The following is a 138,786-nucleotide window of genomic DNA, read 5'->3' on the forward strand; positions in this document are numbered from 1 at the left end:
CTGCCATGGTGTAATGAATTACTATTCAAGAGCCAGACTTTATCTTTGGGTTTTCAAACTGCTAAAAAACACACCTTTGAAAGCTGCCTTGTATGATTTTCTGTCTCTAGGACTGTATTTGATCTGGAATTACGAGAAAAATACAGATTTTATGGTCCCATCATTGGCTTTCAATGGCTTTCAGAATACAGTTCAAAATTCTATTACTCACTTATAAGGCATTAAATGGATTGGCTCCAAGCTATATATTTGACCTACAAAGCCCATTCGTACCAGGGCACCCACTTATATCAGCAGAAAAAGCTCTTCTTGCTGTTACTAAAACTAGATTGGAAATGGAGGGTGACTGTGCTATTTCTGCCATGGTGTAATGAATTACTATTCAAGAGCCAGACTTTATCTTTGGGTTTTCTTCAAACTGCTAAAAACACACCTTTGAAAGCTGCCTTGTATGATTTTCTGTCTCTAGGACTGTTTTATACCACTGTTTGTTTTATTATTGTTACATCCCATTTATCCAGTCATGCTAGCAGCATGGAAAGGTCAGTTTGTTCACCACTTTGTTCCAGACTCAACAGCTATTAGTTTGATTATCATGAAATTTCATACAGACATTCATGGTCTCCAGATTACCCTGGGCATTTCCTGTAGTGCCAGCATGAGGTTGACATTGGTGGTGCAAGGAAAAATATCTTGACGACTATTAAATGGACCGCCATGAACTTTGCAACAGATCTTGAAGGTACTTAGAGGTTAAAGTTTCACCTTATTCGAGGAATCATCTCAACATCAAGTCCAACCTTCCATCAAATTTCAGTTGTTTCTGTCTTCTCGCTCTATATTGCGACCTGAGAAGGTACCCTTCTCCTTCTCCTCCACCTCCTCTGGCATTTTTTTTACCTCCATATCTCTCCCTTGTTCAACACCTCCCTGCCCTCCAAGCTTTAATGCACCAGCAGCGTTCCCCTCATTCACCACACAAATGTCACTTTCTAATTGGCAGGCACTGGCGAGGCAGGAGAGCATCGCTGCTTGGACAGCTGTTAATCTAGGCGGGTTGGCGGCGGTGGCGAGATTGTGGCAGTGACAGTGGCGGGGAGAGGGATGACAATCTGGAACAGCACTGAGAATGACGCAATGAGGGAGAAAGAGTTTGAGTGTGGTGCAAAATCAGCGCTCATGACCCGGCCTGTCCACACATCTGTCTGTCATTGTGACATTATGTGGAAGAAAAAAAAATAAAAGGAACGCACAAATTAAAATGTGGTGTCACTGAACATCTCTCACCGTCTCTGCATTCATGTATCTCGTGGACCGTGTTGTAGAGGTAATTATGAATGTACAAGCACACATCCTGCAGTTTCATTCAAGCCTCTGCTCTGAAGCCTCAGTATCACCAGCACAGGGATGTAATGGGTTTTCTCCCCCCATCTCCACCTCCCCACCACCCATCCACCTCCCTCTCTCTCTCTCTTTCTTTCGCTTCATCTTCCCTCTCTTTCCTTCACACACATACACACACACACACACGATGAAGCACACACAGCCACACAGCGCTCGGGGAACCAATCACCATCGCCTGTTTTCAGGTCCTGTTTGTGAATGGGATTTTTACGGGAGAGGAGGAGGCAAGGCGCCTCTGCATTTGTAGGCATGCAGCTGCTACACCGGGGAAACATCACCATCCCATTCTCATTTTTTTACCCCCCCTCGCCTCCTCCTATTGAAATATTTCTCTGACTTTCTGTTGGCTGCTCTCTAATTCATTTCTGATGTTTTGGTTTGTTTATTCTCACGTCCTCGTTTCCATTTTTGCTTTTTCTTTCCGTCTCTTGAACTCTCTGAATGTTTTTTTTTCTTGTCTTTTACGATGCAGCAGTGGAGTGTGACTGCTGCATCGTAAATAGCTCTTTCATGCTTTTCTTTCACTTTCCCCCCCTCATATACCATCACCATCATCACCATCATCACCATCATCACCATCATCATCATCTTTTTTTTTCACTCTCACACTGCAGAACATCTGTCTTTCCCCACTACATCTTTTCTTCTCCTCTTCATCACCCCATCTGCCTCCTGAAGCAGCAATTGCTGCAGGTTAATGACCATCACCACCACCAACACACACACACCCACAGACACACTGAAGACACTTACCTCCAGTGACAGAGTCTTTCGTCCCGAGTGCTTCTGAATCCTCAGTGGTTGAAGGAAGAGCGACGAGCCTGCGAGCTTCTGGCGGCCGGAGAGTAGTGGAGGACAGAAAGAGACAGAAAGAGGCAGAAAGAGAGTGAAAGAGAGATAAAAGACAGCAGAGAGAGTGAGAGGGATAAAGAGAGAGAGAGAGAAAGTGGATGAGAGCAGGCAGGCTGCGCGAAGAGGAGGAGGAGGAAGAGGAGGAGGAGGAGGAGGGTGCTCCGGCTGGCTGGAGGTGAGATGAAGGGGAGAAAGAGAGAGGGAGGGAGAGATAAAGGAAGAGGGAGGGAGAGAGTGAGGGTGCGCTGGATTGGGATAGGAGGGGATTGTGTGATGTTTCGAGAGAAGGAGGAGGAGGAGGAGGAGGAGGGATTGCAGGGGATGGAGGGAGAGGAAAGTTGGAGAGAGAAGGGAGGAAGAAAGGGTGAGGATGCAGAGACAGAGAAGAAAAAGAGGTAGAGCGGAGAGAGGAAAAAGAGGCTAAGAGGTAGAGAGCAGGTGTGTTGGTACAAGTGAAACCATCAGATTTCACAACACAACTTTTATCTCAACTGTAACAAACACAAATACAACTCGTGTCCAGCCGTCACATGCTGCCAGTCCCCGGAGACAATCAATTCCAGAGTGGAGAAAATGTCCTTCCATCCATTAAATCACACTGTGATCCAGTCCTGTGTCGGTGTGTGGCAGTACGGATTCTGCAATTAACTTTGGAGCAATAACTTATTACAGCTGGCGGACGAAGAAAAAAAAAGAAAAAGATAGAGCTGACTGAGTTTTGAGAGGGCTGGTGACAGAAACGTGTTCGGTTTAATGAAAGAGAGGATGGAGTGATAATGACAGAGGTGCATTAGAGCGGATGTGTAAAGTGAAGGAAGGGTACAGCAGACTGGCCGGCTGAGTGGACGATGATGATGATGTGAAGATCCACTGATCTGTCACGTGCCCTTCGGAAAGTTTAAGTAGGGTAATGGGTCACGTGTGGATGGTACAGTAGTGACGCTGGATGCATGCACGTCTCTCATTTAACAGCCATGGACGGATTGTAAAGAGGTCCCTGTGTGCAGAAGCACACGGCCATCGCCCCTCCTGTATAGAAGCAACACAGGCGACGGAAAGAGAAGTCTGCTTCTCTTTTTTTCTCGTGTCACAGCTGATTTTGAACGTCATTGAGTCATTCTGTGTCTCTGTGGTTGTCCTCCGTCTCTTGCGTCGCTTTTAATTGTTTCCCTCGCAGTCACTTTGCACCTCCTCTAGTTGTTTTGTGTTTCTTGTGTTTCTTACACAGTTTCCCCGCGGGGATTAAAAAAGTATTTCTGATTCTGATTCTGATTCTTTGTGCTCTCTGTTTGTAGTCGCCTCTTTGTAGACGTCCTCTGTCATTTTGTTTTGTGTTATGTTGTCGTGTTGCTTCTCTCTTTTGAGCTGATTGTCGTTGTGGTCGTTTTGTGTTGCCATTTACATCTTTTCACATTTATTTCATCTTGCTTCTTTGCCCTCATTCTTTCAGATCATTTTGTTGTGTTGTTTTGCATCTTTGTGGTCATTTTGCATCTCTTTTTGTTCGTTTATTGTCTCTGTGTAGTCTTTTTGTGTTTCTTTGTGTTGTCGTGAGCTGTTTTGCATCTCTTTAAGTTCACTTATTGCCTCCTTGTAGTCAATTTGTACCTTTCTGGTCATCTTGCATCCTATCTTGTGTCTCTCTGTAGCCATTTTAAATCTTTTTGCAGGTGTTTCATCGACTCCCCAACAAGAAATGTTAACGATCTCTTCAAACAGAGGCCTGGTGAGGCTGTCTAATCCTGTGTGGTCAAAGAAATCCTAATTATTTTCCGTGTGTGGCGTCTGTGTCTGTTTTATCTCTGCAGGCGAATGAATCCTTTGCTGAATTTACCAAAAAAAAAAAAAAAGCGTGCAGCCTGGTAAAAAACCTTCTGGACATGATTTTGAAAAAAGTACTGATTTCAAATTACAGGTCATATTCATCATAGCGTGACCTGAGGGACCTGTGATAACACAGATGTAATACATCTCTCTTTGTATTCAGAGTCAGAGGTCTGGGTCAGCTACAGCTGCTGAGGCATGGTTTCATTTTCTCAAGGTGAGGATTTATTTTGCTCAAGGACACTTCAGCAGAGTGGATGGAGCTTAATCCCGGGACTTCTGTGCTCAGCTGTTTAAACACATCACAGTGGCAGTCCATTTTCATGTGAGGCTGCTAAAAAATCAACTCCACACATCTTCAAAACAATCTAAAATACCCCGAGGCAGGCCTGAAATGTGCTGCTCCCCACACGCTAATGTGCTGCTCCATGGGATTCATCCCTGTGAGACTCCATGTGAAGCAAATCACTCTCCAGAAGGTGTGTGTGTGTGTTATACATCTGTGTGTGCACGCATATGTAAACCCCACAAACATGTTTTTGTGTTTGTAAAACAGATGGACAGCAAGAGAGATCGACAGCAAATAAGAGAGAGAGAGAGAGATATGAAGGCACAGTTCCAGCTTTGAAGGATTGCTTCTTACAAGCTGCTACATTTGTGTCGGGTCCAGAGCTGCAGCTTCAAACACCCCAGATCAGACTCCGGCTGCCAGTCTTACTCAAACACCACTGGCAATAAAAAGAGGAAGTCGGTGCACTGCACGCTCTCCAAAGTAAAACCACAGAGTTTATTCATTCAGATACAAATGTTTGTTTCTAGACCTGCAGACTTTACTACCATCGCTCCCGGGCTGTTACATGGGCCGTTAAGTGAGAGCTCATGTGGTTTGAATGGCTGCATGCATCAGCGCTGACACTGGCATAAATTTCAATGTGATTTCTTGTCTTGCTTTTGATTTCATTGTTCTCGAGTGATTTTGGGAAACGGGCGGTAATGGGATGCTACTGCGCTGTGACAGGAATAACCTCGAGTGTGTGTGTGTGTGTGTGTGTGTGTGTGTGTGTGTGTGTGCCCTCTGATAGAAAGAGAAGGCACAGAATTAATGAGACAGGAGAAAGAGAGCAAGGCATGTCTCCTGTTGCTGTTTATCAGCCCACAGCACTCTGCTCAGATTAAACTACAACTACTTTATAATTACTATAATGTATTCTTATTGGACAAGTATGCCTTTCTTAATATAGAGTCCAATAATTGACTGTGTCTCTCTCTCTGTCTCTCTCTCTGTCTCTCTCTCTCTCTCTCTCTCTCTCGCACACACTCACTATTGATCTTATTAATTTGCATTACATTCTCATTAGCCTCAAAGACTATTTCATTTTACACCAGCAGGATGCCGGCTGTGCACTGTTAGTCAACAACGACACATCGGCCCGGTCATTTGGATTCTTTTTTCAAATCTTTTTGTCCTTCTCGATTCATTGATTATTTCATTTAACCTGAAAAATCCCCTAAAATAATGATTTCAGATGCACGATCCAGTCCTTTAACATGCCCTCTGTGCCAGCTTGTTTACGCTGTGAGTTAAGGGTCTTTATAAATGAGATTCCCACCCTCCCACCATGTTTCACCATAACACCGGGAGCACCTGTCATTTTAAAATGATTCCCAGTGTATCAAAACAGGAAAAGTAAAGTCCTGAATGTTGTATTGTAAAGTTTAATTTGTCATAAATAACCAGAAATAGAAATTCATTGATATCTTCTTTGTGACGGGTTTCCACTGCTGACAAAGCGTCTTTGTGTTGTGAAGGAGAGCCTGACACACCGTGCACAGTGGAAAGCAAAGAAGACATTGTGAGTTCAAGTGTTTCGCACATCACATCACATCAAAGGGACTTAACCGGCTATCACTGCTGGGGATGGAGGATGTTTTCTGGGGACAGTTCACAGAAGAGTCATCTATAAACCGGGCGATGTCTTTCTCATGTAGCTGTTCTTAAGAGGAAATACGTATTTGGAACAGTGTTGAATCAAACTCGATTTAAAAAGCTGCAAATGTCACATATGTGCTATCAAATTAAAGAGGAAGTTGCACTTGACTTCCGTCTCGAGGGTTAAATCTTGCCTAAGTGTGTAAAATTGCCCAAAAGGATGAATATGTCACATCAAAATCAACCAACAACCTGTGTTTGAGACCATAAATTTCTGCCCCTAAGAGCTTCCCAAGGCAGAGCATATATCTTATCAGTTAAAGTGACAAAGTGGGACAGCGTCGGAAATTGAAATTCAAAAGCACAAACTGTTGCCTCAGCAGAGAAGGCTGGTTGTACATCTAGTCAAATGAAAAGCTGGGACAAACCAATATAAAAAAAATAAATAAAAAAACATAAACAAACTCAGTGACGTCTTCTATTTTTCTCTTTCTGTGCATTTGCCAACAAAACAGGATGTGTGGTTGTATAGCTGTTAGTGGTGAAAAGGAAATAAAAGTTTCCTGCTGGCTCTCACACACGCTTGCAGACTGTGTCGAACACACACTGTTACATTTCTTCCAGTCTTAGTCGTGTGGTTTCTTCTCTAAGTCTGGATTCTCATCGGCTGCCGTAAAGTTCTGGTATAAGTTCTGTTCATAGGAGCATCAACGATACAGCAGTCATTTTCTAACACACTTGAAATGTGTTTTCTGTATCCAGGCTGTAGTGTGTGTGTGTGTGTGTGTTTGTGTATTAAACTCAAATGGAAACACACTGTTGACATTTCATTTGGGGCATTTGGAGATGATGTTCTCTGGGACTGATGTTATTTACTGTTCACTAAAGCAGAGAGATAAAGTCGTTCACACAGAAACCGATTGGGCCCCCCTGAGGTAGCTACATTAAATAACTCTCCATCCAAACCTCCGCAGGATGTTTTCTGTTGTCCGATGTCTGCAGGAATTAAAGACAAAGAACAAACCAAGAGTTTAAAATAACGTACTAAATATCTTCAATAACTCCGCTCATTGTCATCATGCGTGCACGCACACAGCAGAGGTGTGAACATGCACGCAGCAGTTGTAGTTTGTGATCACTAGGTGGCATGGTTGAGATTGAAATGAGGATAAGCTGACTGGAAAACAAAGTAATCAAATTATATAAGATTGGAATGTTTAGTAATTTTACTGTTGTATTATGAAATGATTACTATTATTATATTCTGCACAAGAGCCAGCCGCATGCAGTAATCTAGTGGTGGAAAGTAACTAAGTACATTCATTCAAGTAAGAAAGTTGGAGTTACATTAGGAAACAAATAAATCATAATTCTGGCATTGTTCTGTATAAAATATGACTGTTGAAGCATCAGTAAAGATGTTATGATACACTTGAACAATCCAAACAGCTCTGCCATAAATTCAACTTTTATGAAGCTGATAATGTTTCAGTTCTTGTTGACCCTGTCAGAGGTAACAGACTTTTACAAACAGACTTTTTAAAAATTGATTTCTTTTATGTGTTATGACATATTTCATGTTACTCTCTTTGTGTTGTCTCGTAGCTTTTAGTTCATTGTTTGTTCTTGTGTTCTGCTTCATTGTAAAGCACTTTGTAGCTGTGGTTTTAAAGGTGCTATAAATAAAGTTTATTATTATTATAATTAGGTGAAATCTTCTCAAACATAGCACTTTTACCTAACATTTTTTTAACTGAACAATATTACTTTACTGTATTTGTTTTTAACACTGCAGCAACCCCCTCAGAACATCTTTAAAGTAGAATAGCGGCCGTACGTGTCCAGTAGTTTCATCTTTAATTTACAGTCAAGGCCCAAAGATTGACGCAATTCACACACTCCTCCTCACTTTCCTAATTTGGGGTCACATTTGTTTTTTGTTTTTCTGCAAAGCATCACATTCTGATATTTATATCTCTTGAAAAGCAAACCTGATCCCCCCGTGTTGCACGACCAGAGTTTATTAATGTGATTCTTGACACACACACAAGATGATTGGCGAGTTCCTCATCGTTTCTGAGAACCAGAGGAAGGTTTTTTTTCTTTCTTCTTTCTCTAGAGAACAAAACTATTCTAGTCTTCAGTTAGACACGCTTGTGAAGTGTCAATTCAGTGGCGGCTTTACAGCAACACTTGCCAGTTGTTAAATATTTGCTTGGACTTGTTAAAGGAAAAGCATGACAACCTGTGAAATAGATTCATTTGACTGATGTTGAGCCACGTTTTTTTTTGCATACAAGAACATGCTTTAGGTGTTTGATCTGATTCTGATTCAGTAAGGTTGCTTCATTTACGACAGCTTCGCACAGGCGGTGACTTGTGAGGGTTTAAAGTGTGGTCATTGTAAATTGTGCTAGTCGCAGCAAAGTTGAAATGAGGAATTGGTCGAGCTGTATCTTCACTCATCATCAACTTTGCTCAGACTGAGGCTATGTGTTAGCAGGAAGTCAAAAAACAACAGACACACAGAGAGAGAAAAGGTCAGCTGATACTTTTGAATAACAAATAGTGTGAATAAAGAAGTTAACCTGACATGAACTGGCTTTTCGATCAGAAACAACAAATTAAAGTTGATTTTCTTCCAACATGTCGTGTTTCTGGTTTTACCCTATGCGGTCTTAAATCATAATTTTTTATCTGGCTCTGCGATGCAAAGATTTTCTTTCTTCCTTGTGACTCAAAAGCATCAAGATAAGACCGTCATAAGACTGTGATGTGGCTCATGATCTAAGAAATGTAAACTGCTGGGCGTGTCAGATTACATCAAGATTTTATTAGTGAGATTAAAGCGACAAGCATGAATGTAATATAAAATGTGTCTGGGCAGGGTAGGGACTGGGGGGGAAAAAGGTCTTTAAATAGCGAATTCATTTTGCAGAAGAGTGTTGATGCTTCAGAGAAAAGAGATCTGAAAAGCGTGTCAGAGTTTGAGTCATAGTCAGAGTTCAGTTTCTAATTTGTTTTTGAGGAATTAATATAATAGAGTCTGCAAGTGCTGCGGTGAACTCAATAAAAACCCATTTTCACTTTGTTATCCCATTAAACAGGTGGAAAGAGATCACAACTGTAAGTGTGCACATTTTATTGTATTTATTTCTTCTGTCCGATGATAAATGTGTATTAGTGTATTGATGAGTGTATTAGTGTAAGTGAAAGTGATTCACTGATTGTGCTACCGACATGGTTTGCTGGGTGAAATGTTCTGACTCAATATGAGTTCTGTTCTTCGAACTTCACTGGACCAGAAACAAATCCGACCAGAATTACTTTTTAGTATCGTACCAAGAAAACTTTATTATAATTAGTGTTATGATTCAGCAACACACTCAACATTTAAAGGGCTAGTGTGTCGGCTATATTTACAGACTACGGCAAAGAAATGAAATATAATATGCATGACTTTGTTTACATCAGCGTTCAATCACCTGAAAATAACAATCATTATGTTTTTGTTTCTTTTGGAAGAAGTGCCAAAAACTGCAGTTCCTCAAACGTCCACTTGAGGCTGGCTCCAGAAGTGAGTCAGTCTCCATAAGTCCCCATGTTCAAATGTCCAACTTCACAGCAGAAATAAACATGTTTACAGCCTGGTACAAAAAACTGTTTTGGTCTCTGTAGCTAATTTCCCCGTTCATGACAACTGTACTGAGGGTGAATTTATATACAACTCACCTGTTCACACTATATTAAGGCTTAAAGTTGTGCAGGATTAAGAGTGTGGTTGCTTTGATTGACATAGGTGCCACCTTGTTTTAGCAGATTCAGCGTCTATATATATTTATACTGTCTATCAGCATTTTGTGTTTTTCGCGTCTTCTGTGGCCACCATGGTTTTTTCTATCCTGCTGGATGCCACGCACCACGAAAATGAGGCAAATACAGTATATCATCAAAAATAAACATCAAATCCTTGTTGGCAAAAGTTTTTAACAATGCTTTTCTCTCTCTGCATGTGACAGCGGAACAAATGTCAGATTCTTTGCATGAGTAAAAGTAGCAACAACTAAAAAATACAGTGTACATGTGTAAATGAGCACTACTATTATCAGCAAAACATATTCAGAGTTTAAAGGTCAGAGCTCTCTTGTACTTTCCGTATTAAAACAGACATATATTATACATGATGTTATTATTAATGCAGGGGGAGCTCACTTCTCTTTCTGTAGTTTCATCTGAAACAATACATCATAGTATAAAAGTTGTATTGAAGTACATCCCCTTTAATGGGGAAATTTGACACATACAGTCCCCAGAATACAAGCATATGCACACAAAGAGCGAATATACATGCAAATGTGGAGATGGTGGAGTGAAGTGGTGCACTGGAAGCCGTTCAGCTACCAGTCCATGGTCCATACTGTGGTCCTGTGCTGGCCTTGGCCCCAACCAAATCCCCACAGACTGAGCTACTGCCAGCCCTTCTGTGTGCTAAATGTTAAGATAAATGTAGTGGAGTAAAAGTACAATATTTACCTCTGAAAAATACTGAAAAGAGTCTTAAAGTAGCTGAAAATACAATTCACTGACAAAATAATGTAGATGTTACTTTCTAGTTTGTATTGACTCGATCATTAATAAATATTTTATCTTGTCTGTCTAATATATCCTAACCCTAATATAACATAATAATCTAATCTAATTTAATCTAATCTAATCTAATCTAATCTAATCTAATCTAATCTAATCTAACCACTCGTGCATTTTTTTCACAAATCTGAATTGAGGCTAATTTGTGTGTTTTTCTCCCATGGAGTTATGAAACTCTGCCCCCACAAAAGAAGTGGGTGAACCACATGAGCTACAGCAACCTTGCTGCTGACTGCAGAGAGGTCAGGCTGGTTCTGTAGGCTGATTAAGGTCACTGGAAAATGTATCTGAAGCAGCAGATTACTGTAAGATCGACAGTAGCTGTAATATCACGACATCCTGAACACGACATCTAACCCGAGAGAGGTTTCACCTGCACGCAGCAGAGCTACGCAGACCAAATGTGTAACCGTGCTGCTACCTGCGGTTGATAAATCGCTTGTGTTTAGAGGAGAACATCTCATGAAACCAAAATATGTATCCTCTGTGTGACCAGAGAGCAAAACTGGTTTGATTTATTGCATTCAAACAGGAAATGTTGCTGTCTTGTGTCAACTGTTACTGTGTACAACCATCAACGTGCCAGAAATGTCTAATAATATCATTTATTTTTGCCTTTATCCCCCAGATTAAATGTGAGTTCACGTACTGGAGCACTGGAGCAAATGCAAACGTCTGATGTATGATTATTAAAATGATACTGACATTAAGTGACACTGTGGACAAAGAAAGAGGAAACTGTACTTCACAGAGGAAACTCCCACAGACTTCTCGACACTGTTCATGAGGAGCTGGCTGACAAGAAGGTTTGTGACAGACGGACAAAGAAAATCATGTCAGGCAGGTAGCTGGGAGATTCACTGTATGTGATTTAAAGTATGGCTCATATGAACACTTGATGTCATGCGTGTATGCTGTACCGGAGAGAAGGTTCACATAAGTGATGTCGGGAAGTCGACTGGACTCCATGATCTGTGACTCAGTCGTGTGTTAAATTACAGAGAATTTTCTTAAGAGGGGTTTGCGTAATGTAATGACACTGACAGGAATGTGGCAACCATTCAAACTTCAGTTTTACAGTGACAGGAATCAATCACTCCTCAGACGGTAATTTTCCTACGTGTGCAGGTTTTCCATGTTTGTTCGGCTTCATCTCTCTTTGTTTTGAAGCAGGTGATGGTTTCATGTCAGCTTCACTGTGAGAGCTGCCAACGTGCTCTTCTGTTTGTAACCACAGACAACAAAAGGGTTTCAAAGTCAGTGTCGGCTTCCCACTTTCCCCTGATGGGTTTCCCCCCTCTCTGAGGCTGCTGCTATAATCAGCAGCCAGAAAAGGCAGAAGCTGAGTTTGTTCTGCTTGAGCGACCCTTAAAATCCCCCCTTTGGTTTGTCATTGTTCAAACGCAGATCCTTTTCTCTCCTTTTTGCATATTTTTTGGTTTATTTCAAGATATTCAAACTTTGAAAGAACACACAAGATTTTGCACAAGTCTGATTTAACAGTTTGAAATGGAAAACATATTCATATCTCAAATATATATGTTTTAAATCATTGTAAGGTAATCATTTGTTTCATTAGGAAGCTACAGAACTGATAAATTAAACCAATAACTAACAAATGTGTTTTCAATTACTCAGATTTCATCAACATTAACATTCAGAATAATCTTTTAAATTGTGTTATTTGTTCTAAAAAGATAGATATATAAGTATCTATCTTATCCTGAGAGGAAAATAAAGCAGCATGCCAACATACATCAGAATCAACCTATAACACAGTAGCCATGCGTTAAAATTAACCTGAGATCAATCTAAATTATTCTAAATTAAAACCTGCGCTAAAGTATTTTTTTACTATCGTTATAAGATAATAAAGGGTGAACTTAAGTAGAAAGCATTGTGTTAAATGTGTGGGCGACTTACAGATACTTTTGGGTGTAGATAATAAAAAAAAATATGAATAAAAAAGAAATATGACAAAAGAAACTGACAATAAATTGAAAATATTTTAGAATGTATTAATATGACATGTCTGTGTTGCTTTTTCTAACTTGTAAAGACAGGATGAGGGTTGCTTTTCTCAGAGATGTTTTGGAGGTAAAAGAACTACAGTGAGCGCTGTATGAGAGTTGTAAAACTGCGTCAGTATTTGTTGTTTTGCTGAGATGTGTGTCTCCAGAGACAGTGTTGTATCGTGTTAATAATATATCGTGATACTTGTGAGAGAGAAAGATAACAGGCAGGCGGATATGTGGTGACAACCCGCAAGACAGCACTCAAAAGGGAAGTGAGTGAGTGTGTGGTCATGACTCATTTCTTCATTATTTCTAGTAAATGAAGTGTTTCTTTCTTTGTCGCTCTCTGTAAAATGTTTGTACCCGACGGACAACAGACTTTATGGTTTCCTGAGACTAACTTTGAAAAAAAACAGGAGCCGTGATTGTCCCCGGGAATGATGCCTCTCCTCTGGGTTTTGCTTTGGCCACTGTTCCTGCCTGTGGCTGACTTCAGCTCACCAGATCATTGTACAGTCCATGACAGCATTTCACAGAATGGTAAGTCTCTGCAGTGTTCACACAGTGCGTAGAACTGTTGTGGACTTAAATTATTTGAAATTCATCAGTTTTGATAGTTTAAATCATAAATTAGATCATTGCTCGGATAAATCTATGGACCTTCTTTTTGTACTGTTTGTGTGACGCGTCATAAAAATAGTACATTTACTCAAGTACTGTACTCCATGACATTAATCTGACAGATTTAGTTACTACTTGACATATTTTTGGAAATAATATTGTTTTATATGAAACATTGTATCAGCTTCTAAAAGGTGATCATTGTTCGGTGGAAAAAAAATGTATTAAAGTCAGACAGAAGTCCTATACAAAGTATAAAAAGTAACATCTTAGACTGTTTTCATCGTTTTCATCAACTTCTTTCAAATCATATTTTTAATTATTCAACCTGCCGTATTCTTTCATGATTCAAGAAACAGACACTCTCCCTCTCTTCGAAAACATTTTTAAAGTTGTTTTGAATTAAAAAACAGGTTTATTCTCACTGCAGAAAGGATTCAGATAGATTTAAATTGTGCAAAACTAAACTACAACAGAAAGGCCGTTTAACGTTAACAATCCTAAAATATACCTAACACGGGGAAAGTACAATGCAGAAGTAGAACTTGTGTTACTTCAAGTACAATTTGCTCCTAATAATCAAGTATTGTTACATTGTTGTATTAGACCACACTTAACTGTCATGATATCAGATTTAAGAATGAAATGCTGCAAGTCAAATTCATCTTTAACTTGTTTAACTGTACAGAAGTCAGAACCATGAAGTCAGAAATGAGTCTGATGATTTGTTATCATCAATATAACGCAGCACAAAACAATAAAAAGAGCAATTAAGAGTCTTTAACATGGTGATTAACCTGAAAACGTATTTCCCCCCACACACAGAGTCTTCATTGCTGCAGTCTTTACAGTGCTACAACGACTACGAGTCCTTTGTCCACTGCACGTGGAGCGAACACAGAAGCACAAAGCTGCAGCTCTGGTTCGAACCAACATACGGAAAGACCAGGTAAAGAGCTGGGTGGACAGAGAAAGTGTTTATGTGGATCTGCATTGAAAGAAACGGATCAAAACACAGCTGGACAGTTTACTGAAGCTTGAACAGGGAGAATGGAAGATTTACATCAAGACATGACGCCACTTCACTTCGAAAGAAGAAGGCGCCGTCCTCTCTGACACGTCCTCAGAATAATGTCACAACTTCTCCATGTCCATAAACGGTCATTAATCTGCCAACAGTGTGACCAGAGCAAAGTAGCAGGCCTCGGTTGGCCTAAAGGTTGCTACAAATAATAATAAGAATAATGCAGACAATTTTATTGTATAGTAGTTAATTAGTTCAGTTAAGTTTAAGACAATTTATTAATTATAACACAATAAAAGCATAAGCCGACGTTAAGAAATAAAATAATATCAAATGCTGAAAGGGTAAAAAACCACCTCCGTTCTGTAGGAACTGAACGTCAAGTCGGTTTACCTGATTGCTACAAGGATACCTACACACCACCATCACAAATAGGCCGTCACCTAAAGCCTACAAAAGCCACAGAAGTAAAAGAGCACACAGTTAAAATAGCACATGCAGTGAAGGGGAGGGGGGCATACACCGCCCTGTGTGTGGTGGAGGGTGGAGGACGGATTAAGAAAGAGAAAACACAGAAACATTTGCAATCATTATCCGTTGGCAGAAACATTTCGACTTACTAACTGGATCTAACGCAAACACATGGACAAAATCAAGGACAATACAGGCAGAACAGCTTTGGCTGTGGCAGTCCTTAACAGTTTCCACAACAGTTACCTTTAAAACATCTTATCAACCTAAAAGGATCTGGACAACAGGTTGCTTAAGGATACTAGCGTTAGTGTTACTCCGTCCTAATGAACGGTCAAAGGGTAGAGCTTCTTAGGAGAGGTGCAGCTGAGATTACTAGGTCAAAGTCTACCTATCACACACACAAGGTCTCAGTTGTCCGACATTGTTATCTGACTCTGTAGAGACTTCTTTGTTATTTACCGATCTGCTGTGTCGAGGGAGTGAGACAGCCCTATCCTCTGACCTTGGTCACCACGGTAATGATCAGGATCATGCAGCTGCTGATCTCAAGAAGCAAAGTCAGTGTCCTCATAACAATCTTAAGATTTAACCCCGACCTCAAGAGATATGCTTGACCCTGTGTAGCATAGCCAGAATAGACAATTCCCTCACAGTGTTCATGTCCTTGCAGGGAGCAGTGTGTGCGTGACGATGCTGCAGCACAAGATGCAACTGAGAACAGGACCGTGCACTGCAGATATAATACTGACCTGTTCGCCATCGGCATCAAACACACCGTCTTCTTCCTCAAGAACGAGACAGAGAGCATCTGCTCTGTCCGGCACGAGCCTCTGGATCTTTCTCAGCACTGTGAGTCAATAACAACTAACTGTCACATCACTGTGGTGATGAGAATAATTGTGTTAATTGAGTACAAGTGGATGAGTTCGGTTGTTTTTTTTTATTCTGTGTGTTGTGTACAGTGAGAGCTCGCCATCCGGTCAATCTGTCCACGCACGATGCAGGTGATGGAGGCCAACTGCTCAGCTGGTCCAGCCCTTATCCCTCCTCCTCCTCCCTGAACGAAAACATCACGTATCAGCTCAGCTACAGGACAGACAGACAGGACAGCTGGACGGTGAGCATCAGTCATGCTGTGCACACAGTTTTTTGAAGAGTTCGCCTCACATTTCTGCTTCAGTTCAGCTGAAATAAGAACTACTTTAGTTCATCACAATGAAAGCTTGAACGTCATATTGGAGATTTCCTCTGAATAACGATGAAAGCTTAATACTAATGTCAGCAACTCACAGCTCAGCAGATATAATGTTGACCGTGGTTACCACATGTGTAAACGAGTCATGATGTCGCCCATTGGTTTGAGAACAATTTTGCAATCCTTGAGTTTGGCATGTTGGTTTTCTGGAACAAGAAGTGACCAACTGACAAACTGTGATTCATATCTGATCGCGTTTGTTACAGTTTTATCTGACTCATTACAAGGTAGCCAGGCCCTAAAAGATACCCTGTTTATCATCTGTGTTACTTTAAACGGAAACATTACAAAAAGAATATCATGATGAGTAGAAAAAATAACTGAAACCAGAAACTGAGACCATAAACCCGTGAGGAAACTGTTTCCATTTTGCAGCCGAGGGTGCCGCCCCCTGCTGACCAATAGAAAGAAATCAATTCAAAAACAAAGAACTCTTCCAAATATTTCTTTGACCTTGACTTAAACATTTTCTCCTCTGGCTCTCTTTCGCAGATGGAGGACGTCACAAACACCAGTGTGAAACTAGAGAAGCAATTGTTGGTTCCGGGTCGCACGTATGAAGCCCAGGTGAGGGCCCGGGTCAGTGTTGGTCAGTGGAGCCACTGGAGTCCTGCGGTGACCTGGCAGACTAAAGAAGGTGAGTCAAAGAGAGGATACGGCACGATTTTAAAGCTTCACAGCAACCCATTGACGAGAATCTTTTCCTGTACACGGACAAGTCAGCTTCAACTCTGACATTTCTTGGTAAACCATTTGGCTCGCATATTTAATGTGTTGGATCATTTTAGTCCAGAAGGGTCTTTTCCTCCATCACAGACTCCTTATCTCCTTTCCTCACATTTCTAATCTCCTCCCTCCTCCTCCCTCTGTCCATTTTTATGGGAGCTCAGGAAAGTCTGGAGCTTTGCAGCTGTTGCTATTAGCTCTCTCTCTCTCTCTCTTTCTGGCTCTAGATGTTGGGCAGTTTCCCAGTTTGCATTGTGTGCTGGATGGAGAAAACGAGGTGATGTGTAGCTGGAAGGTGAGCAGAGAGCTGGCTCACTTTATTACCTACCAGCTGGCCTGTCAACACAACCAGACTGCACCGTAAGTCGAGTGTGACGCCGACAATACCACCTGGTTATCATTCATGCCTTCATCTGACCATTCGCCTCCTCTCTCCCCTCCTTCAGGTCTAAGAGATGCTGCGAGAACCCGACAGTCACCCCTGACCTCAGCGGGACGATGCTGAAGTACAGCTGCTCGCTGACTGTCGCAGACTCTGCACATCTGCTGCTGGATCTTGTACCAACGCGCAGAGCCAAGATTATTAAACCGCACCAACACAGTGAGTACAAGGGCACAACGCATGTGGGGAGGGGGCCAGATTAAAAGCGCACAATGGGCCGATAAAACTGCAGGAAGCTGTGCAGAGAAGAGCAACTGTGATGTGACTGAATAACCCCATCTAGTGTCTGAACAGCAGCACTGCATCCCTGTCGGGTTATTGCAAGCAGCATTTTAACAAATTGTTACACCAATTTTACACCTGTTGATTGATTATTTAGATCCAAAAAAGCTTTATGTATGAATTCTGACAGGACTTTGACTTCGCCCAGTATCATACCTGTGCTGCACCCCATCGGATGCATGGCCGTTTAGATATTTCTACACATCTTGCCACTAAATGTTGAACCATTTTGAATATATAACCTCTTATACATGAATGTATTGTTCTTGTAATTGAAAATGTAACGTATCATTTCATTTCATGCAATCTTTAAGCAGTCCTGTTGACATAAAAAAGACTGCGGTAGTAGAAATTACATGTATAGACCACACGTGACGTTACATTTTCAACATGAAGATTAAGCATGCATCAGATTTCAGGACAGTTCTTTGACATTTTGTACATATTGCATCAAGCATATGTCTTGAGGTCACTGTAGGGATTGTGTTAAAGATCTTTGATTGTTACGGAGACACTGACTTCTTCTCTTTGAGATACAAAGCAGCTGTATGTTTGTGTTTAGGATCATATATATAACTCATAAGCCTCTACAGGGTCAGATAATAATGTCACACGGCTAAGGTTAAACATATTTCTTTGTTTATAGACTAATGACCAATTGGCAAATACCTTATACTCTACATGCTTTGAGTATGACCAGAGTAGACGAGCCAGAGAGGACAGATCAAGCTTTAAAATCCTCTCAGCACTAGATAAGATGTTGCTTTTCCAGCCTGACTTATTGTACAAACAAATCTCTCGTTGCATAGTTCGTCCCAACCCGCCGCAGGAGGTAAAGGTGCGGCCAAAAAACAACAACTGGATCGTGGAATGGACCGAGCCGAACACAACCTCAAAACTCGTACTGTATTATGAGCTCTGCTATAACAAGATACAGGATCATCAGGTGGGAAACTTTTAACAACACACTCATGCGCATTAGCATTTAGAATAATGCAGCTCATTAAAAATAATCAAAACACTTATTTTTTCATATGTATTCCTCTTTTCTCAGGAATGTACTATCCTCCCTGTTCCAAAGGGGTCCATGTCCCAAACCATCCTGGAAACATTTCTGGATCCATCGCAGGAATACCAGGTCAAGGTCAGGTCACTGGTCGCCCCTGGAACACTTTACAAGGGAGTTCCCTCTGAATGGACTGAACCTGTGAGGTGGACCTCACATGAGGGTACTATATGTCTGCAGTGTTTCACGCTCTGTCTCAGTTTGGATACTTCCATTAGTACACTTGAGCTGTACTCACAGTACAGTACATTTTACCATAACTGACAGTGTGTACTCACTCTGGTGGTATGGAAGTATGCAAATTGACACAGCACAGCTGATTCTCGACTTCTCTGTTGAAAGTGTCATAAATGATCATTGTCATTATTTGTCTTGTTTTCTGTCCCCTGACAGCCACCTGGTCCCCGTCCACCCTCATCTATTTGTCCATCAGCGTGCTCGTGGCCGCAATCTTCTTCACACTCTACTGCACCATTCCAGCTTGTCAAAGGTCTTTTATTCATTTATGTTTATCATGTTTGTTTTTCATGAGTCTGCCTTAAGACTACATTAAAAATCCTGTACAGAGTACATGTTAGTAGAAATAAAATATAAAGTTTGTATTGCTTTGTAAAACATGAAAGTGGCACTTTGAACCACGTCACATGCTTCACTTAGCAGCTAAAAGAGAGTTTTATAGATGACAAATGTGTTTTCAAATCTGAATTTTTCATATTTAATTAATGAAATCTCTTTTTTTACGTAATATATTTTGAACAGGAGGGTCGTTCTGTGGGTGGACTCGGTTCCTTCTCCAGGCAAAAGCAAAATCCTGTCTGAGTTCAAGGTGAGACTGGAATACAGTTTGCATTCCCGGTGTATCAAGATAAATCTGTGTTCTCTGATTGTGTCTAGTGTTGTAATCATGATGTATCTGTGTGACCCAGTCTGCCACCAACTGGACCCTCATGCAGAGCGAGAGCACAGCCATGTGCAAAGTGCAGCACATGGACAGCATATCGACATGGTAACACGCTTCACACGGGACATTTCCAGACTGAAACTGATAAAAATAAATTCTTCTGATGCATTGATGGATAAATTAGGGAGAAAACTAATTCTGCTCTGTCTCTGCCTGCAGCTCTTCAGACGCTTCGCTCTGGTTAACCAAGGACAGTGAAACAAAGTGTTTGGAGAAGGACGATGGCTGCTGGAAGTGTGGTAACCTGCCTTCCCCCACTGAGGAGGTCCACACCACTGAGACATCCTCCATGAGCTTCAGCGGGCCGTACATCTTCTGTCAGGTCAGTTACTCACAGACGCAGTCAGTGTCGTTTCTCAGGTATTCTGATGTTTACTCAGCGTAAATCGGAAGCACAAACATACAGACTCAAACTTCGGCCTCTGTCATTATGTCCGTAGAGGCTGCTGAGCCTGTACAAACACTAACAATCCCCCGGTGCTCTGAGCTCACAGTCCGGGCAGCCTGGCTAACGAACTTAACAACAGCTAACAGCAGCTACAGCTGGCAGCAGGTTGCTTGAGCCGGAGGACATCAGAGGGTTATCAAAGAAATATTATTAATACGTCTGCAGCCATTAAACCTCATCTCATTTCTCTCTTTCTGGCAGTTATCGGAGCCAAACTGCACGTCAGTGGATGTGAAGTGTGAGGAGGAAAAGAAGGAAACCCCATCAGATGAGTCTGCATCATCTTCCCCTGCGACTTTCACCATTTACGGGCAAGGTTACGTCTGCCTGCCCAGCCGCAGCGCCTCCAAGTCCACACAGGATCTTACTCACTGCGATGCCGACACAGACTCACACAGGCAGGACAGCGCTGAGCAGGACCAACAGCATCCAGATAAGTCGGACGTCCAGCAAGGACTGGACTGGACAACCAGTGGGCCTACCAGCATCCACCAACCTCCAGCCTACGTCACAGGACCTTTCACCTCCTGGCCTCAGGGAGGCACCATACAGCCCTCTGGGTACTGCCACATCCCCACATCCACACATCCGACATGAGAGCATATCAAGGATTTGTGCTTCCAAGTGAAAAACTGCAAATGTGTGTTTTTACACATGAGAAAAGACTCATTAAGAACCACTTTGCCTGGCCTCCTCTTACCTAACGTTAGGTTGGGTTGCTGACCAATGGAGGGCAGTAGTGAGCTGAGCCTGTGAGCGCAGTGCAAGCAAATGTAAAGGATGGAAAACATAATCTATGTATAAATATGAACATCATTTACTTCCTTTTATATTTTCCCAGGCGTTTCACAAACCACAGATTCTTAAGAAATGTAATTATTATTCCTTCCTTAAACTCAGTGTCCCTTTCACAGCTGAGAAGCAGAACTATGTGAACTGTATTTCAATGGGGAAAAAAAAATCTGCCATGTTCACTGCGATCACGTATGCATGTTTGCACCAAGGTGTGTGAGTTAGGACCTTGTTGTCAATGTTGTAGCCAGTGTGTTGCTGAATGTACGTACAGTATGTTATCTATTATATGTGCAAATCTTTAAATATATATATAATATATCTGAATATGTGTTAAAGCTACCTTTAATATTATTTACTATATATTAATATGAGCCATTTTCTTCAGGTTTTTTTTACAGTATACCTTTATTTAACTGGTCATGAACGAGTGAAATCATTCAAGTCTGAAATGTTTGCTTTTGTACTTTTGCACTGTGATAATAAACTATATTTTGTCTATGCTTTATGAATGGCTATGGTTTAAAACTGGCAAACTGTGCAACATACGCTCAGTTGCCAGTTTGATACAACTGAATAAAGCCGGGCTCAGCAGCCTGTATGGACAAAATGACAGAGGTGAAAAGATAGATGAATGATGTAAGAAGCTGAGAAGAGAAAATGACAAAGTCTTGTCAGACAAGAGTAAATGTGGGACTGACTTTTAGTGGTTGGCGAGAGCTTGGTGATATAAAAGGCTGAAAGACAGACGCAGAGTAAGTAAGTAAAGTAATATTAGCCGGCTGCTGTGTCTGCTGTTGTTGACCTGGCTTGATGTTTGGCTGTTTTAGACTCACTAGTTTTTGATCATAAGTAATAATAATCATAACAAATACACACATTTACGAGAATGGTATCACACTCTGAAAGTGGAGGCACTAAATCAGAAAAATACAATTTCTCCAGTTGTTTTAAAGCCACTGGAAACCCAATAGTCTGTTTTTCTTAATCTCATGCACTAATGTTAACATTGGCACGTGGTCAGTGTGTTTGGATTTGGTAACAGGTGCAACATTTTCACGTTAGACGTACGTATGTGCAGCAGCCTAATGTGGCAGCTGAGTTCCAGGTGGATATATGACTGTGTCTGCAGAGCTATGTGCTCTCACTCACTCAGCCACTCACACAAATGCACATTGTTGTATAATTTATTGCTCTGTTTATCTGCACATCTGTATAGCCTGACGGTGTGGAGCAGATTATTCAGGGTCTGTCGGTTTTCTGGCAGTAAGCGTAACACTATGCAGGGGTACATGCATGTACACTGCAATGCTGTGTGTGACTGTAACACATTTATATCATGAACATATTGTGCTTGAGCGATGCATAAGCCCTGCAGAGGGAACACAATGCTGGAATTCCAGGCATGCTGATATCGACTTCCTGTGTTCTCAGCCCATCGCTAGGTACAACTTCCTGTCCGATGAGGTTGAGGAGCAGTCTGACACGCACCGACTGAGTCATGATGCCCGCGAAGACGTCTATTTAACGTCTCCTTTATGGCCTTGACCATAGCTGACGAAGACTAAGGGGGAAGGTGATGTGTTTTCCCAGCATTCAGCTTAGCCCGCTCAAAACATTCACATTCCTCACCAGTCACCATCAGAGGACTATTGTTCCCTGAAGTTGAGGGGGGGGGGGTTGCTTTGAGCGAGTGACTGAATGAGTGAACGTGTGACAAATTCATAACTTCATCAGTAAAAACAGAAAAGGACACATAAAGGATGAAAGTGGGTGTTGATGCAAAGGCCAGAGTTAAGTGTGTGTGTGTATGTGCTTGAGGACGGGGTAGTTATGTGGTCATCTGCGTACGGCATGTCCCTGTCCTTTGTCGTACATAAAAACAGGAAAATAAAAGTGCTGGAAGGTGTAGGGAGTGCGTGGCGCCGCGCGGATGCTTGTGTAACCTCCTGTTCAAAGGCCTCCTGTTTCCTCACTACTGCACATCAGGGAACGCAGGCCACACCGAAACACAGACAGTTATACACAAGATATGTCTTCTCCAGTTTGGACGATTAAACGCGTTTTCCCCAGGGCAGAATGATGTCGTTTGATTTCTTCTCTTTGCTTTAACTATACAGCCTTTTTGTATTGTATCACTGACCTTGGACGGGATGAAAGATGAAATGGGGATTGATTATAAAACAAAGTTAGAAAGACACAGATAGAAACACCCCCGATGAACGTTTATATTTCCTTTTTTTTCTCCCCTAAAAGTCTGAAATCTGTCCTCACAAAACAAAGCAGTGCTTTTAAGACCACAGATGAATAATCGCGAGCTTTGCTGATGGGGACAATCTGGAACAGAGGCAGTGTTTTAGTGAAATTACAGCAACGCTTCAAAATGCTTCAAAATGTTAAAAAATAGTGGGTGGGTGTCGCCCTTTGATAAACGAGATGAGAGAAAAGAGCTGAAACAGGTTTTCAGTTAAGTAACACTGAAGCTGCTGCTGTTCTGCATGGATGCACAAACCCAGAGGTCCTCCACATGTTTCAGTGCCTGATTTCACACATTGCATCCGTTAATTATCTAGAGACTTCCCCTAATTTTAACCGTGTAGTACCTACTTCACACTTCATTCTGTCCTCTTACCTTCTTAATTTCCTCCGTCATCGCCCTCTTCAGTCGTTTCTCCTCTGTCATCATGTCCATAGAGGCTGCTGAGCCCACTTTCCCAGCTGCAGTTCCACCATTCACCTGATTATACATCAGTGTAGCATCAAAATGATTTCAAATCTGTTATTTTAAAGGTGGAAAAGTTGCACAATGTTGCTTTAACCAAACTTTAAATCAAGTCTTTACCTCATGGGGGTCTGGTGAGATGAGCCCCACAACAAGCACATCCATCTGCACAGGGACCGGCCAAGTGTGTGGAGGTAGAACAGTATGTGGGGTTTGAACTCTTTCAAAACTATTCTGCCACTTTTCAAGCGTACAAACTAAGTGAAACACTTCGAACGGTCTACCAGGAAGGTCATCCCATATTTATGCGATAATTGTACCTCTAAATGTCTTTGCCATTCGATGTGTTATCCAACAAGACGTCATATAAACTAGGTATTTTTGATCTTGTACTATATGAAGGCAGGCCTAAAATAAAAATAAAAAGATGAATGAACAGAAATCCTTTTCACTTGGTCTGGAGCTTATTCCGGCATGCACTGCACAAGAGGCATTGTAAACACATTCACACTCATATTCAAGAGAAATTGAATTCCAATTCACCTAACCTGCATGTTTCAGGGGGCAAATAATCACGTAAACATGAAACCAGAAAGGGTTATGTCAACCTCAACTTTCTTGAGGTCGCTATTAACGTTCTTAGGGACATGTTGTCTTGCTATTGAGTAGTTAAAGGCTGCTTCACTGAGCATCCCAGCACAGTTAATGTAATGTAACACGATTTGATTGGAACTAACTAATGATCATGGTCGGGTCATGGTCCGTAATTAGGTTGGTCTTTGTAAAATTGTGGTTCATTATATTGTTCCAGTTCTTGTTTGTAGGTTAGGTAACAGTGTTGTTGTGACCCAACAAGCCGTATCGTCCTTTAAGGTCAACCGGTCAGCTATGAATCATCTCGTGTCTTTAGTCACAGTCTCTGGTCCTTCGGAGAACCTCCCACCCTGTCATGGTGGTTGACCCCTGTGTGTGTTTGAATGTGTGTTTGTCACAGTCAACAAGCCTCCACGCACTCCTCTTCCCTGCTCTTGTTTGAAGTCCACGGGGGGTGGGGAGCTGCTCGGACACCCGCGGAAAAACAGGCATCCCACCTCGATGGTGAATTTGGAGATGGTCTGCTGTTTAGAAGTAGTACGTCGGTGTGAGATTGACAGTAGGGCAATGGGAAGTAATGCATGAATACACACTGAATTGTAGGAGTCGCATGCAGGGCGATTAAGGGTGAGACACAGATGCTACACACTTTTCTGATTTTACAAATTATGCAAAGACAAGATGAAGAATAATCCCAAAATGTGTGAAGATCAAAATTACAACTATCTAAGTAAGCCCCCTTCACTCTAAAGATGGTTAAAATCGTCGGGAATTAGCATTTAAACCTGCAAAGCCATTCTTCGTATGATTCCATTTAGACAGGGGGGAAGATGAGTTCTTGACTTGATAATTAGCAGACATAACTTTGCAGCTGGATGCTGACTTGGAGCATTTTTGCAGCCAAGAGTCAAGTGGGTAAATGTGAAAAACAAACCACAAAGAGAGTGTGTGCCAGAGTTCACCTACAGCCTTCTCTTTCAGACTGAACAAACCTCATTGCGCAGTGCTTAACTTGTGTCGATTTAAGGAGTCAATATTTCGTCTCCGGAGAGCTGCAGATGCACTGTGTAGCCTTAGTAAATAAATCCACCTGCGCAGAGAAAGTCAGAGAGGTCACAAAAGTCAGGTTTAGTTCTTGTAACTTCTAATGCTTCCTCCAAGAGTTTGGTGCTCGGTTTGCTTTGAAAGCCTCGATAAACTGACTGTAGCAAAGACATGCACACTACAAGTCGAGATTTGTTTTCAGACATGCTGGCAAAATTTGGTGCGGTTAGGCTGTGGCAAGAGAGTAAAATCCTAAAGACTTCTGTCATGCTATTTCCTCTAACACTACCATGAGGTGCATTTCTGACCCCTAATTACATGCATTAAAGCACTACTGCGATTTAGTACCCCCTCATATGACTTGTGTACAAAAAGTCAGATCCCAGATTTACTCTTCGCTCAGTCGTTCATTCTCTCTTTTTAGTTTCCTCCGTCAGTGTTCGCTTTGGTCTTTTCTCTCTGGACCTTGGTTACATTACCTGCTTGCCCAGCTCCAGTTCTAGCACAACACTGACTCCACTCCCTCTTAGCATTCACCCCGCCCCAGGCCTGAAAACCTCCTTTTCCTTGGTGGTCCAAAAATAAAAATCTATTTCTGCATTTGTCTGTAGCACCTCACCTACTAACACTGTTAGCCCAGTGACGAGTTTCTATGAATTGCATATCGCTCGTTTTGAAACTAAATTCCTGGATATTGAAGGAAAATTGGTGAAAAGGAATAAAAACACAAAACAAAGTAGATTTAAGCACATTAGCTTCTTATACCCATATGAAAATAGCATTAGGTGGCAAAGTTATCACAAACATTCTGAATTTTTTTTTCCAACATTTCTTATAATAAAACAAAGACAAAATCAGTAACAGTTGTAAGTTGGCACGAAGAACGTACAAGCCATAGTTTTTTTTAAATAACTTAAGATGTTTATGGTTTGTGGATTATTGGACACAAAATAGCATCACCAGTGTGTTTCTACATGTTTGTTACTAATGGAAATACAAAGGACACAAAAACAATATCTACATTTGAAAAGTTTGGCTTTTCCTTGTCCTTTGCTTTTTTTGGTGACAGACTTGTTTTGATCCTTTTTTTTTTTTCGTTTTGTTTTGTTTGTTTCCTGTAAATGAAATGTCAAAAACAATAAAACAAATACAGTGGGGGGCACTTGACGACAAATATGCCGAAGGTAGGTGTTCCCCCCTCCCAGAGTTTAAAAGGAATGTGATTGTTTCTACCAGAAATGAATCATTGGAAGAGAGACACGTCTTTATCACAGAGAGAAACAGATTCTACATGAGCATTGAGATGCATGACAGAAGTGTAGGTGTGGACACAAGCCCATACAAACACAATACCACACACTTATGCATACAAAACAAACGCATGCACACATTTTTTCTGGACAAACACTGCATGATCCGGGGGCTCACAGAAGGTTTTGTTCAATCTCTTTCTGTTTCAACAACCCAGCCGTCGTGAAGCATCGTTACATATCTCAACCACGCCTGTCTTCTTGTTTGCAGCATTTGTACAGAAAGTTAGTCCACAGTAATGGTAAAGATAAATAAATAAGAAAACAGGTCACAAGTATGACGCTATCACCTACGATTCTGATAGCACCTTTTTTTCTTCACACCTGTGATGAGATTGTTTGTTTTCTAATCTGTATGATTCCAGTGTTTGCAATGAGTTAAATATAATTAAATATGGTTAAAGAGAGACCATCGCTGTCTTGCGGAGCTAATAAATGATATCAGGCCTTGGTACGGTAAATCTACACAGCTTCATCTTCCCAACACTGAGCCCCTCAGTGAAAATACTGCTTATTTTAAGTCAACATTACTTGTTCTTGAAGTATATTGATGATTGTCTCGAAGATTATCCAAACACAATACAACAGATTTATTTTTATGTCCATTTTTTTTTTCCACTTTGTAGTCCAGTCTGATTGTGGTTGTCACATAAATCAAGTCTTTCAGCAACAAACTTTGTCATTTCAACCCCCATATAGACTCAGTTCTGCCAACGTATAAGTGCAGTTTCTCTCTGTTGATATCAAAAACAAAGGTTTCCATTAGAGTTTTGAAATTGCACTATTTTCCACAGTTCTACAGCGATGCAGTTTCAGTCCCCGTCAGGTACTCCACAGGCCACTCAATACTTCATACCAGCAACTGTCGTTGTAGAGGCAAGTGTTCTCTTGACAAGGTCCACCGTCTATTAGTATTCCATTTTCTCCTTACCCTCCTCTTAACTCCATACAGGTGTAGTTACAGGTTCACCAGACAGTCATTAGTAGTGTTACGGAGGAGATCTCACAGGACGAGCAGGTTACTGACAAGTGAATAAATACTTATATGAAGGGAGTCACTCTGCTTCACCTCTGGATCCACGAAATACACCAAGTTTACTTTGTGTCCCTGAAGGGGGAGAAACATAGGAAGACTTTAAACTTCATGAACAGTGAATTAAATATAAGGTGCAGAAAAAGAGAAAAGTTCTGTGAACTCACCTGGGTTTATTTTAGTTCTACATTAGCATTGCTCTCATAGCTGCCTTGCTGATCCGTTTGCGATTCTTCCTCATCTTTTTCTTTGGACGGGCTGGTGGTCTGGGGCCTGCTGGAGCCGATGGCTGCCGTGTGGTAGTTGTAGATGTTGTTGCTGTCAGAACAGGATTTACATGTTACAAAACAGTTAACAGAAATCCACAGCAGATTACCAAATGTTCAAGTTTCAGTCTTTTACCTGGTTTTTGTGTTGTTGTTTGCAGATGATGGTGATGTTTACCATGAGGGTGATGTTCCGTCTCCTTTTCCTTCTGCCTTTCCTCCTCTTCTCGTTTCATCTGCTGCTGTCTCAGTATCTCCTTCTCTTGGTCCAGCCTCTTGTGGAGAAGTAGAAGCTCTTTTCTCTCCTGCTCCAGTTTTTCCTCCTCAGTCTGTAATATCCTCACCTCCTCAGGAGTCTCATTGTCTCTCCGCTTCTCCTGTTCTCGAGGCTCTGGACTCGGCTCTTTGGTTGGTTTGAACCTGATCCCAACTCTCTCATTGGTTGCCTCAGTAGGACTGAACTTGACTTGAGGATTCTGAGTAACAGGGTGAGAGAAACCACTCGTGTGGCTCTTTGAAAATTTGGATTTGTCTTCTTGCGATAACGGACTCTGTGTTTGTGTGCCTTCGCCCCTGCTCCTGTTCTCCTCATTAACTTTCCCTTCAGTCCTGTTGAGCAGCAACCCATCCCCACCTTCTACCAACTTGTTCTTTACCTCAACATTATCCACTGAGGAAACAGTCTTGTTGCCATCTGAGATCCTACCATTCTTCCCCTCCACACTCTCCAGATTCTCAGTTTGGTCTTTAGTCCCAAGGAGACTTGTGGAGTTATGTGCCCAGTGTGGACCATAAAGAATAGCCTCTCCAGAGCGAGATGCATCCTCCCCAGCAAGGCTGTACCCTTCTCCAGGCTGAGTGAAGGTGTCTCCTCTTGGGTTCCAGTGCTGCTCCAGGAGATCCTCCAGGTGGGCCCTCTGGTTCTGCTTCAGCTCATCCCACTGATGGAGCTCATCCTTGGTGTGCACCTTGACCTTCAACAATAATTCAACAAAATTCAGTTTAGCTCAACCCATTCCATTATTATTTATTATTATTAAACAACGATAATGGCTCATAAACTCTACAAGGAAGAAAGTTCAACCCACAAAGGAACATTGATTACGCATTGTGTACAACCTTTAACAAAACTCGTAGACTGACTGAAGTCACGTTATAGCTTTTGTATTGTACCTGTTCATGTCCTTGGCTGAGCGTCTGGTTTCGATGCTGGTGGCTGTGCTGTCTGCGAGCTGATTTTTTCTTGGCCACAGGGGGACGTGGAGCGGGCTGACATCGGCACTCCACGTGATCAACCACTGACACCACTGCTTTAGCGTAGGTGGGTCTTTTGTTGATGTACTCGATCTTCATGACCTGGGGAGGTTGAGAAGAAGATCAAGTCAGAGGCATGTTTTGACATGTGTGGGTGTTTCTGTGTGTGTAATTGTTTACCTGCAGGTATCTGGTGTGCGTAACAACAGGGACACACTGCAGGCTCTTGGCGTTGCAGCAGCCAGAGCAGCGCTGCACCTCAACGCAGGGCGGCCATAACAGGAAGTTCGCATTGCTACGGTCCAACATCCCCCTGGTTACTTCAACCACCTCTGTACGGACTTTACAAAGAGCCTGCTGAGCTGGCTGGGCATCTGAAGGATGAGATATGACATGAGTGTGAGCATGGATGGATTACAAAACAACGGACCCCTGGGCAACCTCCAAAAACTGCAGTTCCTCAAACGGCCACTAGAGTCTGGCTACAAAATGATCTCCATAAGCTTCTATAATAATATGTCCAACTTCACAGCAGAAATAAACATGTTTACAGCCTGGTACAAAAAACTGTTTTGGTCTCTATAACAAATTTCCCCGTTCATGACAACTGTGCTGAGGCTGCAGAAGCAGCACTGCCAAGATGTTGGTGGCCAGCTCACGTCAAAGAGATAATGTCCATATTTATACTGTCTATGACACAGACATATAAAAGTATTTTTGGGTCTCTAGATGTTTGTGCTTCTAATTTAGTCACTTTGTGTCTCTTTGTGGTCATTTTGCAGTTGTTTTTACGTCAGTAGTTTGAGTTTTTTTTAGCTCTCATTGTGGTTTCTTCATTTCTTGGTCCCTTGGCCTTTGCCGGTATCCCAGTTCAGTAATCCACCCATGAGTGTGAGTATAGTTGTACTTGTGTTAGTATTCAGAACATTTATATGATCTTTTACTCTATTGGACTATTAAGACAGCTAACCTCTTCCCTTTGTGGATATGCTTGCAGAACAAAACTAAAAGTGCACATGGGACTGCTCATGATTTCCCACAGAAATCTAAACCCTCCCAAGCTGCTTGGAGATCACCGTCTGGCAAATATGACAGGCCTAATTACATTAAATTCCATTAAGCTCACTCATTTAGCCGCAATGACTCAGCCGGCTTGTTTGCGCGTGCATTTATGGAATAGTACGATAAGAAGTTCTCATTGTTGAAGCCCAGTTTACCATTTTATACAAACTTGTTCCAGAAGCATCCAGGTGGATTATAATATGAATCATTCATTCAAAATGAGTAGATGTGCTCCAGCCTATTCAAATCTGACTGATTATTGCACCGAGGGGAACAAAGGACTGTTTCTGTTTCGACATACAAGGGCACAGATAAGATATCGAGTATAGTTTACATGAGGATTAATGCCGGGTCATTAGTATCTCCTCATGCTGAAGGGAATCCAGCAAAGTCACCCACACCGCTGTCGATCGGTGTCTAGTAATTCAGACATCTGCTTTATTAATGAGAAGGATTTTACCGTGTCACTAAAGCCATACTTTTCACATTAATCAACTCCCAGGAAGGCAGACTGAACACAGCCGCACAGTCCTCCACTAATGAGGATGGAGTAGTTTCACATTCATGAGGAAAATCAGGAATCCTCCATGGCAGCACTACGACCTTAAACTATTGCATAAATACACTTTTATAAGATCTAAAGAAGCCACAAGCAGTCATGTCTACATTTACATCTTAAGACGACAAGAAAAAAGGAAAGGGTTTGGGGCTCAGCTCACCAAGGCTCCTTGGTAGTCTATGACCTCCATTGGCTGCAGACGTGCCGTCCTCCTCATCTGAGACAAAACAATAAACAAATACAGCATTTGACTCATGTAAACACAGCAACTGATTTATGAATGGTCTGCTTTTAGCGCGCGGTGTATGTTTTATTCTAAGGCCTTCTAGCGCCCTCTGCATGTGAGCGTGCACAGGAAGATGGAAGAAACAAAGAGGGTGTGGGGGTAGTTCGTCAGGATGCATGTTAGTGTGCACATGCAGAGAGAGAGAGAGCGGGGAATAAAAACTTATAATTATTATTGTGTGTATTTTCATGTGTGTGTGTGTGTCTCCATCTGTTTGTCTGAGTTGGTTTTATTACTGCTGATGTTTGCAGGTCACAGTTAGGGTAAAAAAGTAGCAGCTTATTGTTGTCACGTTAGTTAGAAAACATCTTTACACAAGTCAGAATATTGAGTGCATTAAGTCAGTTCCCTCTGCATCACTGGCCTTTATTTATTGAGCTGTTGTTGGGTGAAAACAAAATGTATTGTATGTCTGCAGAGAGTGTCTTTCATGCTTTATTTTGAAAGAATCTTTCTCAACCCATGCAGAGATATCCTTTAAACTGGAGTTATAATACATAAAAATAATCTCTGTTTCTTTAAACTGGAGTTATAATACATAAAAATAATCTCTGTTTCTCATGAGAAATGAGAATATTTGATACTTTCTGCTCACGAATGAGCTCCGCGTACACAAAATTACAGATCCCATGTGTGTTATAGAGACAAACACTGTTATTATAACCAGATTGTTGGGTTAAGGCATACGATTAAAGATGGATTAGGGCAGATTTAAAAATGAAAATACAGAAAATGGTTGTTATAAAGGTTAAAATAAGAATGCGGACAGAACATAACTGTGTAAGGATCCATAATAACACCCCAAATATTGAGTCTGGTATGTGACAACAGGAGTATCAGAACGTGCTCGTCTTTACCTACGGAGTCAGAGAGCAGCAGCAGCTGAAGGTCCTCTATGGAGGAGATGGGGCTGTTTCTAACCAGCTCCACCAGGGCTGCAGGCAGAGGGTCCCCCTGAAACACATGAGTATATGTATATACATTAATATAAGAGAGCAAAGAAATAAAAATTGGAAAAGGCAGGAAACCATTTAGGCATTTCTTCAGCAGCTCACATGAGTGGAAGAATAGCTATTTGTGAATTTCCCGCCCTGTATCCATCCTGTACGAGGCATTACTGAGATTTACGAACAATCACAGCGAGGAAATGGAATACGAGTGCAGCACTTCTGCAACAAGTGTTTCTGGAAACAAAATCCCGTCTATCAAAAACCAAACCGAGATCACTCCAACTGACGAAGAAACATAACAGCTTGTTTGTGAAGCTCTACAGAGCTGTGAGGGCTTTGTTTACATCAAACAACTTGAATAATAATGTGATTTTTTTAATAGTTTTAGAGTTTTATTACAATATCAGGCCGTGGCTCCATGGGAAATACCTCCTCTTATATTAATTTCACCACATATTTCCACACCAAAAACCAAGCACCAAGCTCTGCATTGTGATTGTCTCTGGATTGACTGTGGGTTTAACCCCCCTCCCCAGTCATTAATGGGTAAGACAGCTGAGGACGAGGGGGGGTGTATTACCCAAAGCAGACACACAATGGTCACTAAGAGCAGGGTGAATGACTATTGGCGTTGTGTCTTCTCATCTGCTAACATTTAGGGGTCAAAGGAGTCAGGAAGGAGTCAGGAAGTGGGGGAAGGAGTCATACGAAGAGGAGAAGAGAAGGGAGGCGCATCTGAATTAAAGAGGGAGGGGGGGGGGGGCGGATAATAGATGAATAAAAGACGGGTTAAAATGGACAGGGATCAGACATGGGTCGAGACACTTCCTCACGTTGGTTTAAATGCTGTGGATAAGGTTGATTTGGTTTGTCAGCTCGCGGTGTGACGGAACCAATGAAGATGATCTCAAAGGGGCAAATGTGGTCTGGTTAGTGCGCCGGTAAAAGTAATGTTCTCATCTTTGTGTTAAAAATACACATTTTTACAGTGTAAGGCTTGTCCGGTGAACACAGCAGTGCATGTGAGATCCCATTCAGGTTCTGGAGAGTATAATGAATCCCTACGGGAAGCAGGTTTAGCCAAAGGAAGCAGCCATCCATGCATGAACATGTATTCTCATCCTGCCTATACTATACGCCATTGACTCTCGCCCATTGTTGCGCGGCTTTTCAGAGACTCACACTACACAGCGGGGAAATGCCTGCTGTATTACGCTTACATCTCTGTCGCAGGAGTCGCCGATGCCCCTGAGGAGTCATCATGAGGATTTCTTCCCATCCGCCAACGGAGCAAATCTGCCGGCTTGGCTAATTGTGTCTGATGTTAATTATAGGATGTGTGCCTTTTGTTCGCAGTGGTGCCTGCTGTCATGACGATTTGTGTCGCAGGAAATACTAAATAAACACTTGGGTTCTGATAAATAAAACAGATGTAAACACATTCGACACAGACGAAACACACACTGGTAATGTTCTATGTAAGTTGTTTAATGGTCTCTCCATTGAGTCCTATGATTCGTCCACACTGATAGTCCTAATGTAACGTCCTGCGTGTATCAATCATATAGTTTAAAATCCCCCCACCACAACAGTGACGCACGAGATGAAGCATTTCATTTACTTCTACCTGCGCCAAGTGGCCACTGTATTGTTCAAGTCAGGCTGAAATCCAAACATTCCCGCCTGAAACTACTTTTAATTCAGCCCTTAATACTTTTCAAACATTGTAGTAACCATAAAGTAGCGAGTGAGTCCAAGTGTGTGGGAAGTTGAATACTCTCCCATGCCTCGCTCATCTCCTTCCAAGCATAGGAAAGGGTCAAATACACATGAAAAGGCAAACGGGTCACATCTTCAGCCATTGTCTGCTCTGGGCTACTGTAGAAAATGGCGCCTAAACATGGCGGACTCTGTGGAAGAGGACCCGCTCTCTCTGTAGAGTCATTTTAAGGCACAAAACACAACTATTCTTATCATCGGGTGATTATACACCAATGAAAACATAGTTATGAATATTATATCATAGCTATGCGAATAGATCTTATCACACTGGACCTTTAAGAGTCGTTTTTTTCAGTGTAACAAAACAGGAAAAGGAGGACTGAACCACTTAGAAACTGGGGGTTTTCCTCAGACTATAATTGTACCATCAAAATCCAGTACTGTTGCATTACTACGTACGATATGTACGATGTCTCATCCCTACATACAATACATCAAGATAATAAAATAGCTGCTCGTATCTTTATTTAAAAAAGGATGAGCCTGTAATCTTTACATTAAAGATTCATTTTCACTGTGAATCTCGAGACTTTCTTGAAGCACCTTTTCCAAGAATTATATAACCAAACTTCTTCTCTATATTGTCCACAATGACATTCATCTTCTGATATCATGAGTTCAGGGAGTCCCGTCCACATTTTGACATAATCCAGCACTTATCACCTGAGGCGAGCTTCCAATCCCCTGAAGGTTTATTGGACATGTTGAGGAATGCCAGGTTCAGGCGGCGGCTGCAGCGGGCAGAGGAGGAGAGGGAACATCTAATCGTGTATAATTAGGGGGTCGAGTTTGCTGCCGGCAGCAGCAGCAGCAGCAGCAGCAGCAGCACACGTGTGAGCTTTCACATGCAGTCAGTTAAACTATGCCTGCACGTGGAATGTGTGAACAAACGTGGCTTTAATTAATTCTTTTGTCATGATCCGAAATTGGAAAGGCGCCTTGGCGACAATTAAGGATAATGATGAGTTTGTGTTAGCGAAAAAGTAAATTCCTCTTTGGTGGTCTGTGGAGCACTTCATATATTATCACCCACTGTCAAGACCTGATGTGCCTTGAACTCCTACGGTTCTTCAGAAAGGACGTGACTGAGCTGTACAGACTCCATCATTTCACAGCTGCCATACTATAAGTTCACAATTAGACACGGGGGGAATTCCTGGTTGTCTACCTCAAAGCTTTTTTGCCTACAAAAGCCATAAAATGAAACGACGGGGTGATGACAGGAATTCAAAGTCTTCCATCAGAACTGTGTTTCAGCCTAAATCTCATGGAAGACGCCGTGGATACGTGAATTACATTTTATATTGACTTTAATTGACGGCTAATGGGTTCCAGCTCCTTTTGGACCTTTGGACCACGCGACAACAACTAAAGCAAACTCACAAATGGGTTGTGCCCCTGTCTTTGTTGACTTGTTTAAATCTCCACTTTCCCATGAATGACTTGTTAACTGTGTGTGTTTTGACCCCATTTACTTTTACGACTGACTGACGCTGGCACTTCATTGTGGAGATGAATTGTCTGGGTTCAGAGACACAGATGAAATCTGGCAGAAATACAGATAAGATCCCTTCTATAGACTTTATTTTAGCAAAAAAGAGCCCAAGTTTATTCCCTTAAGTTGTCGTCAAGCCTCACTTGACCTAGAGAAGACCTTCAGTTAAGTTCTGACTTCCTGATTGACCTCGACGGTCAGAGTTTAGCCCATCAATCCTGAAACCCACTTCAGGTTTTATTAAGACAAGACAAGACGAGCGATTCGTGTTCATCTGTGTCATCTCGCCTCCCAGAGTTCACCCCGGCTGCTACGTGCAGGCCTCTACAGCGTGATGTTACAATGCGACGCTGCTCACTGACTTATGATTTATTAAGGCTCAACATCTGGAACTGGAACATCCATGAATGCATCGCTTTAACCCACGTGGAGCATCCAGCTGTGTGAGCCTATCGTGGCAGGCTGTGTTTCCTGGCTCATCATCACCCACAGAGGATGACCTCTGCATGTGTGTGTGTGTGTGTGTGTGTGTGTGTGTGCCCCTGGGCATCCATTCATAACGCCAGTTAATGGGAGGAATAACAGTTATTTTCTGCAAAGGATTAGACTGAAGCAGGTGCACCAACTCCAAATATTGTAAGAAGAATATTTTTTAAAAACACCTGGATTTGATGTTGGTGGTGTGTTTGCTTTGAAGGAACACATATTTTTATGATGTTACTCATAATTTAGGACAAAATGAGCATAAAATATGAGTCAAAAACGTGAATTAAAATCTTAATATTTAAAACAGGATGTAAACAGGATAAAATAAGAAGTTTGCATGCTTTTATGGTCTCTATATCCTGTCACAGCTCCTGTAAAACGTTTAGTTACTTGTAACGTGTAATATAGGAGTACTTATACCCGTTACAGTTGAGGTGCAGCATCTCCAAAAGTTCAGTCCAACTCACCTCGGCTACGCCAAACCGCAGACACGTCGCCAGCAACGCGAGCAGCAGCTGTACCCACGAGCTCATCATGCTGCCCAGCCTCGAGCCTCTTCGACGGACCGGGCATTTATGGAAGCGCGAGAGTCCCTCAGTCCTCAGCACTGCGCGCGGGGGGACAGCGGCTCGCCCTGCGGAACTGCGCGCGCGTAGACGGTCTGTCCCCACTGTTGACTCTTCAGTGGAGATATCCGAAGAAGAAGAAGGAGAAGAAGAAAGTTGGACCCCCAACTTTTAGTTGTGTTTTAAAAAAATATATTAAAAAAAACTCCTGTTGTGGAAAAATATTAAGTAAGTAAAGTTTGAATTATTCCAAGGATAATTTCTTTAAAAATCCACTTCTCTTTCCGCGTTAGTCAAGGCTCTCTTTAACCGTGATGCGTCCCAAAGTTCAGTCTGAAATAACGTCGCACCATAGTTTGCTGTCCTCTTCTTCCAAGGAGTCTTATCAATAAGCAAAGCGCTGTGTGGCTCGGTGCGCCTCAGCCCTGGACCTGCCTGATTACGCAGCGGTGATGGTGGAGGAGGAGGTGGTGGAGCAGATTTCCAAGAGTCTGCAGTTGGTCTGCTCAACAGTATCTCTCTCCCGCCCCCTGCCTGAAGAATGGGTGATAGTCTGCGTGTACAAAGAAGTGACATTAGACTAAAAAGGCCGCGCAGCACAGCAGCCGCTCTGAGCAATATTTCCTCTGTCTGGATCATTTATGCAGATATTTCTGACGCTCGGCCAAGTCCTGTGGGCTTGTCTGTTGATCTGAATTCTGTTTTTTTGCCACATGATCTGAAATGTTACCGCACAAACAGACAAATAATCAGCTGAGGGTGTGAAAATATCAACCTGGTGTCAGTGTTTATGAGCAGTGCTACTTTAAAGTGAGGTTAGTTCGTACTTAAGTACATTTTTAAGACAGTTTTCCTGGGTAAGCATGTATTCATCATGTATAATGTGACTTCTTTGCCCTTGTAAAGCACTTTGTGACTTTGTCTGAGCTATACAAATACATTTGACTTACATACTTGCACTATATTTACACAACTTTAGTTACTAGTTACTTTTTTAAAATAAGATTATTTACAAAAGACGTCATCAAGTTATAAAATATCATTATTATTGCAGATTAATCTACTCATATAAAGTATATAAAGCAAAACTGGCTTCCACTTGACAAACTACAACAGTTAAATGCTACATGGTTAATAAATATAATACAATACATTCTCATAATAAACTACTGTAATAACACGTTTCCCATGTATGATGGGTAATTATGTGTATTATTACAGACAGCTGAAGTGAGCTGAAGATACAGTTTCCATGTAAGATTATAGTATTTTAATGAAGCACCCATCCTTTACATTTACAGAAATTTACTGGCTACTATGTTGCAGTATTATTAAAGTAAAATTGTTTAAAATTACAGGTAATTATTGTGATTAGGGTACAGCAACATACTGTAATTTAGCCTTTTGCTTCTGTCATTTTGTCCATAGAGGCTGCTGAGCCCCAGATGCATTGCCCACTTGCCCAGCTCCGGTTCTGCCACGACACTTAGCTCCGCTCCCTGTCAGCGTTCACCGACACCCCAGGCATGAAAAGCTATTTCTCGTGGGTGATCGTACCCGGAGCACAAAGTTACACAGAGACACCATTCACCTTATTACAAGTCAGTGTGACATCAACATGATTTAAAATCTGTTAGTTTATGAGAGAAAAGTTACAAAATGTTGCTTTAAGAACAACAATCCTATTATCAACTGTCTCTAAATAATAATAAACCTTTTTAACGCTACGTGAGTTCACTGAAAAGTTAAAGATGTACGTGCATTCGCTGTTTCAGCTCATGAAGTTTCTGTAAAACAAAAGATGCTTTAAGCAAAGTCAACATGAATAACTCACGACCCTAAATCCAGCCTATTACATAACAGACCTTTATGCAGGTACTATTGCTGGAGAGGTCACAGGGATAGTTGCCATGCCAACTGACTCCTCTTGTTACCTCAGCATCACCACCGGCCTGGGCGATCAGGAAACAAAAGGTGTTTCTAAATATCACCGGAGTTATTCTCAGAGTCCTGACCTTTGACGGTCACTCATGTTTAGGGAACATTTCTGAACAATGCCTGACGGTGACTCTGCATGTTCAAACTCAGCCGACCCCGGGCCTCAAAAATAGTCCATCAGCCAGCCGACGTGGAGGACGTGTAATAATACGTGACGGGGGGAAAAGAGCAGGAAAGTTTTTATCGTAGAAAAAAACATTTTTTTAAAGGTGGGACACAAAAAAAAAAAACTGCTCGATAGATTCTTACATTGTTTTTGACTGAAGGCATTTCAGGCAGATTCTCACAGTTTGCTCAAACGGCACTGTATGAACAATGTCCCCAGAGTTAGTCTTCCAGTTCAATCATGGCCCGGTGAATAATAGGATGCCATTGTTTTTCTAACAAGAGTCAATGGAGGAAACAGCATGAGCTATGGAGCTATATTTACACTCTGTTTCATATTCGTATGTTTAGCCAAGGCCACTGGCGGGTAACAATTGTGACTTGGGATACGAGTCAATGCAGCTCTGAGGAAACGGCGACGATGTAGAGTGACCAAACTGTACGTGAGATATTTCTGTTTGTAAAGATGGAGAAGGCTAAACTGACGGGAAAATATGTAGAAAATTGAGGGTTTTAACGTGTTTTTGATGTTTCCTCTCACCTATGCTAACCTCAACACGTCAAAACATATTTTATTTCATGCTCGGGTTCCTAAAACAGGAGTCTGTGGTGTGTTTGGTTTCTAAGGGGAAAAAAAAGGAAAAGGAGGAAGAGGTGGATGAGGAGGTGGGGGAGCAGGTTTTTGACTAGAGGTAGGGATTTTCCCACCGAGACCTGCATTCACGTCACATTTTAGCAGACTTTCTCTCTCACACACACACACACACACACACACACACACACACACACACACACACACACATAAACGCTCAGACTTACACCTGTGCCTGTAACCTCTCACCACAATCCCTCTGAGAGAAGACCATCCATCATTCTCTGCAGAGGTGACAACTTAATATGAAACATCCATAAAAAATAATGTACACGCACCCGTGTTCTCTGCATACGCACGTTAAAGTCTAATATATGTATAGATACAGATAGATAAAGGACCAGTCAATCAGGCAAATTCACTGCATAGATATAAATATAAATATAAATATAAATATAGTTCAAGTAAAAGCCAGACTAAAATGACAAGTCTTGAGTTTGCTTTTCAATCAGCTGCCCTCGGGACTTTAGAGGTAATTAAAAGTCCACTACCCAAAGACCTGGAGGTTCTAGAGGGTTCATGGGTTAAAAGCAAATCTAATAAATTCGTAGGATTAACAGCAGAACCCCGCCGGGCTACGTCATGGCCATAACGCTGTTGTTGTTTTTAGTTCTCCAACAGACTTCAAACCTCACCAGGAGCATTTTAGAAGTGTTTTGCCCTCCAGACTTTGTTAACTTCCGGCCAGCTTGATCTACTCTGTGCAGATTAACACGGGCTTCTCGCGGCATCCATCAAAACTAGAACAGCCACGTATTCTTGGCAGAGCTGAGCGAAGACAAACTTACCAACGTAGTAGACTAACGTTGAAACACTGACTACAACGGCTGCGATTAGTTCTGGCTGCCGCGGCACACATGGAACGCGTCGCATTCGTGCCTGGTGGAATTTAGCCATAAGAAATAAATAGCATTGGCATTACTATAGTCAATTCTGGAGGTAATAAAGGCGAGCGATGGTGACTATAGTCAATTCTGGAGGTAATAAAGGCGAGCGATGGTGTCTCTGTGTTGGCTTGAGAGAGAAACGGACGCATTCTGGCAATGCTCTCACGATTCTTAGATACATTTCTAATATGAGGTTCAAAACTAAGATCTGAATCAAACGTATTGACATGCACACATATCCGAAATGTACACACACAATGAAGTTGCACACGAAGAGCATTCACACATGTTAAAGCACTGTCGTGTGGAACAGATCACACCCCCTCAAATATTGTCTCGCTGTCCCGAACTGACGACCAATTTCGGCATGAACGGAGGACAGAAGGCTCCTTATGCTTAACAATTGAGTGAGAAATGACAGCGCTCGTTCAAATATTTAAGAGCTTTTCAGAAGATCCGGAGAAGGTCAGAGCACCCTGAACTAATCTCCTATTGAACAATGACGGCATTTGATTTCATGCGTTCTTCTGTCGTTGGCTGAAAAGCTTCAGTGGTTAATTTGACGCAGTAATCGCATAGCTGGGCCTCCGACACACACTCACACACTTTTCTAGATGGAAAAACATGAATCTACTGTATTTGTGTTGTACAAAAAGGGGCCATGTGGTCTGTGCAGAGGTGTGTGCAGGTCTGGCTGCTGTCGGAGTTAAGAGGGGAGACAATTGACCCTCGATTAGTCGTGGGGATAGACTCTCTCCAGCGCGTGTCTCTGAGATAATAGAGGATCATGTAGACCAAATGGACTAATGGGAAGTCATTAGTTGGCCCCTCGAGCCTCAAGTATGACCGCTCACCCCGAGTCTCAGGTTTCCCAATCCCAGGAGGAAGAATGTGGCTGAATCAGACCAAAACAGATTCAGGTGCAAAGATTTATTCAAGCAGCTTAGATGTGGGACTTTTTATGTTTATTTTTTATAACCGTCTCTAAATTACATAGGTGCATTTTTCTGTTTCTATGTTGCATCCTTCACCTGGCAGGAATGAGCCGAGCGTTTGGCAGAGCAGTTTGACAGAGTGAAAGCAGCTCAAAGTCTTCATGTCTCAGCAAGGATCTGTCAACAGCAGCTAACGAAAGGGTCCGAATGAGAGAGAGAGGGAGAGACTGACAGTGAAGAATTGCTGGAATGCACTCTATTGAAACAAGGCCGGAGAGAGAGGAAGGTATAGGGAAGGAAAGACAGTCAGACAGACAGGCGGAGAGAAAGAATAGATTGAAACCTACAAAAAAACAATGCCACAGTAAGGTTGAAATATATTGAGCTGCATGTCTTCGATCCAGAGTGAGTGGAGTTTCTTTCAGAGTGCCTCTGGTCCAGAGCCAGCAGGCGAATTTACAGCCGTATAACTCTCACAGCTGATGTGGACTCTTTAAAACTACTTCCTGTACGCTAATGCCAGTCTGGTGCACTTAAGATCACGGCTGACCTCACATAAAATCTTGTTCTAAGTTGTAAATAAAGACTTCGTGAAGTGCAAAGAGGAAATATAATCTGATTCCTCCATACACAAGCATATGGACGTCATGCATTAGACTCATACGGTATGAATGTGTAGGAACAGACAGCACCGATGGTGCTCAAATATTAGCAGTGGTCGGGACATGTTTTCTGGCTGGATCGATCAAAGACGACAGTCAAAGCTCGTCATGTAACGTGATATTAGAACAACGTCTAAAGGGAAAACAACCTGAATCCTCTGACAAGCCGTCATTGGAAACCGTTTCCAAAATACTTGGCAGATGATTGAACCATCTGTCTATCATGGACGAACTTCTTTTCTATTCAGTGAAGAAATACTCTCCAGTTTGCATTCACTTTCCAAACTAGACTATTGAGATGGTTGCTTATGCTTAATTTGCTTCTCTGGGTCCTGACAACTTACGATAATAGCGGTCAAAAAGTTGAGTGTGGTACGCTGGACTCTTCTCCCCCTCAGCGATCACTATTTTGGCTACGTAGCTAAAGGGGAGGGAGCTGCTGGAGCTGAAGAAGTTGTGATATACGAGCGGTAAAGTCCGTGGCTGTGAAGTGAAGCCGATGCTGAAGTGCCAAAAACTGCAGTCCCACAAATGTCCACTTGAGGCCGGCTCCAGAAGTGAGTCAGTCTCCAAAAGTCCCCATGTTCAAATGTCCAACTTCACAGCAGAGATAAACATGTTTACAGCCTGGTACAAAAAACAGTTTTGGTCTCTATAGATAATTTCCACGTTCATGACAACTGTACTGAGGGTGAATTTATATACAACTCACCTGTTCAGATTATATTAAGGCTTAAAGTTATGCAGGACTAACAGTGTGGACGCTTCTTTGAGCAACCAGGCGTCATTCAACTCGCCTCAAGTCCGCCAATAATCCACGTCTTTGTCGTTTTTTAGAGGTAAGAGCTGCAAGTAGATCCTCAGATGACACTGATTAGTCTGAACCTCTGTGGTTTAAAGCTTGATGCCTTCATGCGAGATGGATTCTCGTGTGATCACAAGGTCACCTAAACCCTGTATTTTATTACTGATGTATTTCAAAGACGGCTTCAATTCTGACGAACAATTTCTTCATCTTATCTTCAATCTGTAGTTAGTTAACGTTATCTTTTCTTCATGAGGCCAAATGTGTTTTATTTCTCTTGGATGATCTCCCTGCTGATGATGACTCTAACAGATCCAGCGAGGATGGACCACACCACGCTGCAGAGCATAAACACCTCCATGAGGAATGCCTGGTTTTGTTCAGCTCCAAGAGGCTGCACAGAGCAGCATTCCTCTGCCAGCCTCCCCTCCCTGTCCTGTTTCACGGGGGACGTCCCAGCTCTCTACTCGGCCTACTGTACTGTACTGTAGTGTACTGTAGTGTAGTGTAGTGTAGTGAATCTAACACTGTCATTCAAGCCTGCATGAGTCCGATCCTTTATTCTCAAACATAAATGTGCCGTCTTCCCGATCATAAGCCACATCTATCAGCACTCGTTGGCTAGTGACTCAGTTTTAAAGGTCACGTTGCAGTAAACGATGAAAAATGCAACCGTTAGCACAAAGTTTGAAGGATGGAAAGTTTAAACGACATGCACAGCGAGGAAAAAGATTTTCCCTCTCAAATCACATTATTTTATAATCAGTATTAACTCCTTAATTATTCATCGTCTTTGTTTTTAGCCATGCCGGCTGCACTGGAATCAGGGATGGCAGTGGCATTAGTGATATTTAGCTCATTTTAGAGTGCCAACCTGCAGCAGATATGAACTTTAAACCATGTTAAACATTATACCTGCTCAACATCAACGTTAACGGAAAGCCAGTTTTGTTATTTTTGATTACCATAGCAACCCTATATCCTGTCGGTTGGACTTTTTAAATATCTAATTTGAGTTTATAAAAAAAAAATGAAACATGGCGTCTTCTGTATTACACAGCTGTGTTAACATACTCATCTCACTTAGTTATCACCATGTTGGCAGCCCGGAGAGCAAAGGGAGTGAAAAAGTGCAGATCAGAGAGTCGAGCATGCGAGGGAGTAAACAGGGACGGCGTGTCAGACAGACAGGCGAGAAGGCGGCCGAGATTCATCGCATAACAGAAATAGAAAGGGAAGCACAGTAAAATAGAGGAGGGAGGGGGGGAGGACAGGATTACAGGTGTATTTGTAACCGTCAATCTAAAAATGTCTCAGTGAACTTTGTTTCTCTCTGTTTTGTTTTTTTTTCTTCTGCAAAGTGGCCGAGCCTCCTCCCAGTCATTCCTGTTTACAAGCTTGCTTCCTGATGACGTTGCACCGAGTGTGTCATGGTCCGTCATCTGGTATTCCTCTCAGAAATCAGGACACATGTATGTATGCGTGTGCTTTTATGACTTCATCCTGTCATTATTACATGCGTCACATAGATCAGATTATGTTATATCTCATTATACCGACACTCATCGTTTGGTGATGATCTTACTTTTCTAAACGTGAGCTCTCCTGTCTGTAGATCACACGTTTACATCCTGAAGCGGAGGACACGACATTGTTCTCTGACTTTGTCAAATGACTAATTTGAAATAGTTGATCCAGTCGTCATGACCTTAAAAGCGGGGGAACCTGGCACACAGATACCGGCAAATTTAAATGTTTGTCTTAAAGGAAATAAACCAAAAAAGGAAATTAAGTGGCAACTTCCGTGGCTGTCATTTGAGGCCGGCTCCAGAAGTGAGTCAGTCTCCATAGGTCCCCATGTTAAAATGTTCACAGCAGAAATAAACATGTTTACAGCCTGGTACAAAAAACAGTTTTGGTCTCTGTAGCTAATTTCCCTGTTTATGAAAACTGTACTGAGGGTGAATTTATACACAACTCACCTGTTTAAATTATATTAAGGCTTAAAGTTATTATTTAGTTAGTCATTCAGCCCACTATCCACGTCTTTGTCCATTTTAGATTAGACGGCAGAGGTAGGACTACCAACACGGTGGCAGTCAGAGCCCCCACACCCTGAGTTGAGATACGACGTCCATGTTTTATACAGTCTATGGTTGTCAGGACCCAGAGAAGCAAATTAAGCATAACCAACCATCTCATTAGTCTAGTTTGCAGAGCACAGCAGGCGCTCTCTGTGGTTTAGAAGACGTGTCAGTTGAGGGTTATATTGGGCATTGTCACATTGAATCTCCAGCTTATTTTATCCTGACACCACAAACTATTATCAGCCTGTAGAGCGACTGTAGATCTGTTGCAGATAAATGAGAGGAAAGCCTTTCGGATAAAAACACTATATAAGTGCATCCATTCAGGTGAGTAAACACCTCTAAACTCTTCATGTTTCTACATGCGTTTAATACAGAATCGTGGAGTTGTTTAAAGCCACCTTGAGTGATTCTCGGGTAAATCTTTAAACATCACACCTGTCTGAAATGTCTCCTGTGATGTGGGAATTCGGGTCTTTTTTTGTTGCTTTAAACTCGAGGCCACAAAAACAGATGAACTGCACTGAGAGATTTGAATTTATGAGCAGGCACTAGAAACATAAAAACTCATTAGAGTTTAAGGAGGTTCAGGGGGTCACGCTCCTTTAAAAGTCAGCACACGATCCTACTTTTTAGTAACTATCACCTGTGTGCCGTATTTTTCCGTGTTGGGTCTATTAGGTGGGAAAAAAAAGTCTCTAAAGATCCACTGAAAGAGGCATAAAATACGAGGTCGGGAGGCAGCAGGTAATTAATGTGACACACCCAGGCTTGACACCTTTGTAATTTGGTAAGCGCTTCTCTTTGTTGCTTTGCCATGCAGCTGCTCGCCGAAAGTTGAAAATCCTTAGAGTGCCATAAATTACACAGATGTCAAGTCCTCCGCACAGATTCTTGGAAGGCTTTTTTATGCAGAGCCGAAGCGCGCACACCTGCGTAAAGTACTGCACAAACACATACTGCACATGCACACACGCTCAAACCAGCGGTGCATCTGTACTCTGCGCAGTACCTCGCACACATTATCGTAGGAAGCTCTAATGCTTTGGTTGAGCCCAGGACCCTGTAATCAAAGCCAACAATCAGACAGGTCCAGACAGCGCAGAGGGAACACTCAGCGAATACCAAACCGCATCCGAAAATGCCTTAAATATCTCTGCCGTGCCTGATAATTACATTATGAAGGTGATCACTTATCCAATGGATTTGTGGATGACGAAGGAAAAGGGCAAACAATGTTCTGTCTAGGTGATTTAACGTAGGAGAGAGGGAGGAAGACTCCCATACAAGCATATTTATACATATTTATGTATGAGAATGTGGCTGTTACAGCTTTAAAACTAAGGGCTGGGAATTTGCATCCAGTGCCAGCACAGTAATGAGTTTGATGATGAGATTTTCAGATGGAAAGCGACAGGTTGTGGGTGATCGGGGCAGGTAGGCACAGAGGAAAACGGGAGGAGGAAGCCTCTATGAATAAAAGGACATAATGGTTTAACAGGGGAGGAGAGGAAATGAGAGGAGTGGTGGTAAATGAGAGGGTGAGAGCGAGGAGTTAGTTGTTAAAGAGCTAGGGAGAGTGGAAACGGGGAAATCCAGGCTTTACCTCCCAGCATGCCGAGGGGGTTGGGATGAGGAGGGACTGGGAGGAGAGGGGGGGCCCTGACAACTCACTGCAACCGACTCTCGACTGTCGATGAGGGTCGTTGAGTACAAAACCGCCTGGCGTCTGCTGTAGCAGTGATTTCCATCCCCTCCTACTCCAGATACAATGAAAATTGTGTCTGAAAACAATGCCATCTGCAGAGACAGAGTGGGAAGAAACTTTGGAGTGGCCCAGTTCAGCTGCATGGCAGCCAGGGAACTGTGTCAAGGATGTGATGTCTGGAGAACCACAACAGAGCAGGTCCTCTGTCTGCCTCGTTTGGGCCGGATTACGGTGTGTGTGTGTGTGTGTGTGTGTGTGTGTGTGTGTGTGCGTTTGTGTTACTTTGTGTCTGATTTTGTTTTTTGATAAACTTTCTGTTTCCTTCTTCAATCAACTATTTCCATCACTTTAAGCGTGTGCGTGCAAAGGAGTGCAGCATATGAACGGCTTAAACAACTCTGTCAGCTATAGGCTCCTACGGAAAAACACTACTACTTGGGTAGTTTTAGGAACAGATTGCAAGATAGGTCACATACAAGCACCAACCTCCCCTGGCTGTGAAGTTCCTCTTGTCGTCCACTTGGGGCTGGCTCCAGAAGTGAGTCAGTCTCCATAAGTCCCCATGTTAAAAACTTCACAGCAGAAATAAACATGTTTACAGTCTGGTACAAAAAACAGTTTTGGTCTCTGTAGCTAATTTCCACGTTTATGACAACTGTACTGAGGGTGAATTTATATAAAACTCACCTGTTCACATTATATTAAGGCTTAAAGTTATGCAGGATTAACAATGTGGTTGCTTTGATTGACAGGTTCGCAGATCCTGATCATCCTCAGATTAAAAACCTCACAGATATGCCATCCATTCTTCTTCTTGATATACTGGCACTGTTTATTTGTGCTGAATGTAACCACTGTGAAACAATCAGGAAATGTTATTTTTATTTCGCTGATTAACCGGCTTCATCGATGCCGGTGCTCCCTCACTCTCATTTACTGTCTATGTCACTTGACTGTTCACTCTCTCTCTCGCAAACCAAATTAAACTTCTTTGTGTCTCTATTTTGCAGCATAAAGTGCGAGACCCAGACTTGGTTTAGAAGCTGCGTTCATGAAATAAACAAAGCCAGAACGCAACAGGTAGAGTATCAGAGTGAATCCACCAGGATAGTCTCAGTTTCAGAGACATTTCAGGCTGACTGTGGAGGAGTCTGACTGGTCTGATCGTCGATGAGCAACCGCTGCGTGACGTTGGGTTGAATTTCTCCAAAAGTTGAATCTGGCTCAACTTTTCCCCCGCAGGTCGCTTCTGTTTTTTCCGGCACCCTGTGAGGCCCGCAGTCTCACACAGCTGAGGTCCTCCAGATGGTTGTTCGATATCCATTTTATGTTCCTATCGTGTCAGTTAGATTTCTCTTCTGTAATTGATAAAAAAACAGCAGGTGTGGAAGACTGCAATTCAAAAAACACTTGTTACCCATGGCAGTGTATTGGAAACACGGCACATATCTACAGTCCATCAGGCCTGAGGAGATGGAAATAATATCAACAGGGAATTTAGGACACATTGGGAAGAAATGTGTGGCTAATTTGGGGAAATATGTTTATATGGACACCACACAACAGCTATATTATCCACTTTGTATATTGTGAGATACTGTAACACGTGGAAATAGAAGGAAACAGCTAGTCTGGCTACTACATAATACTTTCCTGCACCTCTAAAGCTTTTATCCTGTTTGGTTAACCCTTATAAAAAGGATAAAACACAAGATAAGTAAGATAAGATGAACTGTTTGGATATTAAAGTGGCATCAGTCGTCCTTCTTCTATCTCTCAAGGATCTTGTTTTCCTGAAGCCAATCCTTTGAAAATATATTTAGCCACTAACAAGTGGCACACGTGTACAACGTGTGAATCTAAAAGTCTGCAGGATCATTCATGACAGCCTAAGACTGGTTTTAAAGCGGTGATACTACACTGACGTGTAAACCGGAACTCTCTCTTCATCCTCTTCTTCCTCTTCCTGGACTCCACATGGATTCAGCAGCAGCTGCTCAGCCTCTCTCTCTCTCTCTCTCCTTGTCTTTTACTCTCTCTCTCTCTCTTTCTGTTTAATTCCCCTCCTCATCCTGCCTCTCCTCTCCCTCTTCTTCCTCTTCCCTCCTCCGGGTTTGTTTGTTCTCCCTCGGCTCCCAGGTGTTTTCCTGCACGGCTCCATGTTCCGCAGAGCAGAGGGCCGCTTAAGCTCGTCTCATCCGCTCTGACTCAGGTACAGCACGCCGATGGCTTTCCCCTCACTGACACACACACAACACACAGATCGATACACACACACACACACACACACACACACACAATCAGGTTATGTGTCACACGCACATGCACACGTTGCCTTATCCCAGCTCCCTCACTCTTTCTCCCTCATCCAACAATAACACAACAAACCTTGCTTCCTGTGCGTGGGGGAACAATAGTAGGATAGCTTTGATGGCCAGAGGTAGTTTGTTGTAGGTACTCCCTTATCGGGCTCAACATCAGCAGATCAGCTATGGATCCTGGCAGCATCCGACTGTAAGGAGCAGCTTTATCTTTAAGCAGTGTCAGGATGTCAGGATGTATGGACGACGTGCAACCGCCTTAACAGACAGCGCCTGAAACAAATGGCTTGTTGTTGCAGGCGTTCTCTTCAGTACGTGTATTGTTAAAACGTCCCCATGTTGGGTAGTTGTAGTTCTTTTTCTGCTCTTAATTGACTCTGTGTGCGCTGTAGTTTAGTTTAATCCTATATTTTAAACTGTATCGTGGTTTTTTACGTATCGAGCCGCAGATTACAGTCCTGATTACACCAATTATTAGGTTTGTCATGTGAGATATATGTGTGGCTCTTTTTCTTTGTTCATTTCATTTTAACATTTCAAATAGTTAATCTTGACCTTGTCGTTAACAACACAGGAAGTTTCAGTTTTATTTGTGGGGCCGACACTACAATGAAATCACAAGGATAAGACCACTACTGTAGAAGATCAAAAATAAGCTAAAGAAATAAAACACAATAAAATTTTAAGTAAAAACTGGAGTGATAATAATAGGCGGAGACCTAAACAGAAATAAAAGCAGAGTAAAAAATCAGACCTAACGTCGTTGGATGCCCAGAAACGTGACTCATTAAGTGAATGTTGCTCAGTGGTTGAAATGTAATTAGACATAGAGTCTTGACACAATTAATAACTTGTGATAATGTGTTGTGTTTACAGCTTGTTCTGGCCAAAAAAATCTATAAATACTGCTTCAAAGAATCTCCTTCGCTGTTCGAGTTTGTAAAAAAATACATTTTTAAATTGTTCATCAATACATCAATACGTTGTTGGTTCACATAGTTTTGTAACCTCTTTATACTCTGCATCTGTAATCAATATGTCAGAGTTATAAATAAGCAGCATTTTTATTAATAGCTGTTGTGGAAATCAAATATTGCTGTCTCTTTCTTGAAAGGTCCAGTATGTATGATTCTAGGAGCTTTGTTTACAGGATAATATGCATCACTTTTGTTTTTCTGTAGTTTCTCCTTCAAGCTAGAAAGCAGAGGGTGAAGCTACGCTGCTCAGTTCCACTATAAATATTGCACACTGGACATTAAATGTCTTTTATAAAATGCATTTAATCCTGAGCAGAGTGATTTATTTAGTTCACCACATTGACATATATTTGTCGAATAGACACACACACACACACACAGGGTCGTACGGCACTCTGACTTTCAGGATTTTGGTCAAATAAAAACAAACAGAAATAAACAAAGACTTGTAAACACAGTGATACATAAAGCACACAGACTCAGCTACTAATCACACTGTCCTGCTCTGTCCTGCTCTCATTTCCCTCCTCTGTTGTCTCACTCTCTCCATGTGTATCAATACTGCCATTGATTCAGTAAGCCACAGGCGTTACCAGGGTCAGAGCTGTGTTGGGATATCAGTTGCCACTGGCAACATCTCCATCGGTCCGCCCCCACATCCTCCGTGCTGTCCTTTTTGTCCATGCACTGCTCTGTATACCCACTGATGATGCACGGTGTGTTTGTGTATCACTATGGAGCTCAGGCTTACAGCAGCTGTGTACGGCTGTGTAGCATGCACGCGTGTGTGTGTGTGTGAACCACTATGTGTGTGTCCTGCGTGGGAGAAAGGAGGCGATGAGTCATAGCACACATACCACCAGGACACAACAGCTCCCCCTGTTGCCGGGGCAGGGGAAACCCCGAAGGTGTGGGTGTATTGTCTGGAAGAACAGAGCTGACCGTGACATCATAGGACGTCTCTCTCCTACACCAGGCAGGGACGGAGGGAGGACGATGGGGCAACAGGTGGAGGCAGTGTCTCTTTCTTTAAGGCAATTTTTGTTTATTAGTTTCTTTTTATTTCCTTCCTTTCTTTCTTTCTTTCTTTCTTTAACTTTAAGGACAGACTACCACAGTCGAAAGCAGAAACCGCCACTCATTCATGAGTTGTAGTAATAACTGCATCTTTCATCGGCTATTAACTTTTATGAATGAGCCTCACTGTTGAAGGCCTCTGTTTTTTTCAGTGGGATTTAGCAAGAGCATTGATTGAGATGTGATGCCAAGGGACGAGGGGAAAAAAACAGAAAACCATGAAGGGCACATTTATAGAGCGTTATGGAGGCGTTTATAGTGAGTTATAATACAATTATAATGAAGAAGAAGAAGATTAACTTTATTGATACACAAGAAATACAACAACACACAGACACACACACACAAAGGGCTGATAGACATGAGAAAGTGGAGAGATGGTGGAGTACTACCGCACATGGTAATTCATGATTACACATAACATATAATGCTTTCTGATGCTTCATAAAACATTATACATGTGACTAGTTATAAACCAACCACCTAATAATCACTTATAATACAGATTCTGTATTATAAAGCATTATAAATGCATTATAATTTATCATGAATGTTCCTATAATGTGGTCTCCATGGAGAGTTATTAGGAGGTGGAGGAATATGTTAAAGCATGCTATAGCAGTATTCATACTGATGCACTATAACAACAGTCATAAAACCATTATAGATGTTACTTATAATGCATTTTAGATAGCTACACGTCTATACACACACCTCAACAATCAACTGTAGTAAGAACTCATAGTGTCTTATAAGTTATCATTGTAAGTACATTCTGATGCAGCTATAATCATTCATGCTTCGTTATAATGTAAGTAAAGTGTAATCTGTGCTGCATCATTAGTGATTATTACATAATAAACCAAAAGGCAGAGAATTAGGTTAAGTTAAATGTGTCTCCTTACTACAGCTGAAAGTAGAAGTGTGTGTATAGATGAGTATAGCCAGTCATAACATGTTATAAGCCCCATCAGTCAACCTCTAGTTTAACTAGTCCATCCATAAGACACTTTAAGTTATAATTCATGATAAGTCACATTTATAATGTTTTATGACTTGATTTAGTGCGTCATCATGTGTGTTTATGAGTAGTCATGAAGCATTATGAATGTGTTATAACTCACTATACATCTCCGCCTAACACACTATAGAAAGTGACATCTACGAGCTCTGTGTGTGTGTGTGCCTTTCTGTGCACTCATGTTACATGTTGACATGTCTGTGAGATCGTATTCACTCATGAATGAAATAACGTCTTGCCAACCATCTGTTCACTTCTATAATGCATTTGCGTCAGCGGGCGATGATGTCACCATGTGCCTTAAACAAATTATTTGTGAAATTGAAAGTGTTTTATGAGTTTACGGTTTTGTCATTTTTGATTTAATAGTTTAAGATACATTTTAAAGGGAGCTTGTCCTGCTGCTACATTTCATATTGTTGCATCTGTTTTAGTTTCCCCTCGTGGTGTCATCATGTAGGCATCGAGTATCCTGAACTGTCTTGTCAAAAAAACTAAACTTTTGATCCAAATGTGTGAAATCGGCGACCCTAGGGTGTGTGAGAGTCATCCAACAAGTGTGAAACAGCATGTATCACTCTTCAAGCCTCTGCACCTTTCTGTACACCAGCCCAGTTCACTAAAACACACACACACACATACACACACATTACAGTGTATACACAAGGACAGGACCAGCGCAAACGCATCAACTCATGCGCTCGCTTTCACACATGCACATGTGCGCACACGCAGCAGGGAGAGGAAACTGCAACACAATGATAAGGTCTGGGAACACAATGGGCTCAGCAGTGCACAGACAGAAGCCAGGACCAGTTTAGCTCTGAAAGGTCAACAAGCCTCTCCAAGCTTTCATTCAGTTCCCCCAGTTATTATTGTTCAACATTCTAATGATTACTCTGATGGCCTTTATTTTGCAAATGTGTGGAGCCATTCGGAAATACCAATGAAATATGAAAATGCAGGCCAGACCAGAGAGGAGAAGGGAAAAAAGGTTACTTATTTTGGAGGGTGAACTTCTTTGACGTCAAGTTTCCCATGGCCTGGCCCAGCCTTGGATCGGACTCGAGGTTCATCAGAGATTTCTGGTCAGGTGCCAATTTAATAGACATCTGCTTGTATCCACACAATAACTCCCTTCATGATAGTGATTGTACTGTTACGTTACTATACGCAGGGACTCGCTAACAAACTGTGAACAAATTAAATTAAAATGCACTTTAAAGCAAAAACAACAAAGAGTCTGCTGACAGTTTGAGAAGTTGTTTTAAAATAAAGTCACAAAACTGCACAGTAATGAAAAAGTTAAAGGGTCCAGTGTGTAAGATTTAGTGGTATCAAGGTTGAATATTACAACCAACTGAATAACCCTCACTTCACCGTCCCCCTCAGGGATCTAGGAGAAACTACAGTAGTCATGAAACTTGTTGGCCCTATCTGGAGATTTGGTTTGTCCTCTCTTGGCTCTTGTAAGGCAAAGCTCTTGATCTTTCAGTCCATCTATGTTCTATCCCTCACCTATGATCATGAGCTCTGGGTAGTTACCGAAAGCATGATCGCGGATAGTCCAAAATAAGCTTCCTCCATTAAGTGGCCAGGTTCCCTTTGGAGGTGTTCCAAGCACATCCAACTGCAAGGAGACCCAGGGACTATATAGCCCATCTGGCCTGGGAACACCTCAGGATGTGTTGCTTGGATGAGGGTTAAGGTTTTTAAACCTGCTGCAAACGTGACACAATCCCGGATAAGCAGAAGAAAATGGAATTAACTGAATGAGGTGTCCACTTCAATCTAAAAACTACAAGTATTCCTCCATATCAGCAGGAAAGCTCTTGTTTTATTAAGTTACAGAGATATAAAAACATCCTCCTGCATGTTATATATGATTAAATCTGCTGGTCACCATTGCTGCTGCTTTTTAATAAGATGATGATGATGGGCACATGGCAGCACCCTGGAACTAGTTAGGGGTTTGATACATTGCCCAGTCCTCTCCAGCTACCAGTCCACACTCCATACTGTGGTCCTGTGCTGGACTTGATCTGCCCACCCTCCGGTTACCAAGCCAGGTCCCTATGGGCCGAGCTATTGGCGCTGCAGATCTTTGTCTCATATCTCAACATGTGAGTTCAACTGCCACCTGAAAAAGGTTTCTAAAGCTTAATTACATTGTTAATGTACAAATATGCAAATGTGTTTTCTTACAAAACTGTTGGACATCAGATGCCTACTCGACTGAAACGTCCATCCAGTGTTTGGTCCGAGTCTTGAATTCAGATGTAAGGTGAGCGCCGTTCAACAGATGTACTAGTGTCTCTGCGTATGCTTTACATCTTCATTCTGCACAGTTAAACGCTAACATTCAAGCAGGGTAACAACAAAGCAGTAGGGTGGAGGAGGACTTCAACCTTCATCAGGGATGAATAACCATGCACTGCAATGTCAGGCACTTATAATGACATCTTTGTTGTCTTCCATAGAAAGAGCCCATGACGAGCCTTTCTACTGTAACTCTACTGATGCTACATCAAGACATCAATTCAGCCCACAAGTGGCGCCGACCTCGTGGGTCCGTCTGAGCGAATGTCTGACTGATCCTCAAAGCAGTAAAGGAGCAGAGCAGGTCACAGCCCACTCCAAAATGTCACAGCCCTTACATAATCCCTGCATGTATTTTCCGTCGTGGCACACCAGCTATACCCCTCACTCCCCGCTCTCGAGTCTTCCAACAAGACAAAAAGGTCAAGACATTACAGAGCAGAGAATGCTTCTGGCAAACTCGCCCAAGCATCATGCAAAAGGTTAGCATGGAGAGTTGGTTTGGACAATATGGAAATGAGCTTTCTTGACCCCGCTCTTTGACCTGGATGCTGATCTATTGATTATGTCACAGTTGGTCTCGAAGTGACCTATGAAGTAGTGTTTCTAGTCAGAGTCTGGCTTTGTTAAACTGGTATGGTGAGTGAGCAACTTGACCTCAGAGGGTGGCTCAGATCACCGTCATACAAAGTGACTTATTTGTGAAATTAGTCATTTTTATGTTGCTTCAGTCATCATTCACCTCGGCATCGTGCCAAAACATATAATACGCTCCCGGACCAACATGGCAGTGTCGCGTTTTCAACACGTCTGCAGTTACCGTTAAGTACAAGCACAAACCTCGACGGCTGCAGTTCCCAAAACATCCACTTGAGGCTGTCTCCATAAGTCCCCATGTTCAAATGTCCAACTTCATAGCAGACCAGTTTTAGATCAGCCGGGAGGCTAGACCGCCAAGACAGCGGCAACCAGAGCCACCACACTCTGAGCTTCACCACGGCTCTTCAGAAACCTGTGGGTGAAGTCATAAATACTACATCAGTCTATGGTTACGTACCTCACATCACTCGAGTACTTTATATACATTATGTTAAACTTATAGACGTAACCTGAAATAAGTCAACAGTAACTTTTAGTTTCACATTCAGTGGAAACAGGGGTCTCCTGGGTAAAAGTGCTGCGGTTGTTTGACCCACCCAGCACCATAGGTGAAGGTAATTGCCCTTTATATGACTACACTTGTCTGTTGCTCCATACTGGTACTGCACATTCGTACACATTGCACTTGTCACATCTAGGGGAGGCAAAACATGATACTGACACGGTATCATCTAGAGGATTGGCTGGTCTGTTCCACAGTTTGGCAACTGGGGTCCATCATTAATGGTTGTACTTACATCAAACTTACGTACCTTAATTAAAAAAGGCAACAGTAACTTTTGATGTAAAGGGATGCAAACAGTGGTCTTGTGTTTGTTTGACCCACCGATCTCCAGGTGAATGTTATTTATCATACCTTACTCCATACACTTATGGTGCTATAACACTGCCACTGTTCTATTGCACACTTTGGCATGAGACTGGGCTCCATCATTGGTAACGATGAACACAAAAATGGATTCTTTAATTCAACACACAGTCAAATTGACATTGCAAGCCATGAAAAGGGTTTTATTTTTATTTCTAATTCATGTTGTATGCCAATAAAAGTGACCTCTGCCCAATTACTTTTTGTTCCCTCTGAAAAATGTTTACCAAAGCTCCAAAGAAATGCAAACCTCTGGGGACAGGCTTAAGAGCTTGTTGCCAACATCTAAAAACAGCATGATTAAAAACAGAAAAATCTCAGCGATGGCAACCGTTTCTACTTTGATAGTAGTTTCTCACCATCTCAACAAACTTCTGAAGCCCAAATATAGTTCTGCAGCACAGGGTTACATGTGAATATCCTCTCCAAACGGGATGAGAATCTGTAATTGAAGATAGTTGTTTTCGTTGCCATGAGAGTGATACTTTCTACTGTATGAAGACCTCTTTTTTTTCCACATGTTCAAAAGCAGTAATCTCACCGAAGAGACAGACAATCGGAGCCTCGTAAGTGCTAATGACTGTTTGCTGACGAAGCAGTCGCCTGTAGTTATGCGAGTTTCTTCTTTCAGACAGAAAGCATGCATATTATGATCATGCACTATAAAGGAAAAAACACCCCATGTACTGAATACTACATACTGTTTCAGCTCATGAACTACATTAGTTCACATTACGTTTCTAAAGCACACCATCCTGCATTTCAGATTGATTTTCTATCGTCCAGAAACTGGAAGGTTGCCCAGCTCAAAATCAATCTAAAAAAAATCTATGATGGGCTTGGTTAGAACTAAAACCACCTACATGGTACATTTAAATTTACAGACACTACATTAGACTAAATTAGAGTTGTATTTTAACTGTTGGATGCAATACATTCAGTTTTAAACCTCAGAGAGAAAAAAACAATATTTTATTGACAATCAGAGTCTGAAAGATGTTTTCTTTTTTAAAAATGACCAGATAAATCTGTGTGAGCCTCTTGACACATGTCAAGACACGTCAAAATGCTTGTGCCAGTTACGTGATACGTTACCCCAAAAATTAAGCCCACGAGCTTAGTAAAACACAAATATTAATATTTCTATTGACATTGCCATTGCCTTCAAAAGAGGGATTTGTATTTTTGTTGATTAAAAGGACAAGTACGTACAGTTCGAGGAGTTTGCAATACAAGCATGGCCCATAGGGGTCGTACACCTTTAAAGGAATAGTTTGATATCTTTGGAAAATTGCTTAGCTTTGCATGAAACACTGGAAACAGCTAGCCCGGCCAAAGGTAACAAATCCTGCACATTATGTTTGATCTCTCCAGCTTTACACAGCTTCTCTCCCCCCCGCCCCACCACCACCATCTCCACCCGTCCACCACCACCACCACCACCCCTCCTTCTTCCCCTGGTTCTCTGTCTTGTGTGATCAACAATAGTCTATTCTGTGCTGTCCCGTGCGAGTGGCGACACACCCAAAGCCAAGGCCACGGTGCGAGGGGAGATTGTTGGCTGGTGGCCAACTGAGCAGGACACTGGCTTGATTCTCGTCTGGGAGCGTGGATCCTGCCCCAAGAAGAGGGAAGAGGTGGTCTCATCTCTTTGGCTGTAAATTCCAGTAATCATTTAGTGATTCCCCATGCTGGGTACTTTTCTAACAGTGCAGTTGCCAGAGTTATATGGAAAGACTGGAGAGCAATAGAAATGATTTGTTTTATATCCATGTTGGCTTATATTAGCTATAGGGAGTCTAAACATTTACCCTTTAGTTAGAGGCCTAGATTGGATGTTGAGGGGAGCAGTTAGGGGCAGGTTAAGGTTCAGGGCCAGGGGTGAGAGGGCAGTAAAGTTCAGGCCTCCCTAGAAAAGCCAGAATAATGTCCTCAGGGCCCACCAGGGTCACAGTAAGGAGATTTTGTTAATTATCTTGCACATTTAAAATATTCTGCATATTAAATATTTTTTCCTGCACAAAAACTGTGCAGTTCTTTTTATTTCTAATACCTGTATACCTGTAGATGTACATACAGCTACTAAAAGTATTGGATGCAATAGTTAAATTATTGGATTAAAGGCTGAAGTAGCTAGCTGGAGGTATTGGATAAATGGTTGAATGAGCCGATTCTTCTCTGTTCAACTTTAATTTAATCTTCTATGTTTTTCACCTCCTGGCGGTTTACATCGTCTGGTTGTCAGAGCCCCAAAAGTCCCCACCTCTTCACATATCACAGGCTCCAAGCACACATCGACCACAATACAAGCCCTGATCTCGGTCGGGCCACAGGCTGAAGGTCAATCCATCGACCCGTTCTTCTCTATCATGACAATCTGTTCCTAAGTGCCACAGCTGGAGCCCCCCCACACACTCTCCGATAAGGCCAGACTCTCTTCATTGTCCGATAACATAAATATGACACACCACCAACACACCATCTGAGGGTCCCTGTCTGCACCAGCCAGCCTAATTATATAATTATCCCTTGTCTGATTGTGTGCCTGTGCAGCTGAGACGAGGGAGGGCCTTTGTGTGGCCGGTGGAATGTGGTGCGCTTGGCATTTTTCAGCGAAAGGGCAGCTTTCTGGAAGCCACTGCCAAAGGAGAGGAGAGGAGAGGAGGGTGAGATCACGGCTGCTGGTGCCCACTCTTCTTCTTCTTCTTCTTCTTCTCTTTCTAAGACTCTCTTTCCTATCTCTATATCTCTCTGTATCTGTCACTTAGAGACAATCCCATCTCTCTTCTGGGTCTGGGTCATTCGTGCTCCACCTCTATCCCACCACCTCGCTTTCTCCAACCATTCCCCAACATTTCACACTCGAAACCTTCATCCAGCTGTCTTGCAGATAAAGTGGCCTTTTGGAGATGGTATGCACAGGATTTGGCGCGCCAACGATAAGAGTTGACATGCCACTCTGTTACCGCACACCGATGTCTGATAGGCGACTCAGAGGCGACTCGCTCCGCTGCATGATAGGAAAGCATTGCTATTGTTTCTGGTTTGAGAGCTGTTGAAGGGATAAGAGAGACTAGAGCACGAGCAGGTGTTAGGAGAGATTACGGCATAGGCCTAGAAAGCATGTCTGCTATTACCTCCTTCTTGAATCAAAGTCAAAAGCAACAAGTCGGGCAGGCGGGCGTCACATAAACCATGTTCTCCTACACTACAATAGAGGATCCAGACCTTTTTTTGACATTTACATTGAGGGCCTCCCAGTCTTTACACGTCGCTACAGGTGATTTTATGAGTTTTATGACTTTATCAGAAGCCTTTTATACTCACTAATGAAAACAGCAGGGTTAAGGGTATTTTGGCGCCAATGCTTTCTCTCTGAATTCCTCCGTATGAGCTGCTGTATAACTCAAGAACCTTTTGTCATTTCAACAGAGCGAGCCAAGATGCAAAGTATTCACACCATCTGAGGTGAAAACTCATAAGGTTTGTATGCAGGGTGACAGAAATATTAGAAACAGACTGCATTTGGCACCACTATGCCGCCGCTTGGGTGGCAGAAGTGAACAATTCTGTGTTCTTCGTGTTTTTCGACATCAGTCTCCATCAGCTTTGTGTGCATACATGGACTTGGAACTATGGAGATTAGTAATTTGCCTTTTTCATGATACATCGTGTGACCCAATAAAAAAAAAAAATCATGGCTCTCTCACGGTTTACACTTGAGTACAGCTGCTAGGGCGTATTCAGACAGGATCCAGCATCTCAGGCTGAGACATTTCAAAACTGAGACAATCCAGGATCATGACCTTCCCAATAAGATGGAAGAGCTAACAGCGCCAACCCGGCTACAGACTCTGACTTCGGACACACTTGTAACTCTGGACCCCTCTACCAGTTAAGCCACCAGGGGGCGGCCCTATTTATGGGTACTTTTCTTATCCACCTTGGATATTGTGAGTAAGAAGTGAATTCCCGCAGTGTGGGATCAATAAAGTCTTGTCTAATCTTATACAGATATTGCAAAATCAATAATGCAACAAGTTTATTAAAGACCCGAGGCATCAATGTTTAACCGCACATGTAAAATCTGCATGCTGTCTGCAGCAGAAACACCCATAGGAAAGAGACATTCCCATAAAATACCGAGCTGTCCGTCCTGATCCCTGTGCCCGTCCGTCAAAGCCCCCCTTTGGTGATCACACAGCATGGAGTATGTGAAAGAATGCTGTTGGGACATAGCAGGACACTTGGGGCCCACTATTCCCATCTCAAACTTCTCTACACGCCCCCATTGATTCTTCTTTTAATGGCATAAATAAACAATACAAACAAAAGTAAAATATCAATCACAAAGTGTGACCAAAGTCAGTGCCCACAGACCTAAACACAATATAAATAAACAGCCTGGATGAGAGAAATAGTTTGTGTGCTGGAGCCAAGACCAGGACCTCTCCCACTATCGGCATGAGCTGTGAGAGCTCCATTGTTTTGTCCATCTCAAATAGCCCTGACAAATTGTGCTGAATGTAGAACCTCTGTTTAAACAAGAGGCATCTTCCAAAAAACATGCTGGCACTGCACCAGAACTGCATTTTCCCATCAGCCTGCATCGCTCCACAGCGCCCCCTGCTGCACAGTGCTGTTTCTGAAGGGTAATCCCCAATTGGTTTCTCAAAGATTTCATCATGAAGAGAGGCTCTGTGGTGTTGTAGAGGCCTAAACATCATCTGAACTTTGACAAACATGCATTTTGTTGTGTGCTTGATTGGTGACTACTTCAAAATAAAAGCATCTAATAATAGGTAACAGTTCTCATTATGCGTTACATCATAATTTCTTCTTCCTCGCCAACAAAACCTTTCAGTCATACCTCCATCCTCCTTTTCTGTTCCCCCTTCTTCCTCCATTGTATTCCCCAGCTGTCAGGTGGAGGGCGAGGGAGAAAAAGAACAGACTTTTCCTGGAATTCACCGTCTATGAACCAATCATGAGCTCATGTCACATTGTGAAGATGAAGACGGTCTTATAGAGAATAAAATACCACGCTGGCATAGGCATGAAATATCAGAAGAGATAATATATGCATGAATTATTGTTATTTAGTGATGAAACTAAATGAATTATTAATTTAAAGGCAGATCTGATAGCTGTGAATGATAGTTGAACAGTGCCACCATGTGTTAGTGTGTGTTGACTGCAGTTTGGGCCAAGACAAGCTTCATAAGCTCAGTCCAATTACACGCAGCTTCAACTCCCCTTGGAGCAGAAACAATTAAGTCAATGAATTAATTAGAGAAAAACAAACAGCAATTTTCAAGTCATTCTTTAAAGCCCAAACTCTAGTTCCAGCTTTTTCATTGTCAGGATTTTCCGCTTTGTTTGTCTTGAGCTAGATTTTGGGGAACAAAACAAGCCATTCGATGACTTCGCCCTTTGGCTTTTGAATAATATAATTTGTATTTTCTTTCTTTCAACATTTCATGCTAATAATGACTCAATAAGTTGTTAAAACAATAGTGATAGTCTTCTGTAACCGCAGTCTATCCAAGCTGGGGTACATCCTGGACAAGTCACTGCCAGCTCATCAGAGGGCACATAGTGACAAACAAGCATTCACGCTCACGTCCACACCTACAGGCAATTTAGAGTCACCAGTTAACCCATAAAGGGGACTGTGGGAGGAAGTTGGAGAACAACACAGACATAAAGATGCAAACTCCAGACAGAAAGGCTCCAGCCAGAGTTCGAATCAGGAACCTTCTGGCTGCAATGCGACTGTGGCGCCCTTAGTGATATTATCATCTTAGAGAACTACTTTTAAACTACTGTCCGCTGGCCTGGACAGAACTAGGTGGTTGATTTGAAAGCAGGAACCAGGAACTTCTGTTCTGTTTAACACTCAGGACGAACGTACGGTACTGATACCGCAACAAATACGTGGGCAGGAGAGGCTAAAACTACATTATGCTGTTAGTTTGTTTACAAGTTTATAGACACCGATCAGACATGATGACCACTGACAGGTGACGTGAATAACACTGATTATCTTGTTGTCATGGCACCTGTCAGTGGATCTATATATTAGGCAGCAGGTGAACATTTTGTCCTCAAAGTTGATGTTAGAAGAAGGAAAAATGAGAAAGTGTAAGTCATTTAAAATACTTTAATAACTCAAATAACCACATAACAGAAACATAATATAAACAACCCAATGAATCCTGTCTCTTGGACAGCTACAGGCTACTTTAACCACAACAGTAGGTGCAGCCAAAGAAGATTGTTGTTCTTTAACCACAAGCAGTCAACCGACACATCCATTCATTTCTAGCGTGGCAGGGCTGTGGCCTTGTCCCACAGCTTGTTTCTGAACAGTGAGTTGGTGGCAGTCGATGTGTCTGAACTCAGCTGCAAAGAGGCCGAACAGGCAGAAGAAGAGCATGACCAAAGCCCATTCACACACCGCAGCCCCAGATGGATGGCCTGTATTGTGGAGAACAGCCACTGAAGGAGGGGAGAGCAGTCAAGGAGAGTAACATACGACTGACTGTAGTTTGTGGGTGTGTGGTCAATGTGAGGGGCATTTCACACTTAATGCATGTTAATGTATGTACAGTACCATTCAGCTTGAGCTATATCTGTCATTAAAAAAGATTTGGAAATAAAGCAGATGGCTGCTCCGCCTCAACTCTCTGTGATTTACAGAGTTTCCTGATGGACAGCGAAGTAAACGGCTGCCAGCTGTAGCTGCTGTTAGCTAATGTTGGCTCAGTTTGTTAGCCGGGCTGCCCGGACTGTGCGCTCAGAGCAACGGGGGCAGTGTTAGTGTTTTGGACCACCAGGAAGAAGAGGAGGTTGTCAGGCCCGGGGTGTGGGCGAATGCTGACATGGTGTAGTGTCATGCCAGAACCGGAGCTGGGCAATGTAACCAGGTTTAGCAGCCTCTATGGTTATAATGACAGAGGTGAAAAGACCGAAGAGGACGCTGACGGAGGAAGCTAAGAAGAGAAAATGAGAGAGTGACCGAGCAAGAAGTCGCCAGACAAGAGTAAATCTGGGACTGACGCCGAGCTGGACTGACTGCTGTTGGACTTGTGAGTAATATTAGCTGGCTGCCGTGTCTCGTGTTGTTGACCTTGCTTGATGTTTGGCTGTTGTCGACTCGCCTAACCACAGTGGGTTACACTGAAACTGGGAGCGCCAAATCACAAAAATGCCAATTTCTACGCAATGTTGCTTTAAACTGCCACCATACATCACTTGTTTCCAAAACTGCAATTGGTTTTCATCTGAAAAAAGTAGTTTAAGGGTTTAGTTACACTTTGAATCATACAGAAGGATACTGACGATGACCAGGATGGTACAGAGAATACAGCAGGTGGTCCTGGCAGCTCCAACGCAGCATCGGTTCTGAGACGGCTGAGCTCGATAAGTTAGAAACAACTGCACCCAGAAGTAGGCCAGACCAATGAAGAAAGCCAGGAATGCCCCCAAGAGGTGAATATTCATCAGGACTGATTGCTGAGTAGTGTAGGCAAAGGGAGAAGAGATTATTTAGTGATTATTATTTGTTATATATGAGTTCTTTATTATTGATTTACCTGAAAATTGCCAATGAGAGAGATTCCCAAAGAGGAGATGAATCCCAAGACAATGCTGGCTATGTTAGCCTTTCCATGGTTACCGAAATCTCTGACCTGCTGGAAGCGGATCACCACAATCCACAGAGCTGAGAGAGAAGAAGCAATTTTCTGTAAAAGCAATTCCCCAATAAGTACTACATGCCTGATGAATGACTGGATTATACTACAGCACAGAGCAACATAATTATCAGTCATTACCTAAAACAGAGCAGATGTTGCAGATCTGGGAGAAGAGGCAGCTCTGAGGGTTGTAAGTACCACACTGACTAACAGGAAAATGAAGAAGTACAATCATTATCATTCGACATTAACTTGTTAACGTAATGAACTGTCTGTTCGTGTCAGCTGTTTATTCATGTTTCAGTAATTTATTCTTCATCATCTCTCAGGACAGAGCGGAGTCATACCAACCTAATGTACGGGAATCCTTCTGTGAGGTTGACTGATCCATTTGTTACAGCCACGGCAAACCTGATGGAAAGAAAACGTATTGTTGTGATTACAGCTCCCAATTTAGCATTTTAATGGTTTAGTGGTTGCTGGTTCATCACGGGACTGAAACATAGAGACACATAAACATTCACGCTCATATTGACACCAATGGGTTATTCAGTATCACCAATTATTTAGATACAGACATTTAGATACAGAACTATGTGGTTGACAAATACAAGAAATAACAATGAACTGTGGACAGGGACTTCTGTCCAGTCACAAAGACGAAGAACGTTCTTGTGTTTTAACAGGACCACTGTAGGGTTCTGACACAGAGACAAAAAAATAGAAGAGACGTAAGACGCAAGTTTATTTTAATTACTGGGTAATATTGGAAATATGGTACAAGAAAAATAGGGAAACAGACAGAATGTTGGAATAAAATGACTATCATTTATTTTACATTTATTATATAACAACAACATAAATACTAGTTTTATAACTAAGTCAGTATATACCTTAAGTGACCCAGTAAGGACTGCCTGAGTCTTTTTCATGACTCTAACGTTAAACAATATATATATGTTAGCCTGTTATTCCCCTGTCTGTATAAGTGTAATTATTTAATGTGTACAGGTGAATCCAAAACACATTTTTACAACATAACTCACAGCTTAGTCTCATCTAAATGCAAATTTATGACCCTCAGTTTCCCTGTACTACTTGCTTCCTTCTTACTGGTAAATAAGTACTTTATTAATAACCTACATGTAACCTCAAATATGCAGCCAGTAAATCATTAACAAATGAATGGCAACAAGTTGTTTGAAATTAGATTATAAAACAGCAGAACTCTCTGAAAACAGTAAGAAAGTGTAAAGACAGGTACTCACACAGTCCAGATGCCCGCAGTGCCAAAGACAGCCAGGCAGACGGGGAGTAAAGCCCACAGCCACATGTTGCACTCCAGCTGCTGTTTGGTTCATATGGAGGGAAACGTGCACGACCGCGATCTCTGCCTTAACAAGCAAAGTGGTCAGGTAAAAATACAAAGAGGGAAACAATACACTCTCCAAACTGAAAAGTGTAGTGTGTGTGAAGGAGGTATTTGTACTCACTGTGCTGGTTTGCAGGTTAAAATGAAAGTTCATTCAGAGGAGCTCATTCCATCTTCAGCATTACCATAAAGACTCAAACACTGTGACTGTGGACACTGCTGCACTTTGTCCTGCTTGTTTCATGAGTCAACTTTGTATTATCAGTGCACCATAAATTAATCACAATGATTACGTACATGGTTAGTCACACAAGAGGGGTGGAGGTTGAGGAAGGGTGGGCTGAACGAAGGCAACATTTTATTTAAGACATTATTTGGATAAGTTCTAAACAGAAAACCACAAACAGCTGACTTCATTCTCTGCATTGCAAATGACACACTAAACCATAAAATACGGTAATGTGACTGTTTCTATATAAGGGCTAGGCTGGACTTTGAGACAGTGCGTTTCCTTTTTTAGATCTACAACCTCTTGTACAAGTTCCTCCAGTGTGTTTCCTCTCCTCTGCAGTTTACCTTTTCCTTTCTGTTAACTGAAAATCAACCCCAAAGTTGCTAAACCGGATGCTGAATTTCTTAAATGGTCTAAACTTTAACGAGTGACAGCAACCATACTTGTGTCTGGTGATGATTTCAGGATTAATAATTCACTAAAGTATTTAATTTGCATGTTTAAAATGACGAAGGAGGTTGTAAAATCAACGAATATGACCTTTGGTTCCTGCTAATAAAAACGATACAGACATCAATAACAATTTATTACCTTAATGTTTGTTCCATCACCACGTATGCTCTACACATATCACAGAAATAAAAAAAACTCTGACGGGGATAGATTCAAGTTTGTTCTTTATTGATGACCATGATGAAGTCTCTTGAAGTAACATTATCTGTTCGTCAAAGCTCAAGCTCAATCTTGACATCCATCTTGGCCTTGTAAGGCTCCAGCAGGGGATGTATTTCTTCAGACAGGAACCTGGCCACCTGAACACGGCAGGAGGAAAGAAAAAAGAATATATTATATTACAAACAAATGCTACTTAAACAAGAGAGGGAGTGCTGTTATACTGAATATCAGCATGGATCCAATTCGGTCGCAGCGTGCCGATATACAGTGTAACAGCACGACGTCAAGTGTGATATTGCTCTTATAGAACAGTTCAACAAGTTATTGGTTAAAGGTGATAAGTGACAACAGATTATGATTTGTTTGTTAATTTAACAATTTATTCAGCTCGTCAACACAAATAGTTTCACAACTGGACTGGGACTGCATGGTTGCTAAGCACCATATAAATATTTCCTAAGCACAAGCTCAGCAAGTGCATGTTACCACAGGCCAGCTGCTTTGTATCACGTATGAACCAGTGAAATAAAAGTCTGCTGACTTTTTCTCCTCTTGACTTTCAGATAAAATGTTTAATATTATCAGAGGGTAGCTGCGCTCTCTTCAGCATCAAACCGGGAGCATCAAACCAGTTATACAGTTTCTTATCTGTGGATTATACTGATGCCAAATTGACAAGAAGACTGTCGACACATGACGTCCTTTATCTTGTGTTGAGTGATACATGCAGACCCAGTGCTGTTATTCTCTATATCAGCACTCGTGGGACAACTCGTTTGATCAAATTACAGAACTCACTATATTTAAAAATAAACAAGCCTCTTGTAATGGCTGCTAGAATAAAGATGAGGAGCTGTTCATGTTGTACCTGCTGGGGAGCACGACCAATAAAGGTCTTGGGGTCCAGTATGGTGTCCAGCTGCCCCAGAATGGGGGCAAAGTAAGTGTCCCGCTGGACTCTGGCCAGCAGGTCGTTATCACCTCCCTCCTGTTTGACCACAGCTGCCGCCTCCTGCGACAGAACACGAATCTTCTCGTGGCAGTCCTGCAGGGGTAGAAAGACGCACGGAAGCTCTTTACACGAAGTCAGGACACAGTGAGCTGTTGTTTTACGCTACAGTATAACCAACACCAGTACCTGTCTGTTCCCTCCGGCCTGCACCATGGCCATGATGATGTTCTCCGTGGCCATGAAGGGCAGCTCATGGCGGATGTGTCTCTCAATGACTTTGGGGTAGACCACCAGTCCCTCTGTGATGTTCTGCAGGGTGGTGAGGATGATGTCCGCTGTCAGGAAGGACTCGGGCAGGGAGATCCTCCTGCACATGGGTGACAGGGGTGACAGGAGATGAGCTAATAAGTTAAGAAACTTCTAAAGAAGCCTCTGCTTCTAATAAATACATCCCAGCAAACTATTGTGACCTGTTGGCGCTGTCATCCAGCGTCCTCTCCAGCCATTGGACCGAGGCCGTCTGCAGCGGGTCGGCCATCAGCGCCAGCAGGTGTCGGGCCAAGCTGCAGCAGCGCTCTGCACGCATGGGGTTCCTCTTGTAGGGCATGGCACTGGAACCTGGAGGAGGATGACAACGTCATACGTTTTGTCTCCTGCATTACAGGATAATGTGTCTTTTAGTTTCTGAATATTAAGTGAGTGAACGTACCGATCTGCTCTTTCTCAAAAGGCTCCTCGATCTCCTTCAAGTTAGCGAGCAGGCGGATGTCTGTGCAGATCTACAGACAAGACCGAAGATCATCACTGTGCTTGCGGAGAACCTTCAAACACCACTAGATGGCAACATTTCTCTACATGTCTCCAGCTTCTGCAGCTTACCTTGTGAACAGTAGCTCCCAAACTGGCCAAGGTGGACAGACTGTCAACGTCCACCTTACGACTGTACGTCTGTCCAGTCACGAGGTAGGATCTGTGTAGCATGAGAACATTAGTGACTTCATTATTGACACCACCCTTTTTTGGTTGTGGCATTTACCAAACTCAATCCTGATGACTTATTTCAGTTTTCCAGGACTTACTTTTTGAAGGCAGCCATCTCTGTCACCATCCTGTCGAGTTCTTCCACCTGGTGAGTAAACATGGGAATCGTGGTTTAAAAAAATCCTGTATCTCCGTCACAGTCTACATGCCAGTTCATTGCTGGTTTGTACCTTATCGTGGTCCCCCTGAAAAAGCTGCAGGAAGCTGGCCTGAGTGCCGGTGGTCCCCTTGACCCCGCGGAAACGCAGGTCGTCACGGGCTCGCTGCAGGTTACGCATGTCCATGGCCAAGTCCTGCAGCCACAGACATGCTCGCTTTCCAACCGTGGTCAACTGGGCGGGCCTGTAGATAGAGTGGACGAAGTGAGAGAAGGCAGAGAGGAAAAACACGTAAACTCTGCATGTTCTTAATTCTAAAAATGAGATAATAAAGAGACGATGAAGACTCACTGGTAGTGTGTGAAGCCAAGCGTTGGGAGATCAGCGTATTTCTCGGCAAAGTTTGCCAGTCTGTCGATGACTCTGGCCAGCTGTGCAAAGAAGAACAACAGGCTTTAGCAGCAAATTATTACATCATACACTTAGTTAATAATCTTATTTCTGGATTGTGTGACAAAACAAAACTGTTGTATAATTATTTCTACACTGTTGACTTTGTTACTGAACAGCTGATGCTTGCAAAGATTGCACAACTGGATGTTTTCTGGCTGCTGACAGCTGAGCCTCACCTTAGGCAAGAGGATGTCGAATCCATCACGCAGCATGATCAGATCCTGAGGAGGAAAAACAAGAAAACCATTCAAGAAAAGCACTTTTCCAACACAGCATCACATACAGGACATTATTGACTATCCTAGTGTAGAAGATGTCAGTCATAATTACAGTATTATCTCCCACGTAGCAGGAGGTGGCACCGAGGTGGATGATGGGAGCGGCAGTGGGGCAGCAGTGTGCGAAGGTGTGGACGTGGGCCATGACATCATGCCTGAGCTTGCGCTCCTCCTCGGCCGCCATGGCGAAGTCGATGTCCTTTTCGTGGCTCTCCATCTCCTGAATCTGGGCGTCCGTGATGGGCAGACCCAGAGCCTGAGGAGGAGAGCGAAGAAGACGGAGAGAGAGAAGGGAAAGACATCTTTAACACATATTAAATATTACATATTTTGTAACTTTGCTGCTCAGTTAACACCACGTGCCAACATCCGTGGCTGTGAAGAGAAGCCAAAAACTGCAAACGTCTACTTGAGGCTGATTCTGTTTGAATCAGTTAATAACTTCACGTCATTTTTGAAGCAATAACACAAAGAAAAACACTTTAATGTTCTCTGGCTTCGGTCTCTCAGCTGTGAGGGTTTGCTGCTTTTCTTTGTCATTCATCATCGTGGACTTTTTAGTCGGACAACGTCACATTTTAACATGTTTTCCGCCCATTCATTTCATTCATTCTTTTTACATTTCACAGACTAAACCGAACCAAAAAAAAAGATCAGGAACATTTTTCATCACTGAAAAAAAAATAATCAGTAGCTGCAGCCTGTAGTTTAGAGACAGGCAATCTGTGGAAAGTGAATCACTCACAGACACAGGTGTTTGATCAGGAGACAGTCTGATGATGACAGACCTTCTGTCTTTACCACAGTCTTGACGGGCATGTGCTCTCCTCGTGAGAAGGAGTTAATATCCTGATTAGATTGGAGCAGTCATGAGATCACGCAATGAGTTAATTGGGAAATTGAGCCTCTCTTACTCTTATGTTACCTCACGGCCCAAAACCCAACCACCTTAAACCCCGCCGTGTTAAAGGTTAGTGTGTCGGTCAGGGGAAAAGTCTAACAGACGTTAGGCCGGCCTCTCCTGTTACTGTGACATTCACCGCATGCTATTTCCACACACGGAGGCAGCCGCAGGCCTCGCCAATGCTGCACAGCAAAGCTAAACCTCTGAAGAACATTGCAAAAACACAGGACAACGAGGAGAAGATGGACTCTGATCAGTGTATGTGTGTGTGTGTGTGTGTGTGTGTGTGTGTGTCAGGTCATGTGAGTTGATGCATGTGAGAGAGGTTAAGTCAACAGTTAACGTCCCGTCAGCCCTCTTTAACGTGATAAACGCAGGAATCACTCAGAGGAGCTGCAGAGAAATAGATAGATATTTCTAAATCATCAGCAACTGCAGACTTCTGCTCGGTTCAACATTTTTTTTATATATACTTTGGCCCAAGTCTGGCTGGTCAGGGATCACATGGCTGCTAAATGTCAAGATGCTTCAGAGGGCATTTTCTCATAACCTCTCGAGTCTTCTTTACAGACCAATGCTGTGCAGCCAAACTTTGTTCAAGTTTCCAAAGAAAGCAACTACACCAGATCGACATTTGGTCTTTTAGGAGTGATGCAGCTACAAAAGAGACAAAAGAAAACATGGAAACTTGTGGATGAATTCTTGATTTCACGAGGTGTAAACATCCTACAGATTATCTGTATGAGCTGATGCAGAATAACTCTGACACTGTGAGATAGTGAGAGGTAAGAAGATGATTTGTTGAAGCTGCTCAAGGGGGCAAACTGTACGTTGCATCCAAGCAAAGCAAACTCAGAGATTTTGGAGTGAAGCCAATGTGTAAGTGTCCAAAAACTGCAGTTCCTCAAACATCCACTTGAGGCTGGTTCCAGAATAAGTCAGTCTCCATAAGTCCCCATGTTCAAATGTCCAACTTCACAGCAGAAATAAACATGTTTACAGCCTGGTACAAAAAACTGTTTTGGTCTCTATAGCTAATTTCTCCATTTATTAACAGCGTGGCCACTTTGATTGACAGCTGGGTTACAGATTGTTACTTGTTCGAGCACCCAGGCAACTCAGGGACGACAATTTTTAAAATTGGCCAAGAGGCAGGAAAGGCAGGACTACCAACATGACGGCGTCTAGAGCCACAGATGGTCGACGTCATACATATGCTGTCCGTGGATCACTGCAGATAATGGTTGAGGTTTGTTTCTATCTCTGGTTATCATGGTGAAGAATGCAGACACATTGTAGAACAGGACAGTAAAGAAGCTTTTATCAGACATCAGTCAATGAAAGAAAGTACTGCTTGGAAGATAAATATGAAACGGTAAATGGACTCTACTTATACGGCGCCTTTCAGGTGCTTCTACACTAAATATATCACTCACCCACTTAATACAAGGTGCCAGCTGCTCAGCTAACCATTCATACACCGATGGTGCAGCCTTCAGTATCTCACTCAAGGACACTTTGACACGCAGAGTGAAGGATCATTTGATTAGTGGATGACCTGTGCGATCTAATACAACAACTCTGCCATAAATTATGTTTTTAATGAAGCTTACAGTGTTTCAGTTTTGCTGACACTGCCTAAAAAGCATTAATTTAACAATTATGTTAAATTTATGAGGTTGTAGTTTGCAGTTGTGTTGAACTCGGCTGCATCATATTAAGAAGAGTTTCTAATATTTTTACCACCTCATTTACATACAAAGGGAAACACATTTCAATATGATGCACTCCTGTACAACAACAGCACCCACCAAGGCCTCTCTGACAGTGATTAGATTAGATTATACTTTATTTAGTTTTTGGGACAACAAAAACTGGAACATTACAAGCTTCATGTTGTTGTGTTGGATCATGTTGGACTGTAAAAGTCAGAATCAGGTTTATCGACAAGAAGGTTTTCACATACAAGAGATTTGTCTTGGTGGTTTTGGTGTGTGTGTGTGTGTGTTAATGTAATGGGTGGGTGAATGAATGAAGTGGCCAGTCAGTGTATTAAGAGTAAATATAATAAACACAGGAATCATGTGCATTATGTGACAAATAAACACAAAATAAAAACTGTAAATAAAGAGGACTGTATTTATACATTAGATTAAACTGCACCCATTCAATTATTTTCTCCAAAACTGTTAATTATTAAATTATGAAATCATCATTATATAATCTGTGTTTTTCTGCACAGGGAGCAGACATACCTCAGCTCTTAATAAGGGGTGGGGGTCCTCTTTAAAACTATATTTAGAGCAGGAAACTTGATAGGGACTCAGTGAAGGTCGCAAACACTCACACAACACGTGCATATATAAATAAATATATAAATATATATGATGCATGTTAAACTGTGCAGGTTGCCATGGTGACCTCAATAAGAAAAGCTTCAGACCTTCTCCGCCTTGGCCAGGTAGATCCACAGCTTCCTCCAGGTGCTGAACTTCTTCCTGTCGCTGAAGTTGTAAGCCATCTCCTTGCTGGCGTACCGGGACACCAGCGGAGAGCGGTACTTCAGGAACTCGTCGGCCGCCTCCATGTTCGCGAAAGCCGGTCAGAGACACGCGTGAGTGTGCGTGAGCTGCGGGTACAGCCTCCACGCGCTTTAGCTCCACACACACAAGTGCTGCTTCTTCTTCTTCTTCTTGATGTTTAACAGCAGTCAGCATCCTTATTGTTGCACACACTGCCCTCTTCTGGACTTCTTTACTACCTCCTCTTTTTTAAAATTCTTTTAATTAACCCAGTTAAAACAAACTCATAATGATTTTCCTCCCTTCTCTAGAGTTCCACATTTTATTACACTCTTGATTCTCCACTGCTCCTGTCTTCATCATCAAGCAACCATCACATGCTCCACTGTCTCTCCACATCTACACTGACCAGTTGGATGTTTTCCTAATATACTGAGTGTGTTATTCAGTTATTAGTCTGCTCATGATCACCTGCTCTGCTCTGCCACCTCTCCTACTACACCTTGTATTTTATATAAATGTCTCCCCTTATTCCTGGTTCTTCCCATGTTGTTTCCATTTCTTTCCGTATTAAACTTTTTCCTTCTGTTTTTGATTATTTTACTTTCATTCCCACCTCTTCTTTCTTTGCTGCCTCTTTTGCAGTTTTATCTGCTCTTTCATTCCCTTGTATCTCTAAATGAGCTGGTACCCACATATTATTTCCCTCCCCTGCTGTGTTACTCTGGATGTTTTTAACAGTATATCATATCATATTTCCTGGTTGTGTTTTCGCTGTCCTGTTTTTAATGCTCAAGAGTGATGAAACTGAATCACATATGATTATCTTCCTATCCACCCTGTCCTCCACCCATTCTATTGCCAATAATATAACACATAGCTCCACCGCATATATACTTAAATGATCAGATGTCCTTTTTAATACTTTGTTATTATGACTGGGAACCACCACTGCTGCACCTGTTGCTCCTGTTTTTTTAGTTCTTTTGATCCATCTGTATATAATATAATATATTTTCATCTGTATAGGTATAAAATCCACTGTTTTATTTCTTCTCTTGACATCCCATATTTTATTTATATATAATATATATATATATATCTAGATATATATATATATATATATATATAATATATATATATATATATTATTATATATCCCATATTATTCAGCTGGTCATCACATGTTAAGTCATGCTTTTTAACGACACTTGACGGAGGTGTACGGCATGAGGTCAAAAACACGACGCTTGCGTCGTCATACGGCAGTGTGGCGTGTAGTGTTATGTCTTTTTTTTTTTAATTGTTCTTAAATTGTTGGTCGCTTAACAACACGCACGCACACACACAACACGTTAAAAACACACAACAAACAAAGTGCACACACCTGAAGTGTGTTTTTAACGTGATTTCCTCGTGGGTCCGTGAATGCATCTCGCCCATATAGCGTGTATAATTGACCTGATGAAGGAGCCAAGGATGAGCTCACACGGTCAGGAGGGTTTCTGCTCATAAGCAATAATGTTTAATATAATAAGGTGACTAAGGTGCTTTGAATTCATCTGATTCATCTGATATCTGCTATTTATAGCAGCTTCCATGTGTTATGTAAAGCTGCATGTGTAATATTTAAATGTATCTGAGCAGTAAACACCCTCCTCCCCTCCCCTGCAGCTTCCCATGCCTTATAACATGCCTATGGCTGCAGGGATTATATAAATAGTTGTGTTTGTGCATGATGCAGCATCTGGGGAATACATCCAGCTGTAAATAGAGAACATAGTGCTCCCTCTCTCTCTCCTCTCTCTCTCTCTCCCCTCTCTCTCTCTCTGTCTATCCATCTTTCTATCTGTCCTCCTGACTGCAGTCTGCATACACTGCCACACTGCTGCTGCTGCTGCTGCTGGTGGTGGTGGTGGTGGTGGTGTGTGATAAGAGCAAGTGGGAGGAACAGCTTCCTCTGTTTTGCCTTAAAAAAAAAAAGAAAAGAAAATGACGAGACATCTTCCTGGAGGAGCTGCTGCTGCTGCTGCTGCTGCAGCAGGGTTGGATTTGGCTTCTGGTCTCCTGCATTGCACAATCGTTCCCCTCTGCTTGGACAGATAAATAAGACAAGGGAGAAAAAAAGAAGAAGACGAGGAGACGCCACACGGAAGGAGAGGACGGAAAAGAGCCATAGAAGGGTGAGGGGGGTGTGGAACATAATAGATTTAGGAAAGAAAAAAAAGAAAAAGGAGAGGAAGAGGGGGAGAAGTTGAATGGCAGAGGAGGTGTATGAGGGTAGGCAGGGGTAGACACGGGGAGCAGGAGGTAAGAGTGAGTAGCACTGCAGTAGAATGAGGGTTAGAGTGAAAGAGAGAGCCAAGAAGAAGCATTCGAGCTGCCAGCCTTTCACACGCCACCCAGGATCCGTCGCTTTCTGAAGAGGGGGCAACAACAGGAATCCACCGTGGAGCCGAGAAGGAGAAGGAGGAGGGGGGCTGAGGAGGAGGAAGCCAGAGGTTCTACACACAAGATGGCTGCTGTGTCCTCTGCCTCTGACACTGGTAAGTGGGTTTTTCATCCTTCTGCTGCAGATCCATCGCCATCAATTCATCAACAGCATCCGAGGGAAGTGAAATCCTGTTTTCAATCACAAACATCCCCATTACTTGGAAACTGTTGCTTGAGTCAACTTCCTGTGTTTTAGCAGCTCACATGGTTGGTATGTGCAGCTCAGAGTAACAGGGCTAAATCAGAAAACATCTATCCAAACATGTAACTTTTAGTCAAAGTAAATCATATCCTGTCCACATGCCATTCTCCTTGGATGGAGTCCAAGGTGCTCTGACCCAATTTTTCCAAAGGCTAAGGACAGACGAAAACAAAGAGGAGGCATGCTGGTAGGGGGTTAGAGGGAGAGACTGGGGTATGAGTGAGAATAAAAGAGAAAGCGGTAAAGGAGACAAGGTATAAGGCAGCAAGGAGGTCAGACAAGAAGGGAGTGAGGACAGAAATGAGGGATCAGGTTGTATATTGCAGTGAAATAACACTTCTGGGACAAAAACAGGATATTAAAACAGAGTATAAAGGTCATTTCCTCTTCAAGTAGTAGTCTAATTTTTGTGTTTCAACAGGGGACCCCAGGGGCAGACACCCCCCTGAACGCAGACTGCTAATCCTCGGGGGCCCACAGTCTGGTAAGACCTCCACCGCCAACACCATCCTTGGAGATGAGGTCTTCGACTCCGGTACTGAGACGACTCACAGCAACGTCGGCCAGACGGAGATCTACGGCCGACGGGTCACTGTGGTTGACACCCCGCCGTGGGCCATCCCCAGTGACCCAGAGAGCAACACCGAAGCTGACACCAACGACAACGCCGGCGCAGAGTCGGAGAGCCTGCCGCAGCCCCCGCCGAGCCTGGACAGCGAGGGGCCCTGCATGGGGGCCATCCTCTGCCCACCTGGGCCCCACGCAATCCTGCTGGTGGTGTCGGTCACCCAGCCCTTCACTGACATCCACAGGAGGGCTGCAGAGGATCAGCTGGCGGCCTTGGGTGGAGGCACCTGGAGGTACTCCATGGTGGTCTTTACTGGGGTGGACAAGCTGACTAAAGGTGTGTTCATTGAGGAGCACATATCGAACACTGGGGAGTCCCTGCAGTGGCTGGTGGAGAGATGTGGAAGCAGGTACGATGTCTCCATTTTCTCCTGCTCTCATTTCTCTTTGACTTTCAAAAACAGTCTGCTCTAAATGAAGGGGGGAAGAATAATCACTAAATCATGCGTTTGGAACAACAATGCAGCAGCAGTTCAACAGAAAGCTTAGGGGATTTTCACACATCAAACATCCTGTACTGGTCGTGGGTGGTAGCACTGAGAAGTCAAAACAGACATGACTCAAGTGATGTCGCTTGAGTCATCACATGATGTCACTTGAGTCATCACGTGATGTCACTTGAAAGTTTGAAGTTTGAAAATTAAAAAATCTGAGGCTGTGGCATTAGAAAGAAGCGAGTCTAACAGCCCGAGGCTACAGAGGTGAACTCTTGGTGGTTCGGTTGCATTGTGGGTATTGTAGGCGCTAGGTTATGGCGAGGAAGAACGTGGAATGTGTCGGATATGTTATAGGAGTGCAATGCTAAATCAGTGGAGCACTCCTATGCCTACTGAGGTTGAAAAAAACACCCTAGTGACATCATATTGATGTCATCAGGGTTTGTTTTGTTTTTATTACGGAAGGCCCGGTGTATGAAAGGTTATTTCCCAGCCTGTGGTCCTGCAAGTTGCTGCAAGTCATCCTCTATCTCTCTGTCATCTTGGCTGTCCTACAGTATACCACTTGTCTTCACTCTCCTCATAAAGTGCCCCTTTAAAAATGTTGTTGTTGTTTTTCCATCTGCAGGTACCACGCCTTTGATAACACTCGGAAAGAAACAGAAGACAACACACAGGTACCCGAGCTGATGGAAAAGGTGGAGGAAATGATCACTGACAACCAAGGCGAGTAACACTGCTGCATTCCTCATGCTGTGACACACTCAGCAGTAACGCCGTATGCAGAGCGGCACTTCTGCGACTCCTTTGTTATCATATTTTCATTATTGATGAACACAATTCCGCTAGAGATATGATTGGGCACGATGAATAATTTATGGTCGCTGTCACGCAGGATGGTACTTTGAGGTGAACGAGTTGATTTTACTGGAGGAGGAGCAGGCGAGGAGAGCTCTGGAGGAGGAGAGGATGAGGATGGAGGAGCACGCTAGACAGAGGGATCAGATGATCGGGGGACCTCCTAGAGGTATGAGGAAGCTGTGTGTGTGTTAGTATGTATCGACTGAGTCATGCAGTGAATGAAAGAGGTTCCTGCATGTGTCGTAATGCTGTTTTCTGGGAAAACAGAACTCCAAAAAAAGCTTACTCATTGTGAGTCAATCAATACTGCTTTATTTCCTACTGGTCTCATTGTTTCCTTGCCTTTCTCTCTTTACAGAGCTGAGGTTGCTCTTGCTGGGCTGGAAGGGCGTTGGAAAGAGCTCGGTGGGGAACTCCATTCTTGGCCGTCGGTACTTTGAGTCAGGCCAGGAGACGGAGCTGTGCCTAAGGAGGCAAGCGCTCGTATCCGGTCGTCGGATCACCATCGTCGACACCCCGGGCTGGGATTGGTTTTCAGTTAGGCGAACCCCGAAGCGTATCCGCCAGGAATCCCAACGCGGAGCCGCCCTCCTTCGACCCGGACCTCACACCCTGCTCCTGGTCCTCCCCGTCGTCTCGTCACTCACCGCCAGGAAGAGGCGAACGCTCCTGGCTCACATAGAGACTCTGTTTGGCGACAGTGCGTGCCTCCACACCATGGTGCTGTTCAGCTGTGGTGACTGGCTGGGCCGCACGCCCATCGAGGAGCACATTCTTAGAGGCGGGCGGGAGCTGCAAAGACTACTCGAATATTGTGGGAACTATTACCACGTCCTGGACAGTAAGACCCCTGGCAAGGACAGGAGTGTGTCAGTCCTACTGGATAAGATAGAGGAGATGATCAGAGAGAACGGAGACAAGGCTTTCCTCCCCATACAGACCGAGTGGTGTAAGTCTTTGTCTTGTTTTGCAATCTGCACGTATATGTGTGAAGTTTGTGTGTCTAATCATTGATGTTTCACGCTGTCTAATATAACTGTGTTGCATTTGACAGTGAGCGAGGAGAGCTCGTACTCTTCTGACAACACTGAGCCAGAGGATGACTGTCGAGGATGTCAACTACAGTGACACGATCGCACTCAAAGGAAAGCACTCCGGCTTTTTATCCTCATTCTGAGTCTTCAATAGGCCCCAAACATCGCCTTGTGTAACTTAAACCTCATCTAGATATCCTGCTCTGACTCTGAAGAGTTTTAGGGGAAAAACGTTCGGGAACAGGAGACTCATCCTGAGTAGCTCTTTGTTAGAAATGTAAAAGACCGAACTCACTGATCACTGAGCTAAAAGCTCAACACGGACTGAAGGTGCGATGAAAGAGCACACCTGAGACTAAATGTTCAAAATACACTCCCCTCAAGACCCAAGAAGAGGAGAAATATTCTGCTTCTGCTTCAAGGGACCAGAGCTCAATCCCTGTTCATGAGCATGTACACCAACTGCTGCTAAAGAGACCCTGGTTCAACACTGCAGAGTAAAGAATTACTCGTCATTGTAACTATGTTCAGTCTGCACAAAGGGATATCAGATTTGGCGGTAGGACTCATGTCTGTTAATTGGATGGTTTCAAAGTGCGACTTGTACCCTGAACTTCAACCGGACATTACAGTGTAGTCATCCCTTCCTGCATCAAGTGCCATTTCTGTCGTTCAGTCCGAAGGTTTGGAGTTACAGCGCCCCCAATGAATCCCAAACCCAAACACGGACAGTGTTTCAAAAGATGTGTGGTGTGTCAAAAGATAATAACCAGTTTAAAAAAAGTGAGCCTTGAGTTGCTCGTAAAAGTACACCTTTAGACATGATGTTACAATTTGCTTCGTTAACATTTGGTTCATTTCTGCTCAGGGAGTCAGGCTTGAAATGCTTCCTCCAGGGCAAAAATCTGGTACATAAACGTACAGAAACGCTGATTAATGCTGATCGTTAAACTGCAGACGTGAGTAACATATTAATTCAAATTGGAGCTTTTCTTTCTGTTTAGTTTGCTGGACGTAAAACAAAAAAAAAACAAAAAGGAAAGAGTCAGTCTTTGCACTTTGGTTGGTTCCTTTGGTTCTCTTGAATCCATCTAAAGTAAAGCAGTAAATATAGTCATGCTTGGCCCACCTCGCATTCATGCACACAAGCAGCTCCTAAGACAGCAAATGTGTTTTGGGGTGGAGAGGCTGCATTGAAACTGTGTGCGGTCTCAGATCCCTGCGGAGCTACTTACTTTGGGTGTGGATCCGCTTCGCTGTTTGTGTTCATGCATCCGGTGCATTTATCGACAAGGTAGATTCAGCTATGTGCCTCAGCATCAAAGCGTGAGATTGGGGAGTACGAGCCCCTGCGACAAGGGGCAGTATCCTGTAGGCTACATCCAGCTTTCGCATGCTACAGAAAGACAACATAACCTCATAAACCATATGAGCTCATGTAGGGCTTTGACTACCTTTTTTCTACATCTGTTCATGACATCCTGACGATAGTGATGTTTTGAAAACATAAAATATATACTCAGCTCTCAGAGGCATGTTAAGACACCGCATGCAGATTAAACGAGTGCCTATAGAGTTGAAGGCAACCTCACTTCTTCTTCTTCTTCTTCTTCTTCTTCTTCATCCTCCTCTGACTCTCGCTTGAGTCTTTGGGGATTTCTGATATGACACATCACATCTCTCTATCTTTACAACAGCAAAAAAGAAAAAAATAAAGGTATATAAGGTATAGATAAAAGCATATATAATATGTGACCGATACCACTGCCATGCTGTCAAACTTTTTATTTTATACAAATGACGTAGCCCAGACACTTGCTTCCCCTACGCTTTCCTGACTCTGTGCTTCATCTAGTGATGTAGGCTACCGCAGCACTTTGTGTGACAAAGCATGACTTTACAATTTGATATGAGGATGTTTCAAACATTCATTTTTTTGGAGTCTTAGAGTCCAAACCTGTCATCTGTGAATATATTGTATAAGCCGTGTATATTTACAGTGTAAAAAAAAAACAAAAGAAAGGAAAAAAAATGTCACATTATAACGCTTTTAGCGATTTTGCACTGTGTAAGTTCTACCACTTACCGTAGCCAAAGTGACGTCAACATCCTGTGTGGTCCTTCCTAAATGGTGATTGCGTCATCAGTACTTTGCTCATCCTCAGACAACAAATAAAAGATATGGATATATTGTTGTGTATTCATTATTCACAGTGTGTTTTGTTCTCATTCAATGACTGCAGTGCCCTCCTAGAGGGCAAAGAAAACATTATTATTCTTGACATGTAAGGCAGACACCCCTGGGATAGAAGTAGTAATTGTGCAAAAGCGTCACTAGATGGCAGCGTCGCAAGCAGATCTGTCACACAGAGCAGTGTTTCTCAAACTTCTGTCACCATGCACCACCTCAACAGAACTGGGTCCAGAACCAGAGGAGGGGTATTCCTGATCCACACATATGTTTCCTGTTTGGAGCTACAATTGCCGGGTTTTCGAACCACTTACTATCTCCACGTCATATTTAAGCTCATAACTGATCGTGGATGTAAGCGTATGCTACCTGCTTGAACATGGTCATCAGTAGTAAGTAGATAGACACTGTATTGATCCTGAGGGAAGGGAGTATCCGGTAGCACCATGAGACACAGCAAACATACATTAAAATGAGCCATTATAAAAAGTAGAAAATAGTAGTAAAATTCTTTATAGAAATAAGCAATAGAACTAGAAATAGAGATAAAACTATGTACATATAAATGTGGACATGGAAAATGGATGAAAGTCATAGCACTGAGCAGAGGTAGTGCAAATTAAGTTATTACTTATCATACAAAATGTCAAGAAAAATGTGAAACTGTCTGAAACTGTTTCTGCAAGACAATATTTTAAATTAAATTCATGTGGTGTTATAGTTTAAACATTTTCATTCAAAAATTTGTAGTATTTTGTTAAATGTTTCTGAATTAAAAATATAAAAATTTGTAGTATTTTGTTAAATGTTTCTGAATTAAAAATATATATTTCACCGCTCAGTGGACTGGTTTAGAGTGTTTAATCACAATAAAAAGAAGCTTTTATGTGGGTGCAGACAAAAACTTAATTTTATTAAGGCTTAGTCATTACAAAGGCCAGTAAAAACTTTAGCTTTTTAACGAGTTCATTTGAAGGTTTGCTTTGCCAAAACTACTATTAGTAAATACAGAAGGAGGACCCATGAAAAATGAGAGTATTTACAGCGCTGGGACCTACAGACCCAAGAGCCAAGTCTTTTTCTGGAACGAAATGTTTCTCCTACTCTAAGTAGCTCTGCACCATCTTGACTTTTGGCGTGCCTCCAGCTATAGATTGTGCCTAAGCTCTCTGGACACAAGCCTGGTCCAATTACAGTGTGAACACCTCGGGGCTGGTTGTAAGCTGAATGCCTGCATTTTCGTTGTTAATATTATTCAAGCTGTGCCTAGGTCAGCACTAGTCAGCACTCTCTTTTACTCCCCCCCCCTCTTTCTCTCTCTCTCGCATGCTCTTCCATTCTCCCACAGGCTATGACAAATCTCTTGTAAGCGCACACTTCAGTTTTAATCTAATGATCAGCTACTTTCTCTCTGAATCCTGTTTCCCTTGTACTACTAAATATTAAAGTTCACATGACTGTCAGTTGATTGCACGTGTCTGCAACACACTGCCGGTCAGGCGGCCTCCATTATCCTTGTCCCAGTTTGTTTGTGTGTTTTAAAGAGGCTCCACGAGATCATTGTGATGTATTATCAGAGCAGAAACAAAGACTTTCTGTGTGTTTACACACCGCACTGACTGCAAATGGCCTCAGAACAGTTTATATGATATATAATTCATCTAGACTATAATGCAGACATCTGTTATCTGTAATTGCTTATCCTCATCAGGGTCATGGTGGGTCTGGAGCCTATCCCAGCTGACTTTGGGCGAGAGGTGGGGTACACCCTGGAGAAGTCACATAGAGACAAACAACCATTCACACCTACAGCCAGTTTAGAGTCCGTACGTGTTTGGACTGTGGAGTACCTGGTGAGAACCCACGCAGACACAGGGAGAACATGCAAAGTCCAAACTCGAACCAGGAACCTTCTTGCTGTGAGACAACAGTGCAAACCACTACTAGGCCCTACACTCAATCCATCAGACTTGATTTGTATAGCACTCCACGTACAAACTAAATGTATCACAAATGTCTCAGTGAGGAAACACCAGAGGGAGGTTCAAAATAAAAGAACTAAAATAAATGTATAAATATAGTAAGAGTGCAGCATCTGACTTCATTTAATCACGTGGTTTTGTTTTGTCTTCACATTCCATATAAACTCTGTTAACGTGCCTGTTCACACTATAACTCAGGAGGTGGAGCAGGTCGTCCACTAATCAGGTAATCGGTGGTTTGACGCCTGGCTGCTCAAGTGTCCTTGAGCAAGATATTATATATAATGCTGGACCAGGGGGTAATAATGAGCTCAGTTGACAGCTGATGCCATCAGTGTATGAATAGATGTGGTCATGAGTTGTTAATTTACCATTTATATATCTATAACAATATGACACTGTCGTTATGAATCCTACAGCTAACCACTATCCTCCCAATATTAATTATTCATGCCTATAAAGACACACCAGACGACTTCAATCCAGTTTCAGACTCTTTATTGAGTTTCATAATACATACGGTTTGGTTATACTACGATACGCACACATTAAAAACACATCCTCTCTTGCAGAGATCATGTGATATACAAACATTACGAGAACACAGCACACATGTATGTATACTGAATGGAAAATACTTGACCTACTCTAAACATAAGTGTACTATTATATTTAATACCAGTGTTTAAATTTTAAAAAGCACACAAACGTCAGTGTTACTGTGCGTCTATAATGACATCAGACATGCTTGATACTTTTGATACTCATTTGCATTAAATAAAAACAAGCCGAGCCCATTTTAATTTCAACTTTTTAGTACACGCATCCGTCATTGTTAGGTCCAACCACTAGGGGGTAGCACTAAGACCTTTTTTGGTCCTGGCCGTCTGGACCTCCTCCATCAGCTCCTTGAGGTACTCGATCTCCCTGGCCATGGATTCGGCCTTCTCGTTCAGCTCCATGTTCTTCCTCTCCAACACGGCGTGCTCTTGAAGAAGCGCTTCCTGCTCGGTTTTCTTCTTCTGTCTGTAACGCGTGGCGGCCGTTTTATTCTGCTCCATCTTCTTTAGTTTCTTGGCCTTTGGCGCCTTCGGAGTCACTCGTTCTTCTCCACCTCCGCCCCGGAGGGATTTCACTCTGACACTGCCGCCGCTGGTGGAGGGTGGACTTGATTTATATGTGGGCTCAGGGTAAGGTCTGCTTCTGGTGGACTTTGTTGGAGAGGAGGAATGCACGACCTCTGGTGTGGTGGTTACGGTGGCGGTGGTGATTGCGACTTCCTTTTTCGGAGCCAGCACGAGAACAATACGGGTCGGTGAGAGGGAGAGTACGACCCTCTGGACCTGGGGGATGACAGTAGCCACCGCTGGCTTCACCTCGCTCTCAGAGACGTCCACTTCACTGCCCAGGTCCAAGGTGTAGACTGGGGAGGAGGGAGACTCAACCAAGGGGGAGGACGGGTCTGGAGAAGCGGGCTCGGACTTGATTTCCAGCTCTTCTTGTGGCTCTGGGACGCACAGCGGAGCAGTGGGAACATCCTGTTCATCAATGTAGGGTTCAGGCTCGTCCACTGTAATGACAGAGGGCTCTAAACAGACAGTGGGGACAGAGGGAGGAGGAGGAGGCACGCTCGGGAGAGAAGCAGAGGGAGGACTCAAGAGCACGGGAGTTGAGAGAGTTGGCACTGGGAGGGAGTCGAGCTCCATGGGGACATCCAGGGAGGCTAGGAGGTCTTCTGGAGAGCTGGGGGACTCGTGGGTAGGACTGCAGGAGCCAATCAGAAAGTCCAGGTCTAACTCACTCAGATCCACCCGCTCAGCCATCCAGTCCAGGTCACCGAACATATCCTCTGTGGAGGCGAACGAGGCATATATTAACACGGTGTCTGCACAAAGAGATGGTTTTTAATTCATGTATAACATTTCAGAATCATTACCTTTGCTGCCATATGAGACGGATTGTCTCAGCTGACCAGGGTGGCCCAACCAGGGGAGGGAGGGCAGGTCAGACTCCATCCCAACTTTGTCCCCCTGGAAGAGGACGGCTGGCGGCGAGGGAGGAGGAGAGTAGAAGGGAGGGGGTGAGGAGGAAGAAGACAGTGATGAGGAGGTGAGGGGCGACACAGGTGAAGCGTCGCCCTCCAACGAGGCACCTCCTCTGTCCTGTAGTTCTTCCCGATCAGGGCGAACAGGTAGGAGGTCCATGGGGTCAGCCATGGGAGAGGAAGGTCCCCAGAGATGGACCTCCATGTCTTCCAGGCCAAACTGTGAGTTTGTCATCATCATGGTCATAGTGGCTGTTGTTGGTCACAAAGGGAGCACGCGACGATGCTAGGAAAGTTTCGAACTCTTTTATGCTGTCGAATGCAGCAGCGGTGAGGGTTTCCACGAAGGACCTGAGGAATAAATGCAGCAGCGGTGAGGGTTTCCACGAAGGACCTGAGGAATAAAACAAAACATTTGTGGTGAGAATTGTAAAAAAAAATAAATAAAAAAGATTATAATAATAATAAAAATATATATATATATATTTTTTTATTTTATTATATTTTTAAACTACAGTGTACGCCACAAATAAAATCTTCACATTACTTTTAAAAAATTTAATTAATTAACCAGACTTCAATCAATGGGAGCTCCCATTCCGATGATACCAAGATGACAAATTCCTAAATGTATTTTTTTTCATACCAACCTATCAAGTCAGTGCTAAGATTTATCAAACTAGAGTCAAATATGACTAAGGAAATGCTTTGTCACTGATTTTAACAACATACCCCCATCAATGTGTTTGTTTTGTTGTTGTACAATGATGCAAAAAATGATTCCAGCAAGGAACTCTGGGTAATGTAGTGTTATTAAGCGCAACACTGCCCCCATCACTGCAATGCACCTGGTGTACGTCACGTGTTTCCACCCAGATACCGGTCTTATGACTCTGACGTCAGTCTGTCTCCAAACAGGGTCAAACGCGGACTCCCCCCTCCCTCCTCCCTCCCTCACTATAAAAGCAGCCACACTTTCTGTAATCCACCCGCCTACACAAAGCCGCCATTTTGCCATAAAAAAGAGGAAACGAACATTTTCTGTCTGCCACGTCGACAGTCCTCTCAACGACACTTTAAAGGTATATAAGAATCACAACGATGACGAATATAATCAACAGTCTAAGAAAATTTAATAATTAATACTATTGTCTCAACTTAGCTTTTCATTTTACATTTTAATACATAATAAAATCACTAAATTAAACTTTTATTCGATGTGAATCACGTCAAATTAACCGTTGGCCTTCAGGTTACGTTAAACCAACGTTCGAAAAACGTTAAGATCGAAGTCTGTGCTCGCGCTGCTAACGTTAGGCTGTTGGGAGCGCGTGGCCACCTCTAGGCCGGGGACAGCTGTCATCGATAAAAATAAACATTAACCGGTAAAAATTAATACTTACGACATGTTTGCTGAATAAGAAGTGACTCAGTGCACTGGTTGGATGCACTGTTTTGTTTGCGGCTGGGTCGCGGCGCACTTTTACACTGCCATTTCGGCAAAAATAGAGCGATGTTCAACAAGGCGGTCACTTCAGGTCGTTTCTTCCTCGGGATGGAAAATGGCGAACGCTGTGACGCGGCCGCTGATTTAAAGCTGCTAAAAAAAAACAGGTGCCGGATGTATCCTTCCGACGTGCTCTCAGTATCACTCCGCCTGTGTTTTGTAATCTACATTCAGTGCATAGTCTGCTGTCAGACAAAAAACAAGTAGTCCCTGTTACTAAACTACGTCGATACAAGGTTATTTTAAATTAATTATATTAATTCTGACTTTTAGTTAGTTTTCACACTTGAATCTATGAGTTACATTAACACCCATCTCTTGTACATTAAAAATAGTCTTTCTTAAGAATAGATACATATAAATAGATAGATTTATCTTTATTAATTAAAATTAGGTCATCACAGCAGTCCAGTATATTTGAATACAATAAAAATACAATAGAATAAAATATTGAGGTAGAAAATATAGAAAATAAGAAAGGGACAAGGTTCCTCTACAAGGTATCAAGGTAACATCTACAATACTGTTACACTCTATCTTTTGTTTTTGTCAAATGGTGTTGTTTTAACGTGCACTTGGTTGGAAATATGGTAAAATAAAATATAACCCACTATGATACTCGCACATACACATTAGGTTCTGGGAATATGACATATTTCTCAAAATATAATAGGCATTTAATCACAAATTCCACCGATTGAAACATTTACAACACATAGCTTGCTCACTCTATGTCACACATACAATTCGAACGTTTCCCACAAAGAGTTCATGTGATCCAGGTCATCCTGCAGATTTTCAGCCAGCAGGTGAACCCTACCAGAAAACTTGCTCTCATTTGACTTCTTCAGCTTCTGACCACCCTTTTTTGTGAAGTACTGATCCAGTTCATGAATAAAAGCCTTAAGCAGTTTCTCAGGCGACGCCAGCCGGGTGTTTGCAGAACCCTTCCTGGCATTGTTTGTGAGCACATACTTGGACAGGTGTGCCATATTCACTGCATCAGCCTGAACTCTGGCCCTCTGCAACCTGGGAAGGTCGTGCCTTCGCAGCTCGTCCATCCCAGAGAGGATAAAGTCCATCCCAGAGAGGATAAAGTCCAGACATCGCTCCAGGTCGCCAACCTCGTTTATATATTGGAACGCCAGCGTTTCAACTCTCGCCTTATTCACAGACTTCTTTTTGGCCTTAGCATTGGCGCCAAGCACCATACCAACACCAACAGCCATAGCAATCAGCGAGAGACCCAAGGTAAAAGGCACCATGGCAACACCTACTACTATAGCCACCACTCCCGCGGATTCAATTTTTTGGGTTTTCTTCTGCACCTTGTCCAGGCTGCGGCAGATGGAGTTGAACTCTGTGATGATCTCCTGCAGGGTTTCCTTGCGTTTCATCAAGAGAAGGTTGTAGAGACGGAGGGCTTTTTTCACATTCATGGCTCTCTCATTGAATGATCTGTACACAGACAGAGACAGAAAAGACATAATTAAATCTGTCTTTATCCAACTCGTTTAGTTTAAAATCAGCCAATTAACTTAAGTAATTTTGACCATATTGTGATTAGATATTTAGGACAGTGAACCATAAAACTGTATGCTCCAATCAGACTTTATTTGCAAAGCACTTTTCATACAACCAAAATGTAACAAAAAGTGCTTCACACAATAACACAGAGACCATTAATTGGTAAAGTCAACAGGAGACACAGAAATGTAAAGTGGTATGTCATCAGCATAGTGGTGAACATTTATGCCTAACCCCTGGTGTTGGCGTTTCCATGTGGTAGCATGTAAATCTTGTTACATGAAACTAAAATAACGTCACCAGATAACAGAAAATGTATGAGGAATCCATATGTTTCCATGTGGTTACCTGATTTCTTCCTCTAAACTGAGCCCATAGAATGACGGAGCCATTAAATGAGATTCTGTTGGAGTGACAGCACAGAAATAAATTAAATACTGCTCTTTAATACTGAAGACACTGACATGTTATGCATCTTTGCATAGTTACTGATTTATCTATTAGACTTTTATTTTAAGATGAATTAATCACTGGTAGTCAATAAAAGAAGGGAAAAAACACCCAAATTTGAACTTACTTGACTCTCTTTGCAACCATCTCAGCATCATTTTGATGTCCTGAGGGAAAACATTTTCTCGTTAAACAAAATGTTGCGAGAGACGATTTTTCTCATAAAAACCTGTTTAAGCTTTTAATCGGGATAAATCCCAGTTCATTTGCAGGTGAACACAGCAATAGATTAACAGATCAGAACTAAACTAAAGCCTCTAAATACTCTAATACAGAAATATAAGATACTTTTTAGAGTGTACACACACAGACACACACTCTCACCGTCACATGTTCATCAGTATCTGGCAGAACTGGCAAATAATCAGGATGCACGGTGTTCTCTGACTCTGGCTGTAATGTTCTTGTTGAAGGTGGCCTGAATGGAGGTAGCGGAGGTCCGGTCTGTAATAGATCAAAAACAATTTATCAGTTTATAAATGTTCATATACAACCATGCTCACCAGTAAATCAATTGCTCATTCTTGATTGGTCAATAAAAGAAGAAAGTTGGTAAAGCTCACTTTATATTTATACAATGTAAGTACTGGATCAGGTGGGGGAGCAAACAGCTTTCCGAAAATCTGCATGTCATGCTGACGTATGTTTCTGATAATGTCACGGAAACTCGTATACGTTATGAGTTTCCACCAACATGCACAACAAGCATGTATTTCTGCAACATTTGCTGCTGTTTTGGCACCCGTCCAAGTAACTGTTGTTGTCTGGTGACTGTCATACCTGTGGAGGCGAGGTTTCACTTACTGAATGTGGAAGGGTGGGCTGCCAAGCTGGAACTGCAGGTCTGTCTGGGTAGTATAAGTCCTGAAGACATTTACATTGTGGTTGAGTAATGCGGTTGAATAGAATCAAAACTTTGACTTTAAGCTTGCAATTTACCGTTGAATGATCAGGAGTCCAGTAGAGACCTACTTCCTCAACCGAGAAAGCTGCTGACGAAGATCTGGATTGCCAACTCCCATCATTGAAAATCTATCCAAGGAAATATGAACGAGATGAAAATGACTATACAGTATAGTCACGCAAAGAAAAACTGGTTCTTGGGAAACATTTTGTTCTTAAGAACCCTTTCTGCTGCTCCTCATGGCTGTGTGTAGAACTGATTGTTGTGGTGTCATTTTTCATTGTAAAGGGTGATAATCCACAACTAATTTTTAAAAAGAGAGTGAGAGAGAACAATTAAAATGTGATAAACATTTATATAAAGTAATAAACAACTTCACTGAGTATGTATTTTAGTGATTTTATTTTTTAATGTATCCAATAATGCGTTAAAAGTCCAATATTTTAATTCAAATTATTATATATTGTACCTTGAATAAACTCAGGGAGAAATACTGGTTAGACTAAATTCTGGGAAGTAAAAAGTTCCTTGTAGAGCTGGAAAATGTTCCCCTATCGCAGCACCATGAAGAACCATTTCAGACTCTCACTGGAAGGGTGTTCTTGGGACAACTGACTGAAATGACCATCAGTCTGTGATTTTCCGATGTGTCTGAAAGAAGTCAAGTACCTCAGGTTCTGGCCTCACTGTAGACAGTGGTTTATAGATACAGTTGGAGGGAGGAGGAGGAGGGAATGCAGGCCGCGGTGGAGGTGGAGGACATTTTATTGTTTCAGTACTCGTTGCTGGAGGCTAGCACAAGGAAGAAGGAAGAAGAGTTTAGTCATAATTAAAAAAAAAAAAACTCCATGTAGTCATTTTTATGATTTAGTTTAAAATATCACACACATTCAAAGCTGTATTGGGATTTGAATTCACGCATTGATGGCCTTCTGCTGGGGGTTTACTCAAGTTCACATATTTGCTCATTGGTGGTCTGGGAAGAGGAGGAACAGGCTGAGGCTTCTTGTGGTCTGCAGGTTGTTGTGAGCTCTGACGACAGAGGAACATTAAACATGCTAATTTAACACACTGTCATGAGCTAATGAATATCAAAAAGTGTTCAACTCACATCTGCATTGGTTGTATCGCTGGTTCTGTCCACAGAGTCAACAGTGGTGTTGTTGCTGGTGTCGCACTTGGCCTTTAGTTTTATTTTAGACCAGGGTCGAGGCACAGGTTTGGCTTTAACTTCTTGCTGGGTTTCATCGGTGACAGCACCCTGAGAAAAAAAAAAACAGTATCACAACAGATAAAAAGTTCTATTTTTACACCACCTTCCTATAAAGATGGCTTTGATAAGATACAGACGTGCCGAAGGCCTGTCAGTAGTTCATGAATTTAGATTTTAACAGTAGTAGTAGTAACAGAAGTGCATGTTTACCAGTAACGTGTCTGGGTCTTCATACAGTTGGACGTCATATGAGTTGGACTTCTTCAGGCTTTTCTTCAGAGGCTTGAGAGGCTTAAAAGTGAAATAAATTCATTCTCGTCATTAGAGCAAAGGCTGCCAAACAAACACATGCACCGTGTTGTGTTTCCTTTTATATATCCTTACATAACGACATAATAGTTTCTTTTATCTGATTTCTATGAGGAAGGTTTCAGTCCCCGTCATCCTCTTATCTCCAGACACATCCGCATTTTAACCACAAATATTCACCGGTAAGGGTTCCTCCTGTTCAGCTCCTTTTAGTCACCGGTTACATTATGTGTGGTATTCCCATGCCTGACCACAGGAATAACATGCAACATACAGTGCATCAAGATCGGAAGGTAACCAGAACCAATCTGCTGCGAAACAACTAATCACAAACATTTGCCAGGATGGACCCCAGGCTCATGTCCCGAAGGCCCTGCACCCACCAACTGGCAGGAGTATTCACAGAGAGATATTTAACCTCCACATTGTCTCCATCCGCTTTAAATCCACCACCATCATCCCCATTCCAAAACAAGTTGATGACTTACTGGCTTTCATTATTCTTTTTACAGACATGGACAAGCCACAAAACCATTGTATGGTCCAACAGCGTCTGCATGGCCTTTGACCTGGGGTCCCAGCAGTACCTCCCTGTACTGCCCCTAACCCTAACCTAATACCTCCACCTGCCAGGGAGTTCCTGTCCCTGAGGGACACATCAGCCTGTTCTCGCTCGGATACAGGAGTCACACATCACGCACCAGCAGGTCTTAAGACTACTGAACAAATAAACACAGCTTTGCCTTTTATACATTTGTTTTTTTAAAACACATATATGATTATTGTTCTTTTGTAATGAAGCTTGTATAACCGGAGTGACAATCCTGACTCTTGTGCTTCAATGGTGCATATTTTCAGTCACATTTTAAATGAAATGAAATGACCACAAATCAGCCGGCACACCTTCAGCACAGAGATTTCAAGGCCCAGTTAGTAATCCAAGTCTTATACTTACGTACTTTTACTTTTCAATGCAGGGCGTTTACTTGTCACAGAGTATTTTAACAGTGAACAGATGTTTTAGTTTCATAGTCCTGGTGCTGTGCAGGCAAGTCAAAATGTCCAGAGCAGTTTAAAACAGAAACATGAGATGCTGAGTAGCACCGTAGTGTCATAACAGTGCAGTGTTTAACCGGGTTTTTAACCTGTAAATCATGGTCTTTAAGGAAGTTGGCACGTGCATGTATACTAGAGATTTCCTAGTACCGTAGCTCTTAAATAATTTCTCTTTCCTCCTGTTGACACTTTGAGTATCATACTCCTTTCTTATTGTACACTTTTGTACAGTTATTACAGACTCTCTCTCTCTAATGTGCTGTCACACAGAGCTGTCCTACATCCTGAAGTTTGTGTAGTCGCCTAAAAAAACAGTACAGTAGTTGTTTAATCAGTAGGATTAAGGCATGCTGTATTCACATGCTTATACCCCTGTTTTGTTGCATGAAACAGGCGTCTCATAGTTCAGTTTACCAAGAACTAATCGATTAAATCAATCAGACTTTATTTGCAAAATTCCATCCATCCCAGCTGGAACTGGTACACCCTGGAGCAGTTACCAGATCATCATAGGGTTGACAGATAGAGACATTAAAAAAAAATAAATGTAAAAATGTGAGTTAATAATTTAGAGCTTCATATATATTACATCAAATCTGTTAGAAATCATTTATTCATTAAATTTGTGTTACCTGCACATTACATGTGGTGGCATGTTTCTTTAGCAGGGTGAGACTAACACAATGCAACCAGACAAGAGCAGATACACTCTTCTTTGTCATGTATCTTTAAAGCTTAACTCTGTGTTGTAACATATATAAAACAAACTGATAGCAAACAGAATAAAGAGCTTGTTCTTACCATTATGGTCCAGTGTACAAGCCGTTATTATCACTTTTGAGTTTGATCCTTTAATTTTGTATCCAGCATGAGAAACGGCTGTGCAGCTCGTCCGGCCACACATGCCATAGATGGCTTGTGTCGGCGTCATCCAACTTAAGTAGTCACAAAGGTGTGATGTCACAACCAAGACAACAATGTGGGTAGATTTTCTCCGTTCTGCTCAACATATACAGAAACAACAAGCGCAAGAAATATGTCAATCAGACACCAAGATTCATCAGATAAGACAATGACTTGACTTACACTCATTCTCTAGAGACAAACTAATTAACTAACTAACTCCAAACTGACCTCCAACAAACAGCCTAAAGTTCTCTAGTTTACTTTGTGTAGACGAGTAATTATTGTCAATAATAATAATTATTGTCAATAAACTGAGGTTTGATTGATGATGATGTGTATGTGTGTGATTTTCTTGTGTGCAAACCGGCCTTTATGTTGAAATGTTCGAGTTTTCTGTGTTGGGGAATTCACCTAAAACTCGTTCAACAGGCTAAGTGAGTGTCTTTCCAGCAACTGCGTTCATGCTTTGCCATTCCAGGAAGAGCAGCTTGTGGAATGTCTCATTCTGAATTTGTAATTTACTGTGGTTCAGATTTAAAACTCATTATCATTCATAATTTTGGGTTGTTATTATTGAGTACTTTAGAAGGTAATTCCAGTCCATGACATGAGGAGTTCAATATTTAAAAAAATGTGCTCATCTGTTTTCTTGCTGAGAGTTAGATGAGAAGATTGATACCCTACTTAGGGTTGTTTCAATCACAGTCACAATCACAGACGGGTATCATTCTTCTCATGTAATTAACAGCAAGGAAGTGAATGTATTTCCCAAAACCTTTCCTTGTCATGGATAGTGCAACGATGCAAACAATGCTATAATGTCATCTGTGTCTCTGAATAAACTGTTCTTTTTGCAGTTTTACATTTTTTATTTTAATAGTGGATGGGAGACAGGAAATAAGGACATTGGGCAGTGTTATTGAGGAAATTGAGGTTGCTGGAAAGTGAAGCCAGCTTGGAATAAAAATAACTGCAGTTCCTCAAACGTCCAGTTGAGGCTGGCTCCAGAAGTGAGTCAGTCTCCATAAGTCCCCATGTTCAAATGTCCAACTTCACAGCAGAAATAAACATGTTTACAGCCTGGTACAAAAAACTGTTTTGGTCTCTATAGCTAATTTCCCCATTCATGAAAACTACATATTTTTTAAAGTTAGTTTGATTACTGAGGGTGGCAGGTGCCACAATAACGAGATAATCAGTTTGTTGAGGCAACAAAATAAAAAATATGTAAAGTTTGCACAGAGATCTAGTTTATCTTTATGGATTATATTTATCACGAATTAACAGGAGGCCTGTCGACATATGACATCCTTCATCTTGTGCTGCTAGAGTGATGTGTTTTTACCAAAAGCACAAGAAATCGTTAAAATAACACTTTTCTTAAAGGGAATTTGGTGCAGGGAGCTTTAGTTTAATTCAAACTGCAAATATGTTTATTATTATGATTCATGTTTCTTTTTTTTTTTTTTACAATAGAGCACTAGTTAACTGTTAAGTATGGTAAGATTGACTGCTGTTAATTGTTGCCTGAGTCGGTCTCACATTCTGCCGAACTTTAAACCCAAAGATAACACCCCAAATACTGCACGCCCCAGAATTAGTCATAGAGAATGTCTTTATTCATGCAGATGTTATTGTCAGCATATTCTAGTCTGGAGACACAGATGTCTGTTTATGCAGATTGTAACGTCAACAGCAAGATATCTATTATGTCTAGGAAGGCAGCAATTAGATATGGGGGCACCCAGTCAAAGACAAACAATTAATACTGCTGAGGACCTCAAGGCCCACACGTGACCTTGTGTAACCTAAGGATAGAAAATTCCATAACATTAGTTACTGGTTTAATTAAACTATCTATCTATCTATCTATCTATCTATCTATCTATCTATCTATCTATCTATCTATCTATCTATCTATGTTATCTTTCTTCTTAGCTTTAGTCTGTATAGTTAGGTTTTTATATATATATATATATATGAAGTTTAATCAGGTGGATTTGTATGTTCCAGTACGTGCTGTATCAGTATTGACTTCACATCTCTGCAACTCGTGACCATGAACACACCTAAATAGAGCGAGTGTTGGATTGACCAATCAGATCACGCCACTGACAGCTCTCCTCCAATCACAGAGCGACATAACGGAGGAGACCCGAGTGAATCCGGAGATTGCCGAAGCGCGTTCACTTCCCTGACTCGTGCGTCGTCAGTTGACACAGAGGTCCGTGTTTGCTCGCTCGTTAAAGTCGGAAACTGAACAAAACAACAAGAAAAGTTGGTTTTATCTCCACCAGGACGGACAATGGGTCGGCTGAACATGCTTTATATCATCGGGGCACTGCTGGTGACACAAACCGCCGCTATCATCAGGTAAAAAACGAGCTAACGTTACGTTTAAACCTGTTTTGAGCAGGTGCGCTAACTTCCTCTAATTAGCCTCGCTGCTAATTAACGTAGCCTGCTGTCATGTTGTTTACACTCATAATTCATCATTTACATGTGTAAAACTAAACCTGCGAACCAGGAAGGAGCCGCTTTGTTTTGGCGCTCATGCTCACCCTAAATTGATTTTAATTTGATTAAAACTTAATTTTCAGAGTCCCCCTTCATAAAACCAGAACCCTGCGCCGCCTCATGAGCGACAACGGGATGTCTGTGGAGGAGCTCCGGGCTCTGGCCAGCAGCACGGGGGCCCCGGACAGCTCTCCATCCCCGAAGCTGCCCGTGGAGAGGCTGACCAACTTCATGGATGTATGTGTGTTTCTAATTAGCGCCTCACTCATTATCTCACAACTCAAGTCTGCACTTAAAACCCACCTGTTTAAAAACAGACTTTTCCAACTGATTCAGTTGCATTGTCCCGTTTTAACCTGTTTTTAATGTTGTGTCCTTGTAATTTGATACTTTTATGGTTCTTTTTGTTTGTTTCTGTTATTTGCTGTCTGCTTTTATTTATTGTAAGGTGTCCTTGGGTGACAGAAAGGCACCTATGAAATTATTTATTATTATTATTATTATTATCTAGCCTTATTATATCAGCTTGATAGTGAGAGAGTGCCACATGTTGCTGCAGGTTAATCCAAAAGTTTGTAGCTGCAGACAGCACAGTGCTGCAAAAAGTAAAAGATTTAAGCAAAAGGAGTGGATGTTGAAGTAAATATTAGACTTATTAGGACCTCACACTATCATCACATGGTTGGTTTGTTGTCCTTTTAGATAGATAAATACTTTATTGAATCCATTAGAAGCATGTAAACATGCATTAATTAAATTCTACATTTCATTTTTAAAGATACATTTGATTAATTAAGTTAAACCTGCACAAAGATACAACAAAGAAATAAGACAACTTAAAGGTGGAGATTAAAAACTATAAACAGTTAATTAGGCTGTATGTAACGGATGAAAGTCACGCTGTTGTCCGTGCAGAGGTGTGGTGCAAATTGAGTCACGACTTGTGCAAAAATGTCAAACATTGCAGCGTGAAACTGTCGGTTTGTGTGTCGTCTTTTGTTTCCTCTGTAACTGAGAGCTGTTGTTCAGGCTGAAAGAGTTTCTGAGTCAGTCTGGAGCAGGAGGGAGACATATTTCTAGATCTAGTTCAATATTTGAGCAGTATTAAGGAGGAAAAATGAAGGAATGATTAAGTAAATATTAGACTTGTGCACACTATCATGGCTTTTTTTTTACTTTAAATATCTTTGGTTTCCTGTTTTTGAATACTTTTCACAATGGGTGTGTGTCTGCCCGGAGTCTTTTAAAGATAAATACAGTTACTGTTACATTTAGTCATTTAGCTGCAGCTTCTATCCAAAGGGAAACAATCAAGGTACAATGTGACAAGAACATGTCAGTGTGCAGGCTTGGAGAGTGCTACAGTAGTCGAGTCGTGAGACACCTCAGCCTGTATCAGGAGTTGAATAGCCATTAGGTTGTAGTTGAGGCAACAAGATCAGAGAATGTTAAAGTGCAAGGTACAGGTGCGTTCACCTTGTTTGTAGTTTTATCTTGAAGGTACACAACACTTTGAACATATGGAATAAAAAGAGTTTATTCTGTGTTTGCTCGTGTACGTCAGACTTTAACGTTTAATCTTCTCAGCGTTTTATTTATATTATTGTCTTTGTGTCTCCTCAGGCTCAGTACTACGGGTCGATCAGCATCGGCACACCTCCGCAGGACTTCACCGTGCTGTTTGACACCGGCTCCTCCAACCTCTGGGTCCCCTCCATTCACTGCTCTTTCTTCGATCTCGCCTGCTGTGAGTTTGACTGAACATCCTCTCTGTGGTTACTTCCTGGAAGAAGCTCATTTGTGACCAAAATGTCACACTTTTTTTTTTTACTGCATGCATGTTGCCTTCCTCTCCTTAGGGCTCCATCATCGCTACAACTCGAAGAAGTCGAGCACGTACGTCCAGAACGGGACGCAGTTCTCCATCCGGTACGGCCGAGGCAGCTTGTCCGGCTTCATCAGCGGGGACACTGTCTCTGTGAGTTTCAGCTCGCTCACATAAAAACCTTTTGTTTGACTGCATTCCTCCGCTCTGGTGATCATGCCCTTCCTATCATTTCATAAACAGCCTTATGTGTTCTATGTATCCACTTCCTGTTGTGTTTGCAGATTGCAGGGATGCCTGTTCCCGCCCAGCAGTTCGGAGAAGCTGTGAAGCAGCCTGGCATCACGTTTGCAGTGGCGCGGTTCGACGGGGTCTTAGGCATGGCCTATCCGTCCATATCAGTAGCTAACGTGGTGCCGGTGTTTGACACGGCCATGGCTGCCAAACTCCTGCCTCAGAACATTTTCTCCTTCTACATAAGCAGGTTGGTTTCTGTGGAACAACAATCATGAATAATTTAATCGGCCACGTCTAGAACCGCTTTGTTTTTACGCCTAAACCACCGGCAGTTGTTAATTTAGCAACTGCCGGTGGTTTCTGCTTTTGTAACCCGGCGAGTTCTGCTTCTGTCGTAGGGACCCGAAAGCAACAGTGGGAGGAGAGCTGATCCTGGGTGGGACAGACCCGCAGTACTACACCGGAGATCTGCACTATGTTAACGTCACACGAAAGGCCTACTGGCAGATCAAGGTGGACGGGTAAGAAGGAAGTTTGTGGCTTCATTATTCTAAGGAACTGGTGTAATCCAGGTTGAGACACATTCTGTTCTGTTTGCCACAAACACAGTTCTCACTTTTTAGATTGCCTGTTCCTTAATCTGGTCATTTAAGATCTCATAAACATGGAGCATGAAAAGTAAATTTTTAACTGAAATGACTTTGGTAATTTCAAATCTGGTCTTTGGACTGTGAAATCATAAAGATTCAAGTTGTTTTCTTGGAAATAAACTGATGCATCTTGTCTGCTCTCTAATTTGCCTCCACAGAGTTCAAGTTGGCAACCAGTTGAGTCTTTGTAAAACCAGTTGCCAGGCTATCGTTGACACGGGAACGTCCCTGATGGTCGGACCTGCTGCGGAAATCCGAGCCCTGCAGAAAGCCATCGGAGCTCTGCCACTGCTGATGGGAGAGGTAGAACAAAGCTAACGCGCATGTTAAGAAGACACGATGGATGACAGCGTCTTTATCTCTGCTGTAGGTTGATGAATCATTGCACAACATTCTCTTGTCCTCTGTCTCCTTTGTAGTACTTCATCGACTGTAAGAAGATCCCGTCTCTGCCCGTCATCTCCTTCAACATCGGGGGAAAGATGTTCAACCTGACCGGAGAGGATTATGTCATGAAGGTACAGACTCACTTTAATTTAGTCCCTGGTGGTGATTTAAACCAATAAAAAAAGTGGATGCAGACAGACTCCCCCTGTAGCCTGGTTATCTCCTCCATCTTATTGGGGAGAGATCTTACATTCCCATGATAAGACGGTAAACATGGTTTGTAAGATCTCTTCCAGCTCTGTGTCGTCTTGGATCTCATTACAGCTACATGAGGAACAATTAACAGTGCCCAATAACTTGTGTTCATCTGTAAGTGTGACTGAATCTGTTCTCTCTCTCTGTTGCAGGAGACTCAGATGGGTGTGTCCATCTGTCTGTCAGGCTTCATGGCCATGGATATCCCTCCTCCTGCAGGGCCGCTGTGGATCCTGGGAGACGTATTCATCGGGAAGTACTACACTGTTTTCGACAGGACAGCTGATCGCGTGGGCTTCGCTCCTGCCAAATAACCTGCTGAGCACCGCTTGAATGAAACATGACTGTGAAGATCACGCAGAGCTAAAAGTAATCATGTAGCCTTATTTGATTTGCACCAAACCAAAGCATTTCATGATTGTTGTGTATCGCTGCGAGGGGGCTGGCTTACCACTGAAATATCTCACGCCTGCTTAGAATAGTGAAGTTTACACGAGAAGCTGGTTTCCAACGAGCGACATGCGACTTTGTACACATCCAGTGAGGAGCGCGGATGATTCCTGCCACTGACCAAAGCGACTGCTTCACTCTTTGTTTGTGAAGCTGGCAGGATTAAATCAGAACTGTGATGCACTGCAGATTTTTGGATATCATTTTGTTTCGCTCCTCAGCACATTTCCAAACGTTTAAGAAGCTTTTTGTACACTGAAGATATCTCAGGATTTTTCTTTTAACACTCCTTTGTGAATTTTATGACCAAATGTTACTGAATAAAACTTAAGTTGATTTTTTTTTTTAATGAGTTTAGATTGTAACCTGCTTCCTTTTGTTGACAAAAAACACAAAGATGAACCTGCAGGATGTCATTTATAACATTTAATGTTTAAGTATACAAAGTGCTGCACTGTTCAGCTCCAGAGCTGAACTGAAAGAAAAGAAGCTGGGAAAAATACACAGCATGCAACACAGCAGTATGATCTCCACCACGTAGAGGTAGTTTCTACTTTGGGTTTCTTAGTTTTATTTTTACAGTAACATACAAATGTGGCACAGTGACACTATTCCTTCAGCACAGTAGCATAAATTAGGTCTGCAAAGGAAGACTCAATGATTTCATACGAGCACATCCAGAACAAAGCACGATCAGTGGCTTCACAACGTGGAACTGAATCAAATAAATACTCGACTCTTGTTTGTTTTTTTGATTACAAATGTACAATAAATACAAAAATATTCACTTGTTTCTCCGTTATTATCCGGATGATTATTAACTAAATGCACAACAGAACTATAAACATATTGTACACTGTACAAACAGTGGGTTGGAGGGGACGCCTGCTCCACGTCACTGCCGTTTGTTCCCCTTTCTAAGGCTAAAAAAACGAGAGCAAGAAGCAACCACGCTTTCGTCATTTGGAGCGACAGTCTGGCTGATCCAAGATCAGACACTCGACGCTGATCCTTCTCCATCAGATCACGATCTAAGAGAGATTAGCACCTGTAATCTATTAATATACATGTAGGCGTAAGCGGCCTGCTAGTAGTGATGACTACATGTACATATGCCGCGCTAATACACGTTTGGCTACAAGATCTGATCTGTACGTCTAAATCAAAATAGACACGGATACAGAACTAAAGAGGCAACAACTGAAGTCAATACTGAGACTAAAAATCACCAAATGACAAAGCACTCCTGCAGGTTAGTATCATGTTTACAGCAGCACGGACAGTAGCTGGAAGACTTTAACTCCCCTTACTACAAGGATCCAGACTCAGATCAAGTGTATGCAACTTAGTATGGAAGGTGGTGATCTAAAAGGAAAGACGATCTGAGGTGGAGTTTAAATTAAAGCAGAAACCAGGACACACAAAGCTTAGGTCTTCCTCCCTACCTTCCTGTCACTTTTTCAGCTGTCTTGATCAAAATAAAAATAAAAAGGTACAAAAAAGCACCCAAAAGAAATGAAGAAACCACCCGTGATGAAGTGTAAAAACATGAAAATGAGTTAAAGCATATTTGACCTGTGCACCAAAGAAACAGAAGTGAGACTGAGGAAGAAAAACAGCCTTCATTTCAGGACACAAAGAGCAGCTCTGTCTCAGTCAGACAGTCACATGGAAACAGTTTCCAGTCACGCCGTTAATGAGTGAGATGATAAAACCTCGGTGTTGTATTGTTTCCAGAAATGGCATTACTTTATAATCAGGCTAGAAACGGACACGAACACACGACTCGAGTGGTTTGATTTCTAGATTAGTTCGGTAACACATGCAACGTTTTCACAGATCCCAGGAAACATACGTACATCTTTCTAAACGCAGCCACTGTATTAATGAAGTTCAGATCACATACACGTGAGGACAAAACAAAAGAAGTTCGTCTCTTTAAACTCAAGAACGTCGAGTCCGTCGGGCTGATCAACGATTTATTAGCTTTTTGGGTTGGCATACACACAATCAACATCACATCCTAATCCTCCTGACACAGTGGCACGACATTGAACCTGCATCCAACCGGTTTAAAAAGAGCTTGAATATAACGCAGAGGTTCAGGCTGCGTCTCACATTTCATGTGCTTCACCTCCGTCCTGATGATGTTTGGCCCTTTAACTTCATTAATACAATGGCTTAAGTGAGAGCCACACACACACACACGCGCGTGCGCACACACACTCCAGAGCCGTCGCTTAAAATATTATTTGCATGATCACACTTCTCAGACAGATGGCGTCATGTGTGTGTCGCGTTGTTCTGAAGAGAGAGGATGCTTCCATGCAGTTATTTTTGTGTTTTGTTTTTCTCCCTCCACCCCCACCTGGGTGCCTCCGTCACGGCTCGAGGTCGTCCCAACAAAACTGCTGTGTCGTCAGGGATGAGCAGTTCTCAGCAGCCCTTCTGGATCCGAGAGGGCGCAGTAGAGCGTGTACCCCAGCTCGTCCACTTCGTGTGGAGTCAGCTCGCAGAATAAGTTCACTTTAGGGCTGAGGGCGCACGGCAGCCTCCCGGCCTCTAGGTGTCCCACCAGCGCTCGTAGCAGCTGAAGGAAGCGGTCGGCCAGCGCCTCCTGTGTCCAGTCGCCTTCTTTTTCGCATAGCAACAAGATGGCGTTAGTGAGCTGGCTGGCGTTGAGCCGGTGAAGCGCCGGGTTCAGCTTGCACACGGCCTTCGCCAGCTTCAGACAGGCGCACCGGCAGCCTCCGTCCTCCTGGTCCAGCGCCCTGAGTCGCGCCGTCTCGGCCACGCGGAAGCTCTGCCGCCACAGGTTTTCGTGGCGCTCTGCGGCGAGGCAGTGAGGTTTGGCGATCAGCGAGGTCCCGTCCTCCATCACGAGCAACGGCAGGAAGTCCACGTACAGCTTCCGGTCCGTCTCGTACTGCACCTCCAGGGTCAGCGTTTCCGAGGGAACCACAGGACGGATGATGTAGTCGAGGACGCTCCCTATAGCCGGCCAGTTGATGGAGCCGGCCACGAGCTTGTCAAAGACCTCGAGGACTGATTTAGGCGAGAGGTAACCTCCGACCATGCAGCGGTCCCAGTAGCTGCTGTTCCTGGGAAAATACTCCAAATTCTCGCGGCGGACAAGCCAGAAACCCGGGACGTTCATGATGGTGTCCTCGCCGGGGATGGACGACCACAGGTTCTTCTCGAGGATAAGAGGCACCATGAGCTGGGCGTGGTCCGCTGTCACCACCTAGAAGACAGAGGAAGGAGTTACAGTTGTATCATGTGATCTTGCTTAAAGCCAAATCAAGACTCCTTTCTCTGAGCTCTTACCTGCAGGTCATCGTACAGACTGCCGCTCAGGTACATCTCTCTGAGCGGCATGTCGGGCAGTTTGGCATGAAGGAAGACTCGGAGCTCGGCGCAGATGTCCAGCGCCGCCCTCCTGGCAACAGCCTGCTCCTCGGCGGGGATGTTCACGTTGCATTGGTAGAACTCCCACAGATGCTCCTGCAGGGAAAGACGCATCCGAGCGCGAACCAGGTCCGACTGAGTGGCGCCGCTGCCTCCCACGGCAGATCGACCCACGGCTCTGCGCAGACAGTCTGAGGAGACGAGAAGCAGAAGATAAAATATTCATCTGCGATCTTTCTGTTTCCAACATTTCAGGTAATGATCATTGGAGGGAGTTGGGAAAGATGGACGAGGCGGAAAAACTACAATCTACTGGCTTCTATAGAAACATTGAAGCTTAAACTGCATGACTAACTACAGCGCTACAGAGAGCCAACACCCACTGTAAAGGAAGAACAAGATTCCTCCGAGGAGGCCGTCTGTCAACAGATACAATGACAGCTGGCTTAACGTCTGAACCACAAAAGATGAAAAACATTTGAAACAATGATAATTTAAATAAAAGAAGGGAACTTCTCACCTGGCTCGAAAGCATGTGAGGAAGTAGGCAGAGACTGCAGCGACCTGCTAACTGTGGACTTCATGTCGTGGTTCAGTACCCGCGGCGATGAGCCCATCCAGGCGGGCTCCTCCCAGCTTCTCTTTCCCGTCTGCTCCATCTTGGTGGGGCTGGTGGGAGCGCTTATGGCACGGTCATACATCTGCATGACAAAGAAGAAGAAGAAGAAGTGCGCACTGTTTGTTAGTTTGGATGTTCAGCACAAATCGACACACCGCTGCACAACCCTTCAACCTGAACGCAGCTTCAGATTCACACACACGGGAGATAAAGATCACTTACTCTTTTCACAGCGAGTGTTGCGATGCCGAGCATGGCCGCTCCTCCCACGCCCAACACCAGCTTGGCGTTGGAAAGCATGAAGTCGATGGCTGTGCCGATGCCATTGTCATCTTTCTTTCCTTTGCGGTCTCCGTTAACCCCCGCCATCCTGCCTCTGAAAAGGGATGACGAAGAGCAACATTGTTGCGTAACCAGATTCTCAAGTATGACAATGTTAAAGGCCTTTGACTCAGCAGCAATCAACGAGCAACCACACCCAACACACGTCATCTTTACCCCGGATCAGCTCACATAAAAAAAAAGTATTTACCTGGGAGATACGGCTCCAGGTGACCTTTAACCGACCTGAACCCCCCTACATAAGCCCACCCAGGCGGCTGCTGAGGAAGAACTGTCCCCTCTTCAGCGCGTCCTCCTTGTCTTCGGGTATGCTCAGAGTTTGGCAGCGGCGAAACTCGCGAGCCACGGCGCGGCGGTAGTAGTTACGGTCGGTGTACTGAAGGTGACGCCCTGCGCGGAGCAGCGACCGGTACAGCTCCAGCACGGCACCGCGAGACCAGCCGCCCATCAGGGATCGCACATGGAGAGGGGGGACACCCTGAAGCCTGGGGGGGAGAGGGAGGAGACGAAGGGAGAGGTTACATATTTTATCTTTTTGCTGTTGAAGTATTGACAGACTTTTTGTATGATAATAAATAGATAGACTATAAGTTATCCTGATATATAAACATGAATATCACATCTGCAGATCATCATGAAGTCACCGCTGATTATTAATCATCCATCTTTTGCCATAACAGACACTATTTGTTGTTGATGATGAAGTCATATTTTTGTCCACGTTTTATTTATCCTGCATGAAACAACAAGACAGTATCTCGGACGTGTGGGTTTTGTAGTCCGTCTTCTTGAACTTTGTAGTTTTTAACCACAGATTACGTCACATAATTACATCTTCTGGTGGAAGTCATGAGGTCACTGAAGTGTTTAGGAAAGGACACAGGAGGTAACTGTTTCAGACTATTGGATGTAAGTGGAAGGAGGTGGAGGAATGGGTGAAGGTCTATGGGTGGAGAAAGATTTATGAGACTGTGCAGGACAATAATCATGATATTTAAGGACACAGAAAGCTGAATTTACACACAAACATTGCTACATAGACTCTCTTCCATGTGGCTCAGCTCTGAGGGTTAAATCCACATTTTAGAGCACCACCTCCTCCTCCACCTTCCTCCTCCACCTCCTCCCAGCTGCGGCGTCAGCTCACACAGGCTACACCGCTCAGCTAACGTTAGCACCCGCTTTGAACCGTCTGAACACGGACTCCCTGAGCTCCATCCGCCCGCTGCGGGACAGCTGCTTCACCCGCATGCGGGGGAACGGTCAGTGAACCCGGTCAGAAAATGGCTGGCTCCGCGGAAAGTCACACATCTCTCCCCGGACTAGCCGCGTTAGCTCCGCACGCTAAAGTTAGCTGACCTCCGTGAGGAGACGCGGCCGTGGGAAGAGCCGCGGAGGACACGGAGCGAGAGAAAAACACGAACACACACGGAGGAGAAACACGAGGAGGACTCACGCTTTAGAAAGGAGAGCAAAGATTGTCCAGACAGAGGCAGAGACCTGCTCCTGCTCCTGCTCCTGCTCCTGCCGGGGGTCACACACGGAGCTGACGAGCGGAAACTAAAGCTGCAGATCCGGGTCATCACCGAGCCGTTACAACGCTCATTTCAAAATAACGGTTTAAAATAATTCAATGTTTATTATTATTATTATTATTATTATTATTATTAATTATTATTATTATTATTAGTGCTCATATATACGAGTATTAGGGCCACATTTTTTTAATGGAATTAATTACGAGATTAAAGTCATTATTAAATATGGCGAGTAATTAATTCTCGCCATATTCAATAATGACTTTAATGTGAAGTTGATCTTAACCTCAAATGTTTCATTATGTCAACCAAAAAAAAGCCAAATCTTACAGCCATACATATCTGACAATCCTAGCAGGACATAAATATTATTATAATTATTTATTATTATTATTATTTATTATTAGTAAATATTGCTATATATTACGACGGAGTATTAGGGCCACATTTAAATAAATAAAAAATTGAATTAATTACGAGAATAAGTCATTATTAAATATGGCGAGTAATTAATTCTCGCCATATTCAATAATGACTTTAATGTGAAGTTGATCTTAACCTTGTGTTCATTTTAAACATGACTTATTATGACTAATGCAAAGTCTTTAACAAAATCATTCAGAAAGTAATGTTTTGTCTCTCATCTACAGATATATTCACACCACCTGTTATGTCTATAAAGGTTCAAATGTTTTATTATGTCAACCAAAAAAAGCCAAATCTTCCAGCCATACATTATCTGACAATGCTAGCAGGACATAAATAATATATTCTATAAAAAAAGGCCATGATTGGGCCGTACTTTGGACATCCCTGATTCAGTGAAACCAAATCACAGCCGTGCTGATATTCAGTATAACAGCACTCCCCCTTGTGTGATATTGTTTTTATACAGTTCTATTAGTTAACAGTAATAAGTGACAACAGGTTATTTGTTATTTGTTTGTCTATTTAATCATTTGTTTGGGCTCTGCCAACACAATATATTGTGTTTGTAGAGTGATGTGTTTGAATTATTAAAATCTTATATTTCTTAAAGAAAGTATAGAAAGTATGTATATATGTATATTTGTATATATATATCATATGCACCTACCTCATGTACATAAAACAACTATTTATTTCAGCACCCTTTGCACTCAGCACCATTATACTATTGTCTTATTCTGTCTACAAGTCTTTATATATAATGTTTATAATGAAACCAGAGTTCTTGTATGTGTACACTCGCTAATAAAAGTGATTCTGATTGATTATGTATATGCATCTGTCATTGGCTTTTATTTATTGTTAGGGTTTAAAGATGTATGTCTGAATTAAAATTTCAAGCTAATTTTGGTGTCAAGGGATGATCAAAACCGTTCTCTACCTATTTCATACTCTGTTATTATTCTGTGGAGCAGTGCTGAGTTGGCATTCAGCTGCAGGAGAGCAAGAGATGTGGGGACAGCTTAGGACAGCAATGCCAGGTGAGTCAATGAACACAGCTGTAGCCTACTGTCTAAGCAGACTCCTTCCTTTTTTTAATGCTGTAGCTTGCTGGACGCACACAGGAGACGGATACGCCAGCCTGTTTATATAAGTTGGTTATTGAACTTTTGTACTATAATAATGTGCAACTAACAAGCCAAGCAGCTATATTTAAACACAAATTTTCAGCCTTGTGATATTTGCCCTTGGGTCCAAGAGCCACTGGAATCAATGTTGATGTTGGCATGATTGAGGCCTTGTTAGTAATACACTCAGACGATGCTTGATAGGTGTTTAAAAAGTCATCACTTCATTAAAAAGAACAATGATACATACAGTATGACTTTAACAGAAATCCTTTACATACAAAGACAGAGTGATAGAAATGAAACAAATTATTATATTGAGTAACAATGTAAAACATTTGCTTAAAATGTATAAATGATAATACAACATGTTCAAAGATGAGTACAAATGTGTTCCTTTATGTTGTCCTTATATAGTTTACGTTGTCTGAACAACTTATTCATACAATTTATACCCCTTTACTAATTATTTTAAAACTGTTAATAAGTCTTAACAACAACAACAATTCAAGTTCTTGTTCTCTGTTACAATGGTTCTGCAGCTTTACTACTAAGAAAGGGACTCAAAGCATGGGGATAAGATTTAAAGTACTATTAATGATTTACTAATCAAGTGAAGGGTACAAGGGTCATGTAGGACTAAAGGCTGCAGAAGGTTTTTTTCTGGCCATGGACACAGGAGGAATTAAAGGTCCAAAGTCTGGATAACTGAGGCGTTTTTATTGCATATTCATTTTGGTCTCAATACCACAAGTATATCACATCTAATGGCCTGTAGAGAAACTGAACCGTGATCAGGGCATGTACTTTGTTCCTTTCATCCTAGGAATGATATGCATGTCTCTAATGTCGTCATGCTGAAGCAGCCAGCACAGGTAGCGCTCCGTCCCCATGCCCCATCCACTGGTGAGGAGTGGTTTCACTTGCCGCATGTTAATGTACCATTTGTAGGACTGCTCCGGCACTGCATGGTGCCTGAGGGCCTCCTGTACCATCTCAGGGGTGGAGTGACGTTCTCCAAGCCCAACAGTCTCACCAAGCCCCAGAAGAAGGTCACCAGCTTTGGCTTTGCTCCGCCCAGTGCCCTCCACATATGCCTGGTAAAAGGGAACTCCTAGATGGTCCATTTCAGTCAGCCAAACAGCACCACCATATTTCTCTATCAAGACCCGCTCGCCTTTGCGTGTCAGCTTTCTGCCAAATTGGGGCTGGCCATCTTGGACCCACTCTACGCAGTCAGTGGAGGGCATCATGGGAATGGCCTGGTCAAGAGGGACTCTTGGGAGTGGGGTTTTCCCATCCAGCTTACTCAGCATGGCTGTGACATGTGTCAAGGTCCCAGCAGTGTTTAGGATCAAATCAGAGTGTTTCTTCAGCATAGACTTGGTAAGATGAGCCACATATCCCTCTGCTATGGACATGGCATTGTCCATGTCACCCAACAGTTCACACTCTACGTGGTAGAACTGGTTCAAGTGTGTGGCATCAGGATCTTCCCCTCTAAAGCTGGGAGAAATGTAGTACGTCCCTGGTAGGTCATCCTGGAAACGAAGGAAGTATTCAAGTACAAACTGCATTGAGTCAGCCAGGTAGATATCCTGGCCCAGCAGGTTAACAGAAACTGGTTCTGAGTCAGATCCCAGGCCCATTGGCGAGGAAATGGTGTCTGTTGTGAGAGGTGTTAGAGCGTAGGAGTACTGGCAGGCAGTGTGGAAATATTCCACTGTGCTATGGAAAAGAGTGTTTTGGATCTGGAATAGGTTGCGATACCACTGGCTCTTGATGGCGATTGTGGAGTGAGACTGAGGGTCTTCCCATGAATGAGGAGGCCTGCACTGGGTAATCTTTGAGTGGATCTTTTTGAGGTGCTCAGGGTCAGCAGCTGGACCATTCATGGATGACACATATCCAGGGTAGCTTTGGTAGCATTCCGGTTGCAGCTCAGTGGTTTTAGTGCCATCTGGTGAAGGCAACAGAGGGATCAGTTTGGCATGAGCATAGTCAATCTCAAAGCCTTCAAAGATCAGTGCAACTCCTCGAGCTCTCATTCCCTCTTTCAGCAGTTGGGCAACTTTAAGAGTGGCTAAGATCAGTGCTTTGTAGTCAGCTTCCTCTAGTTTGAAGATGTCACTGGACAGTGGTTTGCGTGGCACCACAACAGTTAACCCAGGAGTGTTTGGGTATGGTGTCAAGAAGGCAACATGCTCACTGTCTTCCCACACTCTCCACTGTTTCTGCTCTCCACGCACAATGCGACTAAACAGGTTATCATTGGAAGCATCTCCAAAAAAGTCAAAGCAAGAGGGTGCATTTGGTGTTGGCAGTCCATTTCTAATCTTGGCTTGAACCTGGGTCAGTGCTTCATCATCCCAGCACGGGCCACTTTTTGAGGTGCAGTAGCCAGGATCATAAGTGTGGAATTCTTCTTCACTGGCAAGATGAGGCTGCCACTTTGGCTCCAGACCATGAAGTGGGAGCAGTCTGATTTGGGCTGGATGATCAGGGTTTGGATTGAAGACCAAGGCACAGCGCTGCACCCCCAGTCGCTCACATAGCAAGCTTGACACAGCTCTTGCTCCTTGTAGCATAGCCACAAAATCAGATGTAACCAACTGGAAGATGCTGCTTGCCCCGCTAAGACTTTTTCTAGTCAGTATGGTTGACCCAGGGATCCAAGGATTGGGATCAAGGTAGGCAACCAGCTCATCTGTTTCCCAGATCACATTTGAGAAGTCCTTTCCAGGCCTGAAAACCTCTGCTCGTGAAATGCCATCTACCATTGAGGCCACAAACATGACACCAGAGTTTGTTTCAATGATGGCATCACCTTTAGTGTCCACAGCAATGATTCCTGCACAGATCCCGTTTAGATTCTCAGCCATCACTTCTCTACATGCCTGCCTAAGGCTGTACCCTTTGTGATGGTAGAGACTGGCTATTTTCTGTGCAACTGTATGCCTCAAAAATACATCTCCATCTCCAGAGCAGGTAATAGCTACCTTGTCATCAGCATATATTCCTGCCCCAACCACTGCTGTATCCCCAACTCGCCCTTTCAGCTTTCCTACTAACCCCCCGGTGGAAGTTGCAGCAGCCAACTCGTGCCAACGATCCATTGCCACAGCTCCAACTGTCTGAGGGTGATTGTTTTTTGAGGTTTTTCCATTGCTGAGCTTCAGCATTAATTCTCTGTGACGTACATCTGTGTAGAAATACTCAGGCCCAACTGGCTTCTCTTTCTCTTCCAACCCTTGCAGAAGCTCCTCAGCGCCATCGCCCACAATGAGTGAATGTGAGCTTTTCTCCATGACACATCTGGCTGCTTTTATTGGGTTCTTCACACTTTGCACACAAGCAACAGATCCCGACCTCATTGCATTGCCGTCTACAATGGTGGCTTCCATTTCATTTTTTCCATCCTTGTTGAATACTGAGCCTTTACCTGCATTGAACAGGAAGCAGTCCTCCAGAGCTTCCACTGACTTCTGGACTGCGTCCAGACTCTTGCCACCTTGTTGAAGCACTTGGGCTCCAAGGGTTAAAGCTGTCTGCAGAGCAAACTCAATAACCCCGATCACATCAGGGCTCAGCATCATCTCCTCTCCAGCACCACCATGGATCATTAGAGTGTAGTCTGGGCTCATGCCATCCTTTGGGCTGTCTGGACAGTGATATGCCTCTCCATTCATCTTCTCTTTTTGACCCTGTTGAAGTAGACAATCGAGGGCTCCCATTTGGCATGCAATACCATATCTAACAGCTAGAAGCATCACTAACTTCAGGTTTTTGTTCAGGCTTTCTTTAAGCTTCTCTAGTGTCAGAGCAAAGCTCCCTTTTCCATTAAGCACAATCCGAACCTTCTCTCTCTTCCCAAGGTATGTTACAGCAAGCTGGTCTTGGGCATAAACATTCCCTACTCCACATTCCACACCCTCCACCATATCTGTACCTGTGAGGTATACAGGTGGACATCCAAATGGGTCCAGGTACTTCTTCAGTGGGTTGTCAGATGGAAGTGACCGACGCAGTGCAGCTAGGTGAGGACCAACTCCTTGACCACTTTTGGTTTTTTTAATGAGGCTCTTGTGCTCTAAAAATGCAACATGGAACAAGCGTAGGAGGTCAGTAGTGTATTGGACTGTGTTATCTGCGCCAATGCAGGATGCCAAGGCGCCTACAAACTTCTGAGAGTGCATGGTGAATGAGTATGTAGGATCACAACGGCCATGTTTGTAGTGGCGCATATGGGTAGGCGTGACAAGAATGTGTTTGGCAGCAGCATCCCCAAGAGTTTGCCTCAGGGAAAGCTGCAAAGAGAAGTTGATCCAAGCATCATAGAGGCCTCTCTGCCCTCTGAGGGTAGAAAATACATCAGGATAGGAAGGGACATCAAAAGTGAGAACCGGATGTGTTGTTTTTAAGTCAGGACTCAGTTTGGGGATACTCACGCCTTGCAAGGGGAATGGTAGGGAAGTTGGACAAACAGAATTAACATTGTTTACTTTGACAGACCCATTCACATTGTCTGTGTCAGCGTGGACCAGATTTAAGTCAACAGTTTCTGACAGATTGTACACAAACTCAGTCATAAGTCCGGCCACCATCCCATCCACAGCACTGTGTTCAAACAGTATCCCAGCTGTGCTGTCCTTGAACACCACCAAGTTCACCACCTGTCAGAAAATAGAAAAACAAAGATAAGTTTGTTCTTTTAATCCCCTGGAAATCAATCAAACTCTATTAGCACTAATAACATACTCTAGGTTATATACAATACCTTGTCATAATATCTCAGACATGGACTGTCTCCGACTCTTCCCAGCCTCACTGCATTGAGGATATCAGCCAGTTCAGACGGTGCGTTGCACTCCTCCAGACAGAGTGTTAACACTGCACTCTCCATCAGCCCCAGTGACGCTGCTGCATCCCCTCCTTGCCCCAGGATCTCTTCCCTGGTGGCCGCCCAGGCTTTGCGCTCCATAGCCGAAAGGCTGCAGATGGCAGAGGGATCATTCTGTTTTCCTGCTCTGGGTTGATCTATCACCTGAGCCAGCTGGTTGTAGATGTCACTGAATGATCGAGCAGACACTGGACCACCAGTGCTTGGACGCCACAGTATGTCAACAGGGAACACTCCTGCAACACAGGTGATGATGGCATGGAGGCTATCTGGATAGACCTGAAAATGAAATGACAAAGCTACAGATTAGAGATTGTGTTTTGCCGCCCTCCATTGTTGCAAGTTTGAAGCTTGTTGCACCTGTGACCACATCTTTTAAACCCAGAATTTTCCCTCAGCTTGTGTCCTGCCAGTAATCTCACCTTAATTTCATCTTGAAGTCTTCCAGGAATTCGGCTGGCAGCAAATACCTCAGACTGTTGTGTGCGCTCCATTGGCACATTGCCCTCCAGCAACAAGGGCTCACTATGCAGCTTTGCCGCTGCCCAGAGCAGAGCGGCTGCCCTCCCCAGCTGGGTACATCGCTTTGCTTGGGAAGGAAGAACAACAACAGGGAGCGCTGTGGAGGTTGGCAGGGGGTCAGCGCAAGACAGCAGAGCTCTCTTGAATTGCTCCGTCACCCAATTCTCTTGACCCGAAGCAGTGGTTGCTAATTTTTGCTGGACCTCTTGAAGGAGCTCCCTCTGCTGTTCCATTGTACTTCTGAACTCAGGATAAAGGTCAGGACTTAAGGTGAGCTGCAGGACACGGCTCACTTCTTGCAAGGTAACATCCAACTCTGGAACAGGGTAGTTGAGAAGGGCCATCCTGTTGATATAGAGGAGGCTTGATAGAAAAAAGAGAAAATAAGAAAGAGAATTAATGGTGGTCCCATGTATTTTGTTCATTATTGCTCAAAAATGCAGGACAGACTGCATTTCAATTACATCCATTTGAATTACATTGTTTCATTATAAATTAACTAATAAACTTAATATGAAGCAAGTAAAACCATTTATGTAATAGTACTAATAAACTCAATCTGCTTTCACTACACAGTAGTGTAGTAGTAGCCAGGTTTATTCATTCTATATTAATAAAGCAGAAATTAATGCAGTCTATTAGTACTTTTACACAAATCTTATTACTTCCTTCAAATTAAGTTTGTTAGTTAATTTATTTTCTATGTAACTGAAATGCATAAGAGCCCAAAATGTTGTGTATGTGTGGAAAAAATGATAAACAAATATTAAATGCATGCATGTTTGGCCCCAGTCACTGCTACAGTAATTAAAACTAATTATTATTATTATAGCATTATGTCATTTAATTTTAAATCACACATGGATGAATGTGTCATTTGTGACCCACGTGTGTAAACTTGATGTAGTGATCCAAAAACTATTTTTGTTCATTTAGTATGAAAATAATGATCTGTTGTAATCAGTGGTTAAATTGGCTTTTGTAAGGAGGGGGAGCCCTTCTTCACTCACAGTGGTCAATATCTCTCAAAACATTTGTATTTACCTCGCACCATCTTTTTAATACATATTTTATCAATTTATAACCTACCTATTTATATATATACTGATATCTGTATCAGTGAAAGCATGGACTGGAGTTTTATTGATTCAGGTTTTATATCAATAAATAAGCGGAACGGATTCAATAATGAAGCTCTGACACAGCACTCTGGAAACAGCGATGAGTGAACAGACTCATGTACTACAGAGGTGAGGAGGCCGTCTCCAGCCCAATTTAATCTCTGGTTATAATAAAAAACAAGACATTTCAAGAATACTTGGAATAATTAATCATAAAAAATACATTGCCACTAATAACTAATAAAGTGCTACTATGAGGTTGGCATTTTGTTTGGGAAAGAAATCTCAACATCTACTCAACAACCATGAAAGACATTCAGCAGAATATCAGGATAAGATGTGATGCTACTTCTTACACGGTGGGACTAGCAGTCTGCTGAAGAAGCTGCTTAAGGCCTGCATGCTAAACTGAGTAACTAAAATCCTAAAAAATTGTAAACATGACCTGATAAACATCCACATTTGAGCATTATCACTGTGAGCATGTCAGCATTTAGCTCAGCGCATGACTGTGTGCACATATAGCACAAGGTTTTACTCACAAACTACACACAAAGAGAAACACACACATAACACACAATGCAGTATATCAGCATTATATCACACAGGTGACATGTGCCCCCTCTCGTTGCCCTTCACTGTACATTTCCTTCACATGATGTCCAACCATTCTCACATTAGTGTAACCAATAAATCAATTAAGTGATTCATGGTAAAGGTATGCCCACTGCTGATTCTAACACAGGTCTCTTTGTGTATTAATGTGGATTTTATTTTCCATCTGAGACAATACCCCCTGGACTGCCCGAGTAAATGACTCATAACTAAACTCATCTGCTCACACGTGAAATCACTTACTTCCTTTTTTTTTTTTTTACTACTCATGCTTGATATTTATGTTGTCGCCAGTTGTCAAGGGAATGTGCCCCCTCGCTGTATGACTGCCGGGAAAATTAGATTGCTGCTGATTTGTCTCATCAGTTCAAGTCATCCACACAATGCTCTCTGTCTGTGTTCAATCTGAGGATGGATTCAGGTTCTGCAGGTCTTGTGATTCTAATAGCTCAATTATTGACAAGCAGTACACCAGTACCACTCCTACAATACAGCTAATTATATTACATAACACATATTTTTCAATGTAACACGACAGGACGTTTGTATTATATTCTGTAGCAGATTTTCTTTACTCTAATTTTCTGAAATTGTGTTTTAGAAGTTGGTTTCATTCTTATTTTAAAGAATCAGTTCCCATAAATTGCACAAACATATTCTATCTTTGAACCCCAGTGGTTTCTGTCCAATAAAATACTAAAAGGTATAGTAAGTGGTAAAACATCATTTCTTTCCAGAAACAACAAATTACTTATTAAACCACAGAAAAAAACTTTCTACCAAAGAAATAGTCTCTGAACACTGCTGGTGAGTAGACAAACATGAGTTAGCAACACATTGTTTCTGGAAACTCAACATGATGCTGTTTTTGTACTATTGATAGATCTCTTCTTTAATTCCTAAAAAGAAAATGAACTTTTCTTGTATGAAAGAAAATTTACTCTCCAAGGAATAAACATTTCCGAAAGCTTAAAGTATTGTTTGTGACTTGTCTTCATTTTTAAACTATTTCCAAAAACAAGAAATCAATCCTGAAAAATGCCACAAAACAGAAAGACTTGATAGCTGACACTCAAACATCACATCATTAGAAATCCATTGTTTTGTTTTACACTTATTAATAAATTTTAAAAAATCAGCTTACCTCAATATGGAAATTTCTCTGAGATCTGACCAGTTGGTAGGATGGCAGAACAGTCAGTGGGAGGAAAACTTGGTTGGACTACAAAAACAAGGGCTGGTCTATAATATAGAAGCAGTGACTCCAATTAAGCAATTTAGTTTCTTGCCTCCCTCCCTCTCTCTCTCTCTCTCTCTCTCTCTCTCTCTCTCTCTCTTTCTGTCTATCTCTTTCTCCCGGTCACAATCTGTCTGATTGTTCACGTGTTTGACGGTCCAACTTCACCACTGACTCTCCCTCCTCTCTCATTCAAATCTAATTTAAATATATACATATATCTTTTTAATCTTTATCTAAAACTTGTGTTCAGGACAGAAGCTGTTATCTTGTACAGTTAGTCACTGACGATAACTGAATCCCTGGCATCAATGCTTCCTTCCTTCTGTGCTGCCAGTTTTGCGAACAAATATAATAAGGTGCTATCTGTTCAGGCAAATTCATTGTGTATCTCTCAGATTTACACTGACGTTAGTCTTGTACGTGCTCAAACCAACAAATTAGCTTCAACCTGCAACTCCAGTCATACAGTGACTTTATCTTATTTAACCAGCAAACCCAAATTTAGTTTTTCATCTTATTTAATGTTTTGTTCCTAAGTAAACTATGAGGGAAATTATTGTTATAACTGTGTAATTATGTTAATGAGAGAAGGGAGTGTGTGAAACCACTGGGTGTTACAGTCCAATCATAAAAAAAACATGATACCAAGAATAAAATGAAACAAAATAAAAATGAAAAACCTAAAAAAAAGGCATGATTTCTCCTATTGTGTACATGTATCATATACAATGCAATTACTTCTGAAATGCAAATTAGATTAGATTTAATTGTATTACTGCTGATTAGCAGAATGCAAAGAAGCAGTAAACTGCAGTATGATATAACATATGGGAATGCTACGTTATGAAGTATTAACATTAATGACGTGATAAACACACAATATGAACTGTAACACAACAAACAACCAGCCTTACAATTCTGATACATGAAGGTGAAAACATTTTTATTGATTATTACAAGCAGAGCAAACACACGTCAATAAAAACGCAGACAGATGTTAACACCTGCTGAATACTTGGAAATATTGAAATATTGTCAGATACGGTTCCCCCTCTGTTCAATATGAAGATCATACTGCTGACTTCTTTCCCCACAACAGATAATTCAGGCTGATCTCATTAAATCTGACCATTTAAAACAGAGGGGGACGCATCCTGACAGCTTGGAATATTACTGTCAGATATTGTTCCCCCTCTGTTCAATATTAAAGGAGGCTCAGACACACATTAAAGACTTTAATAACATTAAACAAGAAATACATAGTGTATACTTACTTTTTAAAAACATACAATTATTATCAAATTCAATAAATACATGATTCTGCATCAAAGACATCAGAACAGCATCACATGAGGGATACAAATGTTTCTCAGGAGTCCAGCAACTCACTGACTTTCATACACCTCCACTAATTACAAGCAAACAGATCACAGGTGAAGATAGTTACCTTTAATAGCCATTCAATCCCAGTTGTTTCAGGTTAGGTGCAGGTTATCAGGCCAAATTACGAGGGTATGTAAACTTTTGATCAGGGTGATTTGGATAGTTTCTGTTGTCACTGTGCTTTAAAAAGAGTAAAACCAGATATTTCACAATACATGGCTTTGGCCAAACACTATCACTAAGAGTGAAAGAAAACATTTTGTGTTATCATTCATTTTCTCTGAGAAATGGCCAAGAAACAAAACATTGTGTCTGGTGGAGCTGTTCAGTAGGTGGATGTATTATAAGTTATAAATCAACTTATTGATTCTCTTATTTTGTTAAGTTGTATTCTGGTTTTATTGCATTCATGCTTTCTACAGTGTTTGCACTCCAAACCACTTGGCGGAGGTAATTTACGCATCAGTTGTCGCTGAGGCTCTGCAGGCTGTCTGTGCTCTGAACATGGGAATGCAAACTCGAGCTCTCGTCTCTGCAAAATGGCTCGCAAACATGCTCAAACGCAATCCGGTCGGACCGAGTTTGCGGATCCTGGACACGTCCTGGTACCTCCCGAGCATGAAGCGAGACGGCAAGAAGGAGTTTGCGCAGACGCACATCCCAGGTGCGTCTTTCTTTGACATCGACGAGTGCGCGGACAGGACGTCCAAGTTTGATCACATGCTCCCCTCAGAGGAGTCCTTCGCAGATTATGTGGGAGATCTTGGCATCGGGACTGACAGCCATGTGGTCGTTTACGACGCCAGTGACTTTGGAGCTTTCACCTGCACCAGGGTTTGGTGGATGTTCCGCTTGTTCGGTCATCCACAGGTGTCGGTGCTGAACGGGGGTTTTAGGAACTGGGTCAAAGAGGGTCATCCAGTGGAAGGGACGTACACCAGACCTGAACCGGCCCGCTTCACCGCCACCACGAAGCACCGCTCCTCCTGGGTGAAGTCATTTGAGGACATTACAAAGAACATAACAGATCAGGAGTTTCAGGTGGTGGATGTGAGACCGTATGCGAGGTTCCGAGGGAAAGAACCAGAACCAAGAGAGGGTACGCCTGCTTTGAGATTTAATATTTTATCCCTTTATTTATTTAAATGGCACCTTTTATGCAAACATGCAGCCCAAAGTGCTTCACAGAGCAAACATACATAAAATGTTAAAATAAGTAAAAATCAGTAAGAAAATACAAATAAATAAACTGAAATCTAAAAAATAAACAAAATGTTTAAGAACCAGTTCAGCAAGCCATAAAAACCATGTCAACAATATGCTTAAAGTTAATAAAGTATTAGTACAAAGAAGTATCAGAGAGGATCAAGGCCATGAAGTGCAGTATGTGGGCCATGTTTTTCAGAATCTTATCAGCGAGCTACCAACTGAACACTGATAATTAATTAAAGGACCAGTGTGTCGGATTTAGTGGCATCTAACTGGTTTAGTTGCTGATTGCAGCGCCCTTCCCTTTCTAGCGGTGCAAAAACCAAACACCAACCTCCATGGCTGTGAAGTGAAGTGCCAAAAACTGCAGTTCCTCAAACGTCCACTTGAGGCTGGCTCCAGAAGTGAGTCAGTCTCCATAAGTCCCCATGTTCAAATGTCCAACTTCACAGCAGAAATAAACATGTTTACAGCCTGGTACAAAAAACGTTTTGGTCTCTGTAGCTAATTTCCCCGTTCATGACAACTGTACTGAGGGTGAATTTATATACAACTCACCTGTTCACATTATATTAAGGCTTAAAGTTCCAAATAATTAACAGTGTGGCTGCTTTAATTGACAGGTAGGTGCTGTTACAGATGACTTATATGAGCAACCAGGTGTCATTCGGCCCACCTCAGATCCACCGATGATCCACGTCTTTGCCGATTTTTAGATTAGCCGAAATGTTCCTGAATGTTAAATTGATGTGCAGGAATTTGTGACATGTCTGAAGAGCACAGACAAAAACACAAATGCATGTTAGAGACTCTTAAGATTTCTGTGTATTTTACCATGCAAAGAAAGTAACTCCTGTGTCCTTGTCCCACAGGTGTTAAACCGGGTCACATCCCCGGCTCCAAATGCATGCCTTTTTTCAGTTTCGTCGACAATGACGGCATGATGCTGTCCACGGAGGAACTGAAGAAGTTCTTTGAGAAGTCAAAAGTGGACCTGAATAAGCCGATCTGTGGATCCTGCGGCTCCGGTGTGACCGCCTGTCACTTGGTGCTGGCTGCCCATCTGTGCGGCGCCCCCGAGGAGGCGTCTGTGTACGACGGATCCTGGTATGAGTGGTTCACTAAGGCTCCACCAGAGCATGTGGTCTCTGAGGCCGAAAGCAAGCTTTGAGGAGGACGAAGACAAACCAGCATTTGATATATTCTCACTGTTCTCAGCATGTAACTCTTTATCCTGTAAAGGCCCTCTCTGTACAGGCCCATGATTTGAATAATTCAGCTCATACAGGATCATTTTCACTAAATCCTGAATCTGAAAAGCTTCTGCCTGCCGCCTGTGGCCTTTTTAAAGAAATGTATCCATGTGGCACAACCTGCTGGTGCTTTAGTGGATGTGCAGTTAATAAACGTGCCTTGAAAGACTTTTGAAGAACTAATGTGTCTGTCATAGCCTCTGCTTTACAGACTGTGTTCTACTGTTGGCACACGGAGGGATCTTATAGTATCAAAATAATACAAATTTACATTTCCTGTAATATTTCGCACATACATTAATGATTATTCATGAGTTAAAATGTGATGGCAGAAGTGCATCAAATCAATTTACAGAGATTTCTAATATTTATTTTTTTATTTTAAACAGAAAACCACTAAAATTTTATTTACAAAGTTAGAGTTTGAATGTAAAGGTGCACATTCACATTCATGTAAAACTAATAAGACTTATGAAGAAAAACATTGTTGTTAATGTAATAATACTTAAAATAATAGTTTGGTTGTTTACAGATATTGTCCATTATTTTATTGTATACAAACAAACAGAAAACTACTGTAAAATTTTCCATAAATTTCATTTATACTTTTACAACATCCAGCTGCTCTGTGTCTCAAGTAGAAGAAGAGATTTTATTTAATATTTAATGTGTTTTTATGTATTTGTCATGTTTATTAATGACGCATCTTGAATGCGTGCTGTGCGGTGTTTGCACATTTTGCAGGCGCAAAGTTCACAGTTTGCAGAGAACATGGAGTTCACGCTTTCTGCATGTTTAACATTTCCCTCTAGCGCTCACGGCTTGTATTTGTACCCATCATGGCGGCTCAGACCCGGGCTCTGGTGTCGGGACAGTGGCTGTCGGATGCGATCAGAAACAACCTGATCGGACCGAAGCTCCGCGTTCTGGACTCGTCATGGTATCTACCGAAAACCAAACGGGACCCGAGGGCTGAATTTGCGCAGAGGCACATCCCGGGCTCGTCGTTTTTTGACATAGACCAATGCAGCGATAAAAGCTCCGAGCTGGATCACATGCTGCCAACTTCCAGACACTTCTCCGAGTATGTTGGAGATCTGGGCATCGGCAACGACACGCACGTCGTCGTGTACGACACCAGCGACTTCGGGGCGTTCAGCGCGCCCCGCGTCTGGTGGATGTTCCGGCTGTTCGGGCACGGCTTGGTGTCGGTGCTGGACGGTGGGATGAAGAACTGGTTGGCTGAGGGCCGTCCTGTCACATCCGAGCACTCCAAACCGGAGAGCAGAGAGTTCAAGGCGACTCTGAACCAGGCGTGGGTGAAGAGCTATGAGGACGTGCTGGTCTGAACCAGGCGTGGGTGAAGAGCTATGAGGACGTGCTGGAAAACATCGGCACCAAGCAGGTCCAAACTGTGGATGCAAGGTCTGCAGGGAGGTTCAGAGGAACCGAGCCCGAACCCAGAGATGGTGAGCAGGATTTCAAAATAAAAGCACTAAGATGAGTGGACAGGTGGAATTATAAAGTATGCATGATTGATTGAACAGAAGTGATCTCATGGCATCTTGTTGGTTTGTTGGGACATTACCTGTTGTAAGACTTTTAACTGACTTGTTGAATTGTATCTCACTCCTTTCTCTCTCTTGCCCTCGCAGACACGCTGCCGGGTCATTTCCCCGGTACCATCAACATGCCGTTCCCGTCTTTCATGGACGCCTCTGGAAAAGAGCTGGGAACTGACCAACTGTCCAAACTGTTCAAAGAGGCCGGGGTGGACCTGGAGAAACCACTGTGGGCTACCTGTGGGTCCGGTGTCACGGCGTGTCATGTTGTTCTGGCTGCTCACCTGCTGGGACACCCCGGGGTGTGTGTTTATGACGGATCCTGGTCTGAATGGTTTAAAAGGGCGACTCCAGAGCACATCATCTCAGAGGGGGAAGGGAAGAAGGTGTGAAGGGACGAGTACAGGGGTGTAGTGTAGTGATAGTCCATGTTTCATCTGAAACATTCAGTGAAAATCTCCTCTATACTATGCAACTCATCTAATTTTGCATCACACAACAGTTGCACAATTTAGAAAAGGTTCACACTACCCTGAAATGACTTCACTGTTACAAAAAGTGCAATTATTCTCAAGATTCATGTCTAAAAAATTTGTGTCAAATGTTCACTTTTCTCAGAGGAGGAGTTAATGTGAACATATTTGTGAATCCTTTCACAAATATTGCATTAAATGCAAACACAAAACTTCAAAATCTGGATAACACTGGAAGAAAACGACTGACATTGTTTCCCATAATCCCCCTGGGACTGTGAGGGAGATTATCAGTATTTGTTCAGTGTATGTATTTTGCCCTTCTGTTATCAGAGGCTAGCTACTGAATAGGGAAGTTTTTCCTTCATGTATGACCAAGCGGCAACCTCAAACATCCACTTTAGGCTGGATACAGAACGAGTCAGTCTCCGTAAGTCCCCATGTTAAAATGTCCAGCATAGCAGAAATAAACATGTTTACAGCCTGGTACAAAAAAAATAGTTTTAGTCTTGAGAGCTAAGTCTGAAGTTTTATAGAACTCACCCGTTCAAATTAGGTTGAGGCTTAAAGTTATGCATAATTAACAGCTTGGCTGCTTTAATTGACAGGTGGGTGCTGTTAGATGGCGTGTTTGAGCTCCTGGGCATTTTAAAAAGGGAAGTCCTTGTTTTGCTACAGAAAGATAAAGGTCACATTTTTCCCTTTTAAAATATGCCAAGCTCTTGACATGAGTAAAAACTTCTTTATTCAGTAACTAGAAATGTAAATATTTTGCTTTGTTAGAGGCTCATCTGTGACAAAAGGGCAAAATACACACACTGAACTAATATTGATCTCCTTCACAGTCTGTGGGATTATATATTATATCGTTTTGGTCGTATTCTTCCAGTGTTGTATAGATTTTCAGAAGTCAAAATGTTTTGCTTTTGTATTTTCACCTCATAACATATTTTAGACGTGACCTTTATCCTCGTGTAGCAAAGCATTGAACTTCCCTTTAAAATATGTCATGACATGGAGGATGTCAGATGACAGGGCAAAATACATACATACATATAAATACATACATACATATTATAGGAAACAATTTTCTTTTATTCTTTGCAGAGTTTGATTCAAATCAAATGTTTTATTTTGTATTTTCGTCTCATAACATTTTAATTTCATCGTGAGTAAACTGTTGGAGAAGAAAATTCAACTTAATGTGAAAAAATTAGGCAGATAAAAAGGCCTACAGAAAGACTGCAGCTTCTTTTGCTGAGATGCAAAAAAAAAAAAAAAAAAAAAAATTGGGATGCTGACGCAGACGAAATCAAAACCAGTTCAGTCCGGTTCCTGTGCTTGATTTGAGGTGTCTGGCAAGATGCCCGATTTTCAAGACAAAGTTTGAGTTTGTCTATTTTAGGTTTTGTTTTACCATGTCGGAACTATGCACAGTCTTACAATGTGAAGTATTTGACTCGTATGTAACCTGAAAATACTAATGTGAAGAATAATTAAGAAATTCCTGAGTCCTATTTTGAGAGTGGCTTTGAAGATTGCAGTCAAAGCTGTGCACCTATTCCAACCTGAATCGTGTTTTTGTTACAAGCGATCTGGCGTCTTTGAATTGTTACACATGGTGACTAACAAGTTATCTAAAACACTGTTTATGATGTCAGCTGTTGCTATGTTGCACTGAGGTGAAAAGCAAACTGTACAGACCAGAACAAAAGAGCGTTACTGATGGGCAAAACAGAACGAACAAGTCATTTTGAACAATTCTTCTCAAACTGTGGACTTTGCCAAACCTCCACCCTGTGATGGACAGCGCCTTTATTGGGGTCTATTTAGCTTCTGACACTCATCCACTGATGCATTAGTCATTTTCAAGCAATGCTAAAGCACCATAAAACACCACTGTAGCTGCTAAGACATGTTTCTGTATTTTTGTTAAAGTATTGTCAATAAATTCGAAGCTATTAGAAAAGACAAGACTATATTTTTTCATTACTTTCACACTCAGCTTGACTTTGAAGTGTAATGTTATATATGTTACAAACGTTTTTATACCAAACATTTTTATGTGAAAAAATAAAAAATAGTATAAAATGTGAACAAACAGATAAGTTACATAAAGCCCTGTGATAAGCTGGTGACGTGTTCAGGGTATACCCAGCCTCTTGCCCAAGATCAGCTGGGATAGGCTCCAGCCCCACCGTGACCCTTGGTGATTTCACCCTCAGTACATGAGTGATTGGGGAAATTTGCTATAGAAACCAAAACTGTTTTTTGTACCAGGCTGTAAACATTTGTATCTCTGCTGTGAAGCTAGACTTTTTAACATGGGGAGCTTGTTGTGGAGAAATTGCTGAAGTCAAAGGTCAATGGTGAGGTCAGGAAGGAACAAAGTGTTCAGGAGCTTCTGATTATTTATTGACACTTGGCCAAGGAGAATTAGAGACACTCTCAAAGTTCATCAGAAGTGCCTGAGTTGGTCTCACATTCTGCCCAACTCGTCCTGGTGGATAGACTTTAAACCCCAAGATAACACCACAAATACTATACGCCCAGAATTAGTCAACAAGAATGTTTTTATTCATGCGGGTGTTATTGTCAGCATGTTAAGGAGACACTTTTGTCTGTTTACGCAGACTGGAACGTCAACAGCAAGCTATCTTATTATGTCTAGGAAGGCAGCAACAGGTCTCTTCGACCCTGGCCACCACAGTGTTGAGTTAGGCTGGTACCTACTGTTCTCAACCAAAGCCAATTCATTTGTGATTCATTTTGATGAATTCAAAATGACCGAATCATCATCATAGCTATTGCAACTAGCCTCAAGTGGCCATTTGTGGACTGCATTGCACTTTAACAATCAGTGTATACTCTGTGCAGTCTCTCAAAACTAAATTCTTTATAAGGTTTTAGATTTATATATTGCATAGTTCACTGTTACTTGGTTTTTATTTTACTGTTACTGGTTTTATTTAACTGTTATTTATACATGTGTATATAGTGTGTATATAGTGTTAAAATAGTATATTGTATAGCAGTCCCACCAGGATTTCGCGGGCTTTTTAAAAAAATAGTTGCCGCCTAAAATGCCTAAAGTTGCATGAGGTTTTCAAAAAAATTGTGGTGAAAGTTGCTGTGCTTTTGACATTTTTGTTGCGATTTTGTTGCGGGAGGAAGTGAAAGTTGCGATAAGTTGCGATTTGACAGTCGTCGCTGGGGGTGAGGGGCCCCGTCCCTGGGGGCAAGCCCCGGAGAGGCCGCAGCGAGCACTAAGTCCACGGCCCCGGGAAGCGGCAAGGTCTGGGTGGGAGGGCGCTGTAAAGCTCGAGCCCCAGAGTCTTTCCAAGCTGACCCAGAGCTGGTCATGACGCACCGCTGCGGGGAGAGGTCCCACGAGGGAATCCTCCCGCACTGTGTGGCCATCCCTGACCCGCCGAGTTGAATCCCCCGGGCAGACTGCGCGGAAGTTGCGGAAAAAATCGCGGTGATTGGTTAAAATTGCAACACCGCCCTGAATTCACGGGGATTCACTGAAGTTGCGTTGAATTTGCAAATCGCAACATCGCGAATTCCTGGAGGGTCTGGTATAGGTGTGTATAGTGTTTTGTTTTCTTGCTATCACTTAATATCTCACTTACTGTTTGGGAGCTGCTGTAAACAAAAACAATTTCCCTGCGGGGATTAATAAAGTATTTCTGATTCTGACTCATTTCGATGAATTTCAAAATGAGCGGATCATCCAAACGCGGTGAACTCCCCCGGCATTGAATGCCACACCAAAGATGGCCGACCGCGCCTGACGTGCGTGACCCGGGCTGCCCGGTGAGCTGCCTGAAGGTCCTGACGAAATAAACAAATTGGGGTCCTCTCTCTTCGCTGTAAGCTAGCTAGTCGAAACGGTTGTTACGAGTCACATTGTTTCACAACAACTGTGGCAAATTGTGAGAAATAACACCAATGTGTGTCGGTTAGAGTGTTCGGGGGAATGTTTATAAACCCAGAGTTCGGCTCGGTTCGCTCGGTTCCGTCCTAACTGTCCCGGTTTTTCTGCTTTTTTAAACGTCGACGGGTGTTTTTTTTTTTTTTTCTTCAAACGGTAACGTTAGCATCGGCTAAGCTAACAGGCTAATTTAAATTATTCGACATTTACCTGAACAAATAAAAAACAGGTGAGTTCAGATTAAAGGACGTCACGTTTGTTAGTGTTAATGATGATTTTAAATCATTTCACAGTCGATAGATTTAATTTATCCTCGTCGTGTAAACACACGAATCAACGGTCGGTGGGAGCTAACGTGCGCTTTCATGTTTTTTATTTATTTAGTATGAAAGCAGTTTGATTTATTAATAATTAATCTGTTTCATAGGTTGTTTTTCCACAGGGAGGCGTTGATGAGCAACAATGTCTGGCATCGCTCTGAGCAGATTGTCCCAGGAGCGCAAAGCCTGGAGGAAAGACCACCCGTTTGTAAGCAGCCACAACAACAACAACAACAACATCCACACAGACTTATAAACAACACCCGAGACTGATCAGGTTCTGGTTCTGTTGTCTTGCAGGGTTTTGTCGCCGTGCCGACGAAGAATCCTGATGGGACGATGAACCTGATGAACTGGGAGTGTGCCATTCCCGGGAAGAAAGGAGTGAGTTCACCTACTCTGAACATGTAAAGAGTTATATACGTCAGAGGGTGTGCGTTACGGCCAATACTGGCACGAGTGACGTGCCAATAATGACGGTAATGCACACCTGCACCTGGGCTGGTAGCTCAGTCCGTAGGCTTATGGTGGAGTAAGGTGGAGAGGTGCCAGTTCACCTCCTCAAGGTGCCCTTGAGCAAGACGCCAACCGTCCACCATCTCGCTCCACATTAAGGTTTATTTCAGGTAGAAATACATTTAAAAAAAACAAGAATTTCCCCTCAGGATCAGTAAAGTATTTGTTCTATTCTTCCCTTGTTATCGCTGAACGAGATGCGATGAGACGGTCAACAGAAAATATTCGAGCCTCACCTCTCACCCTCTCAGGATCAGTCCCCAAAGTTTCCCCAAACTGGATAAATGCCACACACATAAACACTAAACTTCCTTTCCGGTTCAGTCTCGTAGTGATGAAGATATCTGCTGTAAAACTTTTTTTTTACAGATTAAGAAACTCAGTCTGTGCCGTGTCAGCAACTCACCGCAGTGCTGATGCAAACATTTCCAATAACTTTCAAAAATCTAACCGTATTGAAAAAGATGTACGTGATATTCTGAAGCTCCATAAAATACAGAATATTCATTAAAGAAAGATGCAAGGGGCGGTCGGTAGCGTAGTGGGTTAAGCGGCCGCCCAGTGTGTGGAGGATATAGTCCTCGCTGCAGCTGGGCCGGTTCGAATCCCGCATCGGACGGACATTTACTGTGTGTCATTCCCCCTCTCTCTGCTTCCTGTCTGTCTTCAGCTGTACTATCAATAAAGGCATAAAAGGCCAAAAAAATAATCTTTAAAAAAAAAAGAAGAAGAAAGAAAGATGCAAGTCAGATGTATTACTCCATTCAATGACTTCCACTGTTCAAACCTTCAGCCAGATTTACCTCTCAAACCGTGCTATCGACCGTTGTATCAGCAGGATTGTTACATCTTAATTCTGTGTCATGCATTTGTAATTTGTCAAATTACTGCAAATGATGAAGCCGTCTTATCACACACTCTCTGTTCAGAGTAACCGACATTTAAATACATGAAGCTCATTTTGTCTTTTGCGCTAGAAAAACATCTGAAGTTCAAAGTTTGAATGATTCAGGCGTTTCAGGAAAACCAGCTTTGATCGTCATGCAGAGGAATGGTTGTTTAAAAAATGTTTAATAAGTCTGTGTGTTATTTCTTTCTTCATCAGACCTTGTGGGAGGGCGGACTCTACAAACTCAGAATGTTGTTCAAAGACGACTACCCCTCTTCACCACCCAAATGTGAGTGCCACTTCACAGTCTGTAGTTTCGTTCTCTGTTGACGGGCAGACATTTACATGCAGCTGTCTATTCAAAATAAGAGAGGGACAGCTCAGGAAATAAGAGATAGTGCCAATGTGTAAATGATGAACCCTGAAGCGAACACATCCATCCTCTCATCTCGAGCTTCCTTTAAGCCCTAAAATCCTAAATTTCTCTCCTCAGGCAAGTTTGAGCCACCAATATTTCACCCGAACGTCTACCCATCCGGCACCGTGTGTCTGTCGATCCTGGAGGAGGACAAAGACTGGAGGCCTGCCATCACCATCAAACAGGTCACAACAGTTTTATGTGCAGTTATGTCTTGATTATGACTGAATATAACGTACACAGACCATCACACAGAGCTGCAGTCTGACTGCTGATTTGTTGTTTTCAGATCCTGTTGGGGATCCAGGAGCTGCTGAACGAGCCCAACATACAAGACCCAGCACAAGCAGAGGCTTACACAATTTACTGGTGAGTGTGTGTTCTGTTTGTCAGACGCTGATTTAAATGCCCTGAACTGTCAGAGCAGTTCTCTTTTCAGTCATGACCTTTAGACGACAGAGGGAAGTCATAAAACAAACAAATAAAGGAAAGCTTTCTGTTCTTTCTTTCTACTCTGATATGTTTTATTTTGAAAATCTACCAGACTCTCTGTGTCGCTGCTCGACACATCTGGTCGGATCACAAACATCGCCTAGGACGGTGCAGTCGGGACAAACTGACATCATCATGGTTGAAAACGTCTTTCTGTCTCTTGTCTTTCAGTCAGAACAGGATGGACTACGAGAAGCGGGTAAGGGCACAGGCCAAGAAGTTTGCCCCGACATAGAGAGGAGAGCTGGGCCTCTGATCCCGCCTGAGCAGCCTGAACTTACGGAGGATACAAACAGGAGGCAGGCAGCACCTGAAGGACCACTCCAACAAGAATCCAGTTTTGAGTATTATCATACTATCACACAGGTGGCGAGTGAGCCTTTTTTTTTTTTCTTTTTCTTTTTTTTTAAAACAACAAATCATACAATAAGATCATAACTTTACCTTCAACAAATGTTTATGCATTTTCAATGCATAGCTCATGATCCTAGAACTCCGCTGTCGACACGACCTTTCGCTCTTTGTAACTCTTGTATAATCCATATCTCCAGTTTCTTCATGAGTCCTGCGAAGCTCACTCATGCCTCCATCGAATACTGTAATAAAGTAATGCTAATGTATCGGCAGAGCTGTAGAAATAAGATTTCACGTCCAAACCACTCTCTGTGTAAACGTTCAAGAGGAGGAGATTTCGCTAAACCTTCCAGTTTTTAATGAAGAAAAATCCCACCGAGTATTGTAGATAGTGTTTCACGAGGAGCTGGGACAAAGCGTTTCGTTCCCGTCACATCCCAGAAAAGCATCAAAAAATACAGTCGACACGTCAGATTCAGGTAGAAGACAATCCTGGCACTTGTATATTGGTTGTTAAGCTAAAACTAAAGTGGTGTTTGTCCATCTCAACGAAGGGAGGAGTTTAAATCCTTTTATTGCAGTGGAGAGAAGATAGTGTTCAGATTCTTTTTGTGAATCCAACTCGGGAGTGAAAGTATTCAACGTCAACACCAGCACGCCGTCTGCTTCCCCTCCCCGCCCCCCCCAAAAAAATAGCTACAAAATGAGACAGAGGAGAGTTTTTCATAGTGAAAGTAACAAAAAGCTGTCGCTGTGTGAGCACCACTTTGAGTCGTTTTATCCCACAATGCTTAGAAAACAAAAAACATGTCTCATCGAGTCACAATCGTGAAAGAAGCTGTTTTAAAATCTGGCGAACAGAAGCTGAAGGATCCCCGTTGGAATGGCCTCTCAACCAGCAACAGAGAGACAGAAAGTGCACTTGAGAGTTAAAGCGAAGGCCTGAGATTTTTTTTGCCTCTGAGTATATGAGTGCATGTACATAATATAAATAATGAAAAAATTGTGGAAGTTATGTTTTATATTGTTTTAGCCAGTTAACATTTGTGTGTGGTATTATAACAAAAGAACACAATAAATGGCATACAATTGTGAAATAAAGTTGAATAAAAGAACAAAAAAAGTTTGTTCCTGAGTTTTTTTATATTTCGACATAACTTCAGTTTTTATCCATGACGGCACTCACAGGTTTCTGAGCTTAGGTGTCGTCCACCTGATCACTTTTTGAGAAGAAAGGTGAAGATTGAAGGATGTGGTTCAAGGGATGAAAGGTCGGGGGATCAATCAGTCAGACTTAAATAAAACACCCCACATCCCCTGCCCTGAGTAGTCGAGGGGTGAAAGGTTGATGAAGGACTTTGGAGATCGGGGATGGGAATAAGACCAGGATTCGAGAGTCGAGCCTCTGAGTACATCACTCTGTGTGTTAGAGCCCTGTGGTTCCTGTATTTGATTGAAATAGAGATGAAAGGATTTGAAAATACAGTCAAAGAGGAGTGAACAGTGAAGATGTGCTTCAGCACTTGATGTGCAGAAACAGGATGAGGTCTTTCTTCCTGAACTTAGTCATAAAACTTTATTTGAAGCAACATCTAATTATAAATACCATCAGAATAAAACAACTTTATTTTTGGACACCGAGGCGTGTTATCTTTGTCAAAATGTCACTTTTTTCTTTTTCTTTTTTTTTAGTCGTGTCCACAGTGAAACCTGATGTAATGCTCTCCGGTGTCTTGCATGACATTCTTAAGAAATTTAACACCTTTTGTTTTGCCTTACCTCTCCTGTGGTTTATTCTCTCAGTATGACCTCAATTGGCCAAAAAGACACCAAACCAGCAAAGACGCAGGTGAGAAACCTATATATTTTTTTTCTCTGTTTTGTTTTGTTTTGTTCTGCTGCTGCTGCTGCTGCGTGTTAAACAATGTGCTGGTGTTGTTTGTGATGATTTCCTTTTGAACATGTTGTGCCCTAGGTGAGGGCCGTAGAAAGCCCTCAGGTGCTGTCCCTGTCGCTGCCTCATTATGTTGATCCTGGATCAGACTCGAACGCCCACGGTTACCACAGCTTGGGCCACTGTCTTCGCAACAACATATTTCCAGGTCTGTACATCAACATCCAGTCTCTATAAAGACCCCCAGTCTCCTAACACTTCATTTTAGTATCTGTTGTAATGTGCAAGACGAGTGGGTGCACGATCAGTCGGGGAGTATTGACAACCAATGACAGCCAACACACTGCTGCCAATATGTTGTTAAGCTGACATGACATGAACGTTACTTCACAGGCAGTGGCCACGTTGGACAATAGTAAATCAAGGGGATCCTGAGTAACACAATCTGTCTTATCCTGCTGAATAATTTAGCTGTGAATGTTGCCATGTGCACTGAGTGACACGCTAACTTACTCTCACTCGCTCATTTGCTTGTATTTCAGGTGTGGTGAGCTGTTCGGCTGCCCACATGAGTTCAAAACATGCCGTCCCACTTTCAGAACAACCATTTCCAAACTGATGATTGCATGAAATATATATATTTTTAAAAAATCACTATTATTGCTTTTTTGATGCACAAATCCATAACATAACAGTTAGGAACATTGTTTTATTTGTGACAGATTTATATTCCCAGCATTTTTGTCTAAATTGTATGTCACTGACTTTTGATTGGACTTCACAAGTGGTGCTTCCTGTTTGACTTCTTCCTGTGACTAAATCTGTGTAGAAAAAAGGTGCCGAAATCTAAGTTCGGGTTTTAAAAATCTGTGTAGTTTTGGTGCCTTTATTATAAGTAGTTTTGATACCTTAGTCTAAAATATTTTGGTGCCTAAATCTAAGTAGATTTGGTGCCTTAATCTAAGTAGTTTTGAGACCTTAATCTAAGTAGATTTGGTACCTTAATCTAAGTAGTTTTGGTGCCTTAATCTAAGTAGTTTTGATACCTTAATCTAAGTAGTTTTGATACCTTAATCTAAGTAGTTTTGGTACCTTAATCTAAGTAGATTTGGTGCCTAATCTAAGTATTGATACCTTAATCTAAGTAGATTTGGTGCCTTAATCTAAGTAGTTTTGATACCTTAATCTAAGTAGCTTTGGTGCCTTAATCTAAGTAGTTTTGATACCTTAATCTTAGTAGTTTTTATACCTTAATCTAAGTAGATTTGGTGCCTTCATATAAGTCGTTTTGTTTTCTAAATCTAAACTTCTTAGTCTTGTTAAATTTTATTTCATTATTCACACTTTTTCTTTCCTAACCCACCTTTAATTCACCCCACTGAACCTTCTGTCTTCAGGTGCTCCTTTAACATGGAGGTCCCTCACCATGGACTCCTACATCAGCCACCCTCTGACTGGTTGGCCTGCTGACCCCCATCTCTGGTATGGGCACAAGACAGATGAACTGGGTAGGTTTTTCTTTCTCCTTTTATTTTTCTGTAACTGCTCTGGTTAACACGTTCATGACACACCTTTTCGGCTTCTTTTCTTCTTCTTGCAGTCCAGTGGACAGAGAGAAACATCATGAACCAGAAACTCAACATGAAACTGACAGCGATGGAAGAAAAAAAAAAGGGCACTGCAAAATGAGGTCCAGCTTCCTACAATGAGACCACAACAACACACACACACCGCCTTTGTAATTCACACCTCAGGTTACCTTGGAAATGCTAAAAAAAAGGTGTGACATGCAGCATTACATGTTGTAACATTGGTGTTAAGCAATAAACAAACGATAAAGATAAGACATGAAATACCACTAAAAAGATTATTGGTTAGATCATGGCTGATAATGTCTTTGGTTTGGGATAAACCAAACTGTAATCAGTTAGGTGTCACAGAACAATAGCGCCGCTCATTTTTGTGCATTTACATGATTAAAGAAACGAAAATAAACTTGATTTATTGAGTCATTGTGATGCTTTTTTTTCCGTCTCCTTTAACACCGCTTAAAAATTTGGCGTAAAGGTTATCGCAGAGGTCCCGACTCAAACTAAAACTAAACAACCTGAAACCGTCGAGTGCTACCAGCAGTTTGAAGGGGTTATTTGTCTCTGTGTGATGTGAAGGCAGCACAATGGAGGTGGTTTCAACAGAAAACCACTGAAACTTGCTTTTTGTCACTACCTCCTGTCTTTCCTCTTCAGTCAGACCTATATATATATAACAAGTATAGTAGAAGTGATCTGCTGCGTTTTTTTCTTTACTCCACAGATGAAGCAGGTGAATTTGCATCGATTGATTCGACTAGTAATGTTAAACTGGTAAACAGTATATCTGATCAACACCAACATGTCAGCACTGACACTGCGAGTGTCTTTAACTGCACTAACAGATAACTGTGCAAGCACAGGACAGACAATGTTTAAAGTTTTTGGACTGTATGTAAATACTGTAGCAGTTTATGCAGCATTTACTCCACAGGATATCAGTCTGTTAACGAGAACTGTACATATTTTAGTGTTTGACTTCTGCATTAGATTAGGCAAATGTAGTGAAAAAAATAGCACTAGTTTACTTATGATACATCTTTGAAAGATGTTTATTTTTGTTGATGTTGTTTTTACATGTTTTGCAGCATGAAGTGTGCCCTCCCTTGCTACTGTTCTCACCTCCACCCTAACTGAGAAACCCCCTCCCCTCCACTGACTCTGTGGTTTGTTGGTGGACTTATTTCTCGCTGCCTTACGAGCACAAACATCACTATGGTCTTCTAGACAGCGAGAGCTGTGCGCTCTTCTTCCTCTTCTGCACGCCTCAAACCATTGTCCGACCTTAGTCTCTCCTTTCACCACTGCTAGCTGATGCCAACACCTAAGTAGGCGCATGAACTTGTGGGGTGATGCATCAGATCACCGTTTGACATACTGCAGGCCTGAACCCACTCAACTAACCTGCTGAGTTGAAACATAATGTGTTGCAACAGTTGTTGTTGTTGTGTGCGTGAATGCTTTGTGGCTTGCAGCTCTATGTACAACATGTTGCACAATGGCCCCTCATTGAACTTTAAGACTGAGATGAATGCATTGATCTTATAGTTCGACTGTGCAGGTTTCAGTGTAAAACTTCTGTTAGAAATGTTTCCCCTTATCTCCACTCTCTGTTGGGGATTTGGGATTGTAAATTACTGAGGTTATATTGTTTGTTTTTTAAATTAATTTGTACAGTAAAGTATGGAATAAAACACTTATACAAGCCTGAAACGTGAAATAAACAGTACTAATATCTAGTACTAATATCCTTTTAAAAAACTGGCATCTGTGCCCGATTTATAATTAAATAAATATGGTATAACTAATAGTACGATAAAAGGATATTAGTACTGCTGATTTCACGTTTAAGTGTATAAAATTTGGGGTTTTCCATTAAATATGACAGTGATTTACTGTAAAATGAACAGTCTGTCACTTAAAATGCTACTTTATTCTGTATAAGTTTATGTAAATAAAGGTTTTGCCATTAAATATGCATTTTCTTTTTAAAAACAAACAAAACTGGCAGCAGTGGTTGCCAGAATTTTATCACAATAAATAGGTATAACTTTACTTTCTAATATTACGACAACAGGATATTAGTACTGTTATTAGTTTCTGACGTTTAAAGTTGGCTTTTTTCCATGTTTTGTTGCATAGTTGACATGAAAATACCGTATGAATGCCATATATAACAATATATTTTGAAATAATCGTGGTTTATCAAGAATACTACTTTATTCTGTAAAAAATTCCCTTATAATGCCATATAAATTAAGCTTGTGCCAAGAAATATGAAATATGTTTTATCATTGTCAGAGTTTATAAGTGACAACACAATAAGCATGAACACTTATTATTATAAACCTGTGATCTGGTGCTATAGAAATTTGAATTTAATAGCAATTCATGAAACTAATCTTTTCTTTCTTTCTTTCTTTCTTTCTTTCTTTCTTTCTTTCTTTCAGTCTTTCTTTCTTTCTTTTTACAGTAACTCTTGAGACGAAGCGTTGAAATAAAATATAAATCTTGAGATTGGAAAAATTAAAGTCATCTTCAATTAAAGTCTTGACCTGGTGTCTTACATTTAAGACAAAGTGACGAACTAACAATCAGAGGAAATGTCTCGCGGCCTATGGCTTCACAAATGAAATGTTTGGTGACCTTTTTTAGAGAAGAGCCGAGCTGCTGCTTTAACTCTTAGTTCTCTTTCCCTGTATAGAAGCAGTAGAGTAAAATATACTGTATATGCTTCTGCAGCGCTTGCGGCTATAAGAGCAGTGGTTTTGACGCTGTACTACTTTTTTTGCTCTGTGTGTGTGTGTGTTCGCATCTTAAATAACCCCATAGTTCTAAATTGGGACGGTTTAAGCCTCTTTAATCCTCCGAATCTTTATTTAAAGCTGCGTTTCATTGTCATAAACCACTTCATAGGACGACCTGAGCTGTTTCTCTTTATACAACCCACTTTACGTTGTGATTGAAAGCGGATGCGGTGGCGTGCTTTGTATTTCTTGTTTTCAGTGTAATTATGTTAAAAGCTGTGTGATGGGGTCCAGGTAGGTAGGTGTCTGTTGGGTGAAGTAGGCACTTCTCCTCCTCCTCACCCCCCCCTCCACCTAGGCCCGTCCTCTCTCTTACTATCACACGACCTCATGAGGCTTCCTGTAAAGCCCCAGATACCGGCTGTGGTTACAAGTGGAAAATGTTACTGGGCACTTTAAAGAAGAGACAGGGGCGAGAATGAGGAGAGAGAGGGATGAGTGAGTGATAGAAAGAGAGAGCGAGAGTGAGAGAGAGAGAGAGAGAGAGAGAGAGAGAGAGAGAGAGGGTGGGAGGTTGCATAAGAGACTGAGGTAGAGATGTGCGAAAGATCTTCTGAACTCGTCAGCCCACCAGAGGGGACGACAATGTGTTTCCTCTCAGGGACCTCCTCCTGTCTTTACTGACCACAGCTCACGAGGTACTGTATCAGTTTCTTTGCAGATGATGTTCAAATTTATCTTCACACTGGCTCTTTGTTTTATTATATGACTGCTTCATTACCTAGGTTTCCTGATCTCGTTACTCAGAACAAATGCTTTTGTTTTCCCCTTTGTGCTTAAGGTTACGATATGATACGCATATCAATTGCGGGTGACGCATCTGCGCTTGTCATTGTAGTCCTACTCAGTTCAGGCTTTGACGGAAAAAAAAAAACAGCAACGCCTGATGACTCAAACCAGTGACAAAATGTGAAACTTTATGGAAAATATCCACGTCATGTAAAGAGAATCTGTGTATGTCTCTTCTTAATAAAACATAATAGTCTTGCTGTAGAACATGGTTCAAACTGTGTCTGTGGTGGACTAGCACAGGTGTCACTGTTTCCAGTAAAGTTTCACATTTAACTGCTCGTTGCCGCCTTCTCAGGATGACTATATTTCTGCTCTCAAAAGCTGCTGATGATGATTGGCTTATGCAATTTCAACGTCCAGGTTTCAGAAACGAGTTTCTCTCCATTAAAAAACATTTCCATACGAAGGTAGAAACTTGTCTGAGTCATAACCACCACTTTGTCGGAGTCCAAGATTATGATTTTAACACATATTCATCTATATTGTGAACATTTTTATGTTGAATATGTTAATGTATTTAACATCGACACACAGTATATCCAACATATAATATAACAATGTATGCAAAGGCTGTGATGAATTAACGCTTTTCAAGTATCCCAGAGGTCCTACATAGAAAAAATAAGGTCTCATGCCCTCTTAAAGTTTCCATCTTCATTGATAATTCTGGCTAACCATGTGTTTTGTGTCTCTGTAACCATTTTTTAACATCTGAAGCGGCTGTACTCTTCCATGATCCGAGGTTTATTTAAGCAGCTGTGACCACCCCGACCTTTGAAACCACCCGCTCAAACCGCCAAGACATTTACTCATGTACACGTTCATGTGCTTTGTCCCGTAGTATACCAGTTTCCATCCCCAAACTACACTATATTTTCAACATAGAATTTTTTCGACGCTTCTGCCAAATAACACTTACAAGCATCCTTTCATAATCTGTTAAATGTTTTGTAAAACACGGCTGCTCTATGTGTTATACGAAGTAATTTCAGACCTTCCATCATTGGATTTTTAGTCTTGTTGTAATGTGCTGTTTGTCCCCTTTGTTTACAGTCATAGTGTCGTGGTCATGGAGATCCTGTGGTCCGTGTACATCCAGGTGGTTCTGTTTTCAGTGGGTGCTCACTCTCACAGAGGTATATTTGAGGATGTTCATAACTGAAACTGTTTCTATGTTACTGTCCTGAAATCCCTTCGAACGGGGAAGTTTAACCGTCCGAGTTTAAGTCCAGCAACACTGACAAATACCATTCTAATCTATCTCTCTCTCTCTGTTATGTCTGTCTCTCGCTCAAGGACTGTCCTGCGTAAATGACTATGTCAACAATGTCAGTTGTACGTGGAACGGCTCTCTGGTGGCTCCTGGTGTTAACTGCTCGATCTCTGGTCTGACGAGAGCCCGGATCTTTAGAGGCTACGAGAGAATTTCCATTGAAATAATGTAAGATGTTATACTCATTGCTACTTACCAAAATGTTATGGATTTAAAATATTTTTTGTCTTGACAGTTAAGCAAATCTGCAGCAGTTAATGGTGATTTTATTTTATTTTTTTTAGTCGAACCTGCAAGCTGGAACGACATGGAAACTCTCCTCCAGGCTGCAGTTTTGTCTTTGAAAGTGAAGTAAGTCACTCACAAAAATCATTCATAAAAACCTCTCATGGATTTATCTCTATATAAAATGAATGCCACGATTTGTCCCTACAGGAATTCAACTCTTACAAAGCTTTGCCCTACATCCGCATGGAGTGCGATGGCATGTTGGTGGACAGCCTCACAGACTACCAGCCGAAGGATCACAGTTAGTGGCTTTTACTTCATCAGTAAACTGTTTTCAGGAGGCCGTCTTAGACACATTTATATACTTAGAAACATTAGGAAATGACGTCACTCTGTTTAAGAAAGGTTAAGTCTGGGACAAGTGGACGAAAGTCAAAGTCCAGTTGCCCGATATTCAACCATGAACCTTCACAGATCTCATTGTGTGCTTTTCTTTCCACATATGTGTCCGTGTGTCTGTTTTGTGTGTGCATACAGTCAAAATGAATCCTCCAGGTATTCCCCGTGTCAACAGCACTGTCAATGAGACCTGGATATCCTGGAGTGCAGGCAGTCCTTGCTCGAGGTTCATCAAGGCCTTTAGGTTCCAAATTCAGGTCAAACAGAAAAACAAGACATGGAAGGTGAGTGGCCATAATCATAGGTTATCCTTAGGTTACACAAGGTCACGTGTGGGCCTTGAGGTCCTCGGCAGTATTGGTTGTTTTGGCTTTGATTGGGAACAGTAGGTGCCAGTCTGGCCAGGGTCGAAGAGACCTATTGCTGCCTTCTTAGTCATAATAGATAGCTTGTTGTTGACGTTCCAATCTGCGTAAACAGACATCTGTGTCTCCAGACTAGAATATACTGACAATAACACCTGCATGGGTAAAGACATTCTCTCTGACTAATTCTGCGGCGTGCAGTATTTGGGGTGTGATCTTTGGATTTAAAGTCTATCCACCAGGATGAGTTGGGCAGAATGTGAGACCGACTCAGGCACTTCTGATGAACTTTGAGAGTGTCTCTAATTCTCCTTGATCAAGCGTCAATAAATAATACAGCATAAGACATAAGAGGCTCCTGAACACTTTCTTCCTTCCTGACCTCAGCATTGACCTTTGACTTCAGCAATTTCTCCACAACAGAAAAGACATTTTTATAAAAAATACTTAGCACAATTCTGTGTAACTAGTAGTGTGCTAATTTCAGCAAGGTAGTGTCTCAGTTCGAGTCCAGCCATTGCATATTTATGATGATCACAACATTTTACTGCTTCTTCTTCATCGCCGAATTGCAACTGAGTTTCCCCGGCCGCCATTGTCACAATGCCAGCAAAGGGCTAGATACGAGGTGGTTGAATGTTGAGGTTAGCTGTTGTGTAACGGTAGCTAATTGTTTATCAGATATGTTGTTTCATCTTCAAATATCGACCATGTGCCTCCAAATTTGAATTTTTATTGTCTTTACAGTTGCTGATCAGTACAGTATATACATTTTATGGCAATCCTTTCAATAGCTGTTGAGATATTTTACATCAAAATATTAAGTGGCATATTATTTATGTGGTGCATTGATAACATCAGCTACTCATGAGGTCTACACTTCCCCTTTGACTAAATGTTATATCTTAATTCATGCTTATATTTATTCTGGTTCAATGCTCTGGTCACAAATAATGTTTGGTTTCATGCATAAATCATTCAAAAGGCAAATGCAACAGAACTTACTAACATTATTTAGATTCTGCTTCAGATTCTGGTTACGAAACACCCTAATTATGACATTCTGCCCAATTTCCATCTGTTATCAGGAGGCCAGAGATATGTTCACACACGAATTGCAGCTAGAATTACCTTCTCAGCAACTAAAGGGACACTTGCAGGTCAGGGTGAGAGTCTGCACCATTGGGGATTTGCTTAGCCAATGGAGCAACTGGAGTCCAACAACGTCCTGGGTAGGACCAACAGATACGGCGACAACATCAGAGGATGAATGTAAGAACACATTGCATTTTCAGGTTGTTTCAGTTGCAACCAAACCAACTTACAAAGTTATTACAAGAAAATAGATGCATAGATTGGTCCATCAAGTACAGATGGAAAAACACATGTAGGGTTACTTCCTTGTCGACTCTAATAGGGTGTTATATTGGTGAGACGACAGATGATACAGTTCTATACACGTCTTGCAGAGATCCTGTAAACAAATGACTAAATGCTGTACTTGTATATGCATTTTGCAAATTGTAATGTCAGCTCTCTGTTTCAGGGTGTCTTCTTGATTGGACATATTTGTGGAGATCGATGTTGAGCGTGGGTCTCATCCTTGTTATAATCGTGGTCCTTTACAGGAGTTGCATGAGCAGACGGTGAGTGTAGTGTTACGTTGTGTTTTGTTTGTTTTTATGCAGTATGTTCAATGTAATTGTTCCTTTTTTTTTTTTTTTTTTTTTTTTTTTTTGCTGCTTCAGGTTCCACAACAAGAAGCCGGTACCAGACCCTTCGAAGTATTTCCACACTCTCCATTCTCTCCATGGAGGAAATCTAAAGGTAAACATTCAAACCATACATTAAGCCTTTTTACCAAATGTCCTACCACATAGAACAGTTTGACATTTCTTTCAGCAGATGTGACCACCGAAACCTATTTATACATAGATGATCTGTTCACTTTGACTTCCTTATTGAAGCTGCTGCTCATTATGGTAGATGGATAAAATGGATCAATGTTAATCAGTATTCAGCAAAGTAACTGAATAATACTAGTAATAGTGGCTCAGTAATGTCACTGTAATGTAGCAGCTCAAAAGACTGCAATACAGCCAATACAAATGCAATTGAGTGGTACATGGTGTCATCTCCCAGCTGGAGTACCCCAGGGTTCAATGTTGGGCCCACTGACAGTATAAAGAATGGATGGTGCAGACCTGGGGCGGTCTGAATGAGGTCTGGTGCTCAAACAAGCCATCTGTAACAGCACCTACATGTCAGTCAAAGCATCCACGCTGTTATATCTGCATAACTTAAAGCCTTAATATAATTTGAAGACAGTTGTATTATAAAAAATTCACCCTCAGTACAGTTGCATGCAGGAACACAGTTGGCACTTCCTCTTTATACTTCTCACAGAGGTGCGCAGCTACATCATCACATAACAGGCCTGGTAACCATGTACAAACTTTCCTGTGGTGGAATACTATACTCTAGAAATACAGAATTTAATTAAAAGTGATTAAGTCATGTATGTTATGTATTCTGCAAAGTACAGAGTAACTATAGCTGTCAAAATAACAAAGAGGGATTAAAAAAGTACAAGCGGCATCAAATCTGAAGTAAAGAACCTCAAAATTACATCTGAGTACAGCCAGAAGGTCAGTTTACTAGTCTTGTCTTGTGAGTTCCACAACATTATGAAAAAGCCAAACAAGCAGGAAGTCCAAATACTGAAGAAAGTAGAGCTGCTGCTGTTGGGGGCCCTTCAGACAGTTTGTCTCATGACCTCCTGCCTATTTTCCATTTGCAGGTTTAATAAGAAATGAGGGTGTGTCACTCACCGCTGATTACCAGTAAAAAGTCGCAGGCACAGTCTGCCCCAGATTTTTAAAAGGTCTTTGGTGTATTTTGTTGTTGCTTCTCAAGAAACACACATGCCACTCTTTCTTTCTTTATTTCTAGAAGGGCTGAATCCTCTGTCAGCTCCTGCGTCGTTCTTCATGGCCCAGCCATGCGACCACATCTCCCCAGTCGAGTTGTGTGAAGGCTCTGACGTTGCCCCATCCACCTCTCCATCCTCCAGCTCCACCACCACCCTGCTCAGTTCAAGTTCTACCCCTCGGCTGGCTCAGACACCAGCAGGGTCGCTGACAACTCCTCCTCCTCTTCTTCATCCT

General features: G+C 42.3%; 16 protein-coding genes across 19 annotated transcripts in view; 8 read left to right on the forward strand and 8 right to left on the reverse strand.

Annotated features, from left to right (window-relative positions):
• Window positions 1-2,232, reverse strand: part of pvalb6 (parvalbumin 6) — a 44,936-nt gene extending 42,704 nt beyond the window's left edge. The window contains exon 1 of the mRNA XM_010735864.3: window positions 2,158-2,232. The gene's annotated coding sequence lies outside the window, so the exon portion shown is untranslated. The remainder of the gene's footprint in view (window positions 1-2,157) is intronic.
• A 10,722-nt stretch (window positions 2,233-12,954) lies between these two features.
• csf2rb (colony stimulating factor 2 receptor subunit beta) lies at window positions 12,955-21,269 on the forward strand. Its single transcript, XM_010735879.3, has 14 exons — window positions 12,955-13,212; window positions 14,119-14,242; window positions 15,462-15,640; window positions 15,754-15,908; window positions 16,539-16,683; window positions 17,000-17,132; window positions 17,219-17,373; window positions 18,306-18,442; window positions 18,551-18,725; window positions 18,956-19,052; window positions 19,322-19,388; window positions 19,489-19,568; window positions 19,683-19,845; window positions 20,173-21,269. The coding sequence occupies exons 1-14, from the start codon at window positions 13,110-13,112 to the stop codon at window positions 20,566-20,568; spliced, it is 2,109 nt and encodes a 702-aa protein (XP_010734181.3). The 5' UTR covers window positions 12,955-13,109; the 3' UTR covers window positions 20,569-21,269.
• A 4,591-nt stretch (window positions 21,270-25,860) lies between these two features.
• Window positions 25,861-36,782, reverse strand: pdgfbb (platelet-derived growth factor beta polypeptide b). Its single transcript, XM_010735863.3, has 8 exons — window positions 36,074-36,782; window positions 31,751-31,847; window positions 30,768-30,824; window positions 29,167-29,360; window positions 28,906-29,088; window positions 27,869-28,706; window positions 27,634-27,784; window positions 25,861-27,541 (listed from the first exon to the last, which is right to left on the reverse strand). Exons 1-7 carry the CDS (start codon window positions 36,140-36,142, stop codon window positions 27,651-27,653), a joined length of 1,572 nt encoding a protein of 523 aa, XP_010734165.3. The 5' UTR covers window positions 36,143-36,782; the 3' UTR covers window positions 25,861-27,541; window positions 27,634-27,650.
• A 24,621-nt stretch (window positions 36,783-61,403) lies between these two features.
• On the reverse strand, window positions 61,404-65,094 carry tmem150b (transmembrane protein 150B). Its single transcript, XM_010735861.3, has 7 exons — window positions 64,448-65,094; window positions 64,223-64,348; window positions 63,306-63,365; window positions 63,093-63,160; window positions 62,853-62,980; window positions 62,595-62,772; window positions 61,404-61,755 (listed from the first exon to the last, which is right to left on the reverse strand). Exons 2-7 carry the CDS (start codon window positions 64,285-64,287, stop codon window positions 61,556-61,558), a joined length of 699 nt encoding a protein of 232 aa, XP_010734163.2. The 5' UTR covers window positions 64,288-64,348; window positions 64,448-65,094; the 3' UTR covers window positions 61,404-61,555.
• Window positions 65,095-65,218: 124 nt separating this feature from the next.
• On the reverse strand, window positions 65,219-71,659 carry adsl (adenylosuccinate lyase). The gene is made up of 12 exons (XM_019265987.2): window positions 71,403-71,659; window positions 68,108-68,311; window positions 67,954-67,998; window positions 67,676-67,755; window positions 67,397-67,568; window positions 67,265-67,311; window positions 67,065-67,155; window positions 66,895-66,964; window positions 66,656-66,803; window positions 66,372-66,552; window positions 66,102-66,278; window positions 65,219-65,370 (listed from the first exon to the last, which is right to left on the reverse strand). Exons 1-12 carry the CDS (start codon window positions 71,544-71,546, stop codon window positions 65,284-65,286), a joined length of 1,446 nt encoding a protein of 481 aa, XP_019121532.1. The 5' UTR covers window positions 71,547-71,659; the 3' UTR covers window positions 65,219-65,283.
• Window positions 71,660-72,934: 1,275 nt separating this feature from the next.
• Window positions 72,935-79,335, forward strand: si:dkey-110g7.8 (GTPase IMAP family member 8). The gene is made up of 6 exons (XM_019257273.2): window positions 72,935-74,027; window positions 74,598-75,153; window positions 75,869-75,966; window positions 76,136-76,267; window positions 76,460-77,050; window positions 77,156-79,335. Exons 1-6 carry the CDS (start codon window positions 73,997-73,999, stop codon window positions 77,227-77,229), a joined length of 1,482 nt encoding a protein of 493 aa, XP_019112818.1. The 5' UTR covers window positions 72,935-73,996; the 3' UTR covers window positions 77,230-79,335.
• A 2,454-nt stretch (window positions 79,336-81,789) lies between these two features.
• Window positions 81,790-84,933, reverse strand: atf4b (activating transcription factor 4b). The gene is made up of 3 exons (XM_019257272.2): window positions 84,756-84,933; window positions 83,245-83,703; window positions 81,790-83,157 (listed from the first exon to the last, which is right to left on the reverse strand). Exons 2-3 carry the CDS (start codon window positions 83,597-83,599, stop codon window positions 82,157-82,159), a joined length of 1,356 nt encoding a protein of 451 aa, XP_019112817.2. The 5' UTR covers window positions 83,600-83,703; window positions 84,756-84,933; the 3' UTR covers window positions 81,790-82,156.
• A 280-nt stretch (window positions 84,934-85,213) lies between these two features.
• On the reverse strand, window positions 85,214-91,516 carry LOC104924121 (extensin). Of its 2 annotated transcripts, XM_027285968.1 has the most exons (10): window positions 91,180-91,516; window positions 89,224-89,304; window positions 88,912-89,061; window positions 88,689-88,832; window positions 88,470-88,592; window positions 87,836-87,928; window positions 87,701-87,760; window positions 86,964-87,340; window positions 86,735-86,789; window positions 85,219-86,317 (listed from the first exon to the last, which is right to left on the reverse strand). In XM_027285968.1, exons 1-8 carry the CDS (start codon window positions 91,180-91,182, stop codon window positions 87,188-87,190), a joined length of 807 nt encoding a protein of 268 aa, XP_027141769.1. In that variant the 5' UTR covers window positions 91,183-91,516; the 3' UTR covers window positions 85,219-86,317; window positions 86,735-86,789; window positions 86,964-87,187. The 2 variants fall into 2 exon arrangements, with proteins under 2 accessions (XP_027141768.1, XP_027141769.1); XM_027285967.1 differs by lacking the exons at window positions 87,701-87,760; window positions 87,836-87,928; window positions 88,470-88,592; ... (2 more) ...; window positions 89,224-89,304; window positions 91,180-91,516 and adding an exon at window positions 87,460-87,694 and having other exon boundaries at window positions 85,214-86,317.
• Window positions 91,517-93,589: 2,073 nt separating this feature from the next.
• On the forward strand, window positions 93,590-98,392 carry napsa (napsin A aspartic peptidase). The gene is made up of 9 exons (XM_019257261.2): window positions 93,590-93,657; window positions 93,885-94,038; window positions 95,425-95,548; window positions 95,661-95,779; window positions 95,911-96,110; window positions 96,262-96,384; window positions 96,672-96,816; window positions 96,933-97,031; window positions 97,308-98,392. The coding sequence occupies exons 1-9, from the start codon at window positions 93,590-93,592 to the stop codon at window positions 97,467-97,469; spliced, it is 1,194 nt and encodes a 397-aa protein (XP_019112806.2). The 3' UTR covers window positions 97,470-98,392.
• Window positions 98,188-103,558, reverse strand: mief1 (mitochondrial elongation factor 1). Its single transcript, XM_010737337.3, has 6 exons — window positions 103,431-103,558; window positions 102,165-102,459; window positions 101,855-102,008; window positions 101,534-101,714; window positions 100,933-101,204; window positions 98,188-100,849 (listed from the first exon to the last, which is right to left on the reverse strand). Exons 3-6 carry the CDS (start codon window positions 101,999-102,001, stop codon window positions 100,025-100,027), a joined length of 1,425 nt encoding a protein of 474 aa, XP_010735639.2. The 5' UTR covers window positions 102,002-102,008; window positions 102,165-102,459; window positions 103,431-103,558; the 3' UTR covers window positions 98,188-100,024.
• A 1,886-nt stretch (window positions 103,559-105,444) lies between these two features.
• LOC104924120 (uncharacterized) lies at window positions 105,445-113,439 on the reverse strand. The gene is made up of 4 exons (XM_027284892.1): window positions 113,371-113,439; window positions 110,391-110,853; window positions 109,846-110,247; window positions 105,445-109,741 (listed from the first exon to the last, which is right to left on the reverse strand). Exons 2-4 carry the CDS (start codon window positions 110,832-110,834, stop codon window positions 105,863-105,865), a joined length of 4,725 nt encoding a protein of 1,574 aa, XP_027140693.1. The 5' UTR covers window positions 110,835-110,853; window positions 113,371-113,439; the 3' UTR covers window positions 105,445-105,862.
• Window positions 113,440-115,070: 1,631 nt separating this feature from the next.
• LOC104936148 (3-mercaptopyruvate sulfurtransferase) lies at window positions 115,071-117,480 on the forward strand. Its single transcript, XM_027284772.1, has 3 exons — window positions 115,071-115,177; window positions 115,272-115,948; window positions 116,931-117,480. The coding sequence occupies exons 1-3, from the start codon at window positions 115,137-115,139 to the stop codon at window positions 117,227-117,229; spliced, it is 1,017 nt and encodes a 338-aa protein (XP_027140573.1). The 5' UTR covers window positions 115,071-115,136; the 3' UTR covers window positions 117,230-117,480.
• A 522-nt stretch (window positions 117,481-118,002) lies between these two features.
• On the forward strand, window positions 118,003-121,315 carry LOC104936149 (3-mercaptopyruvate sulfurtransferase). The gene is made up of 3 exons (XM_027285884.1): window positions 118,003-118,624; window positions 118,666-118,780; window positions 118,967-121,315. Exons 1-3 carry the CDS (start codon window positions 118,151-118,153, stop codon window positions 119,263-119,265), a joined length of 888 nt encoding a protein of 295 aa, XP_027141685.1. The 5' UTR covers window positions 118,003-118,150; the 3' UTR covers window positions 119,266-121,315.
• A 1,872-nt stretch (window positions 121,316-123,187) lies between these two features.
• LOC104936150 (SUMO-conjugating enzyme UBC9-like) lies at window positions 123,188-126,965 on the forward strand. Of its 2 annotated transcripts, none has more exons than XM_010752129.3 (7): window positions 123,188-123,512; window positions 123,726-123,811; window positions 123,904-123,987; window positions 125,225-125,297; window positions 125,502-125,611; window positions 125,716-125,795; window positions 126,090-126,965. In XM_010752129.3, exons 2-7 carry the CDS (start codon window positions 123,746-123,748, stop codon window positions 126,151-126,153), a joined length of 477 nt encoding a protein of 158 aa, XP_010750431.1. In that variant the 5' UTR covers window positions 123,188-123,512; window positions 123,726-123,745; the 3' UTR covers window positions 126,154-126,965.
• A 556-nt stretch (window positions 126,966-127,521) lies between these two features.
• On the forward strand, window positions 127,522-130,166 carry cimip4 (ciliary microtubule inner protein 4). The gene is made up of 4 exons (XM_027285755.1): window positions 127,522-128,121; window positions 128,248-128,374; window positions 129,564-129,674; window positions 129,767-130,166. Exons 1-4 carry the CDS (start codon window positions 128,077-128,079, stop codon window positions 129,853-129,855), a joined length of 372 nt encoding a protein of 123 aa, XP_027141556.1. The 5' UTR covers window positions 127,522-128,076; the 3' UTR covers window positions 129,856-130,166.
• A 2,735-nt stretch (window positions 130,167-132,901) lies between these two features.
• il2rb (interleukin 2 receptor, beta) overlaps window positions 132,902-138,786 on the forward strand; it is an 11,405-nt gene continuing 5,520 nt past the window's right edge. Inside the window, exons 1-9 of one of the 2 annotated variants that reach the window (XM_027285932.1) lie at window positions 132,902-133,200; window positions 134,414-134,490; window positions 134,651-134,795; window positions 134,912-134,978; window positions 135,063-135,156; window positions 135,393-135,538; window positions 136,708-136,891; window positions 137,166-137,265; window positions 137,368-137,446. In XM_027285932.1, the coding sequence (XP_027141733.1) occupies window positions 134,424-134,490; window positions 134,651-134,795; window positions 134,912-134,978; window positions 135,063-135,156; window positions 135,393-135,538; window positions 136,708-136,891; window positions 137,166-137,265; window positions 137,368-137,446 (882 nt within the window). In that variant the 5' untranslated portion in view covers window positions 132,902-133,200; window positions 134,414-134,423. Of the gene's footprint in view, window positions 133,201-134,407; window positions 134,491-134,650; window positions 134,796-134,911; window positions 134,979-135,062; window positions 135,157-135,392; window positions 135,539-136,707; window positions 136,892-137,165; window positions 137,266-137,367; window positions 137,447-138,786 lie in introns of both variants that reach the window. The other variant, XM_019257203.2, reaches the window with a different exon arrangement.

This window comes from Larimichthys crocea, chromosome XII (genome assembly GCF_000972845.2).
Source record: "Larimichthys crocea isolate SSNF chromosome XII, L_crocea_2.0, whole genome shotgun sequence".
Classification (NCBI taxonomy): Eukaryota; Metazoa; Chordata; class Actinopteri; family Sciaenidae; genus Larimichthys; species Larimichthys crocea.

Excerpts from the sequence above, each read along its gene's own strand:
- atf4b (XM_019257272.2), bottom strand. The coding sequence starts at position 83,599 with ATGACCATGATGATGACAAACTCACAGTTTGGCCTGGAAGACATGGAG. Across the intron at positions 83,158-83,244 it reads CGTCTCATATGGCAGCAAAG|AGGATATGTTCGGTGACCTG; the intron begins GTAATGATTCTG and ends TCGCCTCCACAG.
- mief1 (XM_010737337.3), bottom strand. The coding sequence starts at position 102,001 with ATGGCGGGGGTTAACGGAGACCGCAAAGGAAAGAAAGATGACAATGGC. Across the intron at positions 101,205-101,533 it reads CTCACATGCTTTCGAGCCAG|ACTGTCTGCGCAGAGCCGTG; the intron begins GTGAGAAGTTCC and ends TCGTCTCCTCAG. Across the intron at positions 100,850-100,932 it reads GTCTGTACGATGACCTGCAG|GTGGTGACAGCGGACCACGC; the intron begins GTAAGAGCTCAG and ends TCTGTCTTCTAG.
- LOC104924121 (XM_027285967.1), bottom strand. The coding sequence starts at position 86,994 with ATGATGCTGAGATGGTTGCAAAGAGAGTCAA. Across the intron at positions 86,790-86,963 it reads ATGGTTGCAAAGAGAGTCAA|AATCTCATTTAATGGCTCCG; the intron begins GTAAGTTCAAAT and ends TCACTCCAACAG. Across the intron at positions 86,318-86,734 it reads AGTTTAGAGGAAGAAATCAG|ATCATTCAATGAGAGAGCCA; the intron begins GTAACCACATGG and ends GTCTGTGTACAG.
- LOC104936148 (XM_027284772.1), top strand. The coding sequence starts at position 115,137 with ATGGCCAAGAAACAAAACATTGTGTCTGGTGGAGCTGTTCA. Across the intron at positions 115,178-115,271 it reads GTGTCTGGTGGAGCTGTTCA|TGTTTGCACTCCAAACCACT; the intron begins GTAGGTGGATGT and ends TGCTTTCTACAG. Across the intron at positions 115,949-116,930 it reads AGAACCAGAACCAAGAGAGG|GTGTTAAACCGGGTCACATC; the intron begins GTACGCCTGCTT and ends CTTGTCCCACAG.
- napsa (XM_019257261.2), top strand. The coding sequence starts at position 93,590 with ATGGGTCGGCTGAACATGCTTTATATCATCGGGGCACTGCTGGTGACA. Across the intron at positions 96,385-96,671 it reads TGGCAGATCAAGGTGGACGG|AGTTCAAGTTGGCAACCAGT; the intron begins GTAAGAAGGAAG and ends TTGCCTCCACAG. Across the intron at positions 97,032-97,307 it reads GAGAGGATTATGTCATGAAG|GAGACTCAGATGGGTGTGTC; the intron begins GTACAGACTCAC and ends TCTCTGTTGCAG.
- tmem150b (XM_010735861.3), bottom strand. The coding sequence starts at position 64,287 with ATGTGGCTGTGGGCTTTACTCCCCGTCTGCCTGGCTGTCTTTGGCACT. Across the intron at positions 63,366-64,222 it reads ACTGCGGGCATCTGGACTGT|GTTTGCCGTGGCTGTAACAA; the intron begins GTGAGTACCTGT and ends TCTTTCCATCAG. Across the intron at positions 61,756-62,594 it reads TACCATCCTGGTCATCGTCA|TGGCTGTTCTCCACAATACA; the intron begins GTATCCTTCTGT and ends CCCCTCCTTCAG.
- LOC104936149 (XM_027285884.1), top strand. The coding sequence starts at position 118,151 with ATGGCGGCTCAGACCCGGGCTCTGGTGTCGGGACAGTGGCTGTCGGAT. Across the intron at positions 118,625-118,665 it reads TCAAGGCGACTCTGAACCAG|GCGTGGGTGAAGAGCTATGA; the intron begins GCGTGGGTGAAG and ends GGTCTGAACCAG. Across the intron at positions 118,781-118,966 it reads CGAGCCCGAACCCAGAGATG|ACACGCTGCCGGGTCATTTC; the intron begins GTGAGCAGGATT and ends TTGCCCTCGCAG.
- LOC104936150 (XM_010752129.3), top strand. The coding sequence starts at position 123,746 with ATGTCTGGCATCGCTCTGAGCAGATTGTCCCAGGAGCGCAAAGCCTGG. Across the intron at positions 125,298-125,501 it reads CCCCTCTTCACCACCCAAAT|GCAAGTTTGAGCCACCAATA; the intron begins GTGAGTGCCACT and ends TTCTCTCCTCAG. Across the intron at positions 125,612-125,715 it reads CTGCCATCACCATCAAACAG|ATCCTGTTGGGGATCCAGGA; the intron begins GTCACAACAGTT and ends TGTTGTTTTCAG.
- csf2rb (XM_010735879.3), top strand. The coding sequence starts at position 13,110 with ATGATGCCTCTCCTCTGGGTTTTGCTTTGGCCACTGTTCCTGCCTGTG. Across the intron at positions 14,243-15,461 it reads CCAACATACGGAAAGACCAG|GGAGCAGTGTGTGCGTGACG; the intron begins GTAAAGAGCTGG and ends ATGTCCTTGCAG. Across the intron at positions 15,909-16,538 it reads ACAGACAGGACAGCTGGACG|ATGGAGGACGTCACAAACAC; the intron begins GTGAGCATCAGT and ends TCTCTTTCGCAG.
- si:dkey-110g7.8 (XM_019257273.2), top strand. The coding sequence starts at position 73,997 with ATGGCTGCTGTGTCCTCTGCCTCTGACACTG. Across the intron at positions 75,154-75,868 it reads GTGGAGAGATGTGGAAGCAG|GTACCACGCCTTTGATAACA; the intron begins GTACGATGTCTC and ends TTCCATCTGCAG. Across the intron at positions 75,967-76,135 it reads AATGATCACTGACAACCAAG|GATGGTACTTTGAGGTGAAC; the intron begins GCGAGTAACACT and ends GCTGTCACGCAG.
- cimip4 (XM_027285755.1), top strand. The coding sequence starts at position 128,077 with ATGACCTCAATTGGCCAAAAAGACACCAAACCAGCAAAGACGCAG. Across the intron at positions 128,122-128,247 it reads CCAAACCAGCAAAGACGCAG|GTGAGGGCCGTAGAAAGCCC; the intron begins GTGAGAAACCTA and ends GTTGTGCCCTAG. Across the intron at positions 129,675-129,766 it reads GCACAAGACAGATGAACTGG|TCCAGTGGACAGAGAGAAAC; the intron begins GTAGGTTTTTCT and ends TTCTTCTTGCAG.
- pdgfbb (XM_010735863.3), bottom strand. The coding sequence starts at position 36,142 with ATGATGAGCTCGTGGGTACAGCTGCTGCTCGCGTTGCTGGCGACGTGT. Across the intron at positions 31,848-36,073 it reads TGCGGTTTGGCGTAGCCGAG|GGGGACCCTCTGCCTGCAGC; the intron begins GTGAGTTGGACT and ends CATGTGTTTCAG. Across the intron at positions 29,361-30,767 it reads TAGACTACCAAGGAGCCTTG|ATGCCCAGCCAGCTCAGCAG; the intron begins GTGAGCTGAGCC and ends CTCATCCTTCAG.
- LOC104924120 (XM_027284892.1), bottom strand. The coding sequence starts at position 110,834 with ATGGCCCTTCTCAACTACCCTGTTCCAGAGTTGGATGTTACCTTGCAA. Across the intron at positions 110,248-110,390 it reads GACTTCAAGATGAAATTAAG|GTCTATCCAGATAGCCTCCA; the intron begins GTGAGATTACTG and ends TTTCATTTTCAG. Across the intron at positions 109,742-109,845 it reads GTCTGAGATATTATGACAAG|GTGGTGAACTTGGTGGTGTT; the intron begins GTATTGTATATA and ends ATTTTCTGACAG.
- adsl (XM_019265987.2), bottom strand. The coding sequence starts at position 71,546 with ATGGAGGCGGCCGACGAGTTCCTGAAGTACCGCTCTCCGCTGGTGTCC. Across the intron at positions 67,999-68,107 it reads GCTACGTGGGAGATAATACT|GATCTGATCATGCTGCGTGA; the intron begins GTAATTATGACT and ends TTTCCTCCTCAG. Across the intron at positions 67,756-67,953 it reads TCGACATCCTCTTGCCTAAG|CTGGCCAGAGTCATCGACAG; the intron begins GTGAGGCTCAGC and ends TTCTTTGCACAG.